This window comes from Coffea eugenioides, chromosome 2 (assembly GCF_003713205.1).
Source record: "Coffea eugenioides isolate CCC68of chromosome 2, Ceug_1.0, whole genome shotgun sequence".
Lineage (NCBI taxonomy): Eukaryota > Viridiplantae > Streptophyta > Magnoliopsida > Gentianales > Rubiaceae > Coffea > Coffea eugenioides.
This window is the reverse complement of record NC_040036.1, coordinates 20,949,978-21,067,053: the sequence shown is the minus strand read 5'-3', so window position 1 is coordinate 21,067,053 and position 117,076 is coordinate 20,949,978. Positions and strand designations below refer to the sequence as shown.

At 36.6% G+C, this 117,076-nt stretch overlaps 17 protein-coding genes and 1 pseudogene across 26 annotated transcripts; 12 read left to right on the top strand and 6 right to left on the bottom strand.

Annotated features, from left to right (window-relative positions):
* Nucleotides 1-7,593: 7,593 nt before the first annotated feature.
* LOC113754231 lies at nucleotides 7,594-9,762 on the top strand. Its single transcript, XM_027298599.1, has 4 exons — nucleotides 7,594-7,833; nucleotides 7,932-8,102; nucleotides 8,712-8,964; nucleotides 9,056-9,762. Coding segments are annotated over exons 1-4 (762 nt in total). The 5' UTR covers nucleotides 7,594-7,832; the 3' UTR covers nucleotides 9,393-9,762.
* Nucleotides 9,763-10,743: 981 nt separating this feature from the next.
* Nucleotides 10,744-16,816, bottom strand: LOC113762078 (DUF21 domain-containing protein At4g33700). Of its 2 annotated transcripts, XM_027305333.1 has the most exons (12): nucleotides 16,721-16,816; nucleotides 16,182-16,423; nucleotides 15,141-15,217; nucleotides 14,955-15,038; nucleotides 14,709-14,822; nucleotides 14,513-14,599; nucleotides 14,163-14,302; nucleotides 13,987-14,074; nucleotides 12,498-12,571; nucleotides 11,451-11,578; nucleotides 11,099-11,367; nucleotides 10,744-11,005 (listed from the first exon to the last, which is right to left on the bottom strand). In XM_027305333.1, exons 2-12 carry the CDS (start codon nucleotides 16,357-16,359, stop codon nucleotides 10,961-10,963), a joined length of 1,284 nt encoding a protein of 427 aa, XP_027161134.1. In that variant the 5' UTR covers nucleotides 16,360-16,423; nucleotides 16,721-16,816; the 3' UTR covers nucleotides 10,744-10,960. The 2 variants fall into 2 exon arrangements, with proteins under 2 accessions (XP_027161134.1, XP_027161133.1); XM_027305332.1 differs by having other exon boundaries at nucleotides 16,182-16,746.
* A 7,221-nt stretch (nucleotides 16,817-24,037) lies between these two features.
* LOC113760947 (probable pectin methylesterase CGR3) lies at nucleotides 24,038-28,584 on the top strand. Of its 2 annotated transcripts, XM_027303705.1 has the most exons (8): nucleotides 24,038-24,250; nucleotides 25,222-25,289; nucleotides 25,637-25,785; nucleotides 26,000-26,039; nucleotides 26,301-26,342; nucleotides 27,139-27,513; nucleotides 27,701-27,756; nucleotides 28,062-28,584. In XM_027303705.1, the coding sequence occupies exons 2-8, from the start codon at nucleotides 25,235-25,237 to the stop codon at nucleotides 28,212-28,214; spliced, it is 870 nt and encodes a 289-aa protein (XP_027159506.1). In that variant the 5' UTR covers nucleotides 24,038-24,250; nucleotides 25,222-25,234; the 3' UTR covers nucleotides 28,215-28,584. The 2 variants fall into 2 exon arrangements, with proteins under 2 accessions (XP_027159506.1, XP_027159507.1); XM_027303706.1 differs by lacking the exon at nucleotides 25,222-25,289.
* A 645-nt stretch (nucleotides 28,585-29,229) lies between these two features.
* On the top strand, nucleotides 29,230-33,808 carry LOC113762513 (protein trichome birefringence-like 13). Its single transcript, XM_027305994.1, has 6 exons — nucleotides 29,230-29,683; nucleotides 30,835-31,012; nucleotides 31,629-31,769; nucleotides 32,430-32,550; nucleotides 33,103-33,237; nucleotides 33,341-33,808. The coding sequence occupies exons 1-6, from the start codon at nucleotides 29,242-29,244 to the stop codon at nucleotides 33,602-33,604; spliced, it is 1,281 nt and encodes a 426-aa protein (XP_027161795.1). The 5' UTR covers nucleotides 29,230-29,241; the 3' UTR covers nucleotides 33,605-33,808.
* Nucleotides 33,809-35,089: 1,281 nt separating this feature from the next.
* LOC113759227 (pathogenesis-related protein 1A-like) lies at nucleotides 35,090-35,575 on the top strand. The gene has a single exon (XM_027301795.1). It carries the CDS (start codon nucleotides 35,090-35,092, stop codon nucleotides 35,573-35,575), a length of 486 nt encoding a protein of 161 aa, XP_027157596.1.
* Nucleotides 35,576-44,705: 9,130 nt separating this feature from the next.
* LOC113762850 (pathogenesis-related leaf protein 4-like) lies at nucleotides 44,706-45,435 on the top strand. The gene has a single exon (XM_027306467.1). It carries the CDS (start codon nucleotides 44,789-44,791, stop codon nucleotides 45,272-45,274), a length of 486 nt encoding a protein of 161 aa, XP_027162268.1. The 5' UTR covers nucleotides 44,706-44,788; the 3' UTR covers nucleotides 45,275-45,435.
* An 8,338-nt stretch (nucleotides 45,436-53,773) lies between these two features.
* Nucleotides 53,774-54,473, top strand: LOC113761501 (pathogenesis-related protein 1A-like). Its single transcript, XM_027304513.1, has one exon. It carries the CDS (start codon nucleotides 53,837-53,839, stop codon nucleotides 54,323-54,325), a length of 489 nt encoding a protein of 162 aa, XP_027160314.1. The 5' UTR covers nucleotides 53,774-53,836; the 3' UTR covers nucleotides 54,326-54,473.
* Nucleotides 54,474-58,992: 4,519 nt separating this feature from the next.
* Nucleotides 58,993-59,497, top strand: LOC113759226 (annotated as a pseudogene).
* A 1,506-nt stretch (nucleotides 59,498-61,003) lies between these two features.
* LOC113763555 (basic form of pathogenesis-related protein 1-like) lies at nucleotides 61,004-61,468 on the top strand. Its single transcript, XM_027307387.1, has one exon. It carries the CDS (start codon nucleotides 61,004-61,006, stop codon nucleotides 61,466-61,468), a length of 465 nt encoding a protein of 154 aa, XP_027163188.1.
* Nucleotides 61,469-61,988: 520 nt separating this feature from the next.
* Nucleotides 61,989-64,217, bottom strand: LOC113763274 (probable xyloglucan endotransglucosylase/hydrolase protein 10). The gene is made up of 4 exons (XM_027307036.1): nucleotides 64,025-64,217; nucleotides 63,786-63,886; nucleotides 63,493-63,692; nucleotides 61,989-62,752 (listed from the first exon to the last, which is right to left on the bottom strand). The coding sequence occupies exons 1-4, from the start codon at nucleotides 64,206-64,208 to the stop codon at nucleotides 62,350-62,352; spliced, it is 888 nt and encodes a 295-aa protein (XP_027162837.1). The 5' UTR covers nucleotides 64,209-64,217; the 3' UTR covers nucleotides 61,989-62,349.
* Nucleotides 64,218-66,702: 2,485 nt separating this feature from the next.
* On the top strand, nucleotides 66,703-70,493 carry LOC113761457 (dentin sialophosphoprotein). Of its 2 annotated transcripts, XM_027304455.1 has the most exons (3): nucleotides 66,704-67,023; nucleotides 68,704-68,873; nucleotides 68,950-70,493. In XM_027304455.1, exons 2-3 carry the CDS (start codon nucleotides 68,847-68,849, stop codon nucleotides 70,231-70,233), a joined length of 1,311 nt encoding a protein of 436 aa, XP_027160256.1. In that variant the 5' UTR covers nucleotides 66,704-67,023; nucleotides 68,704-68,846; the 3' UTR covers nucleotides 70,234-70,493. The 2 variants fall into 2 exon arrangements, with proteins under 2 accessions (XP_027160255.1, XP_027160256.1); XM_027304454.1 differs by having other exon boundaries at nucleotides 66,703-67,023; nucleotides 68,704-70,493.
* Nucleotides 70,494-72,340: 1,847 nt separating this feature from the next.
* On the bottom strand, nucleotides 72,341-74,637 carry LOC113762074. Its single transcript, XM_027305328.1, has 2 exons — nucleotides 73,841-74,637; nucleotides 72,341-73,270 (listed from the first exon to the last, which is right to left on the bottom strand). The coding sequence occupies exons 1-2, from the start codon at nucleotides 74,551-74,553 to the stop codon at nucleotides 72,565-72,567; spliced, it is 1,419 nt and encodes a 472-aa protein (XP_027161129.1). The 5' UTR covers nucleotides 74,554-74,637; the 3' UTR covers nucleotides 72,341-72,564.
* A 5,538-nt stretch (nucleotides 74,638-80,175) lies between these two features.
* LOC113761583 (aspartate--tRNA ligase, chloroplastic/mitochondrial-like) lies at nucleotides 80,176-87,000 on the top strand. Of its 3 annotated transcripts, none has more exons than XM_027304646.1 (11): nucleotides 80,176-80,631; nucleotides 81,079-81,222; nucleotides 82,021-82,130; nucleotides 82,725-82,836; nucleotides 82,934-83,005; nucleotides 83,608-83,699; nucleotides 83,954-84,074; nucleotides 85,194-85,316; nucleotides 85,607-85,802; nucleotides 85,888-86,075; nucleotides 86,819-87,000. In XM_027304646.1, exons 1-11 carry the CDS (start codon nucleotides 80,242-80,244, stop codon nucleotides 86,903-86,905), a joined length of 1,635 nt encoding a protein of 544 aa, XP_027160447.1. In that variant the 5' UTR covers nucleotides 80,176-80,241; the 3' UTR covers nucleotides 86,906-87,000. The 3 variants fall into 3 exon arrangements, with proteins under 3 accessions (XP_027160447.1, XP_027160446.1, XP_027160448.1); XM_027304645.1 differs by having other exon boundaries at nucleotides 85,170-85,316; XM_027304647.1 differs by lacking the exon at nucleotides 85,194-85,316.
* Nucleotides 86,917-87,542, bottom strand: LOC113759224 (agamous-like MADS-box protein AGL62). The gene is made up of 2 exons (XM_027301794.1): nucleotides 87,004-87,542; nucleotides 86,917-86,926 (listed from the first exon to the last, which is right to left on the bottom strand). Exons 1-2 carry the CDS (start codon nucleotides 87,540-87,542, stop codon nucleotides 86,917-86,919), a joined length of 549 nt encoding a protein of 182 aa, XP_027157595.1.
* A 1,889-nt stretch (nucleotides 87,543-89,431) lies between these two features.
* On the bottom strand, nucleotides 89,432-90,103 carry LOC113759223 (agamous-like MADS-box protein AGL62). Its single transcript, XM_027301793.1, has one exon. It carries the CDS (start codon nucleotides 90,101-90,103, stop codon nucleotides 89,432-89,434), a length of 672 nt encoding a protein of 223 aa, XP_027157594.1.
* A 2,933-nt stretch (nucleotides 90,104-93,036) lies between these two features.
* LOC113759222 (agamous-like MADS-box protein AGL62) lies at nucleotides 93,037-93,702 on the bottom strand. The gene has a single exon (XM_027301792.1). The coding sequence runs from the start codon at nucleotides 93,700-93,702 to the stop codon at nucleotides 93,037-93,039; it is 666 nt and encodes a 221-aa protein (XP_027157593.1).
* A 2,856-nt stretch (nucleotides 93,703-96,558) lies between these two features.
* On the top strand, nucleotides 96,559-105,884 carry LOC113761405 (aspartate--tRNA ligase, chloroplastic/mitochondrial). 5 transcript variants are annotated; one of them, XR_003467139.1, is made up of 16 exons: nucleotides 96,559-97,014; nucleotides 97,462-97,605; nucleotides 98,404-98,513; nucleotides 99,108-99,219; nucleotides 99,317-99,388; nucleotides 99,991-100,082; nucleotides 100,337-100,457; nucleotides 101,555-101,701; nucleotides 101,994-102,189; nucleotides 102,275-102,462; nucleotides 102,586-102,657; nucleotides 103,091-103,189; nucleotides 103,276-103,356; nucleotides 103,864-103,921; nucleotides 104,738-104,985; nucleotides 105,661-105,884. XR_003467139.1 is itself a non-coding variant. In XM_027304378.1 (15 exons), the coding sequence occupies exons 1-15, from the start codon at nucleotides 96,625-96,627 to the stop codon at nucleotides 104,905-104,907; spliced, it is 2,028 nt and encodes a 675-aa protein (XP_027160179.1). In that variant the 5' UTR covers nucleotides 96,559-96,624; the 3' UTR covers nucleotides 104,908-105,019. The 5 variants fall into 5 exon arrangements, 4 of the variants coding, with proteins under 4 accessions (XP_027160179.1, XP_027160178.1, XP_027160177.1 ...); XM_027304378.1 differs by lacking the exon at nucleotides 105,661-105,884 and having other exon boundaries at nucleotides 101,579-101,701; nucleotides 104,738-105,019; XM_027304377.1 differs by lacking the exon at nucleotides 105,661-105,884 and having other exon boundaries at nucleotides 103,091-103,171; nucleotides 104,738-105,019.
* Nucleotides 105,885-109,926: 4,042 nt separating this feature from the next.
* LOC113756030 lies at nucleotides 109,927-113,119 on the top strand. The gene is made up of 3 exons (XM_027299853.1): nucleotides 109,927-110,318; nucleotides 110,418-112,699; nucleotides 112,789-113,119. Exons 1-3 carry the CDS (start codon nucleotides 110,129-110,131, stop codon nucleotides 112,861-112,863), a joined length of 2,547 nt encoding a protein of 848 aa, XP_027155654.1. The 5' UTR covers nucleotides 109,927-110,128; the 3' UTR covers nucleotides 112,864-113,119.
* The last annotated feature ends 3,957 nt before the right edge of the window (nucleotides 113,120-117,076 follow it).

The following is a 117,076-nucleotide window of genomic DNA, read 5'->3' as shown; positions in this document are numbered from 1 at the left end:
ATAAACTAATTCAAATCCAAATATTAAGGTGAGATTTAGGGAATCTCAAATATAATAACCAATTTTTTTAAAAAAATAATCTTAGATCTAATAATAGAAATATAAAAAAATTACAAACATAAAAAAAAAATTTAGGAGAGGAGAAAGTTCACTCTCACCAAGAATCTTTAGGAGACTAGAAACTCTCACAATAAACCCTTAAAAAAATTTTATTGCAAACATAAAAAAAAAAAAGAAGAAGGGATAAGGAATGGAAGGAATAAGAAGACCAAAGATGTTTTGTTTTCTTTTGTTTGTGATGGAAGGAAAAACCTATGGGTCCGTTTGGATTAGCTGTTTTTTGGGTTATTTTTCAAAAACACCACTGTAGCATTTTTTGAAAAACTTCAAAAAATGTTTGGATGGAAGTTTTTGAAAAACTCTTTGTTTTTGAAAAATACAAGCGTTTGGATTGACCAGTTTTTCAAAAACACTACTTAATGGATAACTGCCCAATAGCTTCAGTAACAAAGCAAATGTGACCTTTTTATAAAGGAGTTAGAATTTGCAATATATTTGTGGTTCAAGTGGCATATACTACCAATTTCCTCTGTCCAACATCAACTAATACTACTTAACTTGTTTTTGATTTTTTTGTACAATATCATCCACATATTTGATGAATTAATAAGCATTTAGGTGTATATACAGGGGTAGAGATATGCACGAGTTAGCATATATAAGATAAAGGTTCTAATCCGTGGTCAACATTACACAATAACATTTGTTACAAATTCATAATCAATCTGAAAATCACACGTTTCATAGAATAAGACTATTAAACTTTTATTTAGGGCCTATCGGTCCAATGAGCCTAGTTATGCGCATTCAAATACATGTGAGCCGCCATCGCCCGCCGATCTTCGTTCCAATTATCTATGCCCTGCTGCGACATATCGATGGGTTGACCCGGATGCGGCTGCTCCCCTGCTATATGTGCATCAGCTAGGGCTCCAAGGGCTGCTTCTTCGTTGAAGTACTCATCCGCTGGGGAGTATGCGCGCATAAAATTGTGCAAAGTACAACACGCAAGCACAATATTATTCTGAGTTGCTATTAGGTAGTTCTGCATTGGACCCTTGAGTATTGGAAATCGCTTCTTAAGAACCCCAAATGTGCACTCAATAATATTTCTAACCGATGCATGCCTCCTGTTGAACAAGCGTTTAGCAGCCCGCTCATGATGCGTGCCTTGTGCTCCCCTAAACGGTGCCATAAAACCCGGCATATTTCTATAAGCAGCATCTACCGCATAATATTTCCCTGTCAATGATGTCATGGTGATAGTTTTTGAAGGTATTGAAGAGAACAAACGAGAGACAACTTGGCGCCAAATACTGAATTAAAGAGTGCCTTGAAAGTATTTAAAACTACTATTATGCAATTTCTTAATTTCAGCAATACAATAGGAAGAAAAGCACATACCCTGCGGTGGCATAGGAAAACCCGAATCAGGATCTAGCAAGGTATCTTGAAGAATTCGGGCATCATGAGCACTACCCTCCCAACCGACCCGAACATATACAAATCGCATGTCATGATCGCAGGCAGCAAGGACATTCTGGGATAAGTCGCCATGCCGATTTCTATACCTCTCTCGTCTTTCTTCTGTGCACCAAGCGGAGACGTGCGTCCCGTCTAGTGCCCCTACACAATCCTATAAAAGTATACAACAAAACTAATTTTTTTAGAATATGTAAATTGAAATTTGAAAGCATAAAGTGCAATCCATATGCTAAAAATACAAACCCGAAATCACGGCATGAGTGATGCATTGTTCAAAATTCTTGGGTGAGTCCCATTGAAGTCAATTGGCCTAACGAGATCACGACCGAGGCGAACTAATGCTCGTAACACACGACGAACATGTCGATCAATTGTCTCCGTTGAATGCTGGAACCGCTCGGTTAGAACACGGTGCCGCTCATCATGGCTCAGGCACATTAGAGTTAAAGCAACGGATTCATAAACCCCCACCTGCTGTGAAGGATATGCATGCCAATAACCACGCTGAACCAACAAATCACACAACATCAGGAATTGGGGAACATCCAAGCGCATGTTTTCAATAATTCTGTCCTCATGTCCGTTTATCAGCTCAAGCACATAGTCCCTCCCCGAGAGCCTACTATCTCTAACTCTTCTTCTTCTGGGAACTCGGTTAAAGCGTGGGTCGAAGAACATGAACCCTAGGAGCACAACTCCCAAAAGGATGTTATCGAAATCAACATCGTCCGTCTCGTCATCCAAGTATCCGCCCTGAATATGTCCCTGATTATCCATCGCACTGCTATCAGTATCAAGTATGCAATAAAAATTCGGGATACCCTGCAAAGAAAGGAATCAAAAGGATTAAAAATTGAAGCTTGGCTTTGCTCTGGCTATATGCACAAATATTTGATATAGAACAATCATGATAACAACTTATGAAGTTCACGACTTGTTCCTATTATGATAACAATGCTCCGGCTATTTGAACCTACTTTTATAAATGTAAAGCCTAGCAAAATAAGAAGTTTGCAGTTTCACAAATACAAGTTTCCAACAGAAGCATACTTGCTGGTTTCCAATTTAACAAGTTGCACACCTATGGAACAATAAATCAGCAAAACATTGCTGGTATAATTTATACCTGGCCAAGAAGCTTAGCAAAAGTCAGCAAATGCACAAGTTGCGAAGCTTGGCTACAAATGTACCACAAATCCTATACAATCCCTAAGTATGGTGAATACCTAGGCAATATGATATAGAACAACTGGTGCAATCTACTACTTTAGCTAGGTTCGACCGAAGGCAAAGAATTGGCCAGAACTTCGACGAACATTTGAAATCAAGTATAACTATGTCAATTCCAAACGTTACCAAACGATTAAATCATCTTATCCCTGCTTATGACACTGTAACAAAGCCTATTATCACACACAGCCAAAAGTTACAGCAATCTATTCGAACGAGCACACACAGAAATTAAAAGGTCACTAAATCGAATTATTAAAATTCAGAAAAAAAAAATTGACTCATTCGGGGTACACAAATATAAAAATCCGCCGTAAAAGTTTCCAAGGCCAAACTACATCAAACGAAAATAAAAAGTGAAACAGTGGAATTGACATTAGAGTTCGAGGACACAAAGACAATCCAAGTGGGAGCTGGTGCGACTAAAACTCGGATGGTATGAGCATCTATGGGGGTGGGAGGAGCCCTCGATGTCTCACAAACGCAAGCCTTCTATCGTCTGTGGTGCAGGAGAACCAAATGATACGCTCCGCTTTGGACCGGAGGAGATCGGCCATCTTAAGGTGAACTTCAATGTCTAGCCCAAGCGCGCAGAGAGTCACCATTGCAGCTTCTAAATGCGCATCGTCATCTACAACAGCCTTTTCACTCTTCGAAGGTGAAGAGACCTCTGCACTCCCGCTCTTGCTCTTTTTACAGCTCAAATGTGTGTCAATGCTGTCTAGGACGCGGACATACTGCTGGAATTGGGGGGACGATGGTGCGAAGAAGGAATCGCAAGACATGTCACCCGATCTGCGCTTCCCTTTGCTGTTCTTAACTTTGTGTTTCCCTTTCCGACTCACAGGCTGTGAGGGAACGATTTCCTCGGAGGAATCCACGTCCACAACCCCCTTTCCTGAACAGCGTCTAGCAGCTCTCTCCATTTGCTGCTCGTCGGCCGAGTTGGGCGGTGAATCTCCATATCCACCGCTGAAATCCCCAGTCGCCCCTCGATTCATGAAAACTTCTTCGAGAGTGTGATAAAGTAGGCATGAGCAGTTGTAGAATCTAGCGTATTGCTGGTTCACCTACAACAAAGCAGAAGACAGCAAAAGCACAATGACTGGCAACTCTGAAAAACATATGATTGCATTAGAGTTAGGAAACCAGGATTTTAATCCAAGGGGGGAACAGTTAATGCAAGGGGGAAGATAAAATCCAACAGGGAGACCGTTTTTATCGATTCGGAATGGCTTAAAAGTAAGAAACCAGCATGTCAATCCAACGAAAAGAAAATTAAACTGCCTTTCGTGAAGATAAAATCCAGAGGGGAGACACATTTGCATAATTTCAATTGGCCTAACCAGAAACCAGCAAGTGAAGGGCATAGTACGGGGGGACAGTTAGTGAAAGGGGGAAAAGAAAATCCATGGGGGGGACAGTTTTCAATAGTTCAGATTGGCTCAAAATACAGAAACCAGCAAGTAAATCCAGCAGGGAAATAGTTATATCCAAGGGGGGAGGGAAATTCCAAAGAGGGGGCAGTTTTTAATAATTCCAAATGGCTTAAAAGTAAGAAACCAGCAAGCTATACCTGAACCAGTTGGCTCCACCGTTCATCATCCATCATGAAGGTCATGTTCGTTGAGTCCCACCCCATACCAGTGCCCCGTTTCTTGAATGAAATGTAAAGCTTAGTGAGGCTCTGAAGGGCATAGAACTTCGACCGAATACTATTGTGGGGAAATGGAATTCCGAACCTCTGCAGAAGCATGTTAGTAACCTCGGGGATGACATGGCTCCCGATGTTTTGAGACGATATCTCTCCATTCCTATGCATATGCAGCAGATGTTCGGCAAACGCAAATTCATGTTCAGATGTGAAACTCTTACGTTTTGAGTACTTCCCTTTTGACGGTTTCATCTTAGTTCTCTTTAGGATACATAAATAAGAAAATTGGACGAAAAGGGTCAAAAAACACACAAAGGGAATTTAACAAGTCGCACTTGAGGTTGTAAGTAGAAGGCTAAATGCAATTGGCTAACCTTGAAGTAATTAGTTATGCAAAGTTGCAAATCGTTTTCTCCCTGAGCTGACAGCGAACAACAATTGCTAAATCCCCTACTCCTTCGCAAGACTGTGAAGTATATATAGAAAATACAATCCTAAAGGTCATTTAATTGACTAACTAAGACAGAATTAGACCAACTGACAAGTCTAACTTACCCTTCCAAGCACGCCGCGTCACAGGGGGCATGTAGCTCCAAGGAGGAGACAATAAAAGGACAATGAAGTAGCTGCAGCCGCAGTACTTACATAAAATGGAAGAAATTAGGTCCTCAAACTCATGCAAATTACTCAGCAAGACGAAAACACACAAATATACTACAGCCAGCACTTTAAATCTACTACAGCCACCGTTTGGTTCGGAACAAATTATACATTGGTGCATCCTAGGCAATAACATCAGGAGTACATTTATAGCTAATAAGAGGGTCTATTATATGGAAAAATATGCGGCAAACAAGTCAAGCGCCTATTCCAATAACACTGAATGTGCAATTAAAAGGTCACGATCGTCGGCAATGAGCAATCCCTATTCAGGACGAAGTTGTGAAGAAATGTTTTCAATAATTAACAATTAAGAACCAATATGAAAAAATGCCTCAGAGTTCAAGTCCTTCAAAATTATAAACTAGATATCAGGCCAAGGTATATTACGATTTTTTTTTTGCCTCTCTAGCGGACAGATAAAGAGAATCGTTGTTAAATGCCAAACCTATAGCTCGAAGTTAAGCTAAGCTTATCTACTAATCTTAGCATACACGAATAGATGTAGCATTGCTCCAAAAATATGTCCAATCAAGCAATAATTGGGTATAACATCTAGAAAGATTTTTCCCCCCTCACAACTCTTATTGTGCTACTAAACTATAAATCAGATCATCGGCTGACCAATTTCATCATGAAATTAAAGACGCTGAACAAGTTTAAATACTTGATGTTGAGTCACAATCGTCGGAAACAGATTGAAGGAGAAGAAAGAGACATCAATTTAGATGGTTGCCCAAATAAAAAATTTCAACTGTAGCCCTACTCTGTACGAATAAACCCAAAACTCAGCGAACTCACCTGCAGGTTCCTTGAAAAAGAGGAGCCTTCACCGAGCTTCTTGTGGGATGCAGCAGCGTACCGCCAATATCTTCACGAATTAACTACTGTAGCAGGGCCGAGCGAGTGATAATCGCGTAAGGGCACCTCAACGAACTGAATCTGCAGCGTGTGACTCCAATTGCAGATCCGCCCGCAGCAAGCTCAGGTGAAGCACACTCTGTACGAGTAGCTCAAGCTTCGTTCCAATTAACTCCTTTACCTGCCGGGCTGGAGGTATGGAATCGATGGGCTGCCCCGCTTGCAGAAATCGTCGGTTGGTAGCATTCAAATTCGAAAGGAGGAGCTGATGTCCAAAGCCTTCCTCGTTCTTAGCTCAGCTCAACAAAGAAAGTATAAGAAACTTTACACTGTGGCATCACATGACCGAAAAACTGTTTTTACTCTGCAGGAGCTAAAACGGTGTAGTCTTGCTACAGTAGGCACTGTAGTTTTTTGGTGAAAAGCTGTTGACCACTTTTTGTAGTTTGACAACAAAAACAGTTTTTACAAAAACTACCGATCCAAACAGAGCCATGTTTTTTTAAATTCGGATCAGACTGGCCGGTCCGATTGGTCGAACCAAGAACCAGCCAAGAGTTCAGTCCGAGTTATCCTAAAAAATCAGATGAATAGAAACTGGTCAAACTCGGTGAAACAAGAATCGATTTGGCATCAAAGCTTTTTTTTTTTTTTAAAGGTTAAAGCATTTGCAATATTATCTTTGACCTCTAAGTTTTTAAAAATTATTAATAGACCTCAAATATTTCATATTTTATAAATGTTGTCCTAATGTTTGGTGTTATTTTTCAATCAAGTCCATAATTTTAATTCTAAACTTGTTAATGTTCATTGAATAATATAAATTGCTACTTGATCGTTCTAATTTCTTTGTATTTTCTTGTTAAATATATTTGAAACATCAAATATATATATGAATATACCTTTATTAATATTAATATGTTCTTAGATATTTTACATATAATATTTTAATTTTAAAATAATTTTTATTTATGACGTCATTCGGTTCAACCGTCGATCGAACTCATTGATCCCTGACTCCTAAACTCGACCGAGTCGATACCCTATCCGAATATGAAAACATAGGGAAAAAATAGAGAGAATGAAGAAGTTCAGAAAAAGTTTTTCCGAGGACGACACAATTGTACAATCCAAAAAGAAAAAGGGGGCCAGGAGACGGGTGGGGGATGGGGATATTCTTTATGGATTTAAAGTTTTGCCCCTGTAAAAAATCAAAAATATTTTGTACTATATATAAGTTTAGGTATATTCAAGTTCGTCCTTTCGAGATGAATTTTCTACTTTCATCTATGTCCAAAAATAACTTATATACACCCAAACAAAAGAGTATATAAAATCGCAACAAATGACTCACAATATTTAAAACTGCTTATCACATTTTATCATTTTATCTTTAAACATAAGGTTTAATTTTGTTAATTTGATGAAATAAATACATAAGATCGCTCAAAGGGAAGAAAAGAGAAAATAGAAAGAAGGGGAATAAAAGAACATACAGGAATTAGTAGTTCATACTTGTAATTTTCCTTTGGAGTGAACTTCAAATATTGTCCAAAGAAAATAATTTCTAGAAAGTTGGATTCTATTAAGTCCGGAATCAAATGAGTCCCAAATTCAGCACCAATTTTTTTTTTTTTGTCCGTCGGACAAAACCCAAACGAGGCAAATAGTCAACAGATCACATCGTCCCATCCCAACACAAACACGCCTCCGGCCTCCCCCAACACCATTAGAAACCAATCAACGGAAGCCCCTAAATTCCAGGTAGCTTTGGCCGTCGTCATCCCTCGACCAAGTTAGGGCACCACAGCCCAATCGGCCCTTTTAATCGTGAGCGGCCACCGTCGCGGTCGCTTTTACCAGAATCTTAGATACTTTAAAGAGTAAAAGAACAATCTTCGGCATATATTTAATTGAATTGCATCGAAGTTGGGATTTTGTAGACCTAATTTTTGTTTTCTTTCTCTTTTTTCCTGCTCAGTGATGGACTTGGAAACAGAAAATAGAATCGCCGCAATTCTATTGAAAGAAGCAGCGGAGTTGCGGCGGCAAGCGGAGAAAGACGGGGTGGAAGCTTATCTCCGCCAGCCCAAAGTTAGGGGTCGCCCAAATTCTCGCTTCTTGACTGCAACCGTTCGTGGTGTACAACATGGTTAGCCTTTTCTTTTCAATTGCTTTTCATTTTAATCCTGCATTCTTTATCAGTTCTTTAGTTTTGTACTAGGAGTTTTTTAAGTGTTTGATGGTCTTGAAAATGCCTTCCTACTTGAATGATACCGGTACTACTTTAATTGAATCTTTTCTGACTAGTATCATTGTTGGGGTGTCATTCTGGGGGTTTATATTGTGCCTGTGTGTCGTTTGGATCTAGACTGGTCTTACTAGCATGAGCTGTTTAGTGTGTCTTGTGCATCCACATCTTGGGGCGCTGGGCATGTTTGCTATGTTTCAGCCAAATGTTTTAGGTGTTGACAGTTGACTTGAGATTGGATTCTGAAATTTATTTGCAGTTTTTGAGCTCTACTTAATCAGTTCTGTCCAAGAAATGTGACTAAAGCTGAATTTGACAGGAATTCGAGTTTGCCTTGATTTTATGTAGGGTCATTGAATGAACTTTTTTCTCCCTGTTTTGGTGATGTGAATTGTTTTGATATATGTGAATTGGTGATGTGAATTTGACAGGAATTTTGATATATTTCTTGTTTGTACTGATTTGGAAATATATGTACTCTAAGTTTCTTTTCATGGGTGCTTTACTCAGCAAATCGTGCTGTTGAAGAGAATGAAATGTGGCGAGCTAGGCAGAAAGAGAGAGAGCTGGATGATCGGCTCAGAGGAAAGATGAGAGATGAGGGTAGCAGTGGTTGGAGCTCTGGGGGCATTAGGACGGAATCTGGGAGATCAAGTAAAAGGCAGTTGGATACTGACACAGATGCAAGTTCTTCGTGCTCATTGAGGAAAGGGGATGATGAAGGTTTGAGGGATGATGAGGTTGAAGAATTTTTGCATTCAAGGTATCATTTTGTTACTTTCTTATTGGTCTATGCATGCACTTGTTTGCGCATGCAGGTGCAAATCTTTCTGAACAGATTTAATCCCTGACAGGATCAAGCGAGGCAGGGGTGCAGTTGGTTCACGGATGGATGAAACTGGCCCTTACGTTTCTTCTTGTCCAGAAGATACTGGGGAAAAGCAATTACTGTCCCTGGATGGGTACCTAAGAGAAGTTGCAGTAAAAAGTAAAGTTCTTGGCCCGGAAAAGCCGTCTTTGCTTGGGCGCTGTGAGTCTTCTGATGATGAATCTTTTCTAGAGCAGAAGAAAACAAAGAAAGCGAGCTCAAGCAAGCAGCAGTCTAAGAAGCACAAATTAAAACACAAGGATAAAGAGAATAAAAAGAGAAAAAAGAGTAGGGAGGAGAAGAGGCATAAACACCGCAAGTAAAAGTTCCATGATTTTGAAATTCTTTGTGCCTTGACGCTTTGTATTGTATCTGAAGTAGTATTTCGTGTTTGGTCAAACGAGATTCTGATTTTCCTGTAAAAAATCACGAAGCTTTGTTTGATGTCCCTGTCTGTCCTTTTAAAAACAAATGGAGAGCCTATTGAAGTTGTAACAGCGAGACATGACCAAATTGAACGGGACTCTTCGCCATATCCTTCGTTCTCTAGCTTCCCTCTCCCGCTTTTGCCTAGAATCCATGGTAGACAGCCTGAAAAGTGACTGGAGACTGCACAGCAACCAAGTAATCTGCTTTTTTATTTTGAGGAGAGTAAATAAAAATGAAGCGGGGAAACCACCCTTTTCTTATTTTATTCTGGTTTTGTTTACCATTCAGCGTGTTGTTTTGACTGTTAAATTTGTTGTGTTTAACCCTAAAAAATTTGCAGAACTGGTTAGGTTTTTGCAAGTTGTGCTCGCTTGGGGGAAAAAAAAATCCTCTTCTGGCTGATCAGTTGGTACGGTTGTAAGACTAATGACCAGCTGAAGGAGACCATACAGCTAATGTTCTTTTATATCTTTACACTGCATTTCAGACTTACATAATTTACAGGATTTTCAAGCTAAGGAATACATTGTAGACAGGCGTAATGTTGCCCAGCACTTTTATTGCAGATTCAGGATGATGGTATACCAGGTTATATTATGAATACCATGCTTCAGGCTTGTTTCTCAGAAATTTGATGTTTACAGTTTCGGTGTGTTTCTGCTTGTTCTACTAAGAGGGCAGGGAGCTATATGCAGGGATCAAGAAGGTGATCAGATATCTGTTGTTGTGCATTATAAATGATCGTTTTAGCAGAGATGAATAAAATGGCATCGTGGATCCCAGAGTCGGCGAGCAGGGAGAGATTGCTTCATACGTTCAGCAACTAAATGACAGCGTGGATCCCAGAATCAGCGAGCAGGGAGAGATTGTTTCATACGTTCGGCAGCTCCATGCCTTCGAAGATGCCTTTTGATGTGCCCAAGACGGGAGACTGTCAGCCCCCCATTTAGTTCGACATGTAGTGTTGTATTTTGTTTTAGTTAGGCAAGGAACTCTCTGACGCCAATTTTGCTGCCAACACAAGGGTCATAAACCAATTAATCTTCCTAATTATCAACACTATGATGCCCGTCCAAGTCATGTTCAATTCTTCATTTGCTCCTACCACACAAGGGTCTTTCAAGACGATACTCTAACCCGCTTCTAATCCAATACGTATGCCACTTCGTGATAGCTTGTTACGTATGTTCTTAACTTGCAGAAAAAGAATGGTCAAGCGCACACAAAGTAAGAACACCAAAAGTATGAAGATGACAACAAACTAGAAACATTTATCACCTAAATGTTTAATTAGGCTATAGACATGACCATCCGAAACTTTGTATTGCTGAGAACTTCTTCTTGTCTCAAATTTACAGGTCAAATGACTGGTATGTCACATACAGTATTTACCAATTTCTTTATAGCCAAAAACTCCTTTTAACTCCGTGTATTAATCGAGACTAAATCACCAGAAACACTGTCATGAGTCTTCAAATTGGTGATCCGTCTCATCAAAGATCTCCTCCTGCAGATAAATGAAATCAACATCAACTGAGGATGGCATCCGTTAAAACTGTGGATCCTAAATCTAGATAACAGGCAATCCAATCACCTCTACCTGTAAAAGCTCTTCAATTACATCTTCCATGGTAATTATCCCAACAGCCTCTTCTTCTTCAGGAAGCTTTGGCAGTGGCTTTCCATCTATTTGCAGGATGTCTGAGTACATGTCCTTTGTCCACTTCTTGCTCCTATGAGCGCTTTTAAAAGAATTACTGCCATTATTAGGAAAACTCTTCCATTTCTGCAGCGATCTTTTAGTCTTTAGTGTCTTTTCAAGAGGTGGCCTTTGGCCATCAATATCCACGCAGACATCCTTCACTGTATCTACACAGGAATAAGAACTGGAAATCATTGAGAAAATTGTCCCAATGTGCAAGTATAGATACTAGATAACAGAAAAAGCTTACTTTCCAGAGGACTGTTATTAGCAGGTTGCTCCCCAACCTTGTTGCTCTGTCGTACAACAGCAGCCATATGACTATGACCTTTCTGAAACTCATTTAATATATCATACAACGGCATCGTTTCTGGGACCCTAAACCATTAAGATGTGGAGAATAAAGATGAGTGAGACAAATACTTCAAGCCTACGAAAGACAAGCGAAGGGTCAAAGAGGAATTAGACATGGGATAATATGCAAGAGATACATTTCTGATTTACAAGATTCCTAAATCTTTGCAAGAGAAATACTTTTCAACATGCCACACCATAAACTAACAAGCAAGCTAAGAGTCTGCAATTCAAGGCTACAAGAGAAGACAAACATACACTACTATTTGCAGTCAATACTTTTCAACATGCCCCACCATGAGCTAACAAGCAAGCAAGCTAAGTTTGCAATCCAAGGCTGTAAGAGAAGCCAAATTTTTGCAGTCAAAAACTCTCGTTGAAAAGTAATATCAAAATTTTGGCTTCTCTTAGCCTAAACTCTCGTGTGATATCCTAAATGCAGTCTCACGGTGCTGTTAACTTCTTGTTTTGGCTTCTGCTTCGGAGATGCAGATGTTGAAATGTCATGCATGTCCACACCAGCCAAAAGCAACTCTTCATGTTTTGTCTCAGGGCATTCATGTTATATTCAACAGTTCTAGCCCAACATGCTGCCTAATTAGTCCAGGAAGTTCTTAGCTAACTCTTCTGAACTCCAATGACACCCATACTCTTCACCTTCGTTTCACCTTACCCAAACCAGTCTGATATTAATTGCCAGAATTACAAAGACGCACAAAGCAATATGCATATCATTTTTGGCCACTCTATAAGGTTGAAATTCAGTTAATAGAATTGGGTAGTAGCACCCAAATCCAACTCCATCTGACATCTGAAAGAAAGTCATATAAAATCAAATGCAAACAGGAAAGTGCCAAAGAAGAGCAAAGTATTTTACTCAATGTAAACCAAATCTTCAATTACCACTAAGTATCTCCCATATAGGAAAATACACATCTGATACCTTGGAATTCTACGGATGGTGACACTCTTCACAGGGATCTCATCTTCTGGTGGGATAGTCAACAAGTTCTTGACCTAAAATTTAAACAGAATATATTTAGCATGAAAGAATACCAAAATACTCGCCCACTATTACATTAGTGCAACTGATGAATAACACAGCTACAGCAATTCTGAAGGAAAAAACACAGAGACTGATCTTGAATACTAGCTCTACTAGATTAAGGATTAAGGGTGCGTTTGTAAAACTGAATTCTGAAAATTTAAATCTGAAATCTGAATCCATTAAGTTAGTGAATTGTTAAGTACTCAATTTGATACAGTTGATTGTATATCACATTAAGTGATAAGAGAATAACTTATCACTTATTTTTTGGAGCAAATTTTGCCTAGGAAATTCAGTAGCACTTAATGAATTCATATGTTTAGTTTGGTTATCAAATGCGTCTGAATATGTTAAGATTCGAACCCATTAAGTCTAAGTGCTGAATTGGATTATCAAATAGAGCCTAAGTGTTCCATGGGGAGAAAGCTGTTGCTTCAGAAGTACCATTGTTACTGGCACACTGAAGCAATCAGTCATCCAGCTCTAGATGGTAAGACATAAACTGCTTCATTGGTTAGTGGCAGTGTGTCACCTTACTTCTACTTGATTTCCCAAAAGTGGCTCATGAACAATTTTCTTCTCTTCTTGGACACCTACTTAGTTGCTAGTATAATTTGTTGAAGAAAATTGAAAACATGGAAAATCTTGAACAAGTTGACCGCAAAAGCAAATTACTGGTTACCTATTGCTTTTTTTCAACATTAACAGCCATCAAATTTAACTGACCAACATGTGCATGATGCATAAATTCTATAACGCGTTATGTCTAACCACTTAGTTTGTGATGGAAAACTCCCCAAAACATGGTTGTACAAAGTTGACAGCTAGCAGAACATAATGAGCAAACTTTTGTATCTCTTTCCAGTAAGTAAAGGACTTCCAGATCACATTTTCTTGCATGGTGAAAAAATTCAACTTCACTCTCCCAAGTAACCCTTGTGGACGTGAGGATCAAAAAGCTACAGTCCTAGTTGATCTTGTTTCATTTTATACATCACTCAGGTATCTTTGTGCAGAAAAAGCTAGAAGAACTACCCTCTTATCAAATCAACTTCCTTGTATCAGGTAACACTAGCCTAGAGGAGGCTATAATCAATAACATCATATCCAAACCTCAAGCCCCTCCCCTCCACGAAGAGAAAAACAATAAATTACTGGATTATTCTGTGAACATTCTCCTCTTTGGAAACAATAAATTCCATAGTTCATTCTTCCCACCTATACCAACTTTTATAACTACAGTTCTAAATCCTACTAGTTCTGCAGTGTTGGATGACATCATTACACACAAAAGTATAGTAAATCCAATTGATATCCAAAAATAAGACATGTAGGAATCAGCAATATCCACCAGAAATGCGGAAACATAAGGTCCGTAAAGTACCAGAATAACCCCAATAATGTTTGTAGGTTGCTCATAGTATACTGGTATTCTGCTATGCCCTTTTTCCAGAATTAAATTCATGAGAAATCTACAAGCAAACAGATAGTGATTTAATATAACTGGAAAAGCTACAAAACTGCCAATGCCACAAAATTAATACCAGTCAAATTTTGCACCTGTCAAGTTTCCCATTAACATCAATGGAGAAAATTTCTGATATAGAAGTCATTGCAACACTAGCTGTTTTCTCAGTAAGCTCAAGTGCTCCAGCAATGATTGTTGTCTCATCATGCGTGAGTTCTCCACCTTTACCAGCCTGCTCAAGGACAGTCAATGATTAAGATGATAACAACATACACAAGAATGAAGGAACTTAGCCCTGAAACAAGCACTGAAAATGTCAAGTATATATAAAATGATATTAACATGAAGAATGCAAAAGCAAGAAATATACAAAGAAACCAGAATTGACCATTTCAATGTTTATAATAACCATTCAAATGCACAAAGAACTGCATAGTCATACCTCATTACCATGCAAATCAACTAGTGTTTTCAATTCAGCTCGGCGGAAAAGAGCTTTATGTCCATGTCCTAACAGAAGGTCTAAGAGCTGCGTACCACAGGAACATTAGATGGTCAGAGACCATTCTCTAAGATTAATCAACTTAATTTCCGAAGAAGACGAAACTCATGGTAATGGAACTAAAAAAAAAGTAGACCTTGCTTATTGGATATGCAACAGGAGAGCAGATCCAAACGAGGACTCGAACAAATGGTGAGACGGCTGCACCAATGGCCAATCCATATCTTGAGCAGACTGCTTGTGGAATTATCTGTTGATGCATATTATAGCACATTTTAAAATTCCAATTACCAATTTCATGCTTCCAAATTCAAGACCCAAAATGAGTTGAAGATTCTTACTCAGGGAAAAAAAAAAAAAAAAAGAGATTTGAAGCTCTCACCTCACCAAACATAAGAATTAAGGTCACTGATATCAGGACAGCACCATAAGCTGTAGTTAGGCCATCAAGGAAAATAGGCAGTGCCTGAAAGAGAAGAGTGGAGTAGACAGAAATCTTTACATTCCACAACTTATCAATATCAATTTAGGACACAACTTGATTGAAATCAACTGCTTTTCACGTTACCTCCATAGCTGCAGCGTTGCAAATAAGCAAGGTGCAGAGCAACAAGTGCTGATTTTTTACAACTGGCAATATCTTTTCTGCATAGATGTTAGAAAGAATATTGAAGTGGAAATTTTTGACACCAGTCAAGCTAAAGCAGATCAAAGAAAGCAATTAACTAAAAAAACTAGATTTGGACATGTTCAACATAGATTTCTGGCAAATTATTCTTGATCACTTGTGCAATTAAATATGATCACATGAACACCTGTATATTTTTCTGCATTTTTTGGTCACACAAACATCTAAGTTGCTTGAACTATCCCTTTCAACAAGTCCTTTATAATTTTGATTGTAAAAATGTTAGGCAATTTAACAATAATAATTACACCTTAACATGTGACAAAAGCCATCAACCAGATATCAAGGTCAATTCAATCTGATTATGGCTTCCCATTTATTTCTTTAGTTTGCAAGTTCCAGACATGAGGAGATAAGCTTACCGAAATAGTATATCAACGAAACGTTTCTACGACAGCTGTTATGTAAGAATTCAGAATCTAATTTCGAGATAACTAGAATTCAAAATTCCTGGTTCAGTACCGCAGATGCATTTTTCCAAACAGGACTGAATACTCAGAAGGTCCAAAAAGGAATTTCAGCTGTTTCCGTTACCTCTCCAAAATTTTCTTTCGTGGCTCTTTAGTTTCAGAATATAGACCAAATTGTAGAAGGCTCAAACATCCAGAAAAATAGAAAATAACTGTAACAGAAACGTTCAATTCCTAACATTTTCTAATATACGACCTGAGAAATAAACAGGAAAGGTAAAAGATGAAATGAACCAGCACTAGCAGTAGAAACAGCAATTCATCAACACTAAGATGAAAAATATCCACAAGACAGGAGTAAATAACCATAATGGCACGTTAAAGAAAAGATAATAATAATCACTACATTGGAATGGCGGAGCATAAAAAAACCCCAGAGAAAACAACGAAATCAAAGCAAAATCACTAGGAACTAGAAATTCGTAAACAAAAGGTGGAATAACGAAATTACCGGCATGTTTCCTATCCTGAGGAGTTCCAGATTTCGCAAGGACCTCAAGATCAACTAGGCTGAGCGACATGAGGCCCAAGGTGAGTCCAGACATCAATCCGGCGAAGAAAACTAGACCGACGATGATCAAAATGTGTATGATAAACCCCGTCTCGCAACATGTGTACTCCACCGCCATTCAATTTTCCCCCAATTTTAACGCCTTCTCCTCCAAATTTCTCCTCTTGCTTGTTTTGCTTTTCCTAAATTCGAGATAAAAGCTAAGATAAAAAAATAATAATAATAATAACAGAAGAGTGAGCTGAGAGAGTGTAACTACGCCGTAATCCAATGTTTTCGCGTTCTAGAGAGAGAAAGTGGAGAGGGAGGAGGGAAGTGGCAGGTTTGAGGTAGGGGAATAGGAATCCTTCTTTTCTATTTTTGTTTATTATTTCGGTGTTCGTCGCCGGCGACCGAAAAGAAAGGCGGAACACCGGTGGAATGCAATATCACCGGCGACAATGAGTTAAAGGCGTTGCTTGTCTGAAGTGACGCGTTACCTGCCACGGATGATAGCATAGGGGCCACGATATGCGGCTGATGCACCAGTTCCTTATATGTTTACTCGCGTCCTTATCGCAACGCAGAACAGTGAGGTGGCACATTTGAGAATGTATATGTCATGTTAGCTGTTGGGTACGCTGTGCCTTAATAATTGCCGCTTCCCTTCACACATTATAATAACTACTGTCAAATGTCAGCGATCCTTTCGCTAAAAAAACCAGTAGGTATTTCGATCTGTACATTACCATTACCACCGCTGTTTTCTCGTAAATTTATTTAAGTTTAAATAATTCGATCAAGGATAAATAAAAATAATATTCTTACATATTCATGACTATTTAGGTTAAAAAAATTAATAGTACATCTAAATGCTCAAGTCCCATATTAATATTTGAAAACTTCTACACATACATTCATTTTAACATAATACTACTATCATTTATCAAATATGCAAGGTAAACGAAAAAAATCTTTGAATTTATCATTAGAGATTTATATGATTAGAAATCTAAAGATATATATTTGTACTCTACTAAATGCCAAATATGTAAAAGTATATTTTCTCCATGAATGAATATTAACTTCCTAGCAATGTTAAAAAAGCTGCAGTTAAAATAAGATTAAATAAAGTTAATACATATGGACAAATAAATTAATTGGATTTGTAAATAAATATATAGTTTGTTAGAAGAGGGAGGAAAACCGTAATAGAATGTAATTCAAATTTATTAAAAAGGATTAAGTCGTTAGAAGATAGAAAAATTATGATAAAAATAGTTCAGAGAATAGTTGGATACCAATATAAGAAATCCCAAGTCTCCAAATAATCTATCGATTCTCTTCAATTAGGCATAACGCATGTGAGAGCAAAAATGGGTAATTAAATTAAACACACATACACGCACACACACATATATATATATATAGATATAGATATAGATATAGATACATTTACACTTTTGATTTGGGACATGGAATAAAAAAATCAGGGCTAGTCACGTTAGTATCTTGTGTAAAAAAGTTACTACTACTATTTTAGTGTTACCATGCCTATAAATTTTAATCTTTTTTTTTACGGTAGAATAGATATTTGAGTGTCATAAATATACATTTTTATCTTATATATATTACATTATAAAAAAGTTCTATATTATTATAATAAAAAAATTCAGATAATGAGGAACCCAAACTCATGTTTTAACATTTTCTTCATAAAAGAGACTTTATACCTTAAAAGGGGGAATGGGAGGGAAAAAAAATTTTCAAGAGAAATTCTAGACCTTACAAACATGAATGAAAGAAGAGAGAGGAAAAAAAAAAAGGCGGAAAGAGAGATCTTATCATCGCTTAGTTAATATCTCCACGTAATTGAGTTAAATTTTGGGACGTATGCTTATAAACCTTATATGGTAACTCTTTCTTTTAATGTTCTCACGAGCAATGGGATACCAAATAAGGCCACTTGCATATAGTTTTAATAAACAAAAAATAATTGAAAGTTGTACAACACGCAACAATAAAATGTGGCACACTCTCTTTTTTTTTTTTTTTGGGAGGAAGCAAAATGTGGCACCCTTTCGTAGTTAATAAACTGGTTTCCATATGGTTCATTTCGAAAATCACGCACAATAAATCCATGTGCAAATGGTCTCAGTTAGTTAGTACAAGTAAAGGCGCATACAAAATTAGTCAACCATTAAATGGAAGCTTTGTTTGGAAATCATATTGGAATTGCAATTCAATTTAAGCACAGACGAACTGGTATATGGGATAAAACTCGAGAGTTGATTCAGGTCCCAGTGATTTTCCAACGCGGCAAGTAAATGGTTAGCACTCCGAGTTTGATATAAACTTCATGAGTTGTCAATATGGCGATTTATAGATCTTCTTGATACTTCCACCAGTCTAACACATCGCACGTTCATTCCTCACAAAAGCTCTTATTCATTCCTCACAAAGCTTTTTATTGCGAGTTCGCTCGCTTGATGTTGTCAATACAAGTTGGTTCAATTAGTAAAACGAATTATTTCATTGTAAAAATCATGTTTTCAATATTTAAAGTCGTGTTATTAGATAATTTATACGTACCCACATAAGCGACTTATAATTTCAAGGTATCTTCTGACCCGTAACGATGATTGGAATTGAAGCTGTTCGAACTTTTTATTTTACCAAAAAAAAAAAAAAAAAAATCAGTTGATGCTGGATTGGCATATTGTGCGTTGTGTGTGTGGTGGATTATATATGGCTCTGAATGTGCATTTCATTTATAATTTAGCATTCAGTATAACTACTTATTAAGAACCCCCCTTCCCCTCTCTAAATGTCTCATTAAGAAGACTGTTTCAAACAAACCACCGCATGCAGCATTTGTAGACATCGGTACTGGATTAAAGTTATGCGGGTCGTCTCAAATGGAGCATATGGACGGCCAGCCAACTTCTACAGCAGGCATACGGAATCAGTAATGCCGTTTTACTCCATCGGTTAACAAAGCTGTCGATTCTTCTAGAAATGGCATCCTGCTGCCAATATGACATTATGCGAATATGCATCGCGGAATCTTATGATAGTGATACTAATGGGTAGGAAAACTTCTTTTTTTAAAAAAATTATACAGTTGCGAGCAAATGTTCAGTCAGACTATACAATCAGTGCGCTTGAACATTGAAGAATATGTAACATTGAAGAATACGTAGTTCCTCATCTTGTATCATGCCTACTGCTTTTCTTGTACTTTCTCCATTGTGGAGGTGCAAGTTTTTCAAACAAAAAATAGTACATGGGGATAATTTAACTATAACTCAACGCACACCAAAGAGAGTCTCACTCAACCTAGGAAGAACCTACAACACTTACCCATCCAGGCAATTGTTGACCGAAAGGCAAGCCCTGAGGACCTTAAATCTTGCTACTCACTCATGCTAAGCTTCGATGTGGGACTAAACTCACAGGGAGAACTATCCTTTTTTCATTGTGGAGGTGCAAGTTGATGTACAAAAATTTAGGCTGTCATCATGAGGTAATATTTTCAAGAAGGCCCTAATATAAATATAGTTTAAGGTGAATTTGGATGACATTGTAATTAGTACTATAAACTTCAATAAAACTTTGAACCAAATTAGTAGTATCATTTTCTCTTTGAGAACATTAAAAAAAAGAAAAGAAAAGAAAAGAAAGAAGAACTCATGTCATTGCTGATTTGCAATACAACGATAGGTCGGTTTACATGACTATCGAACTCGCTAAAAGGACTTCCTTGACCTTGACAGACAAATTTAACAAAATCAAACATATTTAAGAATTAAAATACTCTTACTTAGGTGTATAATTTTATCAACTCTAGTTGTTTTTTATTCAAAAGAAAAACTCTACTTGTTTAGCTTAATAATAAATTAATAAATCACTAGGGTCGCCCCAATGATCAAAGCAGAGCTATTAGAGTCTTTCGGATTATTATGTTCATGGTTTGAATCTTATGTCCGATAGATGAGGGTGGAAAGAATGTGAGAAAATATAATATAACTTTATGTTCATGAAAAAAAACCTTTATGTTCGTAGATAGATGTAAAGACACACTGATACATGGGAAAAAAAATGCCCAGCTAGTAGTAGTGCATATCGAAATTACTAATTAATAAGACTAAATAAGGCGGACGTTAAAATGCCCAAAAGCGAATATGTACCCCATTAAAGATCTAAAAAAAAGGATGCATGATCTGGAATCCAATAAGGACTTGTGCATGAGAAGATACCTGGCTATATATAAAAATTTAAAAAACTTTTTGTGTGCGTGTGTCGGTGTGTGTGTGTGTGTTTTTTTTTTTTCCACTTCTTAAAAAAAACAATATGACCTTTTAACGGAGAATACAAATATTTTTGCATAAAAATATTAAATTTACTAGTGAACTGCCACAATTATTTGATGGAATTTTTTATAATTAGTCATCACTAACTTTTTTTTTAATTATGTAAATTGGAGAATTCGAATTCGGGACCTCTCACTTATACTCTCTCTCTCCAAATTACTCAACTCATCCCTTCCTGACTAAAAAACAATTGCTCCCTTGACTAAAAATTAAAGTTAGTGTAAATGAAAGGGTTTAAACCTGAAACTTTAGACCTCTCCCACTTTTCAGTCTTTTTACTTGCATTCCCTCCTCCAATCATCCCCGTGAACTTTGAAAAAAAAAAAAGAAAGAAAGGAACTCTACTTTTTAGTACAACTGTACATATAACGGGCAGGGGTACAAAAGTGAATTTCACGTGGTGGCTGCAGTTTTTATCTATGTGGCATTGTCCGTACTGGCAATCTTTCAACCTTGGCCTTCTAGATATTTGAGTTTTGAGACTAAACACAATTTTGTTCAAATCGTCCTCAATTTGGCAACTACCGCTTACATTGACGGTGGTGGACTTTGAAAACTTGATTCCGGGAACAAGGTTCACCATCCTAAGATTCGGATGAGGGGATACATATTTAAACAGTAATTTGGAAGTTTTAATTTTTTTAAAATTTTTAAATAAGAATAGAAGTAGTGAATTGGAACTTAACTCTCATTTCTGTCATTGTAACATCAGTTCCTTTTGTCTGTCTAATCATTTTAGAATGGTTGATCTTCTTTTATGATTAAGGAAATTATATGTCATGACTTATGCTTCTTGACATGGACCGGAAAAATGGAAAAAAGAACGTTTGGTTTCCGGTTTAATGCATTTATGAAAGAAAAAAGGTTCATATGTTTTCCTTTCTAATGCATGGAAATAGGAGATTAAAACAAGAGAAGGGAATTATAGTTTGTCACATTTATGCTTGAGTTTGCAATTCGCAATACTAAACTAAGGAGTCAGATTTCCCAGGCAAGAGGTAAACAGAAATTAGACACAATTACGGCACCTCTGCAGTCTGCACTACGTGTTATAACGTATCAAAATTAAGAAAGGGACGGAAACAAGTAAAATAAATGAAGAACGTTAATTTATCAAACTTTAGAGAAGTGTAGAAAGAGACATGACGACTACGAAATTCTTCACTATAAAAGATGAATGCTGATGTAGTCTGGAAAATGTTTGATTACTTACATGTTCTCCATTTGGATTAGCTATTTTTTAGAGTAATGTAGTCCGGAAAAAGTTTGATTACTGACACGTTCTCCCTTTGGATTAGCAGTTTTTTTCGAATTTTTTGAAAATTTTACTATAACATTGTACTTGAAAAATTTTTAATATAGATATTTTTTGTGGTATTTCTGAGATGCATTCTGGGATTTTTTAAAAAAAAATTTAAAATTTATTTAGGATATATTTTTTTAAAAATTGAATCAATCACTACCGCTATCGCTTTCCCTTCTCCTCTCTCTTTTTTACCTACCCCCTCCTTCCTCCATCTTTCTCCTCTCCATTTTTGACTCCCTCTTCCTTCTCCCCTCCTTTCCCCCGCCACCTCAAGACCCTCTCTCCCGTCTTACGATCGTGACCCCTTCCCCTCACACTGCCGTAACCTTACTAGATGTAATTGCGATCGAAAGGTCACGACTGTGGGAAGGGAGGGTAGTTTTGGGGTGGTGGGGGAAGGGGAGGAGAAAATAGGAGGAAGGGAAAGAAAAAGGAGGAGGTGAAAGAGAGAGAGGAAAGAGAGAGGAGAAGGAGGGAGGGGGTGGTGGCGATGGGTAGTGGCGTGCCTGATGAAAGAAGAAAAAAGGGTTTTTTTTTAAAAAAATATATATATATATATTTGTGAGTTGTTTTAGAAATATTATATGGATTAGGTATTTTTTGAGTTATTTTTATTTGATACATTACAATAAAATTGTATTTGAAAATTAGTTTTTGAAACATTAGAGAATCCAAACTAAGCCGGATTTAAACCTTTGACCTAGTGCACTAAAGAGCTCTAAGAGACTTCCCTTCTTGTTCTACTTTCACGTTCTAATTACAAAATAGCACTTTCAGAGTCTTGCTAGTCGCAATTTTGGTCTGTCCGCGAAACATTAGCTGTAATTTTCTTCAAACATTTTACTTGTTTTAGCTTTTTGTCAAACTAAACCTATTTGAAGTCTATCTGATGCATTTAATAAGAAATTCTAACTTTTAGAAACTTTTATCATAAAATATGCTTTGAGATTTTGTGTAAATAGTATGTTGAGTAATCAGTTTTGTTTTATTAAAGCCAAAAAAAAAAAATAAACTCAATAACATTGGGTATGCCTTAGAGCACATGACTCTTAGCAGAATTAACCATTAAGACAAAAACTCTAACCCTCAGCTCATAATAACTGCATTCCATTTTGGAGATGCTTGGACTGGATACAGTCAACAACTATTGTTAATCTTCTTGGGCTTCTAATACCTGCACGAAGGCCAGGCCACAAACATAAAAGATATGCCAACTCTTAAGGCCCATATGGTCCAGCAAAGAATGCTCCTCGGAACCTAGAAGCCGTTGATACAGCAGCCCTCCGCGTTCTCTACGATCGAGACTACCAATTACAAGTTGCTCAAGGGGGATTGGCAGAGTGGTAGACTGGACTTAAACGCTTCGGCAAATCAAGCCCAAATAGAGCGTTCTGGTAAGTTGACAAGTTTAGGTTGTGTTTGGATTGTAATTTTTTGTAATTTTTTTTAAAGAAAATGTACCATAATAATTTGATATATGTGAAGTAAAAAAATAATTTAAAAATGTATTTACGGAAAACGTAGAAATTTTTTGATAGAAAATCCCTTTCATTTCTTGCACATTAGTTTACTCAACCAACCTGTCAAAATAAGTTCATGAAATCGTCCTAGACCTTCTCTACCATCTTTTAGGTAGGGATTTCAAACACCGCAATTTATTTGTCGAAAACATATATTCGAAGGGTATGCATTAGTGGATCCCTCAATCTCCTACCCTCAAGTCTAAATAAGCCTTTCCCTTAATCTTTTATACAGTCCACTTAGTTCTTTCTCTTCCAATAGTATAGATGTTGTCGATATTATGTCCCTATAAACCTGAAATTGCATGGCTCCTCGGGTTTTAAACTTTACCTTGTCAAATTCCCAATTGCACATTTGACCAAAATAATAATAATCATAATAATTGCTCCATTTCACAAGAGGAGAAGGCGTGGTTTTGATGACTGAAATCCGTTACGCTTTTCATTCTTCCTTTTCAACTCTCTATTAGTACTAGACCACTAGCGTACTGCCATTTTCAAATGTCGTGGCTCTTAAACCGTCACGAGAATCACGCCTTCTGAAACGTGATGGGTGGGTGGAGTACAAAGCAGAAAATGAATCCGAACCAATTTGCAATAGCGCCTTTATCAGCTTATTGTCTCGTCTCTCTCTCTCCTCTCGGTTCATCGATCGCCCCAGCCCTGCAAGTAAGCAACTAGTATGCTAGTAGCAGCAGTATTACTTTAAATAATAAAAAACACGGACTCGCGGCCGGACACGCAGATCCAGATCACTGCCATCACTCATTAGATCTCCCTTACTTAGCTCAGCTCTAAAGTTGATCTTTCCAGCCATCCATCTCATCTCAGGTATCTTTCGACGTCTTCCAACCTTTCGCCCTCTGTTCTCGTTTTTCTCTCTGAGTTCTTTAGTGCAAATGTTTATAGACGTGACGGCATTTGTGGTGCTTAATTCTAGTTCATTGTCAATTTTAAGTTCGACCCAGATGAGGAGACGGCAAAGGCTGTGAATGTAGGAATTTGTGTAATTTGAAGTTGGTATCATTTCATTTTTGCCCATTTTTTTCCCTTCAACATTTGAGCCTGGCGCTACTCATATTTGCTCGGATCTTGGGCTAAATTGGCAAGTCCACAATTGTCCTTCTAGAGTATCCATGTGCCATTAATGTTTCACTTTAATTCAGCAAGTGCTTGATGGCATGTTTGACGGACCTCATGTTGAGGGGAGTTCCTTCCGTGTCTGTCTTCTTTTTCGATGGAATCTTGCTTACACATAAAATTCTAAACGTTGAGGAGCTCAATTCACTTTGCTCCAACTACCACAGTAGTAGTATCAATTGGTCAAAGATCAGCTTTTTCCACCTTGTCGAGAAGCTGGGCAATCCTTTCTCAAATTAACGTCCAGATTTAGGGTCCTGGAAATGGTGCACTGCTTTATTTAGTCTATCATGCCCCTCTTTCGTTCCTTCTGTTCTATTGTCAGGTGGCCGGCAGGTGCAATCTTAGTAAGGTCATATTAATGTAAGGATGAAGGTAGCTGTGCAACGTAAAACAAGTCTTGTTCTAGATTCTAACACAAAAAGGAGACAATTTTGTTGTCACAAATTCAAACTCATAACAAGAAGCCTTTTCCCACCTCACAGATTGTAGATTCAAGAGTTTCACAATTTTAACCTCTGATTGGTGCCAATATAAGCCAATTGTAGCTGAATCTCTGATTATTTCATTTCACTGTATGTCAGCCAACTAGGGTTTTAAACAAGAGCCTCAATTTTGGACATAACAAGGCTTTTGCTCACTGAATGCTTTTGTTCCTTCAGATTCCTAGACACTATGAGCATACTTTTTTTTTGGCCCTGCCGCGGGGGGATGTGGTGGTGGGAGTTGTGTGAGTAATACATGACCTATCCATTTCTTTTTTCTAAGACACTTTTATTTACCTTGATCTGGTGCATGCTGCATATGTGCACTTTTGCCTTTTTGAAACTCCTTAAACAATATCTTAGTGCAGTTAATTGCCGCCTATTAGATTTTATTATAAAAAGTGAAAGTATTGTTGCATGAGGCATGAAATGTAAACTTATGATACTATCTCATCAGTTACTGCAGATAAGAACTTGTTCCCCTCCTGATGAGTGGATGAGTATTGTTATGCATAAAATGCTTCTTAACTGGATGAATAAAGTGCCTTGGATTCTTAGTTAGTATCTTACTTTTGATGCAATCTGTTGATAGGTATTGAACAGGTATTACATCAAATAATCATGTCAAGAAGACCGAATACTTCTCGTCGACTTGGAGATGGTGGAAGCATTCCCTTTGTGGGCTCCTTACACCCTAAAGCACGCCCTTCTCCTTCATTATCCGTGGGACTTCTTGTTGTGGTAAACCTCAGCTCTTCTGTTTGAGTTGTTTCAATCTCATCCGCTACCTTGGTTATATTGTGAACCCATATTAAATAATGGCATCAGTTCATGAGATAATGAGAAAATTGGACCTGTTACTTAGATATCCCCTTCTGAGTTATAGGCTTGTGTCATGCCTATGCTACTGGACATTTTTACTATAACTGACTAAATTGATTCTTGAAATTTTCAGGGTGCATTTCTGATAATTGGTTACTTGTATCATGGATCAGGTTTGTATTATTATTATTCTATCTATGTAACAACGTCTGAATTGAGATGATGCAATAGCTATTTTGACTTTATCTTCCAGTCACATGCTATTCTTTTCACCTTTGTTACATTGCTATGAATAATAGGAATCTGGGCAAATTCAATCGCTAAATCAACTCATTATTCCTTTTATATTTTTTGGATGTGCCTATTTGGACGCACGTCGATGCGTTCTAAACTTAAAGATCATCGTTCTAAACTTAAATAACTCTCTATCACAGGTGGAAGGAGCGCAGATATAGATGCCTTAAATAGACTTGAAGGTATGTTACTTTAATAAATAATGGTTTAATTACATTATTAACTGTTATTTTGAAATTAACTTTGATTTTTGAGGTTTTATAAAGAAATTGGAAATGTTTGTAATGTATCATATTTATGTAATTGTGTATATATCAAAATTTTCAGCTTCCAGAAGGATTGTTTTAGTATTTGTTTTCTAATTATATGTTTCTTTTGATAGTTTCAGGGTAAAAATTTAATACTTTGCATTTAGATATGTTTCTCTACTTGCTGTGGTTAAGTAAATTCATAGTTGTATACATATCTACCTCTCACCTGGTGCTCTAGGTTTGAGCTGTTCACACCAAGTGAGTTAGTTAACCTCATGTGATGATCATCCACAAATTGCCTCCTGCCAATTGCTTCTGTACTAAAAGTCTAAACTCCCATTCTAATCCTGCTTTCCCTCCCCATTCATATGGTTCTCGATTTTGTTTATCTGTATCTCTCAACAACTTAAGCAGTGGTCTGGCAAGTAGCGGTTCTTTTTCTTAAACAAGTTGTACTGCTATTTCCTTATCCTCGTGTCAAAAGTTGTTTACTGGTTCTTTCCTGGTTCATTACTTGAATTGAGATTTCATGGGGAAGAAATGGGGTAGTTTTGGGGCTACAAGATGGTTATTAATGCTAATATACTTTAATATGGCAGTGATTATATATATAGAACTTTCTTTTCTGTGTATTTTATTTTTGATGCTTATAGCCTGTTCAGTGTCTCCTTCATTAGTTGTAACTGGTAAATGAATTTCATTAAATCTTTAAGCTATGCTTCTGCAGGTGGCGCTTCATGTGCACTAGAAGTGCAGAGAGCGTTACCCATATTAAAGAAGGCATATGGTGATAGTATGCACAAGGTGTTGCATGTAGGCCCTGAAACTTGTTCAGTGGTTTCAAAGCTACTGAAAGAAGAGGACACTGAAGCCTGGGGAATTGAGCCGTATGACTTGGAGGAGGCTGATGGCTACTGCAAGAGTCTTTTGCGCAAAGGGATCGTGCGTGTTGCTGATATTAAATTTCCACTTCCTTACCGGGCAAAATCATTCTCCCTTGTCATCGTTTCTGATGCATTAGATTATTTGTCACCAAAATACCTTAACAGGACTCTTCCAGAATTGGCAAGGGTATCGGCTGACGGTGTAGTTATATTATCAGGTAAATGATATACTTAGAAGTGTTTGTTTACAACTTCAAAATGACATCTAGTTGTTGACATGGGAGAAGATTTCACGTCCATTTGGATGTTCTATTACATGTATATCTTAATGTCTGCAAGCTTGTTTGCTGTTGAAGTTTCAACTGAATATCTTTGTAACCTTCTAAGATCTAAATATGTTTACAGGTTTTCCTGGACAGCAAAGAGCTAAGGTGGCAGAACTAGCTAAATTTGGTCGTCCGGTAAGTCTCTGGCTTTTTGCTGTATGATTTTGTGCATGTCACAGTGGACGTAGAAAAGGGGTAGTGGTTCGTAATTTCCATGCAGCTACTGAGTTAACAGTTTCTACTAAAGTGGCTTCCTGGATAAAAAATCCAAATGATATTTTATTTAACTTTTAGGCGCATATAAGGGAATTATTCTGTTTAGCATTGGTTGCATGGCTAACCAGTGATTACTAGATATTTTGTTTGTGTCTCATATAAGATACTAAAATTTGAAAGCTTGAATCTGAAAATTTGATTTTCTGGTGTATCTTCTTATGAAGGCCAAGCTACGAAGTTCCTCGTGGTGGATAAGGTTTTTTGTGCAGACCAGCTTGGAAGAGAATGAAGCTGCTGCAAAGAAGTTTGAGCAAGCAGCGGCCAAGAAGTCATATAAGCCAAGCTGCCAAGTTTTCCATCTCAAATCTTTCCAATGAATTTGAACTCTGCTGTCTTTCTGAAATTTACACCATCACCTTTGCTTTGGTGTTATAATTTACACCATCAGATAAACGTGGACTAGGTTCCGATATTTTTTTTTTGACATGGAAGGGGTACAAGTTGGTCTCTGCTAGATTATTAGAATGCGCAATATTTTCCTCTAGATTGGGTGGCTTGGTATTTGATTCTGTTCATTGATGTAGTTGTAAAATACTACTAGCTCGTTTCTTGAAATTTGTAATACTCCTGTCTGAAAATGCTCAGCAGACAGTGAAAAGTAATCAAGTCTCAACTGGGACAATGTCTTAAAAGTCTCTAGGGTCATCTGTCAGGCCTTCGAATTTCAATGCAAGATTATTTTCCAAATATCAGCTTCCATTCTCATTCAATTTCTAAAGAAAGAGGTAAATGGATTTTTTTTATATCGAAATTTACAATGGTGAGATGATTACAAACAGTGAAAAAATTACAAACATGTTATATTTAACCAACATTACCAAGAAATGCATATCAATATCTTGCATGTAATGGAAAAATTTAACAGCATCTTGAGTTACGCGTTAAGTTACATGCAAAAAATTAGCGGCATTTTGAGTTAGGTGATAAAGTACGAGGATGGTAAATAGGAGGTCTGACCATTAATACATGTATAGGTGTTACTTGTAAATTTGGTGGTAAAGCAGGAAGGATATTACTTGCGATATGGTAAATGGAAATTGCTTGTGTGATGACAAGTAACTTAATTGGGTGATGATAACCACCGTCCTTTGGGCTGACAGCCACCACCAAATCATTAGAACTTGATAGAATTGATATATTAAGTGACTCTATTTAAAAAATTTAAACGAATGTGTAATCGTAGTAATTCAGTTCTTTCCGAAGAATAAAAAAAAACTATGTAATACGGGCATACGTGTTACTCGACATTAGGCCCATCCTTCAATCTACGACTCGGACTGCTTCGATCTCATTCCGAAAGCTATAAATTAGAGCATTTAATGGCGGTCGGAGCCAGAGTGTCCCATGGCCACGAGGGAACATCAACAGCGTCACCCGCAGAAAACGACATCGTCTTTCAGCTCCTCCCGCTTATTCATCTTTCTTCTTTGCCTGGGCACGCTGTTCCTGGGCTTTTCTCTCTTCAAAACCTCCCCGAGAGAACAACGACTACAACCAGAGCAGAAAACTGAAACGACATCGTCTGAAACCAACGGTGGAGCATCTACCACGAACTCGAACTCAGCCTGTGACTACTCTGACGGCCGGTGGATCTACGATCCGAAGGCTGATAAATCATTGCGATACGATCAAACTTGTAAGGAGATATTCAAAGGGTGGAATTGTATTGGCAGTAACAAATTCAATGCATTTGAAGTTGTCAAATGGCGTTGGAAACCCTACCACTGTGAGCTTCCTCAGTTCGATCCTCTTCTCTTCCTCAAACGCTTTGCCAACGCTAATATTGGTATTCACCTCACTTAACACTGGGATATGCTTTTTCCCCCTCTTAGCTGCAGCAGATATGCTAGTAATGTTATTTATTTATTTTTTGGGTGCCTTGCATGAATTCTCATATGTGCGTCGATTTCATACAGCAATCTTGGGGAACTTTGTTTTTAATATTATTGGTCGGTAAACATTTCTATGTGTTTGGAAATTGTAACTTCATTACTAGATCTGTGGAGGTCATGTTGGAGGAAGCATGGTCGTGATAGGCATCCAAAAGACTTTATGGAACTTGTATATCAAAAAAGGAATTTTAGTATTTTACTATAGTTCAAGAAGGATCATGGAGTTCTGACTTCTGATGTTGATTGTTGAATATTTAGCTGAATGGGGACAGGAAAGGACTGAGATGAGATTGAATTGTTTTTGGTTAGTAACAGGTGGGAAACAAAAGAAAGGTGAAATATATTGTTTGGAGAATTGTAGGGAAAAACAATAGTGAAGAGTAAAAGAAGAGCTAATTTGGCTGCAAACAACGAATTCGAGCTCAAATGCTGAATAGTAGCTTTTATTTATTTCTTTTTTGTAGTGTGTGGGGTCAAATCCCTCCTACATTTCTGCTTTGTTTTCCTATAGATGGTACCTTGAACCTTGGAAAACAATCATGTGTCTTTTGTGTCTCCCAGGAGCATATCCACATTCTTCTTGTTGAATAAAAGTATGAATTCACTGAAGGAAGATAAGGAGAATAAGCAATCGGTGAAACTGAGGTTGCTACATTTTGGTTGTTTCAGTCACAAACATATAAAATCTGCGCTGGCCAAAAAAAAAAAAACACACACACACACACACATTCATACATTCAGTCACGCGTCCATGCTGCTTGTATGTTGTTACCTTGTCTTGTATTGTGGCTTGCATAGAGACTATAGCTTGTACTTTTGGCTGTTTTCCAATTCATACAGAAGCGTTATCTCTTATGAATTCCACTGGTCATGTTGTTCTTAAAAGAACCAGTACCTTCATTTTCTTAGATATGTAGAGAAAATGTTGAAACTGAAGTCAGAATGCAAGCTTCTTAAAGTCATACTTAGTGTCTTCACCATATTTCATAATGCTTTGCCCTCTGTCACGTGCTACCTGTGGACCTTATCGACTTTGGCAGTGCAGGGTTTGTGGGTGATTCTTTGAATAGGAACATGTTTGTTTCACTTTTTTGCACTTTGAGACGAACTTCAAGCGAGGTAAAAAAGTGGCGCCCAGCTGGAGCTGATCGTGGCTTCACCTTTCTCAACTACAATCTTACAATTTCATATCACCGTACAAACCTTTTGGCTCGTTATGGTAGGTAAGAAGAGCTTGAGTATTTTATTTAGGTTGTTTGCTAAGTGAGGTTACTTCTAAATGAGTAATGCTTTGGAAGGGTGTACTCTTCTTGCATCTTTTATAGATAGCACGAAGTAGATTAGTTTGCTGCTGGTTATGTGCCCTAGCATATTTACCAGTCACTATTGGCCCACTAAAGATGCTTTTAGGAGGCAAGTTAACCTTTATCATCTGCACTCAAAGGTGACTTCTTTTTTATGCGCACCTACTGTTAGTTTATGTATTTATTTTTATCCTTTTTCTGGGGTACTCGCCATTCCTTGAAGCGATGTCTACTTTTTGAACATTAAGGCATCTTCCATTGGAAAAGGATGGATTTTTTGCACAACGTCTGCCTGCCTGCCTGGGATTTCGGAACTCTAGATAAACAAGAAATAACATGTTGATTGGCTTTAGGGCATACACACTATCACTGACAAGTTTGCATATACAGAACTTACATTTCTACGTGGATTTATTCTGTCATGTCATCTGTTGTGACGTTTGAATGAAGTCTATCTGCTGTCTGGCCTCCCTTGATTGTTGATAGGTTGCTTTATGTCTATTTTGATGTATCCCTTTGTGCCCGTATTTTACAGGTGGTCGGCAAATACCAATGGTGGTCTGCTAGAATCTCTTGGATACAAGGAAGGTTATAGGATTGATGTTGATATACCAGAAGGGACGTGGGAGGAAGCTCTAAGTTTTCATGACATTCTTATCTTCAATACTGGACATTGGTAAAGTACTATGCTTTACTGCATTTTGTTGGACAGAAAATATGGTTGTAGAGGTCTGAGCAGCTAATATACAGTACTTATGTACAAAATTGACAAATGAATATTGTAAATTTAGCTCAACAATTCTTTACAAAGTAGAGAAAAACAGTCATACCAGGACAGATTTTTACGCTAAATGCATACATATGTTCAAAACAGATAAATAACATATGGTTCTGTTTTGAGGTGAAAGATTCATTGATAAGGCCTTTATTCTTTTCTTTGTTTTCCTGGGATATCCTCAAAATCAAAGGACCATGCTGGGTTGAGCCTGGCCTTGGCTAATTATGTGGTTCCTTCCTCAAATTTTAACTTTTGCCAAATGCATCAATAGAAATTGTTAAGACAATCTATGAAAGCTTGGTGTACCAGCAGATGAGAATCAAAATCCAACTCCAAAGGGGTAATTTATCATCCTTAAAATACTCATACAATAACTGAACTTTTGAATAACAAATTTTGAAAATTTATTATTTATAATTTTTACTGTAGTCATTAAGCCTTTTGTTTGACTTGTGCTTTTTATGGTTTAATGCTGAAACAACACCAAAGCTCTATAGTTTTTAGGGTATCTAGTTGCTGTGGATTGCTGATCAGCCAACTTTCATGTTTTGACCTTAGGTGGTGGGCTCCTGCAAAGTTTGACCCTGTGAGATCACCCATGCTCTTTTTTCAAAAGGGCACACCTGTGATGCCTCCAGTTACTCCTGATGTTGGCCTTGATATGGTCTTAAAAAACATGGTATGGCACCACCCTTCTTCTTTTTAACATTAAATGTAGGATGCTCAAGAATTTGACTATGGTTAGAATGACAAGATTGTGTCAATGCTTTATCATGCTTTTTGTGCACATTCTATCTGCATAAAGATTAATGAGGATGTGAAGGACCTAGCTCAGAGGGTTTGAGATAGAAGCAAATAACAAATCCTCTGGATTATGATTGGTAAAGAGCAATATGTATGTGTAAGCTTGAAGGTTTGCTTTTGAATACAGGGGGAGTAGGGAAGCGGCCTAGGAGATGATGACCACACTTGTATCTTCAAATTTGTCTAAGTTTTCTCGTGTGCTTTAACATAAACATCATCTTATTTTTGTAACTTAGCGCTCAAAAAATATGTGGGTGTTGTCATTTCACTATGGGTCTCCTAATAACTGAAAAGCTAGCATCCTTTAGTTTAAATTTACTTGGACTCCATGATAAAGATGGAAACAATGCAAGGAACTAAAATCAACTATTAAGATCCCATTTCCATTTTTTTACATGTGCTTAGAAGATTTTTTGGTTTCTTGTAGATTCCACTTGTCCAGAAAAGAATCCAACCTGGCGCTACTCTATTTTTTCGAACACAATCCCCAAGACATTTTGAAGGGGGTGACTGGGACCAGGGTGGTTCCTGTCAACGTTCGCAGCCTTTGTCGCCTCAAGAAGTATGTTATGTTGATGGTGCATGTTTATGGCTGTTTCTTCATGATAATCATTTTGAAAAGCATTGCGTGATAGGATAGCTCATATACATGCTTTTTGCAATAGGTTGAAGAATTTTTCTCCGTCAAGAAGAATGGAACCAATGTGGAGGGGCGCCTTGTGAATGAACATCTATACAATGCCCTCAAGGGCTCTGATTTTCACATCTTGGACATAACCCACATGAGCGAGTATAGAGCTGATGCTCATCCGTCCACTGCCGGTGGGAAGAAACATGACGATTGCATGCACTGGTGCTTACCAGGCATTACAGATACTTGGAACGACTTATTTGTAGAACGTCTAAACAACATGAAGAGTAGAAGTTAGAGAAATAGTGAGGGGGCTATTCATTTTTTAATTGAAATTGCTCTCTTCTTGTAATTTAGGATTAAGGTTTCATAGGTCGAGGAACCTCCCTAGGATTTGATTGCCGTGTGTTGTCTAGAAAGCATATTCATCTTCTGTATTCTATGAGATGGAAGTGAATTGATGGAACCATGTTACTTCAGCGTTAATGGAAATTTTGAGCTAGCTAATTTAAGCTGCTTCATTGTTTTGTTGTCTTTATTTTCGAGCTTGTTAATTATTAACATCTCTGAATTGCTAAGAGAGTAGATCTGAGTAGATTGTTTTCTGTATTTAGCAACCGTGCGGCAATGATTTCATTCGTTTATAAGAAGAGTTTCAATTTCTGCTGAAATTGTGAGCGTCCGAAATGAACCAAGCAGGCCTTATCACAAACTTCAAATGCATTTTCCAGGACAACCAAGCAGGCCTGTATTCAGTTCGACACACATATGGAGCGAGGCGGTGGATTTGGGCCATTCCACTCTTTTCCTTTATTTTTCTAGGTTCTTCGGCATGTAATGATGTAATTGTTCCTTTCTGAGACAATTTTACATTCCTTTTTGGTGTGGGCATCAAATATCAATCCGGACAGGCAGTTACAGCCCCTAGGCTGATAAGATTGCCAGCGAGGGATTGCTACCTCCGTTGGGCTTTAAACTATATGAAATAGCTAGGCCGATGCACGATTCACCATTTTATGTTGTAAAGCAATGAATGATGAGACTGCCTCATCGATGCAATAGAAGCAGATATAACCAATAAAGTTGCATGGTTGGTGCATTGACGCTTTATTCAAGTCAAGTTCCTTCCGCTGAAAAAAACAAAAAATCCTATTGTAGTTCTATAGGCTCAACAGGGAAACCAAAAATTTTTTTTTAAAAAAAGAAAATCTAAATTTCTACCATTCGGGAACCACGGCAAATTATGATGAGTGTCAGTATTGTCTTTTCATATGTTGAGGAAAGATTAAGGAAAAGAGGGTGTGGAACTGATCAAAATTTATTTCAGAATAAAAGTTCATTTCGGATCATGAATTCAATCCTATCTAGACGATCTTATAAATGATAAATGGAAGTGGGGAAGCGAAAAACACTTTAAGTTTTGTCTAGAGGCACCAACCAACAGGCAATATTGGTCAAAATTTTAACAAATATTGACTGTTGATGCTTCTAGACATAACTGTTACCGTGCCATTACAGCTGAGAACTAAACCCCTTTCTGCAAATTAATCTTCTCCATTGAAACTCAAAAGAATGACAGCTAAAATAAAAATGTACGTAATCAACAAAACTAGAATTCTAGATACTCCGGTCCTTTCGGCTGTTCACAGGCTACAGTTGGTCAAACCGCAAAGTAGACTAAAATACCAGCAATTTATTTTAGGCCCGTCTTCTTGTCCTTGTTTAAAACGTCTTAACCAGCGGGTTCTTGAATGCCAGATACCATTTGAACAAGAACACAAAAATGGGATGGTTATCAAAGGTTTCAACATCAACACTTTCCTTAATAGCCTTGTTCTCTCTCGCCGTTGCCCAAAATTCTCCGCAAGCATTTGTCGCTGCCCACAACAAAGTTCGCGCATCACTTGGTCTCCCACTCGTCAAATGGAACGCCACAGTCGCAGCTTATGCAGGCCACTATGCTGCTGTAAGGTCTGCAGATTGTAACTTGGAGCACTCGCAAGGCGAATACGGTGAAAATCTTGCGAAGGCATCGTGGGATTTGACGGCTGCTGAGGCCGTGAAAATGTGGGCAGACGAGAAGAAATTCTACCAGTACCGCTCCAATTCCTGCGCTCAAGGGGAGATGTGCGGGCATTATACCCAAGTTGTGTGGCGCGATTCGTCCAACATCGGCTGTGCCGCGGCTAGATGTCGCAATAATGATTGGACTTTTGTGACATGCAACTATTATCCCCCAGGTAATTACATTGGCGAACGTCCTTACTAAATTCTCACGACTTAATTAATCAGTAGTACCTGAGTAATTAATAAATAGTAGTGCATTATGCCAAAATGATCAGTTGAAGTACTATTTTGGCGTTTGTTGTTGTGTGGTGTTGTGATTTATTTGTGCGGAAATAAATATGTTGCACGCATGCATGGCTTTTCTCTGAGTGTTGGAGTAACAAATGTAGGAATCTCAAGCCATCTTGTTTTTGCCATTGGGAGACACTATTTCATTTGATTTTTCTTCCCTTGATAGTTGTACGTGCAGAACTCCTCCGAAAGATTCACAATAAATATAATTAACAATACGCATTTAATACATAAACACATTTGAAAAAAAACAAGCATTATGCCGTAACACGTTCCCCGGCAGAGGATTATCAATGCCCCAATTGATTTCTGGGTGACTAATACGGAGGAGTGTCCGAAAATTAAAAGTAATGAGGAAGGAGAAGAGAGGTGCAGGACCTGAGATTGTTGCGAGAACGGAGGCTGTATGTTGTATAAGTTAGAACGGGGTGATTTAGGACAACGGGAATCGTCTTTACTTCCCCGTTCGTCAACCCCATGAATTATTACCGGCGAAAATGAAGTGCCACTCGTGATAAAACGAATACTACGATAATGTTGTGACCCACACGTAGTCCGACTGGTTTCGTAAACTGATAGTTACCAGCAGGTCTCGTAATTGACTCTCGTATGCTATTTCGCTGTATAGTATATATCTTTGAGACAAGATTCTATACAGTTTTCGGGGATTAGTCTGGTTAAAAGTTTGGAATAATCCCAAGTGAAAAAAAAATATTAGGATAATGTACAACTTTAGGAACCTGTTTGTATACACTGTACATATAAAAGTTTCATTGTGTTTTTAGTCATCATAGATTCGAGATCGTGATCAGAACCAAAATCATCTAAACTTTTTAATCCAAAAAAAAAAAAAATCAATTGTGTTTTTTTTTCTTTTGGCACTGTATTCGACTTCATGTGAATAATCTGATCGAAGTTGCCTTCGCCACAACCAACTCACACTTTACCATTCTGGTTCTATGGTTCATTTCTATATGGGGCCGGATAAATGATCTTCCCTAGCTAGGCTGGCAATGGATGCATGATTATTCACCTACATATAGAAGCAATGTACATTGCTCTTGGCAAAACTAAACAAAAAGTTTATTTAGAATTTTTGTAAGTTTAGAATTGAATTTATTATTTGGTAACTAGATTGATGTGATTTTAAACTTAGTTTAGAAAAATAGAGTTTGGCTGCTCCTTAATACAATTAGAATAGTACTCACTTTTCCATTTGTCCATTCAACAGAAAGATCACTCCACATTAGTGGTGAAAGAATTGCAATTAATGGCACAGTAATCAAATACCTCTCCATTAGTTCACTTTGCCCTTTGTTCCCTTTGTTATTAATCAACCGTGTAGCTATATTCTTATGCTTTTCCTTCACAGTTTTGTTGCGACTAACTGAAGTCCCATATACTTTTTCTTCATTGTTAGAGTGATCGTTTTGTTGTGATCACTAATCAAAGTCCTTCAACTTGTTTACATTCTTCATATTCCACCGTCTATGACTACCTTCCCGTTTCTTGATTATCAGAAGTTTCAAGACGGTATGTTATCTTTCGCTGTGTGTTTTCTGCGCTAACAGTTGTAGTAGAGAAATGGCTGTTAATCAAATAAAGTAGAAACGGGTTATTCTGCAAATATCTCTTCTCTGCGAGAACAATACCTCTAATTTGATAATATTTGGTTTAGGAAGACGTGAGAACAACACTCTCTGTGCTATATATGCAATTTAAGTTGGCACAGGTGTTGATTTGAATGATCAGGGCTTTAACGAGTTGACCATTGATGTGATTAACGGGAAAAAAAAAACTACAAAGTGTTGATTTTGATTTAAAAAAGATTGAATAATTTGAACAAATCAAGTCTTATATCCGTAGGCATCGGAACTAAGCCAAACGGCTCAAACCCCACCACGTTTTGAGCTGTGTTTTATCTACGGGAAAAGGGGGAAAAATTAGTTAATGAATAGATGTCAATTTACCTTGAAAGTTTTGAGAAGGGTTTCCAGCTTTCAATAATGTTTCAAATTCTTTATCAAATACTTACCAAATCATTTTCGTCTATCCACATCTATGCATCTAACGGAAAGATCAAATTTTACTCCAATTAGTCACCTTTCTCTATATATAGTTGGCATCATCCATCAATCTGTTATGTCGAAGTGAAACACACAAAAGAAACGAGAAAGATGGATTTCCGGAAGACCTCATTAGTCACGACTATGAGTCTAATTCTTGTGTTGGAGATGAGTGCCTGCACTACACTCAGGTTGTATGGCGTGAGTCCATCCACTTGGGTTGTGCTGGAGCTAAATGCGCCAATGGATGGTAGTTTATTACTTGCTTGCAACTATGATCCTCCGGGCAGTATTGATGGACAGCGTCCTTGCTAGGGGTCTTATGCTCTTACGCTTATTTTCTCTCTCTCTTTTTAGCAATGTCCCCCGTCTTAGGTTGGACTTTATATTTTGTAATTTCTCACATTTTGTGGTTTCCTAGATTTAGAGCCATACTCCTCCTATTTAATCTTTTGAGATTAAAGGGGCAGATATTCATTGCCCATGGTGAGATCGATGAAGACCAGTACAAATTAATTTGGGTATTTGGTTTTCTGTGACCCAATATCTTATCGCTATATACAATAACAAGTATAGTTTCCTATTTGGCTATTGAAGCCTCTTTTTAACCTAAACGATAAACAAAATTAACTAGTTTTAGTCCTGGAGCTCTTATCACTAAAGAAAAATAATAAATATGAATTCTCTGAAAATCATATAACTCTAGTAAAAAAATTAAATGAGTAATGTAAAAATTTATCATTCTTAACATTACCTTCTGATGAAAATAATCTCATATTAGAGACTGATGCTTCTAAAGAAGTTTGGAGTGCAGTTTTAAAAATAGAAAATAATCTATTATGTAAATATGTATCCAGAAGTTTTCAAATACAGAAAAAAGATACCACATAAATGAAAAAGAATTGCTTACAATAACAAAAGGATGTCATAAATTATACTACATTCTATTACCTAAAAAATTTAAGTTACGCACGGATAATTCTCAAGTAACAGCATTTATTAAAAATAATATTAAATCTTTGCCTCACAATAAAAGATTAATTAGATGGCAAATGATATTATCTGAATTCATAATTGAAATTGAACTAATAAAATCTGATGAGAATTGTCTTGTAAATTTTCTCACTAGAGATGGAAGGCCAAATGAATAAACAAAATATCTTGTTGGATATAGTCTCGAAATTATCTGAGCAAATTTCTTAATTACAGACGTCATTCAATAATGTAATAGATATTATGAATTATCAAGATATAAATAAAGAAGTTTTTGAATTTCTTATCAAACATGTTGAAAAAGGCCAGAATTTAGTCAGTTTTTACGATAAGGTTGAAAAATTATTGTATGAAATAGAAAATCTTTTTCCTTCATCGGGACAAGAAGATTGTTAATAGATTGAGAGATTTGGAATAAATTCTCTAAATGACGGAATATCCTTGAGACCAAATTTTATCTGAAAATAGACATCTCAAAGGATACTTGTGATGGATAAAATAATTAATGAACATCTGCTCGTCTCTGAATACAATTCTCTCATGAGATAATTATGCCTTACAAAATACAGAAACATATTATATAGATTTTACAAGGATCTATTCTTGAACAAATTATATGCATGAATGTGATAGCAATTTTATTAAAAAATGATACAATTTTAAAGTAATCAATGCTATCTATATGACTACTCTTACTTTTCCCGAAATTTCTAAACTCCCTAAGTGAATTCAAGAAGGAGTTAGGCGTTTCCATCAAAATAATCGTACATATGGTTCCAAAGACATTTTAATGCTCAAGTTTATTTTAGTTGGATCAGATTTTAAACTTTTGTAAATATTTTTCTATCTATAAGTGCTTTTGGCTATATTCACCTATAGCCACAAGAATCATCAAATTCTTTTCCATTATTAAAATATTTAATAGGTACTGGATAGGGATGGCAATGGGGACGGGTGCCCGCGCAATGGGGGCGAGTGACCGCGGGCACCCGTCCCGCGGGGGGCTAATGGGGAGGGGGGAATTTTTTCCCCCCGCTTAGAAACAGGGCCCCCGCCCCGCCACCCGCTTTAAAAAAATAAATATATAAAATATATAATTTAATTAGTTACAAACTTATGATAATGATATTATTAGTTATATGTATTATATAATGTCTATTAGTATATATAATATAATTGATATTATTAATTATACTAATAATTATATATGTGTACTAATACAAATTATTAATTGGTTATACTAAATTTACTAATACATTTATACTAAATCCCTAATTACACTTAATACAATAACATTTTTTTCTTAAAAAAAGCACAAGCACAATAATGAATTAGTGATTGTATTTGTGCCAAAAGTGAAAACTTGACTACTTTAGTTATATTTATTTCATCATGTTGGATTGTATTCAAATAATTTTTGTTTGATTGTTTTTATAAGTTTCAATTGTAAAATTACAATGAATAATAATTTGATGATGTGTTGATATTTTAGTACTTGATTATTTGCTAAAATTTAACATAATAAAATTATATAATAAATTTTTAGTCCCGGGGGACCCGCGGGGGAAGCGGGGGGGGGGGAGCGGGGGATGGGCGGGGGCGGGGGGGGTTTATAGGCAGCGGGGCAGGGGATGGGAGGGGTCCCCCGCCCCAACCCCCTCCCCCCCCGCGTTGCCATCCCTAGTACTAGATTTGCATCAAATTCTTGATCAGATATATAATCATTTATTGGAATTATTGGATAATTTCTGAGAATTGTGGGATCATTTATAGGTTATGATGCTATTTCAATGACCAAATTTAAGTCAAAATTTAAATTTGGGTTGGCTAGCAAGATATTCATATTTATCATTCTTGATGTAAAAATATTTTTATTTCTAGAGTGTATTTAGGATGTATTATATTTATTGATAAGGTACTAAATAGGTTTGAAATATTTTTTATAAATTTTTTTTAATGGAATAGAGTGTAAACTACATCAAAACTAACAATTTTTTTATTAACAAAAGAAATGGGTCCAATATACTTCAACACTTTAAATCTGATTTTTAACCAACAAAACTCCGGTTATCCAGCTACTAGAGTGACTTCTTTTAAGGGCCGTTTCAGAGTTTTGCAACACAATTTATTTTCGTTTCCTATCTCTAAGTATGCTTAGATGTAAATATGAAAAATTGTGAAAAAACTTGTTTCTTTTATTAATGAAAAAAGTTCAGTGCAAGATATAGGTTTCGCACACTACTCTCTCTCTCTCTCTCTCTATTTACTAAATATGAGAAAAAATTTTGAAGACAATCGATAAGATTGAATTGTCAAAGTTGAACTCTTGATTCCTTCAATTGTCTTCTTCATATGGCATCTACCTATTTATATAGTTATTTGACGAATTTCAATGCTGGATTTGAATTGATATTTTTACGAATTTCAACTGCCTTCAATCCGCAAACGGATTTCAACTGGTTTCAATCCCGCATATTTGAACAAAATATTTTGAATAAGTGCTTGCATCGTATTCCATATTTTCATTACTTGATGCCGTGTCATTATTTTCTCTTTTGGTATAAGTTAGACACGTGTTATTTTTGTACTTTCTAATTCTGCACAAAGTTTTGATAGTTTCAACTGCTTTCCAGTAAGCGTATTTTTCAATTTAAATAATTCATTGCTGGTTCAAGGGTTTTTCCTGCATATGTAGTCATAATGAAAGAAAATGCTACATTTCCTCTATATGTACGCAATCCTTGCTTGGGGGTATTTTCAAGATTTTGCAAAATAATTCTTATCTCAAGAGTTCTTTGATAATGTATTTTATCTTTAGAAAAATATTCATATTTCTTCTTTTAAGGATAGTTCTTTATCTCTAACTCATCAAATTTCATAATTTTGATATGATGAAAGGTATTATATCTATTTAAATCTTTAAAATCTGATCTAACTGAAATAATTTTAAGTATTAAATTATCTTTGGAATCATATGTAGGATTATTTTGATTGATATGCCTAACTTCTTCTTGAATCTACTAGGGAGTTTAGAAATTTCAGAAAAAGTTGAAGTAGTCATATAGATAGTATTAATTACTATAAAATTGTACCATTTTTTAATGAAATTACAATTACATCCCTACACATAATTTATTCCAGAATAGATTCCTGTGAAATTTATATAATATGTTTCTGTATTTTGTAAGGCATATAATTCTTTCATAAGAGAATTATATCCAGAGACAAGCAAGTGCTTATTATTTATTTTATCCATCATGAGTATCTTTTGAAATGTCTATTTTGGGTAAAATTTCATCTAAAAAATATTCCATCATTGAGAGAATTTATTCCAAATCTCTCAGTCTGTTGACAATCTTCTTGTCCCAGTGAAGAGAAAAGATTTTCTATTTCATCATTGTTTAATAGGTCAAATAATAAATCTTCAACTTTATCGTAAAGACTGATTCTATTTTGACCTTTTTCGGTGTGCTTGATAAGAAGCTCAAAAACTTTTTTATTTGTATCTTGATAATTCACAATATCCATTACATCATTCAATGACGTGTGCAATTGAGAAATTTGCTCAGATAATTTTGAGACTTTATCAAAGAGAATATTTTGCTTATTCATTAGATATTCCATCTCTAGTGAGAAAATCTGCAAGACAATTCTCATTAGATTTTATTAGTTGAATTTCAATCATGAACTCATATAATGCCATTTGCCATCTAATTAATTTTTTATTTTAAGGTGGAGGTTTAAAATTTTTTTAATAAATGGTTTTACTTGAGAATTATCCCTACGTAATTTAAATTTTTTAGGTAATAGAAAGTAGTAAAATTTATGACATCCTCTTATTACTGCAAGCAATTCTTTTTCATATATGTGGTATCTATTTTTTGTATCTAAAAATATTTCAGATGTATATTGATTTGAAACAATCTTTTCTAAATTTCTTTTTTCAATATCTGATAATATATTTAATGCTTCTAATATTATTTCTTCAGAGGAGTATTTAACAATAAGACGTCTTACCTTATTTATTTTAGTTTTAGCTGCTAAATCTTTATTTATAAATTTTTGAGAATTTTGACAATATGCTAGTCTTTTTGAGTTATTCATGATTTATCTAAGTGTTTAGTTCTATAGTGGGCTGTAAATTCTTGATTTAGTTGGGCATATTTATTAATTATTAAATATTTTTTATGTTCTACATTTTTTAATGCCTTATATCTATTATATGACAAGTAACGAGATGACAATTATTCAGTACAACATGGAACCATCTTTCTCGAAAATATGAAATTCTTTCATCTAATTGGTATAGCTGATGTGCATGTTCTCTAATAAGAAATACAGTATCATATAATCACATATTTGACATTCTTCCATTTTAAGGAAATGGATAGTGCTGATCAGAATTATCAAATTCTATTCCATTATTAAAGTATCTAATAGGTACTGGATCTGCATCAAATTCTTCATCAGATATATAATCATTATCATCATTTATTGGAATTATTGGATAATTTAAGAGAATTGTTGGATCATTTATAGGATCTGATACCATTTCAATGACCAAATTTAAGTCAAAATTTAAGTTTGAGTTGGCTAGAAAGATATTCATATTTATCATTCTTGATATAAAAAACATTTTTATTTCTAGAGTGTATTCAGGATGTACTACATTTATTGATAAGGTACTAAATACATTTGAAATATTTTTCATAAAATTTTTTCAAGAGAATAGAGTGCAAACCATATCAAAACTAACAATTTCTTATTAACAAAAGAAATAGGTTCAACATGCGCGCTTCTATACCTTAAATCTGATTTTTGATTGACCAAACTCGGTTACCTCCTCGAGAACTTCTTACCTGAGCGTTGCAGCATCCAACCACTAGGGTGACTTCCTTTAAGGGCCGCTTCAGAGTCTTGCAATACAATTTAGTTTTGTTTCCTACCTTTAAGTGCACTCAGATGTAACTATGAAAAGTTGTGAAAAAACTTGTTTCTTTTATCAATGAAGAAAGTTTAGTACAAGATATAGGATTCGCAGACTACTTTCTTTCTCTCTCTCTCTCTCTCTCTATTTACTAAACATGAGAGAAAACTTTCAAGACAATTGGTAAGGTTAAGTTGCCAAAGTTGAATTTTTGATTCCTTCAATTGCCCTCTTCATATGGCGTCTACCTATTTATATAGGTGTTTGGCAGACTTCGATGTTGGATTGTATTGATATTTCCATGGATTTCAATTGATATCAATCCCATGGACGGATTTCAACTAGTTTCAATCCCGCAGATTTGAGCAAAATATTTTGGATTCTGAGAGTGATGTAAGCACTTACGTCTTGTTCTATGCTTTGACTACTTAATACCGTGTTCTTATCTTCTTTTTTGGTACAAGTTGGACACGTGTTATTTTTGTACTTTCTCATCCTGCACAAAATTTTGATAGCTTTGTTGCTAAATTTTATTCTACTACTTTCCAGTAAGCGTATTTTCCAATTCAAATAATTCATTACTGCTTCGGGGGTCTTTCCTGCATATGTAGACATTATCGAAAAACTTTTGGAATAAGGATTATTTTGCAAAATCTTGAAAATACCCCAAACAAGGATTTGGTACATATGGAGGAAATGAAGCATTTTCTTCACAATTCAAAAATATATGGTATGGTCACATACATGGACCAATTCTTACTAATATAATTTCCATGTCTTTATGTAATTGTTATCTGTCGCCACACGGTATCTGATCTAGTACGGGGCACTTCTTGTTTGGCTTCCAAATCAATAGTTCACACTGACTTAATCACCTTTGAAACAGCAAATTTAGAAATGTCATCTGGAACCATTCCCCTTTGTATAAATTGGACTTGGAAGCACCACTAGGAAGTTGAAGGCTACCTATCCACCGAACGTCAGATTGATAATTGCGTGTATAGTAATGTTAAAACAAATTCAGTCAAGGTTTAATTCCAATCTTTGAAGATGTCAACAAAAACCCCTCTATAAATTCATGGTCCGGTTAACAACATTCCTCACATCAGCAATCTAGCAAGCTAACCTATGCAATAAAATGGGGTTGTTCAAATTCGCTCTTGTTCTTTTGATAACCCTGGCTTCAAGTCCTTCCTTTCTAGCTCAGAACACGCAAAACGATTACCTGGACGCCCATAATGCAGCTCGTGCACAAGTAGGCGTCGGGGCGATGCATTGGGATGAACAGGTTGCAGCCTATGCAAGTGACTACGCTGCCAAAATCCAGAAGGCGAACACATGCAATAATCTGGTGCATTCTGGAGGTCCTTATGGAGAAAACCTGGCAGCCGGCACAGGTGCCTTTACGGGCCGACAGGCGGTGAATTTGTGGGTTGGAGAGAAGAGCAACTATAACTACCAAAGCAACTCATGCGTAGGAGGGGTCTGCGGCCATTATACCCAGGTGGTTTGGCGCAGTTCAGTCCGTCTAGGTTGCGCTAGGGTTCGTTGTAACAATGGATGGTGGTATGTGATTTGCAGTTATGCTCCCCGGGGCAATATTGGTGGACGGCGTCCATACTGAGCACTTTTCAGCTATGGTATTTCCACGGAAGAATTATTTAGATGATTGAATAAAGCTGGTATATATCTTATACAGAGGTACCAAGCTGATGAATAAATGTAATTTTATCCTTTTCTCTTCCTATTTAAAAACAACATAATAAATTTAAATAAGGTGTTGCGAATTAATTTGCAGAAGTTAATATTTCATGCATGTGGAAATATTGAATTTGCATTGGACTTGGGGCAACAAATGATAGGATATGAAGACTAATTACCCATCGAACTTTTGATGCATTGATGCCATGTTTGCTAACAACAACCACACATACACACACACGCAAAACAGGTTAACAGCAGCTTCCTCAAATTGCAGGGGGGAAAAAAACACAACAGCTTCCTCCGTTTAAGCACAGATTCTTCTTAGAAGGCAAAACCATAGTGAAGGCGTCCAGCGTAAGCGTCCCATATTGGATGTCTTATTCTGAAATATTTACGAAGTATGAAAAGATCATGGAAAATTTTGATCCACGAGGAATTATCACAAAAATAATAAATTAAATTATACATGCAAATCGCAAAGACGAATTGGCACAAAGTTGTGAAAATATTGGAGAGTGGATAATTAGCATCCAAACATCTATTTTTGAGGATTCAATACCTAAACTTCTGATCAGCCTTTTGCCGCATTAGCTAATAGTAAATGATAGACCTTGAAATAAAACTATAAAATTGTACACCTGCGGTTGAACAATCAAAGATAGTGTCTAAACTAAGAATAATCATCGTCATCTACAATTAAAGGGCATGTTTGGCAAATCAATTTTTGGCCAAATTTGTCTCCTACCAATTTTTTAACAAATTTAGATACAATAACTTCAATAAACTTCTCAAAAATTTTAAACTATACATATCAAAATACACAAAAAAGTTTCCTTTCCTCCTTTATTCTTCTTTCCCTACATCAGCCCACCACCACCTCCGGTGCCGGCCACCTCTTTCGATGCCAACCATCTCTTCCGGCGCCTGCAAAGGTAAGTTTTTTTTTCTCTCTTCTTCCTCTCCCTCTCCCTCTCCTCCTCCCCTCCCCTCCCCTCTTCCCCGCTACCTCTCTCTCCCCCTCCCTCCCCCGCACAATTTGGCCGCATGACTAGATTACACAGGGGGAAGGGTGAGGGTGGCGGGGAAGAGCGGAGGACAGGGGGAGAGGGGAGGGAGAAGGAGAAAGGAAAAAGCAAAAAAAAAAATTTTTTACTGTTGTTGGCAGCGGGAAGGAGAGGTGGCAGGGTGGGGGGAGGGGAGGGGAGAGGAAGGGGAAGGGGGAAAGAGGAAAGAGAGGGCGAGAGAAAATGCAAAAAAAAAAAAAAATGTTGTTGTTGTTGCAACTTCCGACCGGGGGGGGGGGGAGAGGAAGAGGAGATGGGGAAGGGAGAAGAAGAAGGAAAAGAAAAAAAAAGAAAGAAAAATGGAAAAAGGAAAACAAATTTACATTTAAAAAATTTTTCCTATAACTTTTATAGTAAATTTTATATAAACACTCAAAAAATCCATTTATCAAATGGGGTCAAAAAAATTTTTTAGGTATCCAATTTATATAAATAGTAATTAGCTTTCAGTTACTCATTGGTCCAGACTGATAAGATATCAATTTTTAGGTAATAAATTATTGGATTTTAAAGTCAGGAATAATTAGTTTTTTTCCCGAGGCTATAGCCGCCAAATAGCAAATGTGTTATCTTCATTAATCCACCATAAAGCGACAACAAATTCAAATCAAATTGGTTCCCTTATCGTGTACTCTTTGCAAATGTTTTAATAAACGTCCAACCACTTTTCGTTTTAAAAAAACAAAATATAAATGAAATTGGATTTTACAATTATAAAAGTGATAAAGGTTATTTGCTTCATAAGTTCGGCGTTCATTCCTTTCTCCTTAGCTCAGAACAGGCGACAAGACTATCTGGATGCTTACAACAAAGCTCGTGCGGAAGTTGGCGTAGGGCCGATGCATTGGGATGCAAAGGTAGCAGCCTATGCCCAAAACTACGCTAACAAAAAGCTAAAGGCCAACGCATGCTATGATGTGGTGCATTCTGGAGGCCCCTATGGTGAAAACCTTGCTGCCGGTCAGGGAAACTTCACAGGCTTAGACGCAGTCAAGTTTTGGGTTAGACGAGAAGCAAGACTTTAACTACAAAACCAACTTTTGCTGCAGCCATTTTACTCAGGTGGTCTGGCGGAATTCGGTCCGTCTGGGCTGTGCTAGGGTTGGATGCAAGGATGGCTGGTGGTTTGTCATTTGCAGCTATGCTTAGGGATGGCAACGGGGCGGGGTTGGGGCGGGGGACCCCTCCCCCGTCCCCCGCCCCGTTGCCTATTAGTTCCCCCCGTCCCCTGCCTCCCGCTCCCCCCGCCCCGCCTTGCCCCGCTTCCCCCGCGGGGCACCCGCGGGGTTAATAAAATTTTATTATAATTAAATTTTAATAAATAATCAAGTACTAAAATATCAACACATCACCAAATTATTATTCATTGTAATTTTACAATTGAAACTCATAAAAACAATCAAACAGAAGTTATTTGAATACAATCCAATATGATGAAATAAATATAACTAAAATAGTCAAATTTTCACTTTTAGTACAAATGCAATCACTAATTCATCATTGTGTTTGTGCTTTTTTTTGAGAAAAAAGTGTTAATCTATTAAGTGTAATTAGAAATTTAGTATAAATGTATTAGTAAATTTAGTATAACTAATTAATAAATTCTATTAGTAGACATGTATAATTATTCATATAATTGATAATATCAATTATATTACATAAACTAATATACATTATATAATACATCTAACTAATAATATCATTATCATAAGTTTATAACTAATTAACTTACATATAATATATAGTCATTTATATATATATATATAAGCGGGTGGCGGGGTGGGGGATTATACCCCCGCCCCCGTTTCTAAGCGGGGGGAAAAAATTCCCCCCCGCCCCCGCCCCACCCCCCGCGGGGCGGGCACCCGCGGGCACCCGTCCCCATTGCCATCCCTAGCTATGCTCCCCGGGGCAACATCGTTGGCCAGTATCCATTCTAGAGCCTTATCTCGGACACTTGTCCAAATCTAGTTATGCAACTGAAGAATATTAAATGACAATTAAAAAAAAGGCGGTGCCAGGATGAAAATGATCAAAGTTGTCTTCTATTTTCCCTACATAAATGTAATCAATAAGTTTCGCAAGTGTTCTGTCCTTTTTTTTTAAGTGATCAACATATTCATGTGTGTTATTGAACTTTAACTTTCCGTTACGGGAGTCGCTGACATGAAATGAACCAAGAGCTGGTCATGCATAATCTTTTTTTTAATGTATTGGTTCGTGTTCTCCAACTCTTGAAACAAAGTTCAAAACAAACTTCGGCGGTTCGGCCATATAATATAAAGCCCACAACATAAGTAGATTAGGGCCAAAAAAGCATATCAAGATCGTGATGTGTGACCGCTTGAAACGCATGTATCTGAACAGTAGCATAAAAAATATTGAATAGGTCAAGATTTTGACGGATATTAAACGAATATCAGATGCTATTCTATGGGATTCACGCAGGTTCGAATCATGCCGAAACCAGTGTTGTTAGACTCAAATTGGACCGGTTGGTTCGATCGATCCGACCGTGAACCGGCCTTCTTCCCGAGTTTGTTTGTAGCACAAAATCGTTTTGGTCAAAAAATCGATTAAACCAGTAACCTGATTTTCAAACGTTTCTTTCTTGTTTTTTCCAAATATAATTTGAATAATTTAAATTGTAACATTTTTATTTATTAATAGGAGTATGAAAATGCCACTCACTTAATGTAAATCCCAAAATCACTCACTTTCGTGAATGATCTCTAAATCATGGTATTTCATCCTTATCATCTTATCAATTCAGTATCAGTGATTCCCACTTGTATTAATTTAGTTTTTCAAGTAGTTTTGAAAAATGGACATATTTTAGTCATGAAAAATGGACATATTTTTATATATAATTATTAGGCATATATTTGATTACAAGTCTAATATTTTTGGAACATTTTGTATGGTTGGCCAAATATAACCAAGAACTTAATTTCAATATTTCTAAAACTTATAAAAATATAAAATAATTATGACATTATGCTGATGTCATTGGATTTTTGAGAACTGTTCGATCGATCTAACTAATTGACCTTGATCCAATAATTTAGTCGAGTTGCTATTTAGTCCGAGTTTAACAATATTGGCTGAAACTAGCAGTTATGGGCAATGGTACGTGTTTGCAGTTTGGTCTTTCTTTTTCAGTTTTTCCTCTTGAAGAAAAAGAATGCCCTTGTGTACTAAATAGTCACCATGATTAAAAAGTTCACGTCGTATGCAGTTAAGAAAAATAAAACATGGTTTCGTGTACTAAAATTTTGATGGATTAAGTCGCCTAGAATGCTCCTCCTGGGCAGCTCGTTTTGGTTACGATAGTTTCTTGGAAGTCGTTGTCCAACTCTCCACCATGGATCAAGTCCCAGGGTTACCGTGTTCGGGGGAAAATGGCCTCTCCTCCCGGGCAGGAGTGAGATTAATCGGATCCCTTACGGATTGACCCGGACATCCACTCCGTCAGAAAAAAAAAAAAAAAAAAAAAAAAAAAGTCGCCTAGAATGCCGGGTCCTTTCCTTTGTCCTTTTGGTACAAGGCGCAGCCTGGGCCACGTATGTTTGACAAAGCGAAGGTTAGTCACATGCATCCTTGACTAAAATCTCCTGCTTACTAGAATATGAAAAGCCAAAAGTAAGTCATTTTCCCGACACTGGAGAATTATGAGTTCCAAGTTTTACGCCAGACAATTCTAATTCCAACGCTGCGATTGCGGTCTTACACTTTTGAAAGGCGTGTAAGCATCCAGTGCATATTGTACAGTGTCTCGCGACACCATCCTTCGCATTTTCTTACCCCTAAATGAGGATGAGGATGAGGTATTCTACACTGTAGATATCTTGAATATTTCCAACTCCATCACTTGTTTATTAACCCGTGGATATGTGGAAGTCACAGATCATATCTATTTATAACTAGTATTAGACTTGGAAAAGCAACAAGAAGAGGATAATTAACTAACTTTCGGTAACAAGTACCCGAAGACGGCCGCCATCTATTAATTTGCCACTTAAAAATGTGATTTGAAATATGAAAAAGTAGCTAATTAAAAGATGTAGTGTTTAGAATACAATTGTAGAAAAAATTTACAAAGAACTGGCCCATCCAAACGACTTGATGCACATCTCTGATCACGTCAAAGTCCTAAGCGAATAAAGGAGAACTGGAAAGCTCCCCTGCTACGTACATCTTTGATCGCAAAGCCTTAATGGTTTCTTTTTGCCTCACCAATAATGTTTACCTGTCTCACGACCCATCGTAAAAGGGAAGTCGTCGCGCAAGTCTTGCGAAGACTTCAAGTCAATGGAGCTCTCAAAAACCCTAAGTAAGGTATTGTAGTCTAAAAAATTGGTTAAATCAAGTTTTTGTCACCTCAACTAGTACAAGAACCTTTAAGACGTAGAGGCTCTTATGCGTTTATTATCATCGGCTGCTTACTTCCCGGAGATCATTTGCCTGATTGGCGGAAACACGGACCAGCGGGGCTACTTTAGAATTCCGATTTCACGTGCCACTTTTTAGAAAGTGAAGTCCGGCACAAATTAACTTGCACAATAATTGAGGAAAAGAGCCAGCCTTTGCTAGGCTCAGCTGTGGATAATAATAATGTTCATTCACATTATAACTCGTGAATCATGATTTGTGAGATGCATGCAGTTTGATTCGAGAGAAATGTAACACCAGACGTGCATTGAAAGGTATCGGGATTGGGTCCTAACCACTTATCCAACGATTGGAAGATGGTAGTGGAAGACTTCTTAGTCTTCCATGACTTCATCTCCTTTCTTTCTGTACTTTTTCACATTAGAGCTTTTTTCTTTTCTTTTTTAAAAAAATACACAATTTCCTGTCCTCCCTTAAATATGATATAAACCTTAATAAAATCGCATGCAGTAATGTCAGGATATAATCATAAACTTGAGGGTGGGAGTGTGAGTGAGAGTTCCCAAGTTCAGATCTCCCGCTTACACTAAAAAAAAATTTAAAGGAAAACCATAAACTCGTCTGACAAAATGAAAGGTAAAGTATACTTAATTATACATAATTTGCTCTTAATTAGTTGTCCAGAGCAAGGTACCACTTGCCTATCAGAACCCTGTCGCACATTAACAGTTTTTTCTTTCCTTTTTTCCACACAAATTACTTGTAAGAATTACAAAATCCTATGAGTGCATGTGCAAAGTTTAATAGAAGGTAAGTGCGCTCGTAATATTAGTATTTCAACGGTTCACGCAGCTAAAACAAAAAGTTTGGTATCATAGCTGGTATGTTTGCAATTGGAGTATTCCTAGAGACAAATTATCTTGTACATTGAAGGGAAAAGCTAGCCTTCGCTAGGCTTATCTGTGGAAAATAATATGTGCGTTCGCACCATGACTCGTGGTTTGTTAGTATGAATTAGGGGCAATCGAAGGCTGATGGACAGAGTTGGCCTACAAAAAAATGTAAAGCTCAGCATATCGTGTTTATCACATCACATTCATAGGATCCACAGAAAATGTAAGGCTCAGCATATCGTGTTTATCACTTGTGTAGGACCTATAAAAAATTGGATCCACAGAAAATGTAAGGCTCAGCATATCGTGTTAATTATCACTTGTGTAGGACCTATAAAAAATTGGATTAAATTTAATATGTATTAAAAGTGATTTACATAATTGAACAAAGCTTTTACATTTTGTTAAAGAGTTTATCTACAAAAAGTGATTAAAACTCACGATATATTCTAAACGATAAATATAAATATAAGAATTCCTGAAATCAAAAAAAGTGGGCATCATCTAGTTTGTACTTCGTATTATTTAGAATAGAATATTCCTTCGTTGAAACGCACAAATTGCCGTTATTACAATGCCTGTCCCTTTTTCCAGAGTATAAACGCTTCCTTCCAAGATGCATATAGGTTAGGGTTATGCACTTTCCACCCGTCAACTATTCTTGCATGGCACCTTGCCCTCTCAACCTCTAGTTGCAGCACCCAACTATCTTCAATTGGCCATGAATTTATGAAAACACCCTTTCATCCATTTGCTAATTAATATTTTTGTCAAAATAAAAGAGGAAAATTATAGGCAATCCTAATAAAAAAAATATTTCTACCTAGCAATACAACCTGAACAAAATTCTTACAGTATTTCTACCCAGACTAAAAGAATGTATAACTTGCCCAAAATTTGCAACTATAAGCTTGGAGTTCCCTTTGTGTCTTCATCCTCAAAAACCTATAGTAGCTATCTTTTCCACAACACCGTTCTCCTCTACCTAAAAGTCTCATAACCACCATCATTAATTACCACAGCAATTGCCTCTCTTCCGACCTCTCTGCCCGCCACTCCTTCGGCAACAATAGCATCTCACCAGGCCATCCTGACTACTTTCAATCCCCAATCGAGCAACATGCATGGTTCAATTTTCACCCTTTGTGGGCTAGGTTGTAAAAAATAAGAAAAAAGGCTAATCTTCCATGCACTTGTTTTATTATAGTTTAATTTGAGAAAAAAAGTAACACCACACGTCAAGGATTGGAAGATAATTAGATAGCAGTGAAACACTTCTTCTTTGTCTTCCTTTCCTTGGATTTTTTCCAAGTTTCCTTTGAATAGACATTTTCCAGTAACCGCATGCAGTAATGTTAGGAATGCAACCATAATTTGCGGGGCAAAAGGAAAGGTAATTTATGCTTTTTTAAAATAAAAAAAAAATTGGAAAGGTAAAGTGTACGCTTAGTTACACATAATTTGCCTTGGGCGTTTGTCCAGAGCAATCTCCCATGCATGCCATAGCCATAGGTACCTGGCTACCAGAATCCAGTCGAACATTAACTTTTTTTAAAAAAAATTATTTTCTTTTTTGTTACACACAATTAGACGTGTAACGAGAAAATCCTGTTAGTGCAAAGTCAGATGAAAAAATGTAGCTAAGTGCTCGTAATTGGTGTTTGAAGTGTTCACGCACCCAATACAAAAAGTTCGGCGCCGTCTGTAATCGGTTTATTCCTAAAGACCAAAAATTTTACGTTATCAGACATACAAGTTACGTTCTTTGATGTTGAATATGTATGCCAGAAATTAAAGCTCAATCTTACAATTAAATTTCTAACTAAAGCATGCGTGCCATCAAACACTTTCTACGCAAATCAAAAGGATATATTAATAGTTTGGTTAATACTATTCAAAGTTACCCACAATCCACGGCAGAAATAATCTTCAAGTCACCATAGTAGCACAGTGGCGGCTTTTCAGTTTTCCGAATACATGCGGAAATATTAGCCACTATTTTGAATGTTCAAACGCTAAACATGCAATACTTTCCAACATCCTTCCCTATATAAACTCATGCATAGGCTGCATCAGAATTGCACAACTTCGCTGCTCTTGTATTTTCAAAGCAGAAAAAATAAGTAGTAGGAAATGGGATCGCCTAAGATCTCCTTAGCATTATTTAGCTTCATTCTCCTAGCAATCTTCTGGCCGTCTCGAGCTCAAAACTCACAGCAAGACTATGTCGATGCTCATAACGCAGCTCGTGCACAAGTCGGTGTTGGCCCGCTAGCTTGGGACGACACGGTGGCTGCCTATGCACAAAACTACGCCAATCAGAGGATAAACGACTGCAATCTGGTGCACTCTGGCGGCCGTTACGGTGAGAACTTAGCTGAAGGCAGCGGAGACTTAACGGGCACGGATGCCGTCAATCTGTGGGTAAGTGAGAAGCAATACTACGATTACAACTCCAACACATGTGCTCAAGGGCAGCAGTGCGGGCACTACACTCAGGTGGTTTGGCGCGACTCGGTCCGTCTGGGCTGTGCTAGGGTTCAATGCACAAATAACGGTTGGTGGTTCGTGATTTGCAGTTATGATCCCCCTGGCAACTATGTTGGTCAGCGTCCTTATTAGCAGGGACATATATTTTAAAGCCTTGCTTAATGATTATGAGACGTATACTCTTTCAAGCTTTAGCTTTGGAAAGAGAATGAAATAAGGTGACATTTTGCAATACTTGTTTATGTTTGTCTGGTGACACATATTATCTTTGTCTTTCTCAGTGCTTAGTCCTCGCATACCCCTTGTCTTAAGTGATAATTCTTCACTTAAACTTGAATGTGAACATCCAGACGGCCGGACTTCGATAACATGCATGCCGCCGGTGGAGTAATAAAGATGAAGGGCTACAACTCAAATCTCTATATAATTAATGAATAATTGAACTCGATATGTTAGGGAGGACCGTGGAAGAACGCGAAAGAAAGAAACAACCATAAACCAAAAAAGGGCTTAATTGAATGTATCTTAGGACGAAAGTTAGGCCGGTTAATTATGCTTAGTTGAGACCTGGAAAAAGGAAGGAAAACTGGCCCTCAATCCATGACAACTCTAGATTAAGAATTGATGGGGCACAGATCGGCACAAAACACGGATTCCTAACATTCAATTTTTGGTTTTAAGTTCATGTTAAACGAAAGACTACAAGTCTATACATTAAGGGGGAATCAAGGGAAATGGTAAAAAGAGGTCCCTGAAGACTTAAAAAGTCGATTTTCCACAATCTTTCTATAAAGGATGAGTGGTTAGAGCTCAATCAGGCTCCGAATCCTATTTTTGTGTTATACCCTTCATGTGTATCTTATAATGTTAGGTGCGCGTTTTCACTAAAGTGATGCAAACTAATATTTTGTGTAACTTGTATACCATTTGTAGTTTGCATCAACCCGATAAAATTGGAAGACTTGCACTAACTTGAAAAGTATAACAGGAGCGTAACACTCACTTGTGTAGCAAAAGCTCTACTGCTGCACAATCTTAACTCCAGTCTTCGATTATTGGAAGAAAATTTCTCTCGTTGAAATTATTATCCTAGATGCAGTTATCCATGCGTTGACCATTGCACGTAATACTTCTCTTTGGATAAGAAAAGTCATTATTCATAAATCCAAATCTTGATTCCTCTTTCACAATTATTGAGCAAATGCGAGCCTAGGAGGGACCAAAGTATGCACTTCTATGCACTAAACAAAGAGTAACACCCATAAATACTGTTCAGTAAAGTAAGAGTGCTTTTGATAAAATTGAAATCTAAAATCTGAAATCTGAAATCTGAATCCATTAAGTTATTGAATTGTTAAATATTAAATCTAATACATTTGAGTGCATAATGCATTCAGTAAAAAGTGAATAGTTTATCACTTAATTTTAGGAGCAAATTTTGCTTCAAAAATTCAGTGCCACTTACTTAATTCAAATATTTAATTTTTTGTTATCAAACGGTTTGAATATATTAAAATCTGAATACATTAAATTTAAGTGCTGAATCGGGTTATCAAACAGGGCCTAAGTCGTGCGTGCAATAAAGTCATTATGCTTAGTGAGATACAAACAAATATAGAGCTAGGACAAGAAAGTAGCCCTTACATTTGAAATACTTCCAAGCCTAAAATTGAAAATTATGCCAAGAAAATTAGGCGTCAAACACCTTATAATTATATTACCGTACTCAGCCTGGATTATTGTGAAGTAAAAATGGTCAGTTGTCTCAATACAATAACTCATCAAAAATTCAAAAAATATTTCTAGCAGCTGAAGTAGACCGGATCTACTAATTAAAATTTGTGAGGCACTGGAGAAATCAGCGTGAGAGTCGGGCCATGTTTATAGGGAAAATATGAATGGAGCTTTCAATATTAATCAAGTTTTAGCACAATCTATTGACCAGATCAAAATTTATCCAATGACGGACTTGTCAAAAAGGAGGTTCTTATCCAGGAATACGAAAGCAATATGGAAAAGAATGGATTGCTATCTAAAGATGCGTGTTTCCCTTGCTTCCTTCCATGTGTAGTTTGTACCTATCTTGAATACAAACGATGAGCTGGATATATATAAAGGGTTAATTACATTTACCTCTCTTGTGGTTTAGCCAAAATACGAAACAAACCTTGAAGTTTGGTGAAATAACATCTAGCCCCCTATTAGTGATGCCATCCGAACTCAATGGACGGAAGAAATAAAATGACAAAAATACCATCTAACTAGAAATATAATGACAGCAGTAGTCAAGGCAAAAATGCTCAAGTATAACGTAAAAATGGTTCTAAGAGATAAATAAAAATATTTTTCTTTCTCAACGAGCATAGAAACTAGAAAGAAAAGATCCAAAAAGTTCCATATAAAAAGAAAATAACAATAAGAACACTAAAGAAAACTAATATCCTCGAGAAAAAGAAAAAAAAAAGGATGTTCAAAGAAGAGGCCAGACCATTGTCTTCAGATTCTCACCTACTATCGACCAAGAGTAACGACCACCTTCCATTCATTGTACTATTTCTCAAACTCATATTCCATCAATCTCTAAATTTTTGCCTTTTTCCCAACTTCTGTAAATTCACTTAGGGTCCATTTATCTCGGTGCAAAATATTTTCTGGAAAATCTTTATGAATTTTCCAGTGTTTGGATGCAATTAGTCCATTGAAAACCTTTTCTTCAGGAAAATGATTTACATCCTCCAGTGGAAAACAACTTACGCAATAGATCTTCTAAAGTTATTTTCCCCACTTACCATGAGTTATGAATTTAACATCCCAAACTATCGATTTCGTATCACTACTACATATTCTTATATGGGACCTTGCTTTCTAGTTTGGGAAAGAATCAGTTTATGTCTTTAAAAATAATAAACAAGTTAGAGTACTTGTAGATATTCTGTCAAAATGATATTTTAAAAGTTAACCAAACATAAAAAAATCATGAAATATCAAAATATTTTCATGGAAAATGTCTTTCACTAAAAATATTTTCTCATGAAAAATATTTTATATCGAAACAAACGGACCCTTAATGCACCACCACATCCCTCATCTTTTCTCCATGCTCGTTATTTGTTTAATTAACACTCACTCGTCCTATGGAGTCACATGCCCAACCAACTCATGAGAAAAACTGGAAACAAATCCATACCTTATCAAACCCATTGACAAACGGGCAGATATTCACACATTGGTTATTGAAATTCTACGGATTTGACATGCTATGACTGGGTTAATCACATTGATGCTCACAATTTAGATTTAGCAAAGTTCGTAGCAAGATCTAACTCATTTGAATTTTTATTTTTTTTCCCTGTATTTTGGAATCTAAGGCTATAAGTTGACTTTGAGCTTGTATGGAAATTGGAAGTAATTTGTTGATGGGTTGTAAAATACAATCTAGCCTGGAAAATTCGTATAGAATTGTAGTAAATTGGGGGTTGAATGTGAAAAGAAAGAACATGATAGTTGTTGATGGCAGCAAAAATAGAGTCGGTGGTGTTGCAAGTGTTTTGCTCTGGAGAAGGAAGAAGAAGATTGGTAGAAAGGTTAGAGGTAAAGGGAATACTGGGCATTTAGGTTCTTGTTTTCTGTTGACAGTGCTGGAATGAAGTGGTCAACATTTGTTGAATAACGAGAGGGAATCTTTTGTTACTTTATGGTTTTCAAGGGTTGTTTTGTTATGTGGCCAAATTTTAAGGTTTGATTCGTAATTTGGCTAAACCTCAAGGGAGGAAAATGTAATTAATCCATATATAAATTATAATACCATTTAGCTGCCTAATATTTTTTGAACCTGATCAAATGTAATTTCTTTCCTCTAATGAGTGAATTGTGTCAATTATCATATTTAATAAAATTTCATGAACAAAAATAAGTGACTAATTAACCCCGTTTCAAATGATTTGAACTAATTGATTTAATTTGGAATGTAATTTTTTCCCTCTAATTGGTGAAGTCTTTTGCATACTTTTTGCACAAATTTTGCTTAACCATGTTGAAAGCATAGAGCGTTAATTAAATTAGATCTTGAAATTCAGACTCAATTCCTAGTGATTTGTTTGTATTGTGAAAGAAGTTCAGTTACGATATTTTGGTGGGTGTTATGCCAAATTTACTATTTATCTCCTTGAATGTGGTCTTTTCTGAATATCATAAAGGCGTGTTAATATTTGCAACTTTAACCAAATAGAAAAGAATTAATAGTAGGGATTAGGGAAACATATATAACTAAACCAATCACACCAGTTCTAAATGTGCTGTAGAATGTTCAGTTCAAAACACTGGCCTGGAAGATAGAGCTGGGAAGCTGCAAGAAAAAGGGTTTCTTGAGCCCAATCTTAATACAAGGAAAAGTGCATCCGACTGGGTAGTCATGTATGTAGTAAATCTAGATGAACTCTACCCTAATCCTTGACTTAAGCAGCACGTGATTTCTTGTTTTTGGTAGCTAGGGATAATATATATGCAAGTCTTCTATATATGTCAATTAATATAAAAGTGCCACTGTTAATTATTTAAACACTGCTCAACATTACGGGCGGTGCTAATTTCTGTCCAAAGGGGAGGTACGGGTGACTTTAGGATTACTTGCAAATTAGTTACTTACAATGTGGCAAAATCTATGCTACGCCTCTTGCACATGGCAATCAGGTAATCTCTAGACACTGATATGCAATCTCTTGCCCCCCGCCCCCACCAAAAAAATTGCCCAAACAATCTAAATCCATCTGTTTTCATAGACCATCCATCTGAAAGCCGCCATGACAGCTAACATATTATCAATCTCGCTATCTCTTCTTTGTTTCTTGAGCTCAGCTTTTCTTGTTATTCTTCCATCCCATGGCCAAAACTCACCACAGGACTGCCTTAACGTTCACAACGCCGCCCGCAGTAAAGTGGGAGTCGGGCCAATGACCTGGGACAACACAGTTGCTGCATACGCCCTAAATTATGCCAATCAAAGAAAAGGTGACTGCAATCTTATACATTCGAACACGGACTATGGAGAGAATCTTGCAAAGGGATATGGAAACTTCAGCGGTGCTGAAGCAGCCAGCTTGTGGGTTGCGGAGAAGCCTTACTACGATTATCACCAGGACGCGTGCGTGGGAGGACGAGAGTGTTTGCATTACACGCAGGTGGTGTGGCGGGATTCGGTCCGAGTAGGGTGTGCTCGATCGGGTTCAATGCCTCAACAAATTATGGTGGTTCGTCATCTGCAACTACGATCCTACTGGCAACTATGTAGGAGAACGTCCTTACTAGAACTTTTCTTCATCGAGCTTTGGACTACGTAGTTTCAGTAAATCATCAGAAATAAATAACGTAAGGATCAAGATTTGTTGTTCATAAGTTAGTGTGGAAGCCTAATAATTATAAAGGCCTGGCTGGTCTGATTTATTAATTGCTAATGTTAGAGAGATAAGTCAGAGATGTCCACTCGATCGTACTCCTAAGACCAGTCATTCATCAAACATTTCAGCAGGCTAGCATAATGAATGCAAGGATGAGGATTTGGTCTCATGATTATGATCAAGATTGAGACATTAAAATTTAATTGTAAGTCAATTTGTATTGATTCTACCACTGTGACTTAGTTGTAATCGTATCAAAAATAAAATAAAACAGAAGAAGAATGAATGCGGTCAAATTACAATTCTTAACAGTATTTTCACAATTTAATACATTGACTTCCACTTGTTCTTTCTTTTCTTTTCCTTGCGAACACCGGGAAATTGCGAAACTTCGCCCGGTTAATATCACACCCTCTATTTCAGGGATGGAACCGCACTTTTGACAAGATGAAACTTTAGGATCGCTTCAAGAGAGTGTTTGCAATAATTCGTAAGAACACATATATGACATCCATCCAAGCTTTGATAAGGAAATTCATAATTCAACATTGTGTAACATTTCCAGTTCCTACAAATACACACTGAGAAACAATCAAATACAAGATTCCCATAAAGCAGAAAGAGAAAGCATGCTAATTTTCTTATCACAAGACGCATCTTGTCAATATGAGCAGTATGCCAAAATTTCTACAGGTACAATCCTCTTAAGCAATCTATATTATTCTTGAAATATGAAAGTATTTCAACTTGAACTAATGAATTTTCACCAAATTTATTCCCCCCCCCCCCCACAATTTTTGATTAGGAATGACTTGTGACAAAAAAAAAAAAAAAAAAAACCATGTCTTTTTTTTGGCACTATAAAAGGTGTGATATAGCTTTTTTCTCTTTTTTTTTAAAAAAATTTGGGCACCATTAAAGGAACGGAATAGCTTTTTATTTAAAAAAAAATCGGCACCATAAAAGGAGTGGAATATCTAAATTATATGTTCCAAGAAATCCATAAATTTCATGGAAATGTTTATACCATTGCTACTCAATATTGACATGTAATGTGCATTGAACTACTAACTAATTTTACACATCTACATTGTAAATCGACATTCATTCCATCCAATCCATGACTTAAGCAACAAGCAGTTTCTTCTTTCGGTAGATTAATTGAACAGGCAAGTTTTCTCGATTTATCCTAAAGTGCCACACTGGGAAATATTCTAACACTTAGTTCATAGATGCCTACGTTCAGGTGACTTGGGGATTGCTTATAGAGGCGAACGAATGCACTTTTTTGCACATGGCATTCACAAATTTCATGAATGTTGATAAGCCTAGACTCGCCTATAAAAAGTCCATTAAACGTTCATCTTCCCACATCCAATCAATTTCAAGTCCCAGTATTGATCAAAGCAAATCAACGATGGAATCGTGCAGAATCTCATTATCCCTTCTTTGTTTCTTGAGCTCAGCATTTCTTGCTCGTGTTCTCCCCACCCATGCCCAAAACTCACCGCAGGACTACCTCAATGTCCACAACTCCGCCCGCAGTCAAGTGGGCGTCGGGCCGATGACATGGGACACAACAGTTGCTGCATATGCACAAAACTACGCCAACCAAAGGATTAGTGATTGCAATCTCGTGCATTCGCAAGGCCCTTACGGTGAAAATCTTGCCAAGGGCACCGGTACTTTCACCGGCACTGCCGCAGCAAACTTGTGGGTGGCCGAGAAGCCATACTATAACTACACTTCCAACTCCTGCGTTGGTGGACAGTGCCTGCATTACACCCAGGTGGTGTGGCGCGATTCCGTCCGCCTCGGGTTCAGTGCACCAATTCTTGGTGGTTCGTCATTTGCAGCTACGATCCTCCCGGCAACTATATAGGCCAACGTCCTTACTAGTTTGAACTTAATGATGTGCATTGCATGCATGGGAGCCTTAATACTAAGTAATAAAATGCATCGAAGCCTTAACACTAATAAAATGAACTCCGGCTAATCAACTGGAGTTACTAGTAGCTAGAGAGAAATTTATCAAATCTCTGCTTGTACACCGCTATAGCCGATCGTCTACTCTTAATTACTTTCCTTTCCTAGTAACAAGATCCTTGAATATATGAGCATGTTTTCTGTTGCTGTGAAAATTCAATCCATATGCATTTTATGCATTTCTTTTCTTCTTTTTTTTTCCTATCTTGATGGATTATAATGAAGTTCCAGAAGATAAATTTATGCATACAATTAAGATCCGGTGTAATCGAATTGTGTAAGAAAGCTAATCTATTTATTCTTGGAATTTTCCACTTCTAGTTGATTAGCAAAGAGGGTAAAAATAAAAATAAAAATAAAAGGAGAAGATTTTCTCTCATTAATCTTTATTTCTCACTGTGTAAATGTTCCCGCGCTAAAGCAGTTGTTTGAAAGAATGGGTTAGTTAACAAGGAAAATAGAATAAGAAATGGAATGGCCGAGTTTCGCTTCTGACTGAAATGGATGTGCCTTATTTACTAAATCCTTCTCTTTTTTTTTTGTCAAAGTGTGTGGGGTCCATCCACTCCTTCCATGTGGGCTTCAGATGTCTGATGGATGCGTACTTCACTGAGCAGCATGAACTTTGAAAGCTGTGGAGGCCCATTAGATAATGGGCTCACAAACGGATAATCATGACATTTCCAACAAAGCATTACTTTTCTGAAGTGTGGAACAAACTTAAGGCAACAAGATTTATAGAAGAAACTTAGGGAAAAAGAAAGTAACGTGTTTGCGTCAATATTTGGGCAGGGAGCATTCCTTAGGTAGGTTGTTCTTAAATCTGGGCCTATCTTGACAGTAGTCATATATGACGTGATATTTTCTAATCCATCTGAATAGCCTTCTCTGGGCCCATGTGAGAGAGTTGGATAGGTCTTGGTTCCACCAATTTGTAGGGCTTTCTGCCGTGCAAAATCCTGCACTGCCTTTCCAAATGCAGGCATCAATCTTGTGGTTCTGGAATGAAGCTATAAACGGACCTCTCGACCAGTCAATCTTGTCTTTGCCTCCACCTGTAGCCCAGCTACTGCCATCCCATATGCTGGCTTGGAGGGCCATAGGTTGCCACCTGGGAAATGCCACTCCCTTATCTGCATGGTTTCTGAATGTCCGGATGGGAACCCAATCAACCATGAATCTGCACATTTCGAAACAAGATTTTGCATGTCATAAGCATTTTTGTTTCTCCCATTTGGCTGCTATAAATATAATATACCATATGCATGCTACTAGCAAAGTTTGGTTTGGCTACGTAAATTTCACTCCAAATTAATAAGTTTGTTCAATTGCCATCCAATGTATGACTTTATGTTAGATTAGATCCAACAAAATATGAGTAAACAACGCTGCAAGCACTGATACTCAACAAAAATTACTAATTTAGGAGCCCCAAAGTATGAAGACAGCATTCCTTGCCTAGATTAAACATATGGAGCCAGTTTGCCTCTCAACAAAAGAGTTAGGGAAACTGGTGGAAGCAAAGTATGTTTAAGCGTATCATTTGCACCCATTAAGAGGTCACCAAACAAAGCAAAACTCGATCGATTATCTCATCATTATAGTACAAGGATTCCATCACCGCCTCTTCTTCTTGTTGTCTTTCTATTTTGCTTGAGATTAAAATACGCGTGCTAGTTCGGCACGGTATCAACTTCCTAAGGTTAATCTATCAATATATATACTAGTTGAGCAAATATTGTTTTAGATTTTCAGTTTATTAAGGCTACATATAAGATTCTCCACAGGAAAATTGCTTCTCGAGCAAAAGTTCCCGCTGTGTGTTGGAAGTTCAAAAGAGTAGATATTTAACCGAATTAATTATAGAGCAGCTGAAATCTTACGAACAACAATCAAGGAACAAAAGCTGTAGTCTCTTACACAATTTGGTGAATATTCCACAAAATGGTATAGGTGTGGAAGTCCTTTGTTGGATCAAACCACAGCTTTATTCTCTCCTCTCTGTCGTCAAAGCCATCGACATATACATTTGTTTGAAGAATGTATGGCTGCTGCTGCCCGTCCGCGTTGCCAAGGAACTCAAAGTCTAGTTCATCACGGTTTGGTTGATTGGAACTAAGCTGCATTTTTATAAAACAACCAAGCACTTAATTTCCTCAACAATACGTGTGAAAGGAAAACCGAACAGCCCAAGAAAATGCATTTTTACTCACGTAAAAGGCTACAACGGCTCCTGCTGAGTTCCCCGGTATCAATTTAATTTGCATGTCGAACTGACCGAATAAGAACATGTCGTTTGAAGCAAAAGCAGAACCTATACAATACAATTATTTTGTTGATGAAAAAACGAAAAAAAAGAAGAGTTAGATATATAACTGTTATCTGACATATTGAATAATTACTGTGCTAAATTGTTCTTTAATTTTCTGAATGTTTGCAAAATATATATTACCTGACTCCGGATCGAGTTTCAGACTTCTTGCTCGGCCATCCGCAGAAGTGTTAACGTGGCTAGGAGACCATGTCACGAAAAAGTCTCTGTTAAAATCTCCTGCCGAAACCACGGAAGCAATAGAAATTTGGATCAATTCTATGGAAAGAATGCCGATCAAGAAAATGAACCTAGAAGCATTCATTTCTTTTTCCTTTCAAAATAAGTATACGAGTAGAAGGTAGAAGGGATTCCGCAATATATATATATATATATAGCTATTGCATGCATGGACTGCTGGCTGAAGACAAGATCAAAAGAGTTTAGCTTAAGCAAGAATATCTTTGGGGGGAAGCAAATGAATGTAGTTAGATGTAGTGGTATCATTAATTATGTGGTCCTGGTTTTTCTTGAATGTAGTTAGATGTACATGATCATGATTACTTCAGCTAGACACGTTATAATACAAGAATTATGTCTTTAGTTTAGGTCTGGTTTCAGCAAGACCACACTTTTCCCAATCCCACCTACTTGCAGAAAAGGCAAAGAAAGAAACTCATCTCGTTCTGTGCTGTCTTGTTCCATGCAATGAAGAAGGTGTGATAGACATATTCCTCGCTTTAGGCACACACCATTCGCTAAGCCTTTCTACCTAAAAGCTTGACGTATGAAAACAGGTCTGCATACTTATCAAGAATTATTATGCAACTTATCAAGAATTCCTCCGACTGACTGACTTGCACTATTCAGATTGATGTGATTACATGTGCATCAGAAGCACTTATATCCTTGTCTATGTCAGCTGGTAAAAAAAAAAAATCGTCTATAGGTGACTTGAATCTAAAAAATAAAGAGTTGCCGTCTTCATGGAGGCAGAGAATCTCCGTCATTTTTCTTTTTCTCTGTTTTTTTTAAAAAATTGGCAAGGAAAAAAAAGGGGGGGGGGGGGGGGAGATGAAGACACCCAAGCGCTTTTTTAAGTCTGCTAGAAATACAAGTACGAACTCTTAGGCCCATCTCAAGTTTAAACCTGTGTATTCAGTTGTTCTCCGCAGCCCACGACCACGCTTTCAACCAAAGTGCGCTGCAATTAAAGAGACGTTCAGGCCCATATCAGAGTACTTTTAAATTTTTTTAAAGATCAGGCCTCCAATTCTGAAAAAACAGTTTCCTGTAGCAATTACATCCTCATGGTCAACTTCTAAAATTTAAACCATTGAAAGATCAAGAACAGGCACTATAACTATTATGCTATTGCCATCTTCATTGATAAGTTGCATTTATTCTGGATACCTCATCGGGCATGGGAATCAAGTGTTGGAGTAACTTTGTCAACAAAATATTATGCTTATTATAAGCAAAAGTTGCAATTGAAATGAATTGTTTGGCAGGAAATTTGACGTTGATTGCATTCATTGGTGCTAGGATCGCGGTTACGTGTCTTTTTGGACACCTGGATCCATTTTAACGCTGGAAAAAAAGTAACTATATCACGGATCAAATTTTTTTTTTTTTTAAAGAAAATTGAGAATTCAAGAGCCAAATTGGCATGAATCACATAGTAGTGGTATTAGTCCAATTGAACTTGATTTTTTTCCCCTTGTTTTGGCTTATTTGATAGGAAAGGGAAGCTACTTTTATCAAACATGAAATTTTTTGAAAAATTCAAGATTGGGAATTTTGCAAACATGAAATTCAAGATTGGGAAATTTGCAAAATATAAAGACGACGTCGGACTGATCGAAAGGGCTGGTTGTTAACAGCAAGAGTGCCGATTGGCACGTCACATGATCAAGTAAATTAGGATAGTCCGATGATAATAAAGCAAAGCCAATTGTCGCCACGGGCAACGAACATGATCACATGTTGCTGATCATGAAGAAGCATGATCCACCACACCAGATTTCCTCAATAAACAAATACTTAAAGTATATGTTTGGATTATCGATTTTTTTTTAAAAAAAAAACAAATTTTTCATTTACAAGGATCCAGTAATATACAAATAAAAATAATTCAAAAAATACCACATTCATACAATATATCAAAAATAATTCCAAATATTCAAAAAAATCAAAAAAAAAAATCTACACCATCTTCTTTTTCCATCTACCATTACCACCACCACCACCTCTCCTCACTTTTTCTCCCTCTTCCTCCTTCCACTCTTTCCTCCTCCCCTCCTTTTCTTTCCCCTTTTCTGTCACATGCACCCTATCCCTCCCCTCCTCCTCCTGTCCCCCCCAAATTCGGTTGCGACCTCGGCCTCGACCAAATCGAGGCTAGATCGAGGAGGTGGAAGGGAAGGGCGGAGTGTGGCGGGAAAGGGGAAGAAAATGATGAAGAAGGAGGAAGAAGAAAGAGGGGGAAAAGGGCGACGTTGGTGGGTGGCAGTTTTATTTTTTAAAAAATACCTTTAAAATTTTTAGACTTTAAAAATATTTCAAAATACATTTCAAAGCACATTCAAAAGCATTACAAAAAATATTTATCGTAAAAATTTTTCATATATATTATTACAGTAAAATATTTCAAATATACTTAAAAAAAATAACTAATTCAAACGAATATGTACTGAGTAGTTGTAATAAATTAAGTAGAAAAAGGGAACAAAAAACAAAAACAAAATAAGCAGCGTACCCATATATGCAAAAGCCCATTCAACATTTCAACCTTGTACCCATGTAACTCCACGCCGCACAATAATCACAAGATCAAAACGGCTGCAAAAAACTCTGTCCCTCTTTTCTTTTTAGATTCGTCCGAAATTAATAGTGGAAGAGAGCTGTCAAAATCTCCCCTTCATCAAAATAACGTCCCCCAAAAATCCCATTTGGCAGTTTTAAGTCCTTTGACTCATTTATTATGCTATTAGTGTTTATAAAAATCCCATTTAATTCTACTCTACCACTTAAGGGTCTAATCTAATCTATTACTTTCTCTTTTCTTGGTCTTAGATTTCAAGCCCAAATTTCTTTGCTTTCTGGGTTACTCATTCAGTCTCTTGCCTCTTCTTCTGCGGGTAACTGTGCCTTTTTTTTTCTTTTTTTTTTTTAAATCCTTTTGTACTTGGTTTATCTGTTGTTGTTTTTATTAACTGGGTTCTAGGGAATTTTCATGCTTGTTTGAGTGTAAGAATTGGGTTTATTAGATTAAGTATTGCTTGGTTTCTTCTGTTCTTTTTAGTTGGGGTTATTACATGTCTAAGATGGGCCAGAATTGCAATGATGATGTATGAGAATTTGTTCATTGATCTGTTCCTTGTAACTAGTTAATTAAGTGTTTCTGGAAGTGGGTTTTGCCTGTTAATTGGTAAAAATTCGATTTTTGTGCAAAATTTAGTTTTGGATTTGTAAATAGTGCGAGTTCGTAAATGCATGAGAGATTCTGGGGTTCTTTTGTTTCTGGGATGATGGTTTCTTGTGGGCTTGCTATAAATTTATCCACTTTAGCATGATTCAGATCGAGTAGGAGAAGTGATAAGGCTTAAAGAAGACTAATTTGGTCATGGATGATTTTGTCAACTCTAATTCCATTGCTATTTGTGATTTACTTGCAATTTCTGTTCTTAAATGGGAGTAGTTCCCCTGGCAGTTTTGACTTGTCCTTTCTCGTCAGAATTGATGATGAGGCTGCCATATAGCTCTGTCTATTTCGACTCTCTAGCGGGTTAAGGGGCTTTTTCAGCTTGTTTAACTTGGCAATTATTCAGCCTTAAAACATTGTTAGCAAGTGATGATATTGGTTTCTACTTGTTGTCTATAGCTTTTGACTTGTGGTTGCTTATTAGGATTAGGAAGTTTCCATTGTGAGTTAAAGTATTTCTTTGAGGAGTCTGTTTGAATTGAACCATTGTGGGATTCATCTTTTGCTGGGGAACTTTTTGAGTTGGCTGCTTCAGAGTTTTGTTGCCATTTGGGCCTGGTATGGATCCCTCTTCAATAGTGTGACTTTAGGTTTATCGCACCTTAGTATCTAAGACAAGCTTTTATACAACTGATTGCTTCCTGGAGTCTGGTAAAGTTTGTCTGCTGTTATATATTTCGAGGGCAGGGTGAATAGATGTAGGTTTCAGTTACAACATGGTAGACTTGGGTGTGAATTCAACCACACTTCCTCTTTCATTCTTTCTATTGTTGATAAAGGTACGAGTAGTGTTTGGCATGCAATTAAATAAACTACCTTTCTGATCCCTTCTCTTGCACCGTGACTCCTTTGTAGGAATTTACAGCGTTCATGCAGCTAGACTTGGTAAATACAAAACCATGGGTGGTGCCAGTTGACAATCTTAAAAGTCAATTATATCCAACTTAAGGTTGCTAATTGCTTGGCCTAACTATTAGGTGGGCGTGACGCTAGGCACTTTTCACCTTAGCAGCAAAGCTTATTAATTTAATAATAACAAATTACAGATTCCTGTAACGATGTGCAAAACTGGAGACCCTTTTCTCTCTCTTTCTATAATTAGTATCTGCAGTCACTTTGCATAGTGAGGACCTTATTGAGGCCATAAACGCTTGTTATTGTTGAGGCTGTTCTCCGGGAATAAAAGCTGTGCTATTTGCTATTTATTTTATGTGACATCAGTGGAATTACCCTACTCTCTCACTTGAACGTCATTGAATGAATAGCTCCTTTCTGTGTTAATTAATTGCTTTCTAAAACTCTTCTTGATGTGCAATATCTGTTGTGCTTGATGCAGTTTCTTCACTCACTTTAGCCTCCTGGAGAGCGAGAAGACAGTAGCTGCACTGAAGAAATTCTTACGAGTCTAGTCATGTTCAAGCAGTCACCTAGCAGAAGTCAGAGATCTAGAGGAATTAAAGTTAAACATGTTTTGCAAATATGTTTCCTTCTTGCTGTTTGTTTTTGGTTAGTATACCAAGTCAAGCGTTCACATGATAAGAAGAAGGAATTCGATGAAACTGATGTGAAGAACTCTGAACAGGCACAATATAGCAGCGAGGTTGTAAAACTTGGGAGGAAAGATCTTCATCCCAGAGTGGAGGAAACAGATACAACTAGTACAAAACAAGAGGAAGAAGCAGAAGAAAATGTTGGAGAAGAGGAGGAAAATAAGAATGATGAAGAAGAACATGCTGATGACAAGAAGTCTGAGGAGAAAGAAGATGAAGGTGGAGGGATTGGAGATGATGAGATAGATGAACATGGAGATGATAAACCAGAGGATGAGGTTGATCGCGAAGAGGATGTGACAGAGGAAGAGAAGAAGGAAGCGGTTGATGAGAAGGAAAACGAAGAGAAAGATTCTGAAGATAAGAGTGGCCAGGTGGAGAATGATAGCTCTTTGGGGGAGCGTGATGACGATGATGAAAAAGAGCATGAGGCAAGAGAAGAACATTACAAGGCAGACGATGCTTCCAGTGCAGTGACACATGAATCTGAAGATAATAGTGCTGAAAATGAGAATGGAAGCTCGGAAAACTCCAATGAAGTTGCTGCAGAAAATGTTGTAGAAAGTGAAGACGCGACCAATACCCATGAAAATGATGTTGCTGAGAAAACAACCGGTTCAAAGATTGAAGATAGAGAGATGGCAGAAAATGTAGGTCCTCCAAATACAACAGCCAATGAAGGCAAGGCAAATGTTGGATCCATGCCCGATAATGTCTCTTCATCTTCAAATCATCTCAATCAAATCGACAACACAACAGAAGCGAGTGCAGGTGGAGGTGCTGATGGTTTGTCTATGCAGAATAGTGCAGGAACGCAGTCTGAGAATGTCACAACAGAGAATACGACCTCTGGAGATGGCTCTGGCCTGCACACTATTCCTTTAGATCAGGGAAAGAACAATAGCTCAAGTTCCAATGACAGTCACACTGATTCTACTACAACAGCAGCCTCCAAAATTGAGGGTTCCGATTCAAACTCAGGGGAGGCCTCAAAGACAGACAACACTACACTTTCTACTAAGTCAGAGAAGTCTGGTAATTCATCCAATGGAACGGAGGATAACTCAAGGTCTTCAACTGTGGAAACCAACGATGCAACTGAGGCTGAGAAGTCGGGAGACACTAGTGATGGAGCTGCAGATGGAACGGATGATGATGCTGCTAAAACTGAGAATGCGGAAGAAGTCCAAAATGATCCTATTGATTCATCTGATTCTTCGATGGGCTTGGTAGAGAAAGAAGTTAGGACAGACCTAGATACTTTGCCAGAGATACAGACTGAAGGAAGCCACGATGAAGATGCTGCAGCAGAATGAATGTTTGGAGGATAGGAATCTTGGCTAGTTTTGTTTATGCTTTCACATTCTGTTTTCTCACTTTTTTTTTTTCATCTTTCTAGAAATGGTTTTAGTTTTTAAGGAGTGTTTGTTATAGTGTGAAAATTGGAAATGCAATCACTCCCTACAGTATATGGCCTTACGGATGTTGTTTCAACTTTGAGGGCAACATGTAACAAGTTAGTATTAAACTGTTATCTAAGAATGAAACTGTATAATCCATTTCCTCTGTTCCTTCATTTCTAATCTTCATCCAAAATCTCAAAATGCCTTCCGATGTAATGAATGTTCTGCAAGTTGACAACCGGAGGATAATGCTTTTGTTTTCCGGGGGACGCAATTATGAAGCTTAGAAGATGATGGTCTTTAATTTTAACTAGGATATGCGGCTAATGTTACTCGAGAAATTGGGAATTTGGGCCGAAAGTAGAGAACTGAATATTGAAGACGCGAATAGGGCCAGTTTCTTCAAGGAATCCAGCATTCTAGCTGCTAGCCAGCGCCCGCAATTGTCCTGCTCTGTCCCTATTGGGCTCTGGTGGCTTTCTAAATTCTAATTTTGTAAGTGGAAAATGTTCTTTATTCTGATGCTCATTATTGTTACTACTACAGTACTACTAGAAGAAAAGGGCGTTTTTCTCCCAGTGGTTGATGATTTTCTCATTTCATCTTTTGACTGTATGCCTGCCTGGATCATAGCATATAGTACTATTCTTTTATAAGCAACGTGACTTTGACCTTGCCAATCTTCACGTCTATTGGTCTACGGTCTTCATTATTATTATTATTATTATTATTATTAAAGATTTTGACTGACGTCTACGGTGCTTTAGACCCGGGAAAGTATAATGATTATAGGCCTTGTTTGGCAGATAAATTTTTTGTCAAATTTATCTGTTACGAGTTTTTTTAAAAACTTTAACTACAGTAATCTAAAAAAAATTTAAAAATTTTTAAACTATAAACTTTAAAATATTAAAAAAAACACACTTCAAACAAATTTTAAAAAACTTTTATATTAAATTACAGTAAAATTTTAAATAAAAACTCAAAAAACACACTTGGCAGGTTGCACCATAAAATTGGAATTGATTATGAAAACTCGAAGTGGGTACACGTGTTAGCCCGAAAATCAACTCGACCGATCTCATGCCTTACGTTACCAGCGTGGGTGGACTTTTGGGCAGTCGCCAGCCTGGATGATGGTGATGATTATTGGCTGTTTGTTGGGAATTCTGGTGTCTACTGCCTTGGTGGTGGACCGGCACCAGTGGTTCAGGAATTTCTTGATTTACTTAAAACGTTTTTCTAATATATATATATATATATATATAGGGGGTGATTCTAGAATAGCCACGGCTGCTTCACTTTGCATATATCCTATGCTTTGATTGCATTCCAGCTTAGCAAGGTTCATTTGCATAGATTACTGCATTGACCTGCAAATACACAGCAGAGTCCCTCGTTCGTTGTTCCCACCTGAAAATTTTTTCTTTTTGTTTTTTTGGCTTGGTCCCCGTCGACATCAAGCAATTATGCCATTGATAAAGAACCTAGGAATAAAGCTAACAGTACCAACTTGAAGGGCCATTTAACTGTAGAATTCTTGCAAGAAAAAGACAAATAAATACTCCTATTTGCTTCTTTGTCACGGTGCCAAAGGACGAGTTCAAAGAATCAAACGGCCCTCCTTCAAAAAAAAAAAGAATCATGCCAGCCATGTGAGCACCATGCCAGACAAGAAGAACAGCTAGCATACATGGAACCAGTAGTCCCATCAGGTAGCTTGACCGGTGTGATTATTCCTCTTTAGACATGTTCACCAAAGTTCGAGTCCTACTAACGTGCTTGGAATGAATTGACGCACCCTCTCTCGGGCTGCAAGAATTAATCGGACTCGAAAGTTCGGACATTCCTGTATCGACCAAAAAAAAAAAAAAAAAACATGGAACCAGTAGCATTTGCAGCCTCGTTAAAAATAGTGCCAGTACCTACCCACCCGGAGAGGCACTTACTTCTTTAATTTCGGATACCACACAAAAAATTCGATCCATCTCCGCTCTGAACAAATACACTACTACTCTAATTCAAGATTCAAACAACAATTGTACACAATGAATAAAATTTTTGAAGCCAAAACAAAAATTACAACCGCTGTCAATCACTGTACACTCTTTTTTATCTGATACTAGTACTATATAAGAATCATCAGTTGAAACTGTAGCTAGTTTACGTTAGTTAAAATCGCTAATCCAAAAACTCTCAAGTAACTAAATGCAAAAGCCGTCGTGAGGCAACTTAAAACTTTGGTTAATATTCCTGATCGGGCTGTCTTAATTCTCTTCGAATCTTTTGTGAGAATGACCTGCAAGCATCCATGCTCAAGTCCACTGCAGCCGCCAATGCCACAAATGCTGCTGCATCCTCTGTGCAAGTTACATGTTGCACCCCGATTTCCACCTCCGGCTTGCTACATTTTCCATCACCCTCCACGGTAGACGACATGACGAACCCTCTATACAACAGTTGTCCCCAAGATCCTGACCCTGACCCCGAACCTGAAGAAGCAGAACTAAAATCGAAGCTGCTGTTGGGGCTGGTCAATGGAGTGCCGCCAGTAGCAATGTCTATGCTAAATTTTCCGCCCTTTTTGGTGCTAAATGAGGAATTGGCCAGGGTGATGGTGTCTATGCTGCCATCAGGGATAAGTTCAAAGCGGTAGCCCAGATGGTCACCACCATTCCGCTCTCTCCAGGCCTCCAGCCGCCCCCAAGGCTTCCAGGTTCCGTGGCCAGGGCGGAGTATGAGCCAGGCTCCTGGATTCGACCTGCTCACTCTATCAGAGCCTGGTGAGGCAACAAATGGTGTCACCATTGATGCTACGGCAACCGGTGAACCAGATAGATCGTGGATTGTAATTGACCACCCTTTTCGCTCCTTCAAGGGTCGTTCTTTTTCCGCTGGAAATGATGCACTGAAGCAGCCAGTTCTGGTGTTTGGCTCTGACATAGATGATCTGTATGAAGAAAAATTTGTACTTAGTCACCATTCGCATCATTTGATTGTAAGCCAATTAATCGATACTACAAGTTAAAACATGCACAAATGACTCTCATGATCACTGTTCACAAAATAAAGCGCAATCAACATGCTTGAAGAACAATTTTACTATCAAATTACATGGACCCCTTTGATTAGAACAAATATGTCAGCAAGGAGGGAAATTCAATGAAAAGCTCATCTACTTGCGTATCATGCAACGAAATAGGCCTTCTGAAATTCGATTATAACAAGCCTAATTTTATTCTTTTAGAACAACAGACGATCATGCGAACGACCCCAATAAAAGATGGAAGGTAGTCTGTAAGTTCTTGTAACTGTTTATATCGATTGAAGTCGATACGCATTTAGCTGAAACTTCCTCAAGCAGTATCACTAGACTTGAGATCGCATACAATTACTAATACAACCCAACTCCACCAAATACTTTAATGAACAAACATCTCTAAAACGCAACCACCAACAAACTGAAATTTGGAAATAGTAATAGCAGTTTTTACGCCCAAATAAAAAGAGAAAAACCAACCTGGATCTCAAATTTCTTTCTCCACAACTTCTGAACCCAAACTTGCAAGAGAAAACTGGTTGTTTGACGTTCCCATTGACCTGAAACACTTGGGGACTACACTCAGGCTCCCCGTCAAATTGAAACACAAATCTTGGGTCTGGCTCAGCTCTCACGTTTACGTGCAACGCAACCCCTTTTCCACTCCCACCGCCCACCGTACTAATCCATCCATCCTGAATCACGCACCCTTTATTACTATGCTCCGTTGCCTTCAAGTCCAGCTGCACCAAAACGCTGCCCAAAAGTTTCCCACCCAACTTCCACCCGCAAGCTGCAGAAGTATTCCCTCCTTTTCCCGTATATATCTCAATCTTCAAACCACAAGTCCCACCTCTGGCGGCCGATTTCTCAACAAGTTTCTCAAACTCCAACTTCTTGAAGTTAAACCCAGCATGAATCCTGTGCTCAATCGCATCAGTACCACTCTCCTGAGAGAGCCACGGGACAGTCGAATACTGCGTTGGGAAGCCTTTGAGCTTGATTTTACAGTAACACAGGGTCGTGGTGGTCGTTGACTTAGACCATGAGGATGGGGAAGGAAGCCTCAGCGCCAAGTTTCCAATCACAATTCGGACGAATGGACAAGGATCCATTGTTTTGGTCCGTCTGGAAAAGAATTGAAGGATGTAGAACGCAGTTGATGAATGGGAGAGGTTTATTGGGGAGGGCATAGATATAAGGGATGTGGGGATGCGGATTGGGAGGCGGAAGATAAAGACTGAAGGAAGAGTAGAAAAGTTAAGAACAGGCTGGAGAAGCAGCTTGTGGAGTGAGAAAAGAGAGAGAGAGAGAGAGGACCTGGAAAATATTACTACAGGACATTAGGATATAGAAGAGAAGTAAAAAGTGGCCGGGGCCAGATTGACGTTGCATGGGCAAGCGTGCGGAATGAGCTGTGTGCACGTACGAATGGTGATCTAGTGCCAGGGCAGCATTGGCTATCTTTCTCTTGCTTTCTTGGTAACGTATAGCGTGTGTTTTTGGAAATTAGCATCTCCTTATTAATTAATTAGCAGTACAAACGATTGGATGTGCTTGCATGGGAGTGAGTGTTCGAGTCTTGTCTTTTTCTCTTCTGTTTGGATAGACAATTACTCGTGCAATTTATTTGATTAAACAGTAAATACATTTTCCAATATTTTTTTTATCCCATATATATCATATAAAAAAGATGCTATCGTAATTTTTTTAAAAATTTATTTCAAATAATCTGCTATCCAAACACATGAATAATTATTATTATTATTATCATTTGATTTAGCTAACAAGTACTCCCTCGTTGGTTGTTGAATTGGATGAGACTAAAATATTAAAAGTCCGTTCGAATTGTAAGTTTTTAGGAATTTTTCTAGAAATATAAAATATAGTAACATTCTTTTTTTTAAATGTGATGTGCGTGAGATAAGAAAATGATTAGAAAAATATGACAAAAATATTCTCAAGGAAACTTATAAAAATTTTCTACAAAAAAAAAACGCAATCCAAATTAGGCATAATTTTCTACAAGATGTAGTTAAATTGAAAGAAGTGTCAAATCCACGGTCTAATAATAAATGTAAATGTGTGCATTATATACTAAATTAAGTGTAATTTAAATTTGTTAATGAATACAAATATCACCTGCTCGTTAAAAAAATGTTGGATTACTGAATTATTTCATATAATATTTCGCTTGCATTATAAACATATTTTCCAATCCACATTTTTATATTCCCAACTATCTTTTTATCTCACATAAATAACATTCCAAAAAATGCTACAGTAATTAATCTAAATAATATTTCAAATAATACATTATCTAAATACACTTTATATTTACACTCATCTTTTTGTTATTTGCACTTTCACTATCATTTTTATTATATAATTTTTATTTATTAGACTATATGATATAATAAATAGTGAGAGTGCAAATAATAAAATATGGAGTGTAAAGAACTTTTTTTTTTTTGTCAAATTAGTACTATTTTCTTTTACTAGATATTTGGTGACTACTCCAAGCGAAGTAATGTTGTATGGACGAATGTTGTGATTGGAAGCTTGGGGCGGCAGATGAGTTGGATTGGACACAGCTGCCTGGTGGACAGCTGTTGTTGATGCGAGTATTGGTAATGCCAGTCTTTTTAGTCTGAAGTGTATATTTAAAATTAATTTATTTCATGGCATATTTTAATTAATTTGTCATAAATGTAAAACTGATATTACGTTTTTTGGTGATATTTTGAAGACGTACCATTATTTACAAAATTTTTGAAAATTTTATTTGAAGTTTTATTTTTATGCATTATAACTTTTCAAATTTTTGTGCAAAACTTGCAACAAAAATAAACTTAATTTGCCAATATTAAAACTTCGCTTTATGTGCAAATAGCTCAAAACAGTAGGCCTTAGTTAAAAAAAAAAAAAAATCAAACATCTGGGACATGTAAATCTCTGATTTCCAATCAACTGAATCCTAACCCGTCGTGATAGTAACTGCTTTCATGATACTAGTACTAGTCTATTCAATGTTAACTTTTCTAATTCAAATCATTAGTCTTGCCATAATATAGGTGGCAGATCGGACGGTACATTATACAACCACTATCAATATACCACGTGTACATTCAACATTGAATAGAAGCAAAACCAAACTGCACCAAGACCAACAGATTGTAGTTGCTGGTAATTATGTAACCCACCGTGTTCATGGACCACATTTATACATTGGGCTCAGCCAATTTAAACGTCTCGTGCCTATTTTGGGCCGTGTCAGATTGTGCAAATAGCATTGATTATAACCTCTCTTTTCATTTTCGCCCCTCACCCCTCTCTTTTTATCTCTCACTACAATATCATCTCCTATTCTTAAATTCCAATTTAAATTTCCATTCAGTAGTCAACAAAAGTGTTATCCATGATGCGTGTAATCTCCATGACACGACTCCAATGGGATACCGTGTCATGGAGCGGTGTAATGGAGGGCCATTACACTCGCGCTGTGGATGCCCTAAGAACTGATCATCACAATATATGATGCGTGTAATCTCCATGACACGACTCCAATGGGAAACCGTGTCATGGAGCGGTGTAATGGAGGGCCATTACACCCGCGCTGTGGATGCCCTAAGAACTGGTCATCACAACTTATAATATTTGAGAGGAGCTAAAGTCAGCTTATAATAATGAAGAGGGGCTAAATTCTATAATCAGACTTTTACGAAGAAACACATGTACTTTGCATAATATAGAATAATAGATGATATATACTTTTCTTCCTGCCTAGTTTGAGTGTAATCATTGCTTATAAAACTCCCGTTCTTCCTTCCAACCCTCGTGCTGGATTGACTTGCTTAATTGCTGATTCAATTTTGAAAGAGTACGACTTCAAGAATAGTGAGTGTGCTTGGATAGTAAATTATTTGAAATAAATTTGTGAAAAAATACTGTAGCACTCATTTGATGCGATGTATGTAAGATAAAAAAAGTAGTTGAAAATGTGTTGATAATGTAAGCAAGTCAGTGCGTGTAAAAAAGGTGAAAATAATGTGTAATCCAAACACACTCACCAGATTGGCTCCTAATTAAGATTTGGATGAACTTTGTGGTTTAATCAGTAGGGCTTTATGTCGGAGGGACGAGAGGATGGATGCTGAAGGGATGTTGGTATCTCGGGGGAATTATGTGATTTTCTTTAAATCTATCCTTTTTTTTTTGTCAAAACTACTTTTTGATTTTTTTTCCTTTAAATCTACTTAGGCCCTATTTGGTAAGTAAGTTTTTTGGGTGTTTGTCTAAAATTTTATTGTAACTTACTGTAAAAGTTGTAAAATCTTTTTTTGAAGTGTATAAATTTTTGGATATTTTGAAGTAATTTTTTGGATATTTTGAAGAATATAATTTAAAATTTTTGAAAATTTTTTGAAGTTATTATAACTGTTTTTAAAAAACTTGCAACAAATAAACTTAGCCAAAACTTGCTTGCCAAACAAGGCCTTAGTTATTGGACAAACTGGAAATTTATTGTAAACTTTTTCCAAATGAAATAAAATAAAAGCATGCCATAGTTTATAATTAATGTTATTATCTTCTCAGTTATGATACAAATTTATTACTAATAATAATAATAATTAAGACTGCTTACAAGATTTTTGAAGATTTTGATTTCTTCTTAATATACTTACCCTAGCTTAGTATTTAGTAGTAGCTTATATCAGAGACGTAGTAAATATCATCAATTATTTATGGAAATATGCATTGATAATTACTATTCTTATTATTAGTCATTGCGAAATATTAAAGGTTAAGAAGCCATTAATAATGTTACAGATTTCAATGTTTTCAACTCGTTTCCAATGTGTACTTATATATCCTGAGCTAATACAACTCTTGCCCGCTTATGTAGCCTTGTTTAATCATATGCCATAATTAGTTTCTAAGCGTTTGCATTCACGTTGCAGACCACGTCAAATGATGGCCTGTGCGCCCGACCAATGAAATCGCTCCACTTTACTGATAGCAACAGCTGTGTTCGTTTGACCAAAAAAAAAAAAGGAAAAAAACAGCTGCTGTGACTTGAGACCAAAGAATTGTAACCGACTGACGGATGCGCTTATGAATATGCTCGTAAATTCCAATTCATTTTAGGCTTAATTACATTTACCTCCCCTGAAGTCGGGCCAAAACACCAAATAAGCTCTATAGCTTGACCAAATTATAATTATACCCTTACAATGGATGGTGTCTAAACCCCTGTTAACTGAGATACTGAAATGATAAAAATGCCCTTATTCCTACAATTTGCAAATTTTAACTAATCCTTGTCAAAAAAGCAAAGAGAGAGAGAGAGAGAGAAGAAAAGATAGGAAGAAAGGAAGAGAATACAATCTAAACATAATAATTTTTGCATTCCAAAGAGAAGTTAATGAATAAATTAGAAGAAGTAAAGAAACAAAAATAACGAAAAACAATTTCTTAATAACATGCATACAGGACATAACAAACCAACATAAAGGAAAATGATGTAATTAAACATAAAGGGTAGGAAAGAGAAAAGGTAACTAAATAGGTTGGTGAAAGGAAATTGAGGAAATATGGAAAAGAAAAAGAGTGTAGTATGTTTTTCTATTCCACTAACTTGTTTTTGTTCTTCAATTATTCGATCGGACTTCCCCTTGCTTCATTAATATCCCTGCTACTGCTGCATTACTGTAACTTCAGCTCTAAATCTTCTTTTTATGAAAAATTCGAAACTCTATTCTTTCTCCAAAACCACCATCCAGGCTTCATTAACTCTCTCCTTTTGTGCACCAAATTTGATGAGCCATTTCCCTTTTACAATTACCTTCATTTCTTTCTTGATTCTCTTTTATTCCAATCACAAATATTCAGGCTCAAACAAATATAGTAGGGCTTACACAAAGCATACATTTTTATTTTGTTTTGACGATTTGGTACACATCCAACTTAATTTTATAACACTTTAAGAGCTCGTAATTGTTGCATTTGGATTTAATTTTTGCTGTGTTAATGAAAAGGATATACTGATGTATGGATGGATGTTCATGGGATTCATGTTTGTATTTTGATTGTGAATTCATGATTATCGAATTTGGCAGCAGCCAACTTGGTGGACTTTTGCAAATTACGTAGATTCCGGTAGAAGGAAATGAGGAATTTATGGTTTCAAGGGCATTTTAGGATTTCTAGCATAAGACGATGTTGATAACATTAATGATGAGAGGACCAATAATGTTAGTAAAATAATTAACTCACATCAAAAAGTGTCTTTATGATATTTGTTTACCACAAAGAGGGTTATCTATAACTTTGTAGAATTATAGAGTTTATTTGGCAATTTGGTTAAACCTCAAAGGAGCTAAAGGAAAATATAACTAACTTTCCTTTACTCTTCCATATTTTTCTTTACCAACAAATACTACCTTAATTTTCTGCACATTGCATCCAAATTTACAGGACTTTAAAGGAAAAATATTTGATTACCACAATATTTTCAATAAGTATAATTAACTACTTATTTTATCTACAAATTTTTCTTGTCAAACAAATATACGCAAGGAAGTTATTTTAACTCACTTGATTTTCCTACGTAACTTGGCCCAACTTTGTTTCATTTTAAAATAGATCGAGCGTACATGCCCAACCCCAATCACGTGATGGTTAGGGTCAACAACAACATTGAGATCAAATGGAGCAGGCTGGCTCAGCAAGCTTTGGTAGGCCAAGCCCAATCTACACTGAAGTAAAAGGACCAGGAAAACGACATAGTTTTGGACTCTCAATTCAATTCGGCTTCGTCCCCCGGCCATGGACTTATCTGCTCGGAGTCTCAATTGAAAAATTGAAGCGGCTGCCGCGAGATGGCCGCACAACTCCTCCGCGCTCTGCCCGGTATAGCCTTCCGCTGTAAACACTTCTCACTCAAACCACCTCCATTGCCTCTTCTATTCCTAAACTCGCACAGCCCCAGCTTCAAACCCACGCAACCTCCTAAACGCTGCATTTCAACTCCTTCTGTTTCTGCTTCGTCTCCTTCTCCTTCTTCAACTGAAACACCACTTGTTGCCGCTTCCCCTAAAGTATCTCGCTCCATCCCTTCTCTTGAATGGGTGAGCCGGACCGCTTTCTGCGGTGAATTGTCAGAAGCTGATGTGAATAAACGGGTCAGGCTCTGCGGCTGGGTTGCCCTTCATCGTGTTCATGGTGGCCTCACTTTCGTTAATCTCCGTGACCATACCGGTGTTGTACAGGTACTTATTTTTCATTTTCTTCTCTCTCTCTCTCCTTTTTTTTTTTTAAAAAAATAATGAATTCTCAATCTTTCATTTCTTGAGCATGTAATAGTTCTTGACTGGCTATTGCTTTTATTTTTCCATTGTAATAAATATTTTTGAACATGATGACCATTAGTTTGTTTACTTAAGTCTGAAATTTAAGGCATTCTGCCTAGGAAACGTGGAAAATTTTGAACATTGATGGAATTTTATTTGAAGTAATCTGTCTGAAGTTACCAGTACTTACAGTCTACAATCCGTGTTTTGGTTTGTTTTCTTTGTTGAGAATGCTTGTTGATTTGCGATAAATGCTGCATGGGAAAGAGTAGCTATGAATATGCTATTTGATGAAATTGCGACAAAGAGTATCTTTGGGGCGAGTTGTTGAACTGGTCTTTACCTTTTGTGCTTTGGGAATTTCAGATTACGACCCTTCCCAACGAATTTCCTGATGCTCATTCAACAGTGAATGACTTAAGAGTTGAGTATGTGGTGGCCGTAGAAGGTGTTGTTCGGCCTCGCCCAATTGAGTCTGTCAACAAGAAGATGAGGACTGGTGCAGTAGAGGTGTGTTCTGCTTTAGCTTTAAATCTTTATGCATAGATGGATGCATTCTGCAATAATTACAGAAAAAGCAGCTGAAGGAAGTCACTGATTACATTCTCACTATAGTAAGTCTAGAAAATTTGAATTTGAGGTCTCCTTTGGCAGTTCACCTGTCTGTTTAGTCTCCATGAACTCTTTAAGAAACTGAGAATAACATGCCTATGGCTGAAAACAAGGCGTGGTGCTAGTTGTTATGAATTCAACCAGATCTATTGTGTCAAGGGTGTTTTGCATTGTGATTTGAAGGAAAACCTTTTTAGGCTTTTGTTCAAGCAGTCCCCCTGGCCCAATTTTTGAAGTGTTCAAGTGTTAAAATTAACAGGTGTAACAAGAACAATCCAAGGGCAATGTTTTATGTTTTCCCCCGCAAAAACCTTCCAAGTGTAATGATTAATATGGTTAAAATACGACCTTGTTTGAATTGCTATTCTATAAGTGTTATTAGAAGAAGATAACAGCTTAGGTGCATCAGAGAAAGAGAAAATCGAAGTCTGATGCTGGTGATTGACTAGGAGAGAAGGAAAGGTAATGAATTGTTGCTGATGTTATAATCATATGTTCATGGATGAGTTCTTTATCTCAGTGCTCCACAATTTACTTAGTTTCTGCAAAGTTGGTTGTGGAATTATGATGTGTAGTTGATTGTGGAAGACGAATTCTAATAACTGATGACCGCTGTTTTATTATTTCCTTAACTTGGATTTGCTCCTGGATGATTATTCTTTTTGGTGGTTTTAGTACAATTGCTTAAGTTTGCAGGTGGCTGCTGAGCGTGTCCATGTTCTGAATACTGTGAGATCTAAGCTGCCTTTCTTAGTTACTACTGCAGATGATGCCAAAGAATCTGTAAAGGAGGAAATTCGCTTGAGGTGAAAACTTTCTGAAGTTTTTTGACCATGGGCTTATGTTTTGCTTCTCTCTGCAGATTGCTGTTAGTTCTCTTGATAATTGATATTTTTACTTTTCTGGTCGAGTTGGGCATTTCTTAATGATTGAAGGTCTACTTTTGTTTCTGCTTCCTCTCGCTAATTTGTGGTATTGTGACTGGAGTGGGTAAACTGGAGTTTGCTTGGGTCATGGTTTGTTGTTCTAGTTGTTTCTGAGACACTTAACTGCTTAAGTAAAAGAATACTAGTACTTGCCTCATTTACAAGAGAAGAAATAAAATTAGTAAGTAATATCACTATATGATGATAAGGGATTTTGGTGATATTGATCTTTGAACCACATAGTTGAAGAGGTAGCATGGGTTATTTACCATCAATTCTCACATTTTGCATGTTCCATACCCTATGATGTGTGTTTTCTATTCAATGTAGTTTGTGGCTTTAAAGCATGCAATGCTTCAGAGGCCATAGTTCTTTTCCATAGCCTAAAATATATTGATTGTTTACTGCTTGTAAGATCTTCGATGCATGTCTCTTAAACTGTACGGATTAAATGGTCCCCATACCTGTTACTAGATATCGATGCCTTGATTTGCGCCGGCCACAAATGACTTCCAACATTATATTGCGGCATCAAGTGGTAAAACTCATCCGAAGGTACCTTGAGGATGTACATGGTTTTGTGGAGGTAATGTTTGCATTTTAACATCTTAGTGCAATCAGAAGATTCTACTGGAGTCTGTCTCTTCCACTCTCTGATCCTTGCCTTCATGTTTGTAAGGTAGATTGAGACTCCAATTCTATCTAGATCTACTCCAGAAGGTGCTCGGGATTATCTTGTGCCTTCAAGAATTCAGGTACAGTATTTGCCCTGTTAAATGTACCTATCTCGGGATTATCTCTAATTTCTCCTCTTCACTCTTTTGGTGTTTTCCCTTGTTTTCTGTTGAAGTGAATTGAAAAACAAAATGTAATCTTGGTATTGATGTTGTCGTTTGTCCTGGTGATGACTTAGTGATTTTGAAAGAATTCCCATCCCATCAGGCTTCAATCTCGAATTCAAGCCAAATTGTGTTTTCTAAGCTACGCTTAATCTCCCGCCTTTTATGGCTACCTATGTTTTTAGCTTCTCAAATTTATACTCAGAGTTAAAATTTCATTGCATTTGAGCTGTTATTCCCCAAACTTTTTACCTTTGTTGTTGAGAACCCGCTCAAGGCAACTTGTAAGATAAGAAAAGGAGAAGGCCATTTAATACAACTCGTGTAGATCTTTTGGAAGTGATGGAGGCTGAACAATTTCCATACAGCATTTGATACATCGAAACATCAAGGATGAAAAATATTTACTTGTTTTATTGGCTTTTTAACATCTAATTCTCTACGTTTCAAGTTTATGTTTTCCAGAGATATATCAGTCATCAAATAAAAATCTGATTGCTTAATTCCATCATTTAAAGCCAGGAACATTTTATGCCTTGCCCCAAAGTCCGCAGCTGTTCAAACAAATGTTGATGGTCTCTGGTTTTGATAAATACTATCAAATTGCAAGGTAATAAGTTTTAAGTTTACGACTATTTGATCAGACTGTTGATTTTCATTTAAATTCCCCTTTTCTCTTGCATCTTTACATTCTGCCACACATTGTTCAACTTATGTGAAGAGGATCTCCCCCCTTCCCCCCTCAGATTATTATGAGGAAAAAGGATTCTAGAGGGGGATCAAGAAATTTTGCATTTATTGCTGGGTCATTTATTAGTATACAACCAAGACCACAATGTGACTTCATCTGCTCTTGCTTTGCAGGTGTTTCAGGGATGAAGATCTAAGGGCAGATAGACAACCTGAATTTACGCAACTAGATATGGAGATGGCTTTCACTCCCTTAGAGGACATGCTCAGACTTAATGAAGATTTGATTAGGAAGGTTGTCTTTTTTTTTTTTTGGGTGGTAGAAATAGTTTGATGAGGTAACAAATCACAAAATGAAATGAGGTGAGGATAAAAGCATTAGAATGATCCAGTGAGTTAAGATACGTTTCATTTAGCTGACCCCTCTCACTTCCTTGATCCTGCCAATTAGTTTGCTGTAGTTGATAGCCTAATAGATAGTAGAGCAATAATCTGATTTCACAATTTGTGAGTTCCTTCAGACCTTTGATAAAATCCTCTATTGAAGTGAGATATATTTTCTGCACATAAAATTCTGTAAAACATGTCCTGAAATTTTCATTAAAAGAAGCTGTTCTTCCATAGCAATATTATAACTAAATTTACGTACATTGTGGGGCTCTAAACTGTTGATTTGAATTTTTAATACCTTCCAGAAATTCTGAATCGAATGTTATTTTCGACCAGAGCCTATACGATGGCTGAATCCTGTTTTTCAACTGATTGGTTAGTATTTGAATTTGATGACCTAGGTTTCGCACCTCCTGGTAGATTTTTGTATGATCTTTTACTTTCCAATTTTAGTAACATTCTCCTCTGTTATGGGCTGGGTGTGGGAATTGAACTGTAATAGCATTAATCTTGTTAAAACTTGTATAACATTTTGCTGTATAGAAGCTAAACATCATCAGCTGTGCACATGCTTGGCCTATATGTGGTGCCGAAAATAATTATTACTTCTGAGTAAACATGACAATCTTTTGCATTATCTGACTAAATATCTTTTAGAAGATTGAAACAAATTATACGTATGTTTTAGTGTAAATTTTACCTCGTCATGCTTGTAGTCTATCATATGATTCCTTTTGGTATCAGCAAATAATATATATATATGTAGGTTTGTTCCGAAATAGTTGTTTGTTCTAATAAGCTTGATTTTTTCCCCTGAAGTTTAAAGCTGGATGCTGTCCAATTTTTCCTTTTGTAGCATGGAGTTAGGGTCTAGTGAGGCATGGGTTACATGGGTAGATGAGGGCTCTGATGGCCCAATTTAGATGTTTAATACAACTCTTAATTCTGTATTGATATTACTTTTGCTGTTACTTCTGATATTCAACTGGTAAGTTGACAGGGCATGATAAATATTTTCCTGCAGGTTTTCCTTGAGATCAAAGGTGTCCAGCTACCTGACCCTTTCCCAAGGCTCACTTATGCTGAAGCCATGAGCCAATACGGTTCAGATAGGCCAGATACTCGCTTTGATCTTGGATTGAAAGATGTAAAGCTTGTTGGTTTTCATGCATTATTTGTTTTTATTCTTTATCTCTTTCAATTTTCTCAACTGAGAACTGCCAATGCAGTCTATAGCCCCTTCTTCAGTTTGTCCCAACAAAAATAGTTTCTTTTCCCTTTTTCTTTCTTTTTTTTTGGGAGAGGGGGGGGGGGGAGACAGGTTGTCATTCTTTTGGTACCATAGATGATACTATATTATGAAATCTTAAATCTATTTTTTGTTTTTTGGAGTGATTACCTAATGGTCTTAGGCAGCAACTTTTTCTTGGCTTGCAGGTATCTGAGATATTTTCAGATTCCTCCTTCAAGGCATTTGCAGATACCTTGAAGAGTGGGGGAATTGTTAAAGCCTTGTGTGTCCCTTCAGGAGGAAAGACATACTCAAATACTGCTTTGAAGAAAGGTGATATTTACAATGAAGCTATTAAATCTGGAGCAAAGGGTTTGCCTTTCTTAAAGGTGTTAGAAGATGGTGAGAGTGATGTTTGTGATTGTTTGCACATTTCATCGCATTTTGCAGATTATATTGTTCTTAGTGCTTGATGTATATCTTTTAGGGGCAATTGAAGGGATTTCCCCACTGGTATCATGCTTGGACCACACAAAGAAAGACAAGTTACTCAAACACTTATCTGCGGGATCAGGTGATCTCATCTTGTTTGCAGTGGGTCAGCCTGCATCAGTAAATAAAACTTTAGATAGGCTGAGGTTGTATGTAGCCCATGATTTGGGCTTGATTGATCCTGTAAGTTTACTGCTTAAAGCTTTTAATTTCATGCAATATACTATTGGATTTAAAAGAAAAAGGAAAGGAAACTTGGATTAATTATTTTTACACATCTCACTTTGTCTATTTGGTGTCATTTAGTCCAGGCCCTCAATCTTATACAATATATAAGAAGAGGGCATTGACAGCCAGTGTAAATATTTTCTACAATTTTTTTTCGAACTTTCAATTTTATTCTTAGAAAATTAATTTTTTACCCTAAGTCACGTGATCACATTTACCAACATAATCACTCTAAATATTGCAATTACCAAATTATCTATTTTTAATTGAAGAAAAAATTAATTATAAATTGAAGTTTGTTAATGAAAAGTTCTTATAAAATTTATTAATGAAAAAATAAAATTTACAAATTCATAAAAAATAATAATGATTTCTAAATTGCACACACATTGAGTGTGCTTTTTAACACTAATATCAATTATTTAAGATTGGATCGCACACACATATATATAAATATATGCACGCATAGAGGGGGAGATAAAGAATACTCCTACTTAAAAATCACTGAAAGACAAAAACAAAAAAAAGAGACATCAGTCAACACAATAAAATAAAACACTGCAAGAGCCTAATTTATAGTAATTCATAAGGAATGAACGCTAACAACACTGTGAAAAACCATCAATAAACTAAACAGTAAAAAAAAACTGCTGAAAGCCATGCATATATTAAACTTATCCTGACTTTGCCAACCACAGATCTTCAAACCTGCAGAGAATTTCCGAAGTCATCAGAACCATAAGGAACGATGGAGTTGTTGCAGTATTCAGTCGTCGTCTGATTGAAGAACATATCATCACAACCAACTGCAGTCACGCCGGGATTGATATCACCGCTATTATTTAAGCCCAAATTAGTTGAAGAAGAAGAAGAATTTTTCAACAGCATCAAGTCATCGGCTCTCATCAACAGCTTTTTCTTCAACTCTTCCAATGAAGCTTTATACTGTTGAAGCTCCTCCAAACCCATATGCTCAATTGGGTCATCCCACCAAAAACTCCCACCGTTCTCTAACTTCGAACCTTCAATCAATTCCTTTCTTTTTCTCTCGACCTCTAATTCTTTGGACACTTTAGCATAGTGTCGGTTGTGTTGTTGAATCTCATGAGCACCCAATGGGGTTTTCGGATCAGCAACGGATGACGAGGAGGATGATGATGATGATGATGCCGACCCCGTGGTATAGCGGTTAATAACAGCGTCAATGTTGGGGTGACCAAAAGCAAAGACGCGCTTGCCCAAAGAATGAACGATGATGGCAACTTCTGCCCCGGTCAAGACGCAAAGTTCACTTGCTTTCTTGAAGAGACCGACTCTTCGCTTGGAGAAGGTTACTTGCCTGTTGCTCAAGTTTTCTATCTTCTTGATCTCGATTTTTTTTCGACCTTGGGTCGTCTTCTTCTTCATCATCATGTTGTTCATTTTCGCCTTTTTTTTTTTTTGTCTTTTGGTGGGATTTTGATGAATTAAGGCCTAGCTACATTGCTTTGGCATCCCATCCTATTATTATATAAGGTTCCACCTTCCTTAATATTTACCCGTAATTTTGTTTCCTAAAAACGTCAAAGATTTTATTGTGATTCGGTCGATATATTTTCTCCAGTTTCCATTGTTTCACCCTCCTAATTTCCCCTTGATTGATGGATTAAACTTAGAAATGGATGATTTATGTAGAGTAACATCTCTATCTTTTTCTCTCTTTTTTTCGACAAAATATAAATTAGTGTTAACTCCTCATTGATTGATGGATTAAACTTAGAAATGGACAATTTGTCTAGAATTAACAGCTATTTTCTTCTTTTCCTGGCAAAACATAATTTACTCTCTCACACTGACCAAGAAAATGGCATTGTTGAGAACTATCGATCTAATCATTTCATCAAAATTTAAAAAAAAAACAAACGATCAAATTGTTATTTAATGGCATGTGTAGTTAGTTTAAGTAGTTAATGGTTTATTATCTTTTAGCAAAGCGATATACATATTGTTTGGATGAATTCATGCATCAACATATAGAAACATATATACTTCCAAAAATCTAATTATTTCTTCTTCTTTTTTTGGCTAAGTATTTTCTTGCCTAGGTTAAAATTAGAAAAATATATTTCCTCAGCTTGGTGACAACTAAAGTGTCTCCAAAATGTTCTCAATTCAACTTCGTTAAATAGATCAATAAAAAGGAAACTACTTTTCCAATTATTTCCTTAATCCGTGGGCGGTAATCGAGTATGATTTACATGTATTAAGTATATAGGACTCTTAGTAAACAATTTTTCCAATTATTTCCTTAATCCGTGCCAGGCAAGTGCGATGTAGCTCGGACTCTAGGAATGGAGCTTGTTAAATTCCACTTTCACCCCTCATCCGCTCAAATTGAATGGAAAAAATCAACTCAACTACTTTTTTGTGCATTGTATAAGTTGCCTCACCTAATTACGTCCAGGAATTGAACCACAGTGAAGTTATTCTCTACGTTCCGTTTTGTTATTATTATTTTTTTTTGGGGTGAATGAATGGGGCAGGCTTTGAAACAATTTAAGCAATGACACTTTTGTTTGGGTGGTTTGGTTCCTATAGAATTGAGGCATAGAATTGGAATTGGAAGCCTCAATTCTAATTCTTTTGTTTGGCTTCTAACTTTCCCAAATAATTAGAATTGAATTTCAATTCTACGGGGCTTGAATTCAATGACGCTTTATATTGTCATTGTTGCAATATTTTCTATTTATATTGTCATTGTTGGTTGTAATTTTTGCTGAATGTCTCAGCTGGTTTTGGGGCTTTGGCTGGTATTTTGCCAAAAAAAAAAGGAAGCAATTTGCTTTTTTCTTTAAAGCTTTAGTAACAATTAGCTAAATGCACGAAAAAATAAATTATTAAAGGCATAAATTGATTTTTTCCTTTAAATTTTTAGTAAAAATTAGCTAAATGTAAGAAAAAAATTATTATATAAAAATAAAATAAAAATTTTATGTAAGCAAATGTTTCATGAAAATAATTCTAATTCCTAATGAATTCTTCTCTCACGCAAATAAAGAATTTGAAATTCCATACCAATTCTATGCATTTTCCAAACGAAAGAATTGCAATGACTTGAAATTCCAATTTTATAGAATTCGAATTCTAATTCAATTTCAATTCTATAGTACCAAGCGCACCCTTTATGAGATTAAACTATTTACAGTAGATTGATGGAGGAATCATCAGAGAAGAGCAATGACATAATTATTGACAGTTTAGACTAGCGAGGCACTAGCTTGATGCACCAAAGTCAAATCGGAAAAACGAGATAAGTTTATACCGAATAGGCTTCAAAATCCTCCATTATCATATCCAAAGTTGAAGATATTAGGATGGACCGAACCCACGCTGACCCCGGTTGGTTTGCTCTCATATTGATGATACAATCCCGCAGCAGCACTATTGTTTAGTGTAAAAAATGAAGAATTGTTGTAATTAGCCTCAGCCGCCACCTTGCTAGCATGACTCGTCACACTGTTTTTCATGTTTTCCAGTGAATCTCTTAGTTGTTCAAGTTCGTGTAATCCAAGTTCATTAACAGGGGATTCCCACCAATAATGATTTTGGCTGGCTTTTCTCATGAGATCAAATGCCTCGCCTCTTTTCTTCTCAACTTCTAATTCACTGAGAATTTGAGTGAGCTGCAAGTTGAGCTCCCGGACACTACTGGCATTCCTGTGAGCCTCAACGAGGTGGAGTGCACTCGAGTTTGGCTGAGGATTTCTGCATCGCGCAATGAATTTATCGATTATGTAATCGACACTAGGATGGCCAAAAGAAAATACTTTTCCCGCTGGGGAAAAAACTATAATGGCTAATTCAACGCCACAGAGAGTGCTGAGTTCGTGCGCCTTCTTATAGAGTCCCGAACGGCGTTTTGAGAATGTAACTTGGAGATGATTCTTGATCTCAATTTTTGCAATTTTGATCTTTTGGCGACCCATGCTAGGTTTCTTTGCCATGATCTTCTTCTGAATACAAGAGGGAGAGAGGTTTTTTAGGTTAGGTTTGGTGGTTCTATGAAGAGTTATGGATAAAGTGGAGAAGCAACAATTTAAAGGGCCTCAAGTTTACTCTTGAATCTGGATAGATTGATTGTAATTTGTGCTAGCTAGTATATGTAATCATTAGGCATAATTACCCTTGATTTGGGAGTTTAAAAAAATCTTAGATCTTAATGCTATGATGGTGTGACATAAATCTTCTCTTAGTTGGCATTACAAGGTGAAGTATCAGTTATTATTGCAAGCCAAAGTCAACTCATATATATGTGTTTCTCTACTCATTTTGGGTATGAATTGATGATCAATTGGCACTCACACTCACTCTGTAGGCATTTGTTAGAGCACAGAAAGTGCTTTTGGCACGTTACTTATGTCTTCATAAAGAGCCGAAAGATGGAAGAGCATTTATAGAGGAGCAAAATGCTGTGTATAACTGTTTTCACCATAAAACGCTAGTAGTAATTAGGATAAGAAGTGAATCATAACGTAAGTGAATTGGCAGCAGCTTCACTTCACATGCCCTATATGCTAAGAACTCAGAGGGCAAATGGGTAAATAGGAATTGTGGCTTTTTTTTTTTTGTCAAAAAGGAATTGTAGCTATTTACCTCCTGCTATTAATTAATAATTACAGGGATTTTGTTAACGAGTGAAGAAATCGGTGAAAAAAAGTAAAACCTTAAAATTTAGGAAATAAAGCTAAGATCCAAAAGCTACCACGAATCAAAAAATTTAAGAAGATGCCAAATTGATAATTATTCACACGTTCTTACTTGAAAGTGATTAGAAAACACTTGGTAAGAAATCTTCCAAAGATTCAAATATAGTATGATATATGCCAGCTATTAACGGAAAGCCATACAATAATCTGACAACCTTCAACTGGTTATCATCATTGTCTTTAAAGTAACAAAGGGTCACCAAAGCAAGAATTCTATCGTCATATCTGGATCAATAGTACTTTCTAAGGTTTTTGTTGGGGTTTTTTTGTAGGTCAGTATCATACAGTTATGACAAGCTGAAAACCCCAGTAAACCTTATTCGTTGAACTTTGATCTCAAGGCCCATGGATTAAATCCGCCCAACTTTTCTCTACCTATTTAGCTAATATCCTATTGATTATCATTGTGAACTCTCCATGGTTCAAAACACTATACAATCATCGTCTATTCCTTTTGTTTTTACTCTTCTTCTTCTTTTGTACTACAAGGGGAAACATCGTCTGTCTATCGGGGTATTGTAAAAGGAACTAACGTGTACACGTGCAAGTATGAGAAAACCAACATAAGAAACAGGAACAACATGCTATTCATTTATTTTTCAGTAATTCATTCAAATATTGGACGAAAATTTACTCATTATGATCAAACATTTTGCACAAGAATGGTGAATTTTATTGTAAAGGACGTTTCGTCCAATCAAAATGGAACCTAAATGCTTTTCATTTGTAGCGATGCACTTTCGAACCGTGATCCTAAACAACTTAGTATAGTGTCAATCAGGCATCAAAACCACGAATTGGGATTCTGTGATGTTGACAAAAGACTTTTATAGGTTTTAATTGTGGGGATCGACCAAGCAAGGCTAGAGCTTATCTTGATTGTTGATTTAAAATTTATTTAAATTTCAAATTAATAGCTGAGATTAGTTCGAACCAACTCGGTCGAACCAACTGTTAAATGTATTCTGCAAGTGTTCCTGCAACTATTAGAATTGTTAATGGAGTCGAATTAGTCTGAGTCTGACCCATTCGGTTAAAAAAAAAAACCGTTCGATTTTATCTTTAATCGGACTTGACAGATTTTGACCCTGAATATTAAACTCGAATTAAATATGAGCTAAGTTAGGATCTTACTAGGTTAAACCTCTGACTTTGAAACGTTTATACAAGTGTGAGTTGAATTTGAATCTTTTAACGAAATCCAAACCTAAAAGCACTATTTAATTTGTGAGTAAAGTTTGGACTTATCAAAACCCTATTCAAAAAACTCGACTAATAGCCCTAGCAATCGCGAAGAATTTAGATCCTCAAAACAAGTACTAAACTTTATAAAAATTGTTATAAATGTGAATACCTAGCATCAAGATGAGTACATTAATCCGAGAGAGGAGGGAGGGGGAAGGGATGTGATAGATGATAAGGCAGAAAGGAGTTGTGAGAGATCCAAAGTTCAAGACATTCCACTTATAAAAAAAAAAAAGTCCAAAAAAAAAAAGATGAGTACATTAACAAATTGAATGCGTTGTTTAAGAATTCTTTCTGGAAACTATTTTTAAACATTTTAATGGGGAAAATTTTCACATGTATAGGTTGTTTGATGTTTCACCGAAATGGACGAAGGAAGCTAAGAATTACGAAGCCGTTCTGCCTTCGGTATCGAAAAGCATTAGTTTGGATAGATTTTTAATTTTTAATTTTAGCCTCTCGATATTTACCTAGTATACCTACTGAAAAACCCTATTATACTGGTGTGAAGAGATATTAGGGGAAAAAAAGTCCAAACTAAGTCATGCAATTCTTTAACGCTATTATTATTATTATTTCACATCTTTGTTTGACAGTTTCATCGCATGCGGCAGTCTAGAAGATTAAAGCCAGAAAAAAAGTTTCTTATGTTTTTTCTTTTTACTTTACAATCATCTCCTATTGGTTTCTTTCCTTGATTCCAAATACGGGATAGATTGGTCATACATCGAAAAAGAAAACTTTATCCCATTTTTACTGTTTTGGCATAAAAGGCTTCTTGTACAACATCAACAAAAATACACAGGAATAAAGTAGATAAGATTAATACCCAGACTTATTTATACGGTACAATACAGACACCCAAATATGATTCAACAGAACAAAATACTACTACAATAGATCAGACCAATTTCTGGATATATGATTTAGAAAAATCCACGACCATATCCAAGTGCAAACCCATGAGGAGTCATAGAAAGTCCCAGACCAGGAGGAGGAACCTTAGCGTCAATGTTACTTGGACCAACATGGCCTCCTCCCTTGGAACTCGATGACCCAAGAAACGCAGTCGCGTTGGAAGCCTCCACCATCAACTTCTCTGCCTGATTGGCCACATTCTTCTTCAGCTCCTCCATGGCCGCCTTTAGTTGCTCCAGTTCTTGAAGTCCAAGATCATTAACCGGAGCCTCCCACCAGCATCTTCCTTGACTCGCTGTCCTCAGTTTGATCAGCTCCTCACCACGCTTTCTCTCAGCGTCTAACTGATTAAGCATTTCAGTCAATTGCATGTTGAGTTCGCGAATGCTCGCTGCCCTGTGTGCCTCAACAATTTGCGAACTGCTCGAACTCGGGCCAGCTTTTCCGGTTACGAAACGATCGATGATGGAGTAAAGGCAAGGATGGCCATAGGAGAAAACCTTTTTCCCTGGGGAGAAAACGATTATTGCAATTTCAGCACCACAAAGTGTGTGGAGTTCATAAGCCTTCTTGAAAAGGCCAGAGCGGCGCTTTGAGAAAGTAACAAGTAAGTTGCTTTCTTTTGACATTCTTGTCATTTCAATCTTTTGCCTACCCTTGCTCTTTCTTGCCATTGTTTAAGCAGGAATTATGTTCCAATGGGAGGAATGTGGCTGGGGATTTAAAGGGTGTGTTCATTTTCCTAGAAGTTTCTGCCACATCGTTGTAGATTTTTGCTACCATTTAGGATATGACTATTAACTTCTTGTTACCTTTTAAGCCAAGACTGTTAACTTGTTCTTACCTTTTGGTCACATTCACAGCCTAATCCAGAATAGACAAAAAAAGTAAAAAAAGAGTAAGCAATTAAAAGGCATGTAACACTTGAATGGTAAATGCTGATATATAGATAAGAACTTACAAAATAGTAGTAATTATTATTGCATAAGATTTTTTTTTTGGGCGATTCTAATCTCAATATGAAAATACTGGATACATAAAAGGAATGATATGTAAATTTCCAAAACCCCAAAAAAAAAATGTAATACGACATGCCACTACATTGTAATCACAAGAATGTAAAATAATTTTTTGTTACTTTGTCAAGTACTCATGTCAATTAAGGTAATAAGCGATCGGACCGTTATTTGAAAAAAGAACACTCGTGTCGACGTAATATTGAGCGGGCAAACGCCATGCACATGTAACTTTTTCCAAATGAAATAAAATAAAAGCATGCCATAGTTTATAATTAATGTTATTATCTTCTCAGTTATGATACAAATTTATTACTAATAATAATAATAATTAAGACTGCTTACAAGATTTTTGAAGATTTTGATTTCTTCTTAATATACTTACCCTAGCTTAGTATTTAGTAGTAGCTTATATCAGAGACGTAGTAAATATCATCAATTATTTATGGAAATATGCATTGATAATTACTATTCTTATTATTAGTCATTGCGAAATATTAAAGGTTAAGAAGCCATTAATAATGTTATAGATTTCAATGTTTTCAACTCGTTTCCAATGTGTACTTATATATCCTGAGCTAATACAACTCTTGCCCGCTTATGTAGCCTTGTTTAATCATATGCCATAATTAGTTTCTAAGCGTTTGCATTCACGTTGCAGACCACGTCAAATGATGGCCTGTGCGCCCGACCAATGAAATCGCTCCACTTTACTGATAGCAACAGCTGTGTTCGTTTGACCAAAAAAAAAAAGGAAAAAAACAGCTGATGTGACTTGAGACCAAAGAATTGTAACCGACTGACGGATGCGCTTATGAATATGCTCGTAAATTCCAATTCATTTTAGGCTTAATTACATTTACCTCCCCTGAAGTCGGGCCAAAACACCAAATAAGCTCTATAGCTTGACCAAATTATAATTATACCCTTACAATGGATGGTGTCTAAACCCCTGTTAACTGAGATACTGAAATGATAAAAATGCCCTTATTCCTACAATTTGCAAATTTTAACTAATCCTTGTCAAAAAAGCAAAGAGAGAGAGAGAGAGAGAAGAAAAGATAGGAAGAAAGGAAGAGAATACAATCTAAACATAATAATTTTTGCATTCCAAAGAGAAGTTAATGAATAAATTAGAAGAAGTAAAGAAACAAAAATAACGAAAAACAATTTCTTAATAACATGCATACAGGACATAACAAACCAACATAAAGGAAAATGATGTAATTAAACATAAAGGGTAGGAAAGAGAAAAGGTAACTAAATAGGTTGGTGAAAGGAAATTGAGGAAATATGGAAAAGAAAAAGAGTGTAGTATGTTTTTCTATTCCACTAACTTGTTTTTGTTCTTCAATTATTCGATCGGACTTCCCCTTGCTTCATTAATATCCCTGCTACTGCTGCATTACTGTAACTTCAGCTCTAAATCTTCTTTTTATGAAAAATTCGAAACTCTATTCTTTCTCCAAAACCACCATCCAGGCTTCATTAACTCTCTCCTTTTGTGCACCAAATTTGATGAGCCATTCCCCTTTTACAATTACCTTCATTTCTTTCTTGATTCTCTTTTATTCCAATCACAAATATTCAGGCTCAAACAAATATAGTAGGGCTTACACAAAGCATACATTTTTATTTTTTTTTGACGATTTGGTACACATCCAACTTAATTTTATAACACTTTAAGAGCTCGTAATTGTTGCATTTGGATTTAATTTTTGCTGTGTTAATGAAAAGGATATACTGATGTATGGATGGATGTTCATGGGATTCATGTTTGTATTTTGATTGTGAATTCATGATTATCGAATTTGGCTGCAGCCAACTTGGTGGACTTTTGCAAATTACGTAGATTCCGGTAGAAGGAAATGAGGAATTTATGGTTTCAAGGGCATTTTAGGATTTCTAGCATAAGACGATGTTGATAACATTAATGATGAGAGGACCAATAATGTTAGTAAAATAATTAACTCACATCAAAAAGTGTCTTTATTATATTTGTTTACCACAAAGAGGGTTATCTATAACTTTGTAGAATTATAGAGTTTATTTGGCAATTTGGTTAAACCTCAAAGGAGCTAAAGGAAAATATAACTAACTTTCCTTTACTCTTCCATATTTTTCTTTACCAACAAATACTACCTTAATTTTCTGCACATTGCATCCAAATTTACAGGACTTTAAAGGAAAAATATTTGATTACCACAATATTTTCAATAAGTATAATTAACTACTTATTTTATCTACAAATTTTTCTTGTCAAACAAATATACGCAAGGAAGTTATTTTAACTCACTTGATTTTCCTACGTAACTTGGCCCAACTTTGTTTCATTTTAAAATAGATCGAGCGTACATGCCCAACCCCAATCACGTGATGGTTAGGGTCAACAACAACATTGAGATCAAATGGAGCAGGCTGGCTCAGCAAGCTTTGGTAGGCCAAGCCCAATCTACACTGAAGTAAAAGGACCAGGAAAACGACATAGTTTTGGACTCTCAATTCAATTCGGCTTCGTCCCCCGGCCATGGACTTATCTGCTCGGAGTCTCAATTGAAAAATTGAAGCGGCTGCCGCGAGATGGCCGCACAACTCCTCCGCGCTCTGCCCGGTATAGCCTTCCGCTGTAAACACTTCTCACTCAAACCACCTCCATTGCCTCTTCTATTCCTAAACTCGCACAGCCCCAGCTTCAAACCCACGCAACCTCCTAAACGCTGCATTTCAACTCCTTCTGTTTCTGCTTCGTCTCCTTCTCCTTCTTCAACTGAAACACCACTTGTTGCCGCTTCCCCTAAAGTATCTCGCTCCATCCCTTCTCTTGAATGGGTGAGCCGGACCGCTTTCTGCGGTGAATTGTCAGAAGCTGATGTGAATAAACGGGTCAGGCTCTGCGGCTGGGTTGCCCTTCATCGTGTTCATGGTGGCCTCACTTTCGTTAATCTCCGTGACCATACCGGTGTTGTACAGGTACTTATTTTTCATTTTCTTCTCTCTCTCTCTCCTTTTTTTTTTTTAAAAAAATAATGAATTCTCAATCTTTCATTTCTTGAGCATGTAATAGTTCTTGACTGGCTATTGCTTTTATTTTTCCATTGTAATAAATATTTTTGAACATGATGACCATTAGTTTGTTTACTTAAGTCTGAAATTTAAGGCATTCTGCCTAGGAAACGTGGAAAATTTTGAACATTGATGGAATTTTATTTGAAGTAATCTGTCTGAAGTTACCAGTACTTACAGTCTACAATCCGTGTTTTGGTTTGTTTTCTTTGTTGAGAATGCTTGTTGATTTGCGATAAATGCTGCATGGGAAAGAGTAGCTATGAATATGCTATTTGATGAAATTGCGACAAAGAGTATCTTTGGGGCGAGTTGTTGAACTGGTCTTTACCTTTTGTGCTTTGGGAATTTCAGATTACGACCCTTCCCAACGAATTTCCTGATGCTCATTCAACAGTGAATGACTTAAGAGTTGAGTATGTGGTGGCCGTAGAAGGTGTTGTTCGGCCTCGCCCAATTGAGTCTGTCAACAAGAAGATGAGGACTGGTGCAGTAGAGGTGTGTTCTGCTTTAGCTTTAAATCTTTATGCATAGATGGATGCATTCTGCAATAATTACAGAAAAAGCAGCTGAAGGAAGTCACTGATTACATTCTCACTATAGTAAGTCTAGAAAATTTGAATTTGAGGTCTCCTTTGGCAGTTCACCTGTCTGTTTAGTCTCCATGAACTCTTTAAGAAACTGAGAATAACATGCCTATGGCTGAAAACAAGGCGTGGTGCTAGTTGTTATGAATTCAACCAGATCTATTGTGTCAAGGGTGTTTTGCATTGTGATTTGAAGGAAAACCTTTTTAGGCTTTTGTTCAAGCAGTCCCCCTGGCCCAATTTTTGAAGTGTTCAAGTGTTAAAATTAACAGGTGTAACAAGAACAATCCAAGGGCAATGTTTTATGTTTTCCCCCGCAAAAACCTTCCAAGTGTAATGATTAATATGGTTAAAATACGACCTTGTTTGAATTGCTATTCTATAAGTGTTATTAGAAGAAGATAACAGCTTAGGTGCATCAGAGAAAGAGAAAATCGAAGTCTGATGCTGGTGATTGACTAGGAGAGAAGGAAAGGTAATGAATTGTTGCTGATGTTATAATCATATGTTCATGGATGAGTTCTTTATCTCAGTGCTCCACAATTTACTTAGTTTCTGCAAAGTTGGTTGTGGAATTATGATGTGTAGTTGATTGTGGAAGACGAATTCTAATAACTGATGACCGCTGTTTTATTATTTCCTTAACTTGGATTTGCTCCTGGATGATTATTCTTTTTGGTGGTTTTAGTACAATTGCTTAAGTTTGCAGGTGGCTGCTGAGCGTGTCCATGTTCTGAATACTGTGAGATCTAAGCTGCCTTTCTTAGTTACTACTGCAGATGATGCCAAAGAATCTGTAAAGGAGGAAATTCGCTTGAGGTGAAAACTTTCTGAAGTTTTTTGACCATGGGCTTATGTTTTGCTTCTCTCTGCAGATTGCTGTTAGTTCTCTTGATAATTGATATTTTTACTTTTCTGGTCGAGTTGGGCATTTCTTAATGATTGAAGGTCTACTTTTGTTTCTGCTTCCTCTCGCTAATTTGTGGTATTGTGACTGGAGTGGGTAAACTGGAGTTTGCTTGGGTCATGGTTTGTTGTTCTAGTTGTTTCTGAGACACTTAACTGCTTAAGTAAAAGAATACTAGTACTTGCCTCATTTACAAGAGAAGAAATAAAATTAGTAAGTAATATCACTATATGATGATAAGGGATTTTGGTGATATTGATCTTTGAACCACATAGTTGAAGAGGTAGCATGGGTTATTTACCATCAATTCTCACATTTTGCATGTTCCATACCCTATGATGTGTGTTTTCTATTCAATGTAGTTTGTGGCTTTAAAGCATGCAATGCTTCAGAGGCCATAGTTCTTTTCCATAGCCTAAAATATATTGATTGTTTACTGCTTGTAAGATCTTCGATGCATGTCTCTTAAACTGTACGGATTAAATGGTCCCCATACCTGTTACTAGATATCGATGCCTTGATTTGCGCCGGCCACAAATGACTTCCAACATTATATTGCGGCATCAAGTGGTAAAACTCATCCGAAGGTACCTTGAGGATGTACATGGTTTTGTGGAGGTAATGTTTGCATTTTAACATCTTAGTGCAATCAGAAGATTCTACTGGAGTCTGTCTCTTCCACTCTCTGATCCTTGCCTTCATGTTTGTAAGGTAGATTGAGACTCCAATTCTATCTAGATCTACTCCAGAAGGTGCTCGGGATTATCTTGTGCCTTCAAGAATTCAGGTACAGTATTTGCCCTGTTAAATGTACCTATCTCGGGATTATCTCTAATTTCTCCTCTTCACTCTTTTGGTGTTTTCCCTTGTTTTCTGTTGAAGTGAATTGAAAAACAAAATGTAATCTTGGTATTGATGTTGTCGTTTGTCCTGGTGATGACTTAGTGATTTTGAAAGAATTCCCATCCCATCAGGCTTCAATCTCGAATTCAAGCCAAATTGTGTTTTCTAAGCTACGCTTAATCTCCAGCCTTTTATGGCTACCTATGTTTTTAGCTTCTCAAATTTATACTCAGAGTTAAAATTTCATTGCATTTGAGCTGTTATTCCCCAAACTTTTTACCTTTGTTGTTGAGAACCCGCTCAAGGCAACTTGTAAGATAAGAAAAGGAGAAGGCCATTTAATACAACTCGTGTAGATCTTTTGGAAGTGATGGAGGCTGAACAATTTCCATACAGCATTTGATACATCGAAACATCAAGGATGAAAAATATTTACTTGTTTTATTGGCTTTTTAACATCTAATTCTCTACGTTTCAAGTTTATGTTTTCCAGAGATATATCAGTCATCAAATAAAAATCTGATTGCTTAATTCCATCATTTAAAGCCAGGAACATTTTATGCCTTGCCCCAAAGTCCGCAGCTGTTCAAACAAATGTTGATGGTCTCTGGTTTTGATAAATACTATCAAATTGCAAGGTAATAAGTTTTAAGTTTACGACTATTTGATCAGACTGTTGATTTTCATTTAAATTCCCCTTTTCTCTTGCATCTTTACATTCTGCCACACATTGTTCAACTTATGTGAAGAGGATCTCCCCCCTTCCCCCCTCAGATTATTATGAGGAAAAAGGATTCTAGAGGGGGATCAAGAAATTTTGCATTTATTGCTGGGTCATTTATTAGTATACAACCAAGACCACAATGTGACTTCATCTGCTCTTGCTTTGCAGGTGTTTCAGGGATGAAGATCTAAGGGCAGATAGACAACCTGAATTTACGCAACTAGATATGGAGATGGCTTTCACTCCCTTAGAGGACATGCTCAGACTTAATGAAGATTTGATTAGGAAGGTTGTCTTTTTTTTTTTTTGGGTGGTAGAAATAGTTTGATGAGGTAACAAATCACAAAATGAAATGAGGTGAGGATAAAAGCATTAGAATGATCCAGTGAGTTAAGATACGTTTCATTTAGCTGACCCCTCTCACTTCCTTGATCCTGCCAATTAGTTTGCTGTAGTTGATAGCCTAATAGATAGTAGAGCAATAATCTGATTTCACAATTTGTGAGTTCCTTCAGACCTTTGATAAAATCCTCTATTGAAGTGAGATATATTTTCTGCACATAAAATTCTGTAAAACATGTCCTGAAATTTTCATTAAAAGAAGCTGTTCTTCCATAGCAATATTATAACTAAATTTACGTACATTGTGGGGCTCTAAACTGTTGATTTGAATTTTTAATACCTTCCAGAAATTCTGAATCGAATGTTATTTTCGACCAGAGCCTATACGATGGCTGAATCCTGTTTTTCAACTGATTGGTTAGTATTTGAATTTGATGACCTAGGTTTCGCACCTCCTGGTAGATTTTTGTATGATCTTTTACTTTCCAATTTTAGTAACATTCTCCTCTGTTATGGGCTGGGTGTGGGAATTGAACTGTAATAGCATTAATCTTGTTAAAACTTGTATAACATTTTGCTGTATAGAAGCTAAACATCATCAGCTGTGCACATGCTTGGCCTATATGTGGTGCCGAAAATAATTATTACTTCTGAGTAAACATGACAATCTTTTGCATTATCTGACTAAATATCTTTTAGAAGATTGAAACAAATTATACGTATGTTTTAGTGTAAATTTTACCTCGTCATGCTTGTAGTCTATCATATGATTCCTTTTGGTATCAGCAAATAATATATATATATATGTAGGTTTGTTCCGAAATAGTTGTTTGTTCTAATAAGCTTGATTTTTTCCCCTGAAGTTTAAAGCTGGATGCTGTCCAATTTTTCCTTTTGTAGCATGGAGTTAGGGTCTAGTGAGGCATGGGTTACATGGGTAGATGAGGGCTCTGATGGCCCAATTTAGATGTTTAATACAACTCTTAATTCTGTATTGATATTACTTTTGCTGTTACTTCTGATATTCAACTGGTAAGTTGACAGGGCATGATAAATATTTTCCTGCAGGTTTTCCTTGAGATCAAAGGTGTCCAGCTACCTGACCCTTTCCCAAGGCTCACTTATGCTGAAGCCATGAGCCAATACGGTTCAGATAGGCCAGATACTCGCTTTGATCTTGGATTGAAAGATGTAAAGCTTGTTGGTTTTCATGCATTATTTGTTTTTATTCTTTATCTCTTTCAATTTTCTCAACTGAGAACTGCCAATGCAGTCTATAGCCCCTTCTTCAGTTTGTCCCAACAAAAATAGTTTCTTTTCCCTTTTTCTTTCTTTTTTTTTGGGAGAGGGGGGGGGGGGGGAGACAGGTTGTCATTCTTTTGGTACCATAGATGATACTATATTATGAAATCTTAAATCTATTTTTTGTTTTTTGGAGTGATTACCTAATGGTCTTAGGCAGCAACTTTTTCTTGGCATGCAGGTATCTGAGATATTTTCAGATTCCTCCTTCAAGGCATTTGCAGATACCTTGAAGAGTGGGGGAATTGTTAAAGCCTTGTGTGTCCCTTCAGGAGGAAAGACATACTCAAATACTGCTTTGAAGAAAGGTGATATTTACAATGAAGCTATTAAATCTGGAGCAAAGGGTTTGCCTTTCTTAAAGGTGTTAGAAGATGGTGAGAGTGATGTTTGTGATTGTTTGCACATTTCATCGCATTTTGTAGATTATATTGTTCTTAGTGCTTGATGTATATCTTTTAGGGGCAATTGAAGGGATTTCCCCACTGGTATCATGCTTGGACCACACAAAGAAGGACAAGTTACTCAAACACTTATCTGCGGGATCAGGTGATCTCATCTTGTTTGCAGTGGGTCAGCCTGCATCAGTAAATAAAACTTTAGATAGGCTGAGGTTGTATGTAGCCCATGATTTGGGCTTGATTGATCCTGTAAGTTTACTGCTTAAAGCTTTTAATTTCATGCAATATACTATTGGATTTAAAAGAAAAAGGAAAGGAAACTTGGATTAATTATTTTTACACATCTCACTTTGTCTATTTGGTGTCATTTAGTCCAGGCCCTCAATCCTTTGGGTGACTGATTTTCCTATGTTTGAGTGGAATGATGCTGAACAGAGGCTTGAGGTTGGTGCTATGATTATAGTTTTTGTACTATTCTCTTATTTAGGTTTATGATGTATTTTTCTTGAAGAAGTAGGTAATAGTGTTGTTTCCACCTCACTATTCTTGTCTGTAGAATTGACCTCTTCATTATGTATGGTGGTAAAGTGGATTCTGCATTCTGAGGATGTATTTTGACTTGTACTAGTAATTTCAGTATTAGCTGATTTTTCTGTAAGCTAGGTTTTGTAAAACGTTTAAGTTAGATTTTAGAAATGACTTAATATGGGATTAATGCAAGCTATTGTGGAAAGAAATATAAGGGTAGTTTTTAATATAATAACCATCACGGTTAAGATCAAATTATGCTGACAAAATTTGAGATTATATGCTTAAAATTTGATCCTTCCTTTCTTGTATCTCTTCTGGTTTAAGTTAAATTGTAGTTGTTTTTCAGGCCTTGCATCATCCTTTCACTGCCCCTAACCCAGAAGATGTGAAGGATTTGTTCTCTGCTCGTGCTTTGGCTTATGACATGGTATACAATGGTGTGGAGGTACATACATCTTGTTTTTTGTCTTTGCAAGATTAGGTATGCATGTATAAATTTAAGTATAATGGAATCTTTCACTTCTCTGGCAGATTGGTGGAGGAAGTTTGAGAATCTACAAGCGTGACGTCCAAGAACAGGTCTTGGAAATCATTGGCATTCGGCGTGAACAGGTAAGGCCTGAGGAAATCCTTGTCATGCTATTTTGGGTCTAAAACATTTGACTGTTTGCTTATGTATGTGGTCAGCACTTATAGCTTTGAAGGGTCAAATATTCAGTGTGTTCCATTTCTCTGGTATAGGCAAGAGCGTGCTTCTAAATAATTACTGAAAACATGGATTGCAGTATTTCATATTGAGATGGGTATATAGTTTGCATTTCGAGTCCTTCAATTATGTGTGTGAATATTGAACTTTGTTAGTAGAAAACTTTTCTCAGACCACCCTTTATCCTTAATCTTCCAGTTTTATTTTCCTTTTAATGATCAAGGGACTGTCAATTGCCTTTTTTGTGTTCGTATTTTGAGTTAAATACATTGGAAGAAGGAAAGCAATAACTGAGTTAAGAAATTTTGCCGTGAATTGGAAGTTATTGAAAGCTTACAAACTATTTCTGATTGCCATGATAGAGCAACGTTTGCACTGTTGCGTATTTTCATACATTCTTTTTTGGTCTGCAGGCTGAAGCCAAGTTTGGCTATCTCTTGGAAGCTCTAGATCTGGGTGCTCCTCCACATGGTATGGGACATTTTCTTGCCCAAGGAATACATTTACTCAGTTAATTCGAAACATCCTACTACACATTTCTTATAGTTCATGATTACTCTTCTTGTTGCATTGCACTGAAAGATATGTTTCTTCCTTGGAGAATAAATAAACCTCCAATCCATGTCAAGTGGAACTGCTGCTTATTGCCAATAGAAGATAGAAGGGCCAACTCTGGCCCAATTTATATTAAATTTACCTTGTTTTTGGAGTCTTTGGGGTTAATAGATCATTCTTCTTTTCCTTTTTGTTTCCCTGAAAATGTGCATATAAAAGTTTGATTAGTTGATATTTTGTTCATATGTGTACCAGACCATGTCTTGAATGCTGGGTCGCAAGAGAACTTTTTGTGAAGCTTTTGTGTGTCTCATTTATTGAATGAGAAACATCAGCCACATGCAAAAAAGCTTATTAATTTTACAAGTTTAGAAAATTGATTGCACTCAAATTATATTTGTGGAGCTTTTTGGTATATGCTACAAGGTAATGTTTCATTGTATTGCTTGATGCAGTGATAGTTAAGAAGATTATGTAGGGAATCATTTAAATAATTTAGATTAGCATCAGAGCGAGTTTGAAGTCACATGATTGGTGTATATGGTTGTTAAGGACAGATAGCTCTAGTGTGTTCACGGCTGTAGAGCAGGTTTCTGCTTGGATGCTGAGTATCGAGTGCTGGTTTGACAAACATAATTTTTAGATTTCTTGCTTGGACTAAGCCAGTAGCCTCCTCCATTTCCCCAGTCTGCTTTTGAACTTTGGTTATTGATTGATATATTTGTTGCACAGGAGGGATAGCTTATGGGTTAGATAGAATGGTCATGCTGTTGGCAGGCAGTCATTCGATCAGGGATGTCATTGCTTTCCCAAAGACAACAACTGCACAGTGCGCGTTGACTCGTGCACCTTCACCGGTGGATACACAACAATTAGAAGATCTCTCATTTCATGCGACGTAGTTCTCATGCCCTTGTCCCCAAGGCTTTGTGCCATTCTAGCCTTGAGAGATCGATTTTGATCAAACGCACAACCATCTTGTCAGTAAATAGATATATATGGCTCTGTTTGGCACCTCTGTTTTTGAAAGACAAATTTTCTTTACAATTTCATCCACACTAACCCTCCAAAAATACCCACAAATTTTTCATACCTTTTAACACAAAACATACAGTTAAAAAAAAAACACCTACTCCATTCTATCAGCACCGCCACCCTCCCCATCATTGCTGCTTCCTCACCCGCCAGTGCCACCCTCTGCCTCCTCTCTTCTTCTCTCTCCTTCCCTACTGCCCCTCTCACCCCCTTCCTTTTCTCCCCTGCTCCTTCCTTCCTCTCCTTCTGCTCTCTCTTCTCCTCCCTCCTTCCCCCCTTCCCCCCTTCCTTGTGCCCCCCACCCCAGGAGAAGGGTAAGGTAGAGGGGGGTAGCAGCAGTGGGCAGTGACAAGTGAGAGGTGGTAGGGTGGGTGAAGAAGCAAGGAGGGAGGAGTTTGGCTGTGAGTGTGGAAGTAGTGGTAGTAGGTGCCAGAGGTGGTGGTTGTGGAGAGGAGAAAGGAGAGGGGTGGTGGTCGGGGTTGGTGGCATAGGGAGGGTGGCAAAATTTTACAACAATCTTTCAAAAATTCTGTAGTAAAATTTTATACAAACTCTTGAAAAACACACCATTTTGTCATTTTGGAGGATTATTGATTGTTATTATATCTGTGTATTTTCAGGAATCGTTTTATGCGTTAAATTCTTGTCATTTTCGAAAGGGACCTTTCATACATAGAAGAAAACCACAAAAAGTTAGGTCCACAATGCAAACAAGAACAGGTCTGTAATTTGGTTAATTAATTGAGATCGGCAGCAGGGCAATCCCAGTTAACCCTTTGTTTCAATTTGTTTCCCGAACTATTAGCTGGACTACGTGCTCCCTTAATTTGATAACATTGTTTCAGATCGTTTCCTGAACTATCAATTTCCCTCGTCCTTTTAACTGTTGGCTTAGGCGTGCTGGTTTTCATTTTTAGCTGAGCAAAATTGAGCATGTAGGGAGCGTTTGTACTTTGCCAAGAGGGCCAGAAAAATCCCGTTGCTCTTACAGGCGTCTTAGGTGGATGTCTAAAACTTGGCTAAATTATTAATAGGGTAAACAACAAAAAAGCCCCCTGTGGTTAAGCTCATACATAAAAGCCCCCTGTGGTTTCATATCATACCAGTCGATACCCCGTGGTTTGAGACGAAAATACCCTTTTGAAGAATGCAACTTGCATGTAAAATTTTTTTTTTTAAAGTAATTTGTTAAATAGCCTGCCTGAAACCCGCTTGCGGGTTTCCCCCTTATGTAAAATGACTAAAAGCTGCTTTTCTGTTCTATTTATATCAAACACATACTCTCAAACCCTCACCTGAAGGGTGAGGATGAGAGGGGAGGTTTGCTGGGCATCCTAGGGCCCTCCGATGGGCATATGCAACTCAACGCAGCTTGCATGTAAAAAAATTTTTTTTTTTTTAAGTAATTTGTTAAATAGCCTGAAACCCGCTTGCGGGTTTCCCCCTTTTTTTTTTAAAAATAAATTCTATGCTAAAATGACTTAAAACAAAAATAAAAGACTAAAAGTAAATAAAAACTAGCATGAAAAATAAAAATAACAGTAAATAAAAATACACTAAAAATTTGGTGTCTACAGTAGTTACTGAATAATCTGGAAACAGATTGAATGAAGACTCAGAAGAAACGGAAGCTGGTCTCTTATTATTAAAGAGTGAAGGCTAAAATAGGCATATCAGGTGAAAGTTTGTGGTGGAAATCTGTTTTTCGCATATGCACGCGCCTTTGCAGTTCGTTTAAGACACACGCCGAATATTTGACGATTTCCGTCCACTTTTCAGGTTAATTCAAACCACGGGGTATCGACTGGTATGATATGAAACCACAGGGGGTTTTTATGTATGATTGCTTAACCACAGGGGGCTTTTTTGTTGTTTACCCTTATTAATAAAAGTTGTAGGAAAAGGGCCTTTTTGTTGGTATTTTGGAGAAAAATGGAGAAGTGAGAAGGGGATTCGAGCTTTCCTTGCTCAGTATCTGAAGCACTTCATTTGGTTGTGGGGCAACCCGTTGCTAGAAGTGTATATATGGCCAGATAGCCCAATTGTTAGTTATCGATGTCAACCGTTAATGTATTGTTGCATTTATAACCCTATTCTTATTGGTCTTAGTCACTAGCTTTTTAATGCTTCTTTTTTCACCTCTTGAAAGACCTTGCAACAAATTATCAAAAAAGAAAGACCTTGCAACAATTTCTTAATCAAGTTTATGCTGTATTTTCTGTCTACTTAATTTAAGTTGTTCACAGTGACTTTTAGATCGTGTAAGGGATATTTGATGTCCAAAATGAATTCTTAATTACTTAATTACTTTTAGATCGTGTAAGAGATATATGATGTAATTTATGATATTCTCTCTCTCTCTCTCTCTCTCTGTACAGAAGAGTATATACTTAACCTACTTTGACACTACAAGTGAAATAAAATGATGTCGCAACTAATGTTTTAAAAATCGGACCGGACTAGCCAGTTCGACCGGTTCTATGGCACCATGGCATCGGTTCTATATAAAAATGATGGCATCATGGCACCGGTCCAGTTCTATGCTACAGTTGACTTTGTCAGAAAACTGGTCAAACCCGTCAGAACTGCTGAACCGGTGGTTTCCGGTTTTTTAACTTTTCTCTTAATATTTTTTTAAGTTTTGCAAAATACAACTACCAAGGATCCGGTTTTTTTACTTTTCTCTTAATATTTTTTTAAGTTTTGCAAAATACAACTACCAAGGATCGAACTAAGGACCCTTGTGGTGAAAGACCAATGTAGTAACCATTGTACCATTGCATCCGATGAGTTTTTTATGATAACTCATTTAAATAAAACAAATATCCATCTTTCTTTTTTCCGTTTTCTCTACAAAATCTCATTCTCTTATGACTCTTTCTTTCTAATATTTAACTCTCTTTCTCCTCTTTTCTTTTGTCACTCCCTTTTTAATCAAACCTTTTTAGTTTTAATTTATTGATGTTTTCTTCCATCTTTTAATTTTATTTTTGTCCATTAAATTGAAAAAATTAAAAAAAGAATTATTTTTCTTAAACCCTAAAGACTAATTATTAAATGTCACAACCATTCACTTTTATCTCTTTTTTGTTTCTTATCAAGTTTGCATTTCTATTTTTGATTCTCCTGACTTCCTTTAAACTCCAAACTTCTTCTTTTTTTTTAAATTGCAATTTCTAAGTTTCAAAAACATAAATTAAAATTTAAACTCACAATATCTAAATTCCCATAGACGTGAATTTTGTACAATTTCAAAATATTGTGGTATATTTTGGATTGAATTTAAGATTATTTTTTGGTAAATATATTGAGATTAAGATGAAATTTATTTGTTTCAACTTATAATTTAAAAAATTTATTTTTAAAAATCCGAGTTATTCGAAAATATTAAACTTTTTAGCATATAAAGTTTTAAATGAGTCCATTGCATGTCTTATTTTGTGCATATATATATTTATATAAATTATTTTTTAAAAAATTATTGAACCAGGGTTGAACCGGTCCGACTGGTTGAATCTTGATCCGAACACCTCACCGGTTCAATTAACGGTTCGAGTTTTAAAACATTGGTCGCAACCAAATGTCGCAGAGTAAGGGAAGGGGTGGGGTAAGGAAGAGGGGGGAAAGGGGGTCGTGGGGGAAGGGGGTTTGGAGGAGAAAGGGGCAGGGGAGAGGAGAGGGAAATGATTAAAAAAAAAAGGAAAGAGGGGAAGGTGAGGTGGCGACGATAGTGGAAGCAGAGAATTGATGTGGGAGGATGGTGATAGAATTGGAAAATGAGTATATGTTTCTTGGTGTTTTAGGATGTATATTTTAAAAATTTGTGGTGTTTATAAATATAACTGTAGATAAAATTATTTAAAAAATCTGTATAGTAAAAATGCGGGTGTCCAACGGAGCCAATATTTAAGGCCATCAATACTAGATTCTAAAGTATGATTTTGCCAATGTAAAGTAATTGTGAACTCGGAGTCAACCAATGTAAAGTATTTTAGCTGCCTATTAGCCCCTCTTAGTTCCATCATTGATTTCAATGGCATCTCAATTTCAAACTCGTAAGATTACAAAGAAAAAAATAATTGATCATAAAACGAATTCTACACCATAGTGATCCCACTGAAATATTTTAAAAGGTTCAACAAATTCACTTCTAAGGAATACAAGTCTCGCTGAACATTTTTTTGTAGTATGAACTTCACAAAATTCAATAGAATTAATTAAATCACCAATATTGATTTTCATACTAAAAGTTGATTGGTGTAAAAAATATTCGCACCTTTGTACAATATTATCAAATAGAATGTATAATGTTTGTAAATATTTTATTTTGAAATCAAATAAAACATGTGATTATATTTATTTCTATCCATACATCATTTATTTTCTATTATTATTTCAAGATCCATCTTCCATAAAAATGCAGTTCTTAAATGATTTATATATTTTGTTATACTTTGAACTATTGTTAGACAAATTTTAGCTTTTAATTATGTTGGTACAATTTTTTTAATTTTTTACAAATTAAATCTCTCTTTTAATTTCTTTCAACAACATAAGCACAATGCGTAAAGTAATTGGGGATTCAGAGTCAACCAATGTAAAGTAATTCTCACTCCCAAATAATATGTTCCTAGTAATACACATGCGTGCGCGCGCACGCACAAACACACGAAAATGATGTCAGAAAAACAAAAAACCAAAACTAAACAAAAGCAAAAACAACAAAAAAGAAAGAGAAAAGGTTGAAATCTTCCTCCGAGATTCCTACTCCAAACATTCAATCCAACGGCTATAATCTTTTCGCCCCTCCCACCGCAACGGTCAAAAAGCAACCATTTAAAAACTCACCGCCGTTATTTTGGGAAACTAGCCGTTACCATTTTCATCGCAATTCAATTATCATCACCATCAAATCAATTCAAGAATTCAGGATTCTCACAAAATCACCATTTTTGCTTTCAGTGATCTCCTTACCATTTCCAGTTCTCTCTTTCCAAACCCTCCGTTCTCATCTTCCCCTTATTCTTGTTCTATAACGCGCGCAAATTTGCACGAAAGTACGCATCAAGAAGTAATTTGATTCTGGTAATGGCGGTTCCTTCAAACAGCAGATCCCCTTCCCCACTTTCTTCAAGACCCACTGCTTCTCATTCAAGAAATTCATCAGATTCTAATGCTGCAGCCCGGAGGAGTTTTAGTGGCAACCATGTTGCCAGACCTTCAGTTCTGACCAATCCCAGAAGCCTTAACCCAGTCACTCCTGCCAACAGTCCTGCAGGTAATTATTCTATTTGACTTGCATATTGAGTTTCTTGTAGTTTTTGTTAGTGGGTAACAAATATGATTTTTTGATTCCCTTGGGTAAAAAAATTTGTAGGATTTGGAAGAAGAAATTCTTTCGGCTGTGATGAGAAGGAGAATGAGAAAGATCAGAACTTGAAGCCAGTAAAAGTAGTGAAGTCACCGGCAAATGGGTCCAAAAATTTCATGTCTCCAACTATTTCTGCAGCTTCAAAGATTACTCCTTCACCTAGAAAGAAGATTTTGGTGGAGCGAAATGACCCTCTTCGGACTTCAATCTCGTTGTCTGAAGGGAAAGCCATATTCTTTTCTGGAAATTCTTCAGAAAATAAGGAAGATTTGGCTGTAGATCACCAAAATGGTGAAGGAAAGCGTGTTGTTGTTGAAGGCCCTCAATCTTCCAAGGCATCAAAAAGAGTAACATTTTTGGAAGTGCATTCAGACAGTGAGACTGCAACAGAGGTAAAGCCAGAGACAGTAACAGTTAATTCAAGCTCCAAGAACATGCCTTCTTGTTTTCCTATTTCACCTATCATAGCTCCTTTAGATGCTGATCCATCACTTCCCCCTTATGATCCAAAAACAAATTATCTTTCTCCTAGGCCTCAGTTTCTGCATTATAAACCTAATCCAAGAATTGAAGTTCTTCTCAATAAAGAAAAGGGGCTTGATTTAGGTGAGGCAAAGAGGCTTGATGATAGCTTTTTGCTTGAGGCTTCTGAAAGCTATTCAGACAATGACGGAACAGAGGGCTCATGTTCTGAAGAATCCCAAAAGCATTCAGAGGATTATTCTGTCGAGAATGTGGTACCTGAAGCAGAGGAAGAAGGGGTTCATGTTTATGAGGTGTCAACCATCGGTGACCCCATTTCCGAAGACTCATTCATGGGGATTATTGAAGAAAAAGAGGAACCAAAAACCTCTAACGGACCCATTTGCCAAGACATGTGTGAAGGAATTGCAGAAGGAGTAGATGAAGCAAAAACCTTCAGTCCACCTGATAGTTGTCATATGTCTGATGGGATTGTCGATGATACAGGGAAAGCAAGGCCTTGGTTCTTCTCAAGATTGAAGTCTGTTTCGCTGCTGCTGGTACTACTCATGATTGCTTGTCTATCAATCTGGGGTACTGATTCTCCTTTCATGGATTCATCATCAATCTCAAACATTTTGAAATTCTCAAAGCTTACTGAACCATCACAACTAGCTGTTTCAGCAAAAGCCAATTTAAATGGGCTTGGTGTGAGGTTCAAGCAGCTTTCACTTGACTCAATTTCCCATCTGTCCCTGCTGATTAACAATATTGGTGGAGTAGATAATATTGGTACCGTGAAATTCATGAATCTGACTGATCTGCAAAGTGACATGTTGGTTTCTAGCTTTCGGGGGGACTATGAACAGAGACAGACGTTTTTAACAGACCTTGAGCGGGAAAATTTGGAAGAGGGGGAAGGCTCTGAAACTGAACCCTTTGATGAACAGACTTTTGCAGATGTGTTTTCGGATGATTTTTTTGAAAAAGATTCAGAAGAAGAAAGTGAAATGGAAATTGAAGAATCACCACCTGCTCCTGTACAACTAGCTGAAATGAATGAGCTTGAGAAGTCAGAAACTCTCTGGAACCATGAAGCTGTTTCTTCCAATGTTGACACTGAACTTAAATACAAGCTAGATTATGAAGGTAACTCGACTCCAGTTTTGGAAACTCCTGGAGCTAAATCTGAATCAGAAGCATTTCGAAATAATCCTGAAGCGATTGAAAGTCTAAATACTGAAGTTGATATGCCTCATGATTCTGGAGCCAAAGTTGAGTCTTCATCAGCAGATAGCGACCACGAAAGCACCTCGGATGCTCTTTCTGCAATTGTAGAAGATAGAAGTTCTGAAATGGCGAAGTTTCCCATTCGAGGATCAGAAAATAAGTACAGAGTGTACTCAGTTATGGCAATGGCATCACTTGTTTTGGCTCTGGTATCAGCTGCAGCGTCTGTTTACTTGAAGCAATGCAATGCCAGTGATCCAAATCTTTTGGTTCACACTGATGGATTGTCCAGTGAGAAGATCAGTCCAGTATCATCAGTCCCTCAGAAAATGTTCCAAGAAAATGCATCCTGTCATAATTGGGCAACAGAGGTTGATGTGGAAGGGGAGGAGTCTTTTCCTTCAGAAATGAGCAGCTCTAAGAGGAGCTCATCTTACAGCAGGAAAGACCTGAGAGGAGCAAATGAGGTTCATAGCCATGAGAGAAAGCCTAGGAAGTATTCTAAGAGAGAGTCATTGGCTTCTTCATCAGAATTTTCTGAGGGTTCACCTTCATATGGAAGCTTCACCACCTATGAGAGGATTTCCAACAAGCATGTGAGTATAATTTACTAACTTGTTTCAATATGGTTTATTATCCTTTTTATGCTTGTAATTCACATTTTTTGTTTTGTTAAATATTGAAGGCAAATGGAGATGATGAGATCATGACCCCGGTTCGGCGATCAAGCAGGCTCAGATACCAAGTCAATTTTTCATGACTAATCGAATATGCTCATTTGAACCACTAATATGGAGAAATAGTATTCACTTTTGACTTGGGAATGTTGTTAATTGTAGTTTAACATCTTGATTGGTGACATTGATGGTTGTACAAGGCTTGTTGTGCCTCAATATAGTGGCATCATTGTCTTCGATTCTATTTGTAAGTTTGTAACATGCTTAGTTGCTTACTCAGTGTGCCTTTGTTTTTGTTTTGCTCCTCTGCATTCTTCAATATTCAGATTTGTTTATCAATTTATTGGGCTGTTCTTTTATGTGAATGTTCTTGTACAGTTGTGTAGGGTTGCATTTGGTTGGTTACATGGACCAACTCAGGTCAGACATGCAGCATGAAGGATTGGGCTGTTTCCTTCATGCTGTATGGACGAATATGTCTATCACATATCTTCTGTTGGATGTAGTGGAGTGAGCAGGCATGCTTCACTGCTCATCCCCATTGCTATAACTGTTGAAGGCCTAAGAAATGCTAGTAGTTGGGAGATGAAAGCACAGAGCGGCTAATTGGATTTTTGAAGTACTAAAGTGAATGGAGAAGAAGCCACACAAAAGCAGTTCGTTCCGAGTTTCTTGAAACTCTTGGAAGAGTTTGTGCAGATACATATGCAGTGTCACTCGCTTAGCTCCTTAGATTAAATTATTGGGATAATTTTAGAAACCTCCCCTGAGGTTTTTAACTATTACAAGAAACTCCCCTCTAATTTAAAAAAATTACACCTACCTCCCCTATGATTAGCATTTTAGTAACAATATAGACCCAGTATGCTAAATTTGCCCTCAAAAAATCCTAAAATACCCCTTTGTTACTTAGAAGAAGGAAAACTACTAATAAATTTCTTTCACGTTACAACTATTATAAATGACATCAACACCACCTTAACGAACTCAATAAACCACTTCATCAACACCATCCTAATGAACTCAATAAACCACTTCAGTTCAATCTCCATATTCTCTTAATTTTGACAACTTATCATTGTCGCCCCAAAGTTTCCCATGCAAATCAATTGTGGCATCTTTTTTTCCTTCATTTAGTGTAACAACAAATCTGATCCAACAACTTGTTATTTGGCAATTTCAATTCAATAATACTTACACAAAAAAGGAAAACAAAAAAAAAAGAGAGAGAAGATGTATTTTCATAATAATGAAATTTGAGATGTATTAGATGATTGTGAAAATGGTAGTTGCGAAAAAATTAGATTGTGAGATACAGGAGAAAGAAGATAGGAGAAACAGTAGGAGAGAGAAAATAAGAGTTTATTTTGTGTGACAGCCATTACTTTATAATGAAATACTAGTTGTAGTTGTAGAAACTTTTTTTTTGTAAGAATTATTTTTAAGTGAATGATATTATGGTCATCTTACCATGTGAAGATGTTAGTGTAATTATTCAAATCTAAAGGGAGGTAAGTGAAATTATCCGTAAATTATTTAAGTGAAGTGTTTAACCGTGCGCATGGTTAGGAAAACCGGTTGAAGTTTTTCTGAGCAAACCTCTAGTACGGGTGGGCACAAGTCGGGTACTCACCCCGGAACAGTAAATGGTTGACTCGACCCTAAAATATGGGATCACTATTTTTTTTTACCCTAATCCGCTCCGTTTGTCCTCGGCAACTCGAAAAAAAGGGGCGGGTCACATGGTACTTGCCCCTAACCTTGATAGTAGTTTCTGTTGAATCATTAAGAACTTGAATTATGATTCTATGATAAGCCTCAACGAGCACCAAGCCACCAATTGACAGCTGATACACCTAAACACAAAACAAATGATGCAATGAAAAAGCATCAGAAACAAAAGAACTCAAGCTACTAGAGCAGAATTATACCAAGATCCAAAACTAATAAGACAAAATACAGCTCGCAATTGAATTGGAGATGCTGATGCCGCGAAGTAAAATTAGCAATAAAACTATCAAAATTTTCAACTTTTCAACGGAAACATAAAAAAACCAACAAACAAAATGATCAAGCCACAGGATTAGAATTCAATCCATACCCATAAATGTTTTTTTTTTTAAAAAAAAATTGTAGATGAATGTTCGATGTTCTGTAGATGAAGCGTATTACGTCTCAACTGGAGAAAATGGACAGAGCTAATGCAGTGAGTCGACGACTTTTGGTAGAAGGTACCCCGAGGTGATTGAGAAGATTATTTCTTTGAACTCAATTTGAAACAAAAATTGAAGAGAAGAAGACTAGTGAGTAGTGAGTGTCAAAGTACAGAGACTTAGAGAAAGTTTTGGTTCTGGAGAGTGAAATGATTCATTTAGGTTTTAGGCTTAGTAACTTAAAAAATTATAAAATTGCTCCTATATTTTTTAATATTTATATAATATACCCCACAGGTCGGGTACCCGCAGGTTTTTATTTTTGTGATTCGTATCTGTATTTGAATATCATGGGTACTTGACCCTTATCTGCTCTACTGATAGAAATCAGATTGAAAATTCTAAATTTCGGTGTAGATTATATCAGGTCTCTCGTATTTTCGAGTTATTGGGTTTTTTGCCCGCCCTTAACCTCTAGTACAAGGAGTACTTTTTAATTATCCCGATGGGAGTAGGGAGAGCATTGAAGACTTGAAGTTGGAAGATAGTCTGGCATATAAGCCAAGCTTGATTAGCACATCTCCTGTGCTCCATTTGCTCTTTTAATGGCAAATGAAGTTTCTTAAGGATGGTTAGCTTACTTTATATTGGTAGATCGCATTTAATTTCTCTATTTTTTTTTTTTGCGTATACTTAAATTTATATGTTGTACACATAATTTTTTTATACACTAATTTAATAATTTATTAACATGAGTACGATTGTAAACGTATGATGCATTTTGAAAGAAGTACAACATCTGTTCCAATTATATGAAAATCCCAATTGTATCGGCTTTTTTTCCTATTGCTATCTTGTATTTTTATTTACAAAAACAGTTGGTGTGCTTTTTACATGATTTGGTGTATATTTAATTTATATGTTGTGCACATAATTTAATTTATATGTTGTACACATAATTTTTTTGTTCTTATACACTAATTTAATAATTTAATAACACAATTACGATTGTAAACATACAATACATTTTGAAAGAGGTACAACAACTATTCCAATTGAATGAAAATCTAAATTGTATTGGCCCCACTTCCCATTGATGTCTTGTATTTTTATTTACAAAAACAGATGATGAACACATTCATTTGCTTGATAGCATGGGAATTGCCCGGAGAAATTAGTAATGGGAACCAAAAGTTTTCTGTGTTTGGTCGAAACAAATTTGTATGTACAACAATCTACGACTAAATACGTGATAAGTCTACAAATTAGAAGTAGAGACTAAGGGTCTGTTTGATAAAATAAAAAAGTGCTAAATCTGAATTTTTTCAGACATTCAGATGTTTTGAGTGTTTGATAAATGAAAATCTATTTGCTGAACTTGTTAAGCAGTACTGAACCTGTGTGTATTTTTTTCAGCACAAGAATCCTAACTGAATGCTTAATTCTGATAAGAATCAATAGAATTATTTCAACTACCTTATCTTATCTACCAAATCTACCCTTGTTTGTTAATTATGTTCAAAATTCTTATCCAATTAAACAACCTAATATTTTCTATCTAACGATTTTTAGTTTCTCTTTTCTCCCTTTTTAATGACTTTCACATCTTGTCCATACTTCTCATATAATATATTTCATCTTTTATATTAGTTTGATTTAAAAATAAATATTGTCATTTTCATACCTAAATATTTAGTTTCTTATTTGTGTGGTATTAATCTTGATTGTTTTTGTCATCATATTAGATTCCTCAGCACAAAAAAGTTTTGATTGTCGGCACAAAAGCTGTTGATTATTTTTGCCAATAATTGACTACAAGTTTCACTCAAAGGTGTCTAGTAACGCCTTCTAAAAGTTAATTTGTTTATTTTCTTTGGCAGACGTGAAAATGCATTTAATATACTGTTGGCCTTGTTTAGATACATTTTTTCTAAAAAAATTTATGTTTTTCGCGAACACATTTTTCGATCATCTTTTTAGTTTTATCACATATACTAAATTGCTATAATATATTATTTAACAAAAACTTGAAAATAGCAATCCAAACGATAAATAAAACGTTTTGTATTTAAAATTTTAAATGATAAATTTAAAACATTAAGTCTAGTAGGGGGAATCTACATGTTCTACGGTTTTGGAATGT

Excerpts from the sequence above, each read along its gene's own strand:
- LOC113760947 (XM_027303705.1), top strand. The coding sequence starts at position 25,235 with ATGAGCATACTTTTTTTTTGGCCCTGCCGCGGGGGGATGTGGTGGTGG. Across the intron at positions 25,290-25,636 it reads GATGTGGTGGTGGGAGTTGT|GTATTGAACAGGTATTACAT; the intron begins GTGAGTAATACA and ends ATCTGTTGATAG. Across the intron at positions 27,757-28,061 it reads TAGCTAAATTTGGTCGTCCG|GCCAAGCTACGAAGTTCCTC; the intron begins GTAAGTCTCTGG and ends CTTCTTATGAAG.
- LOC113754231 (XM_027298599.1), top strand. Across the intron at positions 8,103-8,711 it reads CGTTCGTGGTGTACAACATG|CAAATCGTGCTGTTGAAGAG; the intron begins GTTAGCCTTTTC and ends TGCTTTACTCAG. Across the intron at positions 8,965-9,055 it reads GAAGAATTTTTGCATTCAAG|GATCAAGCGAGGCAGGGGTG; the intron begins GTATCATTTTGT and ends AATCCCTGACAG.
- LOC113756030 (XM_027299853.1), top strand. The coding sequence starts at position 110,129 with ATGGCGGTTCCTTCAAACAGCAGATCCCCTTCCCCACTTTCTTCAAGA. Across the intron at positions 110,319-110,417 it reads TCCTGCCAACAGTCCTGCAG|GATTTGGAAGAAGAAATTCT; the intron begins GTAATTATTCTA and ends AAAAATTTGTAG. Across the intron at positions 112,700-112,788 it reads AGAGGATTTCCAACAAGCAT|GCAAATGGAGATGATGAGAT; the intron begins GTGAGTATAATT and ends TAAATATTGAAG.
- LOC113762074 (XM_027305328.1), bottom strand. The coding sequence starts at position 74,553 with ATGCCCTCCCCAATAAACCTCTCCCATTCATCAACTGCGTTCTACATC. Across the intron at positions 73,271-73,840 it reads GAAAGAAATTTGAGATCCAG|ATCATCTATGTCAGAGCCAA; the intron begins GTTGGTTTTTCT and ends TTCTTCATACAG.
- LOC113762513 (XM_027305994.1), top strand. The coding sequence starts at position 29,242 with ATGGCCACGAGGGAACATCAACAGCGTCACCCGCAGAAAACGACATCG. Across the intron at positions 29,684-30,834 it reads CTTTGCCAACGCTAATATTG|GGTTTGTGGGTGATTCTTTG; the intron begins GTATTCACCTCA and ends TTGGCAGTGCAG. Across the intron at positions 33,238-33,340 it reads AGCCTTTGTCGCCTCAAGAA|GTTGAAGAATTTTTCTCCGT; the intron begins GTATGTTATGTT and ends TTTTTGCAATAG.
- LOC113763555 (XM_027307387.1), top strand. The coding sequence starts at position 61,004 with ATGGAATCGTGCAGAATCTCATTATCCCTTCTTTGTTTCTTGAGCTCA.
- LOC113759227 (XM_027301795.1), top strand. The coding sequence starts at position 35,090 with ATGGGATGGTTATCAAAGGTTTCAACATCAACACTTTCCTTAATAGCC.
- LOC113759222 (XM_027301792.1), bottom strand. The coding sequence starts at position 93,702 with ATGGCAAGAAAGAGCAAGGGTAGGCAAAAGATTGAAATGACAAGAATG.
- LOC113761583 (XM_027304645.1), top strand. The coding sequence starts at position 80,242 with ATGGCCGCACAACTCCTCCGCGCTCTGCCCGGTATAGCCTTCCGCTGT. Across the intron at positions 80,632-81,078 it reads ACCATACCGGTGTTGTACAG|ATTACGACCCTTCCCAACGA; the intron begins GTACTTATTTTT and ends TGGGAATTTCAG. Across the intron at positions 85,803-85,887 it reads CTTAAAGGTGTTAGAAGATG|GGGCAATTGAAGGGATTTCC; the intron begins GTGAGAGTGATG and ends TATATCTTTTAG.
- LOC113759224 (XM_027301794.1), bottom strand. The coding sequence starts at position 87,542 with ATGAACAACATGATGATGAAGAAGAAGACGACCCAAGGTCGAAAAAAA.
- LOC113759223 (XM_027301793.1), bottom strand. The coding sequence starts at position 90,103 with ATGGCAAAGAAACCTAGCATGGGTCGCCAAAAGATCAAAATTGCAAAA.
- LOC113761405 (XM_027304376.1), top strand. The coding sequence starts at position 96,625 with ATGGCCGCACAACTCCTCCGCGCTCTGCCCGGTATAGCCTTCCGCTGT. Across the intron at positions 99,220-99,316 it reads ATGTACATGGTTTTGTGGAG|ATTGAGACTCCAATTCTATC; the intron begins GTAATGTTTGCA and ends TTTGTAAGGTAG. Across the intron at positions 103,357-103,863 it reads TTGGCATTCGGCGTGAACAG|GCTGAAGCCAAGTTTGGCTA; the intron begins GTAAGGCCTGAG and ends TTTGGTCTGCAG.
- LOC113761457 (XM_027304454.1), top strand. The coding sequence starts at position 68,779 with ATGTTCAAGCAGTCACCTAGCAGAAGTCAGAGATCTAGAGGAATTAAA.
- LOC113762078 (XM_027305333.1), bottom strand. The coding sequence starts at position 16,359 with ATGGCGGTGGAGTACACATGTTGCGAGACGGGGTTTATCATACACATT. Across the intron at positions 15,218-16,181 it reads TCAGGATAGGAAACATGCCG|AAAAGATATTGCCAGTTGTA; the intron begins GTAATTTCGTTA and ends ACATCTATGCAG. Across the intron at positions 15,039-15,140 it reads GCAACGCTGCAGCTATGGAG|GCACTGCCTATTTTCCTTGA; the intron begins GTAACGTGAAAA and ends CTTCTCTTTCAG.
- LOC113762850 (XM_027306467.1), top strand. The coding sequence starts at position 44,789 with ATGGGGTTGTTCAAATTCGCTCTTGTTCTTTTGATAACCCTGGCTTCA.
- LOC113761501 (XM_027304513.1), top strand. The coding sequence starts at position 53,837 with ATGGGATCGCCTAAGATCTCCTTAGCATTATTTAGCTTCATTCTCCTA.
- LOC113763274 (XM_027307036.1), bottom strand. The coding sequence starts at position 64,208 with ATGAATGCTTCTAGGTTCATTTTCTTGATCGGCATTCTTTCCATAGAA. Across the intron at positions 63,887-64,024 it reads GAAACTCGATCCGGAGTCAG|GTTCTGCTTTTGCTTCAAAC; the intron begins GTAATATATATT and ends TGTATTGTATAG. Across the intron at positions 63,693-63,785 it reads GAGCCGTTGTAGCCTTTTAC|CTTAGTTCCAATCAACCAAA; the intron begins GTGAGTAAAAAT and ends ATAAAAATGCAG.